The following is a 123,091-nucleotide window of genomic DNA, read 5'->3' on the forward strand; positions in this document are numbered from 1 at the left end:
ATATAGTTGTGTTTAAAATTAGGTTCGTTTATCGCTTTTTGTAACTTTTCTTCGTCACAATATAATTTAATATTTTGTCGGTTTCTAGCAGACTGCATGAACTTTCCATATGGAGTATTAACCAGTAATTTCCAGAAATCTTTTTCAAAATAATTTTTCGTTGCTTGTCTTTGCTCTGTATTGATAAATTTTACAACTCTGTGATCCTTTGTTATTCTCATACCCAAACTTTTGTAAAGTTTTAATGTTTTGTAATGAATTACATAATTTTTCTTATCATAGAAATGACAAAGCAGTTTTTCTACTTTTCCACCCCGAGGAATTCTATTTTCCAGCGCTAAAGGAAGATCATTGAATTTGTTATGAATAGTCGAGTTTACTGGAAATGATAAATCCACTTCTAAAACATAACCCGTATCACTATCTGATAGTAATATATCGTCAACATTTTTAATTTCATCACAAGTCAACCATTTAGCCTTTTTGTGGTAAATTCTGAGATAAAGTCCATCCATATAGATTATTAGTATCTATATAGATAATCTGAGTATTTTCATCTTCTTGCGAATACCTGTTACTACACTGTGAAATACTTCCTCTAATTCCGTTTTCAAAAAACAAATATATTTCATAATCTAAATATATAAAATTACTTGTTCTGACTGAGTCGCTGATTGATTCGTCATCGCCCAGAGCAAACCGCTGAACCTAAAAAGGTGAAATTTGGTACACAGTTAGGTAATGAAAACGCACACTAAGAAGGGATTTTTCGAAATTGCCCAGCGGGGGGAGAGGGAGAGCATTAAGGCTGAACCGGAAGAACGGCTTCTACTGTACTATTTTAGATCGACTTTTTGTTTTTAACTACGTTTAATCTTTATTGAGTACTTAGGCGTATTAAATTGATTAAATTTCAGACATTGTTATACAAATTTTTATATACTGTATTTCAATTTTTTAACTAAATATTCGAACCGTTTAAAATTCGAATTTGTTCTTGCATATTGGTTCGATTATAGAATGTTTGTAAACGTTCCAGAAAATTGATCAAATTAAAAACAGTTCGTTTGATTTTCAGCAATTTTGATTATTTTCAGCGGTAGGTGTTATATAACAATTACTGTAGTTGTTGAAATACTGAATATAAATGGTGTTTGCTTGCATAATCCGCGCGGACGAAGTCGCGGGTAACAGCTTGTCAGTTAATAGATCCAACTCCACTGAAGTGTATTTGAGCATACAGTCCCGAGCCAACCCTGGAGTTGTATAATATCAAACAGGATCCAATCCATAACTCTTTTTCAAACATAAATCTCGTAATCTCATTTTCACTTTTGTGTCAGTTCTTCTTATCGCAGACAATTCACGAAAAAGTTCTTCGAATTCTTTATGAGACACAAGAATCAGTAACGCAGCTAAAACTAGAACATGTCCTAGTCCTCCCATAGCTAAACTTGTTGTAAATCCAATATTAACAGTGCATAGCAGAGATTCAAATTGAAAATGCTGCTTCTTTACTAAAGCAGGATAATATACAGTCAGATTCAAAGTTTGAAAAGTGATTATTATTGTTGTGACAATAAACGATTCACAAAGGGGAGCGTTTCTCACTAGTGCATTATTCTCGAGAATCATTTTTCTATAGAAGAATCTGTTTTTCATTCTGGTAATCAAATTGATTTTGTTGCGGCTTAGAAATGTTACAGTGATTGAACAGGTGAGGTATAAGAATACAAATGCAGTCTTCATTATAGCACGTTTGAATGCATCGTACAATCCAAGACACAATGCATATTCACCTAAACCTTTTCTTATGGCAATGATTGCCATAAGAAAAGTACAGTGAATTGTCAGTACATAAATTGAATGTAGATCTTTTTCAATTGTAAATATTTATGTTCGGAAATTGGGATTTTACAGGGACAAATTTGGAAAAGATCCAAGCCGAAAATGAGAATGGTCGTCCAACAGAGTTCGAGGAAACAATTCGTGCAAATTTCTTGTTCGATGTTCGAATTCATGCTGCTGCTGCTGTTGTATGTATGAACTGAACATAATGCAAAATTACTGAATACCGCAGGATATATAATGGCAAATAATGAAATAGCACCAATCCTTCCAGCTTTAAATTAACAAAGAACATTTGATGATGTAAACATGATGTAAAGCGTATTCATTTATTTATCCTAATATTAACAGTAATTTCAACGCGATGTTAAACGACGCATTAATACGCAAAGTAGTTCAGACTTTAATAGATATTTAAATTTATCCTAATTTAGGATTTTTAATCAACTTATATGTGTGATTAACACGGATAAAGTGATATTGAGCATTGCAAATGAAATCAAGGGGAAAATATACAAAACGTTTTATGTATTTGACATGTATCGACAAATATTGATTTCGTCCCTTTCGACTTTTCTAATTTTTATACAAGTTTAAATAAAAAGGCATTTCTTTAAATCCACTATTCTTTAATTATACTCTAACATCATGTTAAGCGAATAAGGATAAGTAATAAAGCATCGGAGTATAGTCACAGCTGGAGTCCCGTTAACAGAAAAGTACCCAACAATTTCTTTATATATATTTTGTTAAAATGATTAAATCCAGTAAAACGTAATCTACAATCGAAATATAATGACTCGATAACTCCAGATATATTTAAACGGAATCTGGACAGAGCGCAGCTTAGTGCATTCTTCTTCTTATTCTGTTAAGATTGGATTGAATTGGACTGATGGGATAAAGCAACGCAACACGAGGGCAATCTGCTAAGGGGGTGTCTCTCTGGAAGACTTTCTACCGGAAACTGGCACTTATTTAGGTGATTTAGATAGGTGAAGAAAACCCGAAAAACTCCACACGAATCCCCGACAGTGTTCTGTGGTTTTATCCACTTTAAACTTTTTCCTTTTAAATACCTTTTTACCCGTTACTCGCTCTATAAATAATACTATTCCACGATTGATGAATCTCTTTCCCTCGGTTATTCTGCGGGGTCTTAAGGCCCGAAACATAAACACGAATTACATGTAAAATTCTCTTCCCTACCATTTACAAAAATAGTAGCCAAGAATTGTTGATCGGCATCCCGAAATATAAGTGAAAATGAGGGTCCTCGCGCTTATATAAGCAAATCTAATACTTTTTTAATGTAGATTTTAGTACAAATAGAAAAATTTATGCAGTAACTTGCTAAATTGTTACTTATACTATTATATGTTTTTATTATTACTGTATTATTATATTATTTACCTTTTATTCTTGTTATCAACATGCTACAATCGCAGGATTAACTCACATTCACACGCTTCCTTCTTACCATCTCCCTAAACAGCCAGTCGCGCTTGAAATATTAAAATCATACAAACTCGATAAGAACAAATCTAATCATTTTAATTTTTTCTATCGTTACTTTTGCTCGAGCAACGCCGGGCTCGCCTGCTACTAAACATAAAAATACCACGCAGAATAAAGATTAAAACATAACATATACACGTAATGATATGGGACAAATATAAGCTCACCTTGGAACACCGTAGATACACTCTTGCAAATATAACAGTCTCTGGCCTTTTAGAGCTCTTTGAGCGGGAAAAGGCCTAAAACCACAAAAAAGCTAGTAACACACCTTTATGTAAGGTACACAACCTAATCTACTGGGAAGGGGGTAAAGGCGGGCAACTTCGTTTATCACATCATACCAGACCTCGACTCTTCAAAATTCGTCCACTTGACTGTCGAATCTTTAATGTCGACATTCTGCTCAAATATTAAAGGGCGAATAAAAACTTCTGAGTAGTTTTACAGTAAAATAATATCTTTAATTGAACATTACACCTTATCTACTATGTATGATTGGCAAATAAATAAATATAAATTCGTGTATATCGAATATTTTAATGTGAACGTATAATCGAAAGTATTCCAGATTAAAACAAATTTTTGCAATTTTATTTAAATTGTTTATCACGAGGATAACACATAAACATGCAAATTAATAAGACATGTCGACATAAATGTTGAAAATAAAAAATCTTAACAGTCCTATCTTCATACCTATTTTTATTATCTTATTTCAGAATATTTAAAATTGTTTGTGTTGTCCCACTCCAAGAATGTAATGAATGGTACATTGCGTAGCTTTCGGTTGTACCAATAAGAAAGGAAATATGGAAAATTTCAAATGAGAATTGTATAACAATAAAAACAAGCAACTATGATGAATCGTCATCTTTACGAGTACAAGTATCCCCATTCGTATCACAAGTAGTGTTTGGAGAACAGCAATGTATTTTATCTGGACAACACACGGCATTTTCAATTGGATAACATCCCCAGTCGCCGCTAGGCAACTGGCAACAAGTGTAGCCATCTTAACAATGACCGCCATCTTTGCAGATGACATCTTGTAGAGAGGCCGACACGGTGTCCATTACAGATATATGCTTGCCATGATCTGGCAAACAAATTTTGTTATCTATGCAAATGGCATCAGCAGGGCAACAGTGAAGACCATCGGCACAACAAGATCCGAAAGAATAAGGGTAGCATCTATTTCCAGCAGATGACACGCAACAAGTCTCATTCCCTTGACAGTAGTGTTTATGGTCCGGACAGATACTATTCACTTTAGACGCCGGTTTGGTGTGTTTTAAGAAGATCGAATCGTCCGAAACTTGATGCAAAAGAACACCCACTCATCTCATCTGTCTCAGATCGCATCTGGTATTTGCAGGGCAGCAATGTTCTCCATCCGTACAACATACGGCATTTTCTACAGGACAGCACATGTTGGAATTTCCTTTTCCGGGACAGCAGGTGCCATTGTTAACGCATACAGTACCGTCTTCACATATTAGATTCGTATCATCTGTAAATAAGAAAATAACTTATTAATTTAAAAATTATTATAAAAGTTATTTTATCGAAGATAATAAAATGTTATCTTTTAAACAGTTATGGAGAATGTGTATTAAAGAATTCTTTATCACATGCAGAAGAAACTCTACTGATGCACACATTCACTTATTATAGTTAATGAAGTACGCTCATCTGACTTCAGTAATGTGGGGGCTTGGGGCCGTCAAAAATTGCGTTACGAGAGTTTAGAATAAGATCCCTGTCACCAGATGTGTGTTGTCGGACACAGCTCCGATTTAGACAAGAAAAAGACAAAAGGCAAATAGTTAAGGCGCAAGGGTAGGAGTCATTCCGAAGTCCAGGAATGAGCCTCTCGGGAGGATGAATGCAAAGTCGGGTGAACTAATAAGACTAAAAGAGAAAATTTATTATGGAAAAACGAAAGTTAACACTTGAACTTAGTTTATATCAGGGGTCACCAAACTTTTTTCACAGCGGGCCAGACAACTGAGAGAATGACGAGCGCGGCCGTATAATCAATACAGGATTTGGCAGGATGGCCGAGCACTCAAGGTGGCAGCCTACCGCTCTGGGGAACCCGGGATCGAATCTTGACGAGTCGAAAAATCCCCAGGAATTTTTCGGAGGATGGTCCGAATGTCGACCCCCGTCCCTCACCACCCGGCCGCCTCATTCTGGGCCTGGCTGAACTCATAATAAGCTTGCTAAAAGAGGCCCTCTTAGTGCCCGCAGGGCGGAAAGATTAAAAAACATCCAATACAGGACACTGAATACACAAAAAATAAGGACAACCGACATATTTATTTACCAATACACAAACACGATCTCTGCAGCAAGCTCGTAATCGCTTTTCTTAGATTTTTAATAGTAAGTTTATCTAAAATCTATAATATTCCCATATAAATTATTATATTTTAGCTCGTCGGCACAGTGCGGCAATGGGCAGGATGAACTGACCTCGCGGACCGTAGTTTGGTGACCCCTGGTTTAGATTAATAGTATCAATAAGTACAAACAATATGTTTTAGGGCCTATGGAAAAACGCCTATTTCTATTTTTAAAACGGGAGTATCTAGTGGGGGTATTCAAACTTCGCCACTCACAACATACCAAGAAAGGAGTTGTCTTCTCTTCTAGATGTTGTGTTGATTTTCTTCTTTTTCCTCTCTCTTTTCTGCTTTTTCTTCCTCTCTCGCTTTCCTTCACTTTCTCACTCTTTCACTTCTCCTCCTTTCTTTTTCACCCTTTTGTCTTTTCTTCCCTTTACTCAGTCCCTCACTAAGTCTTTCACTAAGTCTGATTTTCGTCATTTCCTTTTATTTTATTCTTCGTTTTAACCAATCATGATTTTGTTCCGAAAGAAGTTAAGGTAATTTGAGATAAGAATGATTGATCATCCTTTAGTTTTTCTTCTCTCTTGTCTATTAAGAACTATATTTTTCCACGTGACATGGATGGAGTAGCATCTGTCATCTAACACTATTTAAAAAGGAGAAACGACGGTCATCCCCTTCGTCATTTCCTTTGCATGTTGTGAGATTTATAACAATTAATTGATAATTTTTTATTCCAATTTGTTTCTCTGTATTATTTTTAACCGGCATTACTAAAAATTTAGAAAGGAGGTCCTTAAAATCGAAAAAATAGGCGAAATTTCTTTACCGCGTTGGTTGATAAACGTAAACAATTCCAGTGTCGCGTTTACACAAACATCTCAAAGATGTGGGTGCAAAGGGCGACTTGTTTGATAACTAACAGTTGTTCGTAGCACAACAAGACATAACAACCAAATTTTGGGGGAAAATGGTGGGCCTCACAGTAGGATGATGTAAATATGCCATACTTCGGTGGGAACTAAAAATATAGCAAATATGCAACCATTACAAGAAATTCTTCTAATAATAAAGCCATATGACTTTTTCAGCTTTTATATAAAATCTGAAAAAGTCGTGTGACTAAAACTTATCACAAATATATCTATTACTTGGGTTTTATCTTTATTCGAAGGCCCTACACAAGACCAATACGCGATAAACAGCGTCATAAATTGTTGAGCACTTTTCAGTGATAAATAGTAAATGAACCAAAGAATGTATTCTAATTTATTATATTATTAAATCATATAGCAGCTCAAGTTTTTGAGCTATGCATAAGTTTTAAGAAATTTCAATATGTGTTCCACTTGTGGCGCGTACAATATTCAATCTGTGTTCAGTTTCATGCCACGCGTTCCTTAGCATTTTGGGCGTTATTGTTTCAACAACTTTCGTAATTCGATGTTCAAGTTCAACAATATGAAGAACTTTAATTAGGTAAATACGACCTTTATGTGAAGGAACCCCACATTTTGAGTTCTCCACATACAAATCATTCTGCCAGGTGATGTGGATCGGGCCAACATACCGGGACACACCATTCCCGAAAACACCTTGGGAATTTCGACCGCCGTATTCAATCCTAGATCCCTATAGCGGTCACAATTTTTACACCTCTTCTAAAGATTTCCCGATTCTTTATTGACATACTGCTCAGGAACATCCGGAATCGAATGCCGCGTACAAGTTTCCATGAATTTTTTATGGGTTTTCTTTCCTGTATATGTCGGGATTCGTTCTTCACCACCTGGCCGTCCCTATTGTGGGCCTGGCCGAGCCCATCATAGGTGTAGAAGAAAGACCCTCTTAGGTACAAGGCGGAAGAAGCGATTTATGTTACGCGTGTTATGCTACACGAATTAATTACAAGGCTGTAAACCATTTATAAACAGTTTTATACAAGTTAAAATATAAAGTAAACTTAAAAGATGTATTATTTTAAACTACAAAACAATATAAAAATGGCATAAAGATCTTACTTTCAGAACATTTGATATCCCCATAAAACGTCGAAAGCATTAAAAATGATAGTAACAGCACATTCTTCATGGCTTTGGCTATATAAAACGATATAAAGGAAAATGGTGGTCTATTCAGAAACTATTGTTCTCGTTAATAGGATCTCACTAAGTAATTTCAACTTTTCCGAATATGTGATATACATTGAATATTTATTTATGGTTATTCGTCAGCAAGCACAACGTCTCTACCGAGTATCTCGATGTTGTGACCGTCACACTATGTTCGTGTTTATGTTTAAAGTACCTTTCAAGGCGCTGTATTCAAATATATAGAACTAGTAGGCAATTGCGCAACACAATTTATTTTGGATTTTTTAGATAAATAAATACTTCAAACGGATGTAATGGCCTCGGGGTAGGCTGGAGCTTTGCAGGGCCTCGGAAAATAGCTATTAGTGGAAGCCTTAAATATTTGCAAAGAGAATTTTCTTAGAAATCTGAAAATTTGGGTTTCCTCCGATCGCGGGATCTTGGGCTGAGGCCCGAAAACTAACTAATGAACCGGTCTTCAGTGGCCATATATATACAGCTTTATACATAATATAGCTTTTAATTGCCGTCAATAACCTTTGTAGATTTAAGAGTATTGCAAAAACTAAATGCAGATTCAATCTTCGGATAATTAATTTAAAATAACAGAGTTAATTTACACAGATCCAGATTTGTGTATTTTGCTTGTTGTTCTTTTAAATATTAAAATTATTTGTAATTTTATAAATTTAACAGCCATAATATTAAAATATTTGATTGGGACTCTGTACTTGATGGCAGATTACTATAAACAAAATAATTCACCAGGCGTGTATTACTTTCATTTTAAATCCTTTCGATATCGAATGGGAGTGTCGAAATTGCACCATTATGTGTAATAACGGTGCAGTAAATTTGTACAGGGCCGGATTTACATAAGGGCATTTGGGGCCTGTGCCAGGGCCCCACAAAATAGGAGCCCCCACAAAACTAAAAAAAAATATGTTTAAACATAATTTTTTTCTATTACCGCGACAGCCTAGTGTGGTCTACTCACGAGGGCAATAGGCAAGAGAAAACCAAACCCGGGAAAAAACCTATGAAACAACGGAAAATTTCGGGAAAAAATTTCACACAGGTATTTTTCAGTTAAATTAAAATAATTAGTTTTACACAATAAAATATATGTATGTTTACAATAACCTTATTTTTAAATGAAATTTACAACTTCCTAGTTCAAATCTAATTGAAAGTACAGTATTTTGTGTAAATTTTCTAAATCATCAAATTTGCCTACTCTTAAAGGGGGGACCCCCACCGAATTTGTGCCCAGGGCCCCTGGATTGGTAAATCCGGCCCTGCATTTGTAATCGGTTTAAAATGCATGTTAAATTAGTTAAATATTTCAAGTTTTGTAAATGAAATCTTAATTTTATGCACGAGGAAACTAAAAATGCTTCCAGAAAAGTTTAAATATTTCTGTAAAATTAAAATTTCATTTACAAAACTTGAAATATTTAACTAATTTAACACGCATTTTAAACCGATTACAAATTCATTGCACCATTATGTGTAATAATGGTCAATTTCGACACTCCCATTCGATATCGAAAGGATTTAAAATGAAAGTAATACACGCCTGGTGAATTATTTTGTTTATAGTAATCTGCCATCAAGTACAGAGTCCCAATCAAATATTTTAATATTATGGCTGTTAAATTTATAAAATTACAAATAATTTTAATATTTAAAAGAACAACAAGCAAAATACACAAATCTGGATCTGTGTAAATTAACTCTGTTATTTTAAATTAATTATCCGAAGATTGAATCCGCAGTTTGTTTTTGCAATACTCTTGAATATACAAAGGTTATTGACGGCAATTAAAAGTTTATATATAATTAAAAGCTTTTGTCTTGTAAAACAGATGTCAATTAACTAATTAAATATGATTAAATGAATTAAATCTGTTATATTATTAGTTAATTTAAATGAAAATAGAGAATAACAATTTAACTATAAATTATTTGAGAACTTTTAATTTTTTATTTATTTCAAGTGTGTGATAAGTGTACGTGTCGTATTCAAATATTTTCCTAACGTTCATTCGATTTTTTCTTAATTTATTTATAAAGTTTAGATGGTAGAGATGCTCTAGGCCCCTCCTGTTTACACTAATGCCTTTTCCTTCGAGTAATTCGTCCTAGTGATTAAATACAAGATGGAAAAGTATTAAATCTTGTAAACAATCTATTTTTGTTTATATAAATATATTTTTGAAGAAAATTTAGTTTATCAATAAAAATGAAATAAAAATTAACACATTCTATTTAAAAATAAATTTACTTTACGGATGTTAGAGTCGAACTACATGAACTGATTATAGTAAGAATTTATACAAATATTCGTAAGCACATATACAGTAATAACGATAAAATCATATAATATAAATGATAAACGTACAAAATATTAATTATAACTGATTTTCTTCAGAAAAAATGCAAATTTGATTATCATCGTCACAAGTAGTTTTGGCGGGACAGCAATGTATTTTATCTGGACAACACACGGCATTTTCAAATGGACAACATCCCCAGTCGCCACTAGGCGTCTGGCAACAAGTGTTGCCATCTTGACAACGATGACCATCTTTGCATGTGACGTCTTCTGGAGAAGCCGACACGGTATCCGTTACAGATATATTCTTGCCATGATCTGGCAAACAAATTTTGTTATCTATGCAAATGGTATTAGTAGGGCAACAGTGAAGACCATCGGGACAACAGGATCCGTAAGAATAAGGACAGCATCTATTTCCAACAGACGACACGCAACAAGTCTCACTCCCTTGACAGTAGTGTTTATGGTCCGGACAGATACTATTCACTTTAGAAGCCGGTTTGGTGTGTTTTAAGAAGATCGAATCGTCCGAAACTTGATGCAAAAGAACTCTCACGCATCTCCTCTGTCTCAGATCGCATCTGGTATTTGCAGGGCAACAATGTTCTCCATCCGTACAACATACGGCATTTTCAACAGGACAGCACATGTTGGATTCGCCACTAGGCGCCTGACAACAAGTGTCGCCATCATGACAACGATGACCATCTTTGCATGTGACGTCTTGTGGAGAAGCCGACACGGTATCCGTTGCAGATATATTCTTGCCATGATCTGGCGAATAACATTTGTTATTTATGCAAATGGTATTAGCAGGGCAACAGTGAAGACCATCGGCACAACAGGATCCGTAAGAATAAAGACAGCATCTATTTCCAACAGACGACACGCAACAAGTCTCACTCCCTTGACAGTAGTGTTTATGGTCGGGACAGATACTATTCACTTTATACGCCGGTTTGGTGTGTTTTAAGAAGATCGAATCGTCCGAAACTTGATGCAAAAGAACACCCACGCATCTCATCTGTCTCAGATCGCATCTGGTATTTGCAGGGCAACAATGTTCTCCATCCGTACAACATACGGCATTTTCTACAGGACAGCACATGTTGGATTTTCCTTTTCCGGGACAGCAGGTGCCATTGTTAACGCATACAGTACCGTCTTCACATATTAGATTCGTATCATCTGTAAAAGAAGGAAAATGGATTACTTACTTCATGATTATTAGTTAGAAAAATTGACATAACTTTTTAGGATGATATGCGTAAAGTGTAGACAGTGCAGTATATAATCGAATTGACATTGAGTACACGAGACTGGGATTGCCCATTAATCATGACGAGAGTATACATGAGATTTAGCAAATACGTTCCAATTAAAATAAACTTAATATGTTATCTGTTTCCACTCGAAAACATCGCTTAGTGTCAAGACAGAAATAAAAATTAGGCGTTATTTATAAATGAACTAGTCATTTTCGATCTATGCTTACGTTGTTTAGTTACTAATTCGAACGTCATTTATTTTGCATGTATTATATTTGACATCATTAACATCCTTATCATTTGATTTATGTACTCTTCATGCCAGAAATTTTACAGCCCAACCTCCAATAAAAATCACTTCCCAACATCGGTCATCTGTAAACGGCAGCCATTTTTGTACCGCGTACAAAGTAACCTCCAAACAACGGCCATTTTTCTCATCAGCGGCCGCCATTCGAAGGTTCAGCTGTACGTAATTGTTTATTAGACATTTCAGAATGAAGAAAAATAAATATAACAATAAGAATAAATTGTAATCAAAATTAAATGCAAATAAAATAATAATCTTACTTTCAGAACAGTTGACAGAGAATATGGAAACAGTCAAAAATGAAAGAAACAGTAAATTCTTCATGATTTGTAATAAACGAATAATCCAAAATGTTGTTACGTGAAAGCAAAATTGTGAACAAACCGGGATTAACTACAGTATAACCCAACTGAGACATGACTTGAAGTATTTTGTTTATATTAAGATCGCTTGTCAAGTACAAAGTTTCGATCAGATCATTTCATAGTTTAAAATTTAAACAAAAATAACGCTTAACTAGATTTTTTAAACAGTAAAATTATCGTGTTATATAACGTTTTTGCAAATTAAGTATTGTTTCTATGAGTTCGAAGAATTAGTTGAGGCAAAAGCTGGTGCATTCATGTTTTTGCCTCAAATAAACTCTTTGGACTAATGGCAGAATTATTAGGTTTACGGATTCGGTTATCGAAGAAAAACGTGTTTAGAATGATCTTTAAAAGTACGTTTAGCATATCGTTTGAAAATAAATTTGTGACTTCAGACTTTTCGAACACTCTTTACATGTAAATGCAATCGTGGGGAAGCTGTTAACAATAGTAATTCAAAATCAGTAAATGGTTATGGTTGAAAACAGGGGTTTGGGAGTGCGCAGGGTGCAGCTGCATCTCCTGTAGGGGTTTTATCCGAGTAATGCCGGGTAGTAAAAATTTTACCGAGGTACAAACTGATTCCTTTTTTCACTTCATCTAAAGATTTCTGGATTCTCTGTTGGAATTTTTAATCGTTCTACAGTATAATGTCTGAGAAATATAAACAGAGCTGAGAGAACGAAGAGAAATGTGCTTTACCACTTTATCAGAGGGCCTTAATTAATTATCCTTATTCTTATAAAAATTCTTATTTACAAGTATTATGATGTATGTCATTAATTAAAAATTAAATAAAACTAATAGTAGTTTAGTTTCAATGTAACTAAAAGATGGCGACACTTCAATTAACAATCAGTATCAATTAAAATACCGCCATCTGTTCGTTAAAATTTAAACTAAAAATCTTTAGTTCTTAATTTTCTCGTACACACATAAATAAATAAATAAATATAAATATATATATAATTATCACGGAACGGAAGGCATAACAATAAAAACAATAGTTATTTAAAATTTTAAAAGGCATTATGTCATGTCGTCACGAAGTTCAATATTATTTAGTGTATGCAAAATATTCTTAGCAGTTATTTACAGTCGGCAAGAAATTAATCCCAACCCTCATCTTTCTAGCAAATTGGCGAATAATTAAATTATAATACCGTAAAGTTTGATTTTTATGCGCTGTAATTTTATGCTGAACCAAAATTTCTGCTGTGTTCGGGATTTTGCTGACCCCGGACAAAGACAAGTACCAAATGTTAGTATTTTATGTAAAAAGCACGATATGGAGATATTAAGATAAAGTTTTTTTTTTTGATAATTGATGGAAAATGTGCTTCTGGATTGCAGAAAGTGGTGGGATCCACATATGTGATGCCAGGGTCCCATCTCGGGCCTCACATATGGTTAAAAAAATTATTATAAAAGTTATTTTACCGAAGATAATAAAATGTTATGCTATAAATAGTTATGGAGAATGTGGTTTAAAGCATTCTTTATCACACGCAGAGAAAACTATTGATGCCCATTGGTTTGGTTTATTTGGTTATGACAACGCGACACGTGATCTATCTGTCGAGGTGGATGCTCCCAAGAGGACTTTTATCAGAAACTGGCACTTATTTAATTGCTAAAAAAGTAAATAAAATTTTGTCATTGATTAAATTAACATAAATGTCGAAGTTTTAAGCTTGACATTCGCAAGCTTGACATCCTAGTTAATGAGGTACGGTCATCGGACCGTACCTCATTAACTAGAATGGTGTAAGTAGTAGCATTCAGTAGTATGATATAAATATGCAATACTTTGGTGTCCCAGCACAATATGGCATATTTGCCATAGCTTTAGTGGGAACTAAAAATATGGCAAATAATCTATGCAACCGCTACAAGAAACGCTTCTAATATGGCCATATGACTTTTTCAGATTTTATATAAAATCTGAAAAAGTCGTGTGACTAAAAGTTATCACAAATATATTTCTCACTTAAGTTTTATCTTGATTCGAAGGCCCTATACAAGACGAATACGCAAATAGGCTTAAAATTTTTCTTAATTTTACTCAAAATCGCGCCCGGATCCTCACAATAACTTTCGTAATTCGTTGTTCAAGTTCAACAATATCAAGCACTTTAGTTAGGTAAATACGACCTTTATGTGAAGGAACTTTACATTTTGAGTTCCCTACATAAAGATTATTCTGCCAGGTGATGTGGATCGGGCCCAACATATCCGGGACACGCCATTCCCAAAAACACCTAGGGATTTTCGACCGCCGTATTCGATCCTGGATCCCTATAGCGTTAACCTAATTTTTATATCTTTTCTGAAAATTTCCCGATTCTTTGGTATACTGCTCTGGAGGATCCGGAATAGAATTCCGCGTACAACTTCTCATGAATTTTTTATGAATTTTCTCTCCTGTATAAGTCGGGATTCGTTCTTCACCACCTGGCCGTCCCTATTGTGGGCCTGGCCGAGCCCATCATGGGTGTAGAAGAAAGACCCTCTTAGGTACAAGGCGGAAGAAGCGATTTATGTTACGCGTGTTATGCTACACGAATTAATTACAAGGCTGTAAACCATTTATAAACAGTTTTATACAAGTTAAAATATAAAGTAAACTTAAAAGATGTATTATTTTAAACTACAAAACAATATAAATATGGCATAAAGATCTTACTTTCAGAACATTTGATATCCCCATAAAACGTCGAAAGCATTAAAAATGATAGTAACAGCACATTCTTCATGGCTTTGGCTATATAAAACGATATAAAGGAAAATGATGGTCTATTCAGAAACTATTGTTCTCGTTAATAGGATCTCACTAAGTAATTTCAACTTTTCCGAATGTGTGATATACATTGAATATTTATTTATGGTTATCCGTCAGCAAGCACAAAGTCTCTACCGAGTATCTAGACGTTGTGACCGTCACCCTATATTCGTGTTTATGTTTAAAGTACCTTTCAAGGCGCTGTATTCAAATATATAGAACTAGTAGGCAATTGCGCAACACAATTTATTTTGGATTTTTTAGATAAATAAATACTTCAAACGGATGTAATGGCCTCGGGGTAGGCTGGAGCTTTGCGGGGCCTCGGAAAATAGCTATTAGTGGAAGCCTTAAATATTTGCAAAGAGAATTTTCTTAGAAATCTGAAAATTTGGGTTTCCACTGATCGCAGGACCTTGAGCTGAGACCCGAAAACTAACTAATGAACCGGTCTTGAGTGGCTATCTGATAATATAGCCCTATATATTGACGGCAATCAAAACTATTGATATATACTTTTAATTGCATGAGGAAACAAAAAAATGCATGCAGAAAATTGCTTTAAATATGAACTACATTGCTTTAAATCTTTTTTTTTTTTTTTTTTCTTAAATTAAGGTTTCATTTACAAAACTTGAAATATTTAACTAATTTAACACGCATTTTAAACCGAGTACAAATTTACTTCATCGTTATTACACATAATGGTGCAATTTCGACAGTCCCCCCGGTATCGAAAGGATTTAAAATGAAAGTAATACACGCCTGGTGAATTATTTTGTTTATAGTAATCTGCCATCAAGTACAGAGTCCCAATCAAATATTTTAATATTATGGCTGTTAAATTTATAAAATTACAAATAATTTTAATATTTAAAAGAACAACAAACAAAATACAGAAATCTGGATCTATGTAAATTAATTCTGTTATTTTAAATTAATTATCCGAAGATTGAATCTGCAGTTTGTTTTTGCAATACTCTTGAATATACAAAGGTTATTGACATCAATTTTAAGCTTTTCTCTTGTAAAACAGATGTTAATTAATTAACTAAATATAATTAAATAAATTCAATCTGTTATATTACTATTTAATTCAAATACTCTTCTAAATAATATCTTCGTTTGCTATGAAATACATGGAGAGGTAACTTGATGGTTTGACTGATTGCAAGAAAACCTGAAAAGTAAATTAAATAATAAGTTTAGTTTTTCAGTTTAAATTTGTTAATATTGTATTTTCAGTAATTTCGCCAAACAATACTTTTGAAGACGAACTGACGCCATACTTCTACATAAAACAGTCTTCAAACCTTCAATATGGCGTCATGTATTGACGCAATATTGAAACTTGAACCCATATTAGAATCTCTTTTAACGAGCACCTCGTATAACGAGCAAAATAAATTGCGAGAAATTGACTCGCTTAATGAGTGACGTTTCGCGTAACGAGTGGCCAGGAGAGGGGACGTCCCGGATTTTGCGCATGCTACATCAGTCTGAGTTTTGCACTCGTTCCGCTAGCATCTTAGTGTCGCTTGTGATCACACATTTTTCCAAACTTATGTTCAGACATATTACGTATAAACATCAAAACCATAGCCCGTTATATAATAAACACACCAAACGATATGCCAAATTCTTGAGCTATGTAAAGGCTATAATTAAATATTAGAAATTAGTTCATTTGAATAGAGGTAGGCAGTTATGCTGCCATCTCGTATTAAACTTAATTAATGAAATTAAATTTTATAAATGTATAAATTAAAAATTGATTATTTATAATTATTAAATTTAATACGAGATGGAAGCATAACTGCCTACCTCTATTCAAATGAACTAATTTCTAATATTTAATTATAGCTTTTACATAGCCCAAAAATTTGGCATATCGTTTGGTGTGTTTATAACACATATTATCTGTTTTTTTGTTTTCTATAAGTAGAATTCGCATTCCAGGTTATTTCATTCTGCGCTAGAAGAAAAGATGATGATTATTCACGCTCCTTAACAATGTTTATTGTATAATTTCCTTTTAATAAACGGTATACATAAAATATTTGAGTATTTTTTCGGAGTGGAACGCATTATGGTATTTTACATTAATTTATATAAAAAATTGTTTCGCTTAACGAGTGTTTCGCATTAAGAAACGAATTATGCTCGTTAAGCAAGGTTCCACTGTAAATAATAAAATATTTATATAATTTACTTTGACTGCGACAGTGTCTTGAGAAGAGGTTAATAAAATAAAAAAATAATATAATCTATTTAAAAATAAATTTACTTTATAGGGAATCTTCAGTTCTGATTTGAAAAATATTCATTTTTAAATGTCAACAAGAATAACTTAGAAAACAGGAAATAAGTTCTTAATTAATAAATTGATATTTAAATGACTACTTTTACGCAGTTTAAAATATTTTAATTTAAAAAGTTAGAATCGAACTACAGGAACTGATTATTGTGAAAATTTATACAAATATTCGTAAGCACATATACAGTAATAATGATAAAATGATATAATATAAATGATTAACATTTTATAATAGAACATATTAATTATAACTAATTTTCGTCAGAAGAAATGCAAATTGCATTATCATCGTCACAAGTAGTTTTGTGGGACAGCAATGTTTTATCTGGACAACACACAGCAATTTCAAATGGACAACATCCCCAGTCACCGTTAGGCAACTGGCAACAAATGTCGCCATCTTGACAATGATGACCATCTTTGCATGTGCCGTCTTATGGAGAAGCCGACACGGTGTCCATTACAGATATATTCTTGCCATGATATAGCGAATAACATTTGTTATTTATGCAAATGGTATTAGCAGGGCAACAGTTAAGACCATCGGGACAGCAGGATCCGTAAGAATAAGGACAGCATCTATTTCCAACAGACGACACGCAACAAGTCTCACTCCCTTGACAGTAGTGTTTATGGTCCGGACAGATACTATTCACTTTAGAAGCCGGTTTGGTGTGTTTTAAGAAGATCGAATCGTCCGAAACTTGATGCAAAAGAACACCCACGCATCTCATCTGTCTCAGATCGCATCTGGTATTTGCAGGGCAACAATGTTCTCCATCCGTACAACATACGGCATTTTCTACAGGACAGCACATGTTGGATTTTCCTTTTCCGGGACAGCAGGTGCCATTGTTAACGCATACAGTACCGTCTTCACATATTAGATTCGTATCATCTGTAAAAGAAGGAAAATGGATTACTTACTTCATGATTATTAGTTAGAAAAATTGACATAACTTTTTAGGATGATATGCGTAAAGTGTAGACAGTGCAGTATATAATCGAATTGACATTGAGTACACGAGACTGGGATTGCCCATTAATCATGACGAGAGTATACATGAGATTTAGCAAATACGTTCCAATTAAAATAAACTTAATATGTTATCTGTTTCCACTCGAAAACATCGCTTAGTGTCAAGACAGAAATAAAAATTAGGCGTTATTTATAAATGAACTAGTCATTTTCGATCTATGCTTACGTTGTTTAGTTACTAATTCGAACGTCATTTATTTTGCATGTATTATATTTGACATCATTAACATCCTCATCATTTGATTTATGTACTCTTCATGCCAGAAATTTTACAGCCCAACCTCCAATAAAAATCACCTCCCAACATCGGTCATCTGTAAACGGCAGCCATTTTTGTACCGCGTACAAAGTAACCTCCAAACAACGGCCATTTTTCTCATCAGCGGCCGCCATTCGAAGGTTCAGCTGTACGTAATTGTTTATTAGACATTTCAGAATGAAGAAAAATAAATATAACAATAAGAATAAATTGTAATCAAAATTAAATGCAAATAAAATAATAATCTTACTTTCAGAACAGTTGACAGAGAATATGGAAACAGTCAAAAATGAAAGAAACAGTAAATTCTTCATGATTTGTAATAAACGAATAATCCAAAATGTTGTTACGTGAAAGCAAAATTGTGAACAAACCGGGATTAACTACAGTATAACCCAACTGAGACCTGATTTGAAGTATTTTGTTTATCTTCTCATTTGAAACCGTGTCTTCTTTCTTTGTTTTTTCAACACAATGAAGTGTAATTTATATATGACACAAGGCGTATTTTGTTTATATTAAGACCACATGTTAGGTATAAAGTTTCTATCAGGTTATTCTGTGATAAATGCTTGAAACGCCCCCATGCTTCGTCATCACTTTTCCGAAGGATGGACATCGTTTCAGCGATGACTAAGGGCTATTTATCGCTATGACCGACTGGTCCGAGTCCAAGTCGTATTGCCATGATGGCAACAGCAGTGGTCGTTTCAATCGGACAGATTTAAAAAGCATAATTCTTGGCTACTATTTTTGTAGCTGGTGGTGCAGATGTTGAAGAATATAAGGAAGAGAATTTTACATGTAATTCGTGTTTTGCTGAAATACAAGATGATGAAGTTTTATCTTGCAGTGCATATGAAAAGAGATTTCGATTCTGATTGTGTCGGCTTATTGTAGTAGTATCACACAAACAGAAATAAAATATAGAAAATAGAATGACTAAACAATACTCGTGACGTTTATGGCTTCAACTAGAACATCGAATATCAAACGATAATCTGCCAACCAATCAAACCCCCCCAAAAAGGTCTAAATATTTAAACTTGGCACCTTTGTTAACCACTTAAATCATATTTTGTGTTGGCCGGTAACCTTATGTCATGTAATTTTCCTTTTCGAATGCCATCATACCGATGGTCCGATAGAAAGAAAGAACTGTTGCGGAAGGGAATCAATGTTAACTCGACCAAAAGTATTCGATGACCTCCTCCCGGAAGAGAGGATGTCATCGACTACTCATTAATACCGGTCTACTATTAATATTTGAAAAGTGATCCGTGTTGGATGGGTTGTGATGGCCCCGCGGTTGATCGACGTTCAGTGGCGTAGCGTGAGTGTCAGCCGCCCGGAGCGGAGGAAAGTTTCGCCGCCCCCTTATTTAGGTATTATTATTATTTATTGTGAAATTTTGCCGCGTGGGGGCAAAATAGTGGGGCAAAGTAGTGGGGGCGGCAGGCCGCCGCCACTACGCTACGCCACTGTCGACGTTGCTAATGTTAACGTCCAAACGACTTTGTATGACTTGTTTAAATAGAAAAAGTCTTGTAAAAATGCTAGATTTGTTTGTTTAGTTAGTTTTATGGCAACGCAACACTAAGAGGGATACCTTCCAGGAGGTCGTTTTAAGGAAAACTGGTTCCTATTTAGGCGTTACAGACGTGGAGAAAACCCGGAAAACCCCATGTGACCAGCCAGTCAGAGCTAGGCGCGAATCCACCACCGAACTCCCAGTGTTGGAGGAACGAAGACCGCTTGGCCACTGATGGGCCTTAAAAATGTTAGAATAATTGCTTTTATGTGATAATAAATTGTTAAAATTTTGGCAACAGATTGAATAAACTATGCGGGAAGTGTGTTTTCATAAATATCGCGTTTATGGAAAAATTACTGGGTTGCAATTTGGAAATTTGTAGACCTATAAATTCTGACTGTCTTCCCTTATCTATCTGTCTTTCCTTAATCCGAGAACGGAGGTTGACAGATGAAAGTCGAGAGCTGATATGGAAATCGTAAGATAAAAGAACCAGATTACCTATATACAAACTTCCGATTTGTACAACAAGTTACGTTATTTCAATACGAAAATTTACCCCCGAACAGAGTTAGATACATAACAGGCACGACTCTATTGCTAAGAGGAAAAGTATAATGTACTGGGGCAAAACAGTATTACACTCCACGCAAGCAAATCTATGTGCTACCTGTCACAGTCATGGCGTAATGGCTCATTTATCTTGCGCTGTATCATTGTCGTAGTAATTCAGTGAATATAACATATATTTTTAAAATTATATTCTCTTTGTAAGAATTATATTTAGTTAATTATTTTGTTTACTTTTTTGTCAATAGATGGCGTCGACTCAGAAAATCGAGAGTAAATAAAAATTAATTTATTAATATAAATGCAATCGTTACTTTGGGGTGGGATGTACGACGTGATCTAAGTTAGAAGTATTTGAACGTAACTACCGCGTTTCGTAGCCAAACGGCCTAGGAGTGTATAGAAAACAAACAAACATCCTCATTTATGTATATAGACGAAGTCATGAACTCCTATTTCTTTACATTTAAATGGACCATTTGTATAATTTTGGATTCCTCACCGAAATTAATGGAAAATGGCAAAGTTTTATCAAAATTGGCCCATCAAATTTTGAGAATGAACTCAGTTTTATAAGCCCATAGAAGACTTACTAGCAACCTTGGGACTTCGCCCGACAAAGTTGCGCGATTCGTGCGATATCGCTTTGTCGCGTACGATCGTGCTGGTGCGCTCGAAAACGAATTCATGGACCCCGAGTTATATTACATTTTCGGATTCCTCGTCGCAATTATTGGATAATGGCAAAGTTTACTCAAAATCCATCGATCAAATTTTGGGATCGAACGCAACTTTGTTAGCAAAATAGAAGAGGCTTCGCTTCGCAAAGTTAGTCGCGCCCCTATCCCAGAATACCGCTGCGAGGTGGACGCTCTCTTCTTAAAGAATTGCCCATTCTGGGTCTCGAGTTACATGAGCAATAACACGAACATGTTGACACTATCACATGGCACTAACTCATTCATTGAGACCATTCACCGAACGAGTTCGTGATACTTCCAAAACTGTCGTGTTGTTATCCACATAACTCGGGACTAGACAGCCAGGATGTTACCCAAGAGCGATTGGTCGCATTTGAAATGATATGGACAATTGAGACGGAGACACTCGTAGATATACACCGTTTATTGGACAGATTTCTTACACAAATATGAGTGATTCACGTTACACGCTTCTAAGCTGAAATATTGGAGTTAAGTCTTTGCTGGACGGTTAAGTAAAATTCCGATTCTTGTAGAAGGATTTATTTATGTCCCTAATTCCTCATTCTCTTAAAGATAAAAATGGCAAATTTTTACGTCACAACATATGAGACTTTTATCTAACAGTGAAAAAGTTCAAAGAACTTGGCTAATCTATTTTACAAAATCTAATAATGTGTTTTGGTTCAAAGGAAAACAAACTAACAGATTGACAGGGGTTTTCAGATTAGCCACATTTACCCACGCATTTATCGCGGCATAAAACGAGTATAGAACGTATGCAAAATTGTAAAAAGTGGTACGAATTAAAAACACGTCTTGATAACTATTGTACAATTGATACCTTGATTCTGAAAAAAAAGACGATGGAGTGCTATTATTGTATGAATCATTGCAATTGTCCAGTTTTTATCAGGGCAGTGTTTAGCTTTCAGAGATAAAAATGATAAATTATATGAAACAAATAATGGAAAGTTTTAAAAGCTATAGAAATGTTAGCGAAATTTGATCCGTTATCACACACAATGTCAATAACATCAACCTGCTAAAAGTCATACGCCTCATTACAGTAATTAATTAGGCCATGCTTTTCAAAATGAAATCACCTCTGTTTCAGCAAGTGGCATGAAATTAAAAATTAAGGAATTTATAAAGAAATCAAAATATTTTTCGATAATTCTCGACTGCACGTCAAATACCAGTCACACTGAACAGATAGCATTTGTAGTAAGAATTGAAAATATTGATACTTCTGAAGTTACAGTTCAAGAATTATTTCTTGGGTTTTATCCAGTATTAGACACTACAGGAGAAGGTTTAATATGTACACAATATCTCAATCATGCAGGCAGCTAACAACCCAGGACCAGCCCTGGCGAGAAGAAAGGGCGACAGACTGTCTCTGGTCCACAGACTACCTGTAAGTAGCAAACTACACAATGATGCCAGGAACCTGAGTGAAAGGCCGGTCTAGTATATTATATTTGAAAAGTGATCCGTGTTGGACGGGTTGCGATGACCCCGCGTATGATCGAAGTTACTAACCTTAGACTTCGTATGACTCGTTTAAATAAAAAAATTCTTGTAAAATGCTAGAATAATTCCTTTTATGTGATAATTTTTTTTTAATTTTGGCATCAGATTGTATAAACTATGTGGCAAGTGAATTCCGATAAATATTGGGCTTCAATTTGAAAAAATTGTAGATTTATAAATTCCCAGTCTTCCCTTATCTATCTGTTCTTCCTTAATCTAAAGAGAAAAATTAAAAAATAATAAATATTCATTTTTATTTGCTAAATGGATAAAGAATTTATTGAGGATAATTAATCTAATAGACTCACAACAACTTTTAAGTGACCAGTAAAATATTTAATTGTAACCTGAAGAAGACCGGAAAATACGGTCGAAAACGTTTGTTTTACAATTAAATATTTTACTGGTCACTTAAAGGTTGCTGTGAGTCTATTGTATATTATACCAGTACCTATAAACGAGTGTGGTTAACCTATATAAAAGATAATTAATCCATCAATTCTTAAAATATATCAACCATATCTGTGCTTCCATTAAGACGAAGTTTCGATTTTGATTCGACAGTTGTCTCCAGCAGCGTAACTATAGACGATATTTATGGGGGAGCTCCTATTAGAACGTGCAATCTTACATTCACTTCTGTATAACATTGTGAATTGTGCCGATCACTAGCATTGTGGATGAAGAACAAATTCTTATATACATAAGTGCACTTGTCACATTAAAATATTTTCCCAGCGTTTATTTCATTTTTTCTTAACTCATTTATAAAGTCTAGGGGCCCCGGGATACTTTAGTCCCTTCCCGGTTACGCTAACGCCTTTTCCTTCGAGTGATTCATCCTAGTGATTGAATACAAGATGGAAAAGTGATTAAATATTGTAAATGATATATTTTTTATAAATGTATTTTTGAAGAAAATTTCGTTTATCGATCAAATAAAATAAAAAATAATATCGTATTATTTTAAAATAAAATATGTTTATAATAAGTTTGAATAATTAGTAGTCAAAGTATAATATTTTAATTTACAATTGCGTGAAACGTAGATTTAACCATAAGTGATGGGACCCTGGCATCACATATGTGGATCCCACCACTTTCTGAAAACCAGAAACAGATTTTCCGTCAATTATCGAAAAAAAACTTTATCTTAATATCTCCATATCGTGCTTTTTACATAAAATACTAACATTTGGTACTTGTCTTTGTCCGGGGTCAGCAAAATCCCGAACACAGCAGAAATTTTGGTTCAAATAAAAATTACAGCGCATAAAAAATCAAACTTTACGGGATTATAATTTAATTATTCGCCAATTTGCTTGTAAGATAAGGGTAAGGATTAATTTCTTGCTGACTGTAAATAACTTCTAAGAATATTTTGCATGAAAGCAAATAATATTTGTGTTTAGTGTTGAACTGCGTGACGACATTAAAGTATTCTAAATAACTACTGTTTTTATTGTTATGCTTTAATATTATTATTCTCTAATATTTGTTCCGTGATAATTATATATTTATTACTTTATTTATTTGTTTATTTATTCATGAGTGTATAAGAAAATTGAAAATTAAAAATTTTTAGTTTTAATATTAACGAACAGATGGCGGTATTTTAATCGACACCGGTTGTCAATTTAAGTGTCCCCATCTTTTAGTTAATATTGAAACTAAACCACTATTAATTTTTGCTTCAGACCCTGGAAATAAGGTCACCGAAAGTTAATTTTTTTATGTAAAAAATTGATATAAATTGATGTGTCGTTTGATAAGAGGTAATTTGAGGATTAGTTTTTTTTTTATGAGGCCCTCTTATAAAGTGGTAAAGCACCTTTCTCTTCGTTTTCTCAGCTCCTGTTTATACTTCTAGGACATTATATCCTGTTGAACGATTAAACATTCCAACAGAGAATCCAGAAATCTTTAGATGGGGTAAAAAAAAAAAAAACAGTTTGTACCTCAGTAAATTTTTACTACCCGGCATTACTTGGATAAAGGACCCTACAGAAGAGTGAAGCCGCACCCTGCGCACCCCTAAACCGCTGTTTTCAACCATAACCATTTACTGTTATTGAATTACTTTTGTTAACAGCTTCCAGCACGATTGCATTTAGATGTAAAGAGTGTCCGAAAAGTCTGAAGTCACAAATTTATTTTCAAACAATATGCAACACGTACTTTTAAAGAACGAATATGTCACCAGGAACTTAGCGACGAGAATTCGCTATTGGACATAGACGTTGCAACATTACGAAAGAAGGGTAAGGGAAAAACGGGGAGGACCCCCAAATAAAAAGAAAGCTCCGATGACGACACATAGTGTTCGTCGGCTCCAAAGTCTCGTTTACATCTCCCTCCTGCCGGTCCTAACCAAGCTGTAATCAACGCTCCGATCCTGATCCTAGACGAAGAATCCTGATCATCGATTCGCCGCTCCTTTGATTCATCGACAACCAACCTCCGCGATTTTTCAAGGTATTTATCAGCTCGCAGACAATTGTGAACTCTCTCTATATATTTATATATTAACAACTATAATATATATTCTGTGAAGATCCTAAGACTAGCTATAGATTCCTATAGACCCTTATAAATCCGTGATCGAATCCTAAAAATATATAGGCCCTATAGGCCTACTTATAAATCCTTATGAATCCTTGTACGTACTTATGTAAATATACGGGTATTTGTTAATGTTAATCCTCGTGTTGAGTACATTCCTTATCGCACACTTGAAATAAATAAAAAAATTAAAAATTCTAAAACAATTTATAGTTAAATTGTTATTCTTTATTTTTATCTATGAATATTTTTATATTATCAATTCTCAAATATATCGGATATTTATATTAAAATGCAAATTGTATAAATACTTCGTATTTTATTATTTATTTTAAAATTATAGGAAGATTTTAATGCTGTATTAATTAATAAAAGGACTTTTTTTATAAGAAATAAGAATAGTATGAAATAAATACGTTCCTACTACTATTTTTTAAAGTTTTTTGTAAGAAACAGTCTACAAATTTTCAATATGGCGTTAATACATGACATCATATTGAAGGTTTGAAGACTGTTTTATCTATCGGTTGTTTCAAAAGTATTGTTTGGAAAAATCAATGGTAACTTGCCGAAAAAAATACTTATAATATTAAAATAAATTTGAAGTCGGAAAGTAAATTCATTCCACGTTTAACCGTTTACCTTTGAGGTTTTCTTGCAATCAGTCAAAGCATCAAGTCGCCTCTCGATGTATTTCGTAGGATACGAAGATATTATTTGGGAGAGTATTTAAATTAAATAAAATAATAATATAACAAATTTAATTAGTTAATTAACATCTGTTTTACAAGATAAAAGCCACACTTTCAGTACGTTCAAACTTGTCGCGCTGTGATTGATATTTTTTATTTATTTTGATTTTAGACTTTGTCTTGTGTTAGCATCTCTGACCTTGAAACATCCTTCTCTCTTCCACATGTCTTTCCACTTCATCTATTGAGGGGTGTCATAAGGGAGCAAGTAGTCTGACAAGTACTGCACGTCAATTAAATTTCGTAATTTTTTTTAAGTATAATTTACAAATTTATTTTAGAATATCTATAAAATCAAATAATATAAATCGTCTGGTTTATTTCTTTCAATAAAAGATAAAGCTTAAGATGAATTAAATCGATAAAAATGTCTGGAATTCAGAAATAAGTTAACTCTTTTGACTACTGGATAATTCTTCACTGCCTCAAAGCAGTAATTAATATTTAAATATTGTATGATGCATTCTAAGTTAACTTAACATAGGAAATTTCAGGGTATACAAAAGTATATTTAAATTATTCGCATTCCACATTTAAATTATAATTATCCACATTCTATACGGAATTACACCGATATAAGTAAAAAAATTTATAAGTATTACCTTAAAACATTATTATTTTGATTAAATTTTGTATTAAATATTCATTTTCTGTCAGTTATTATAATTATTTTAGGCTTTGTATAGAATAAATACGTAGATAAATGATTATCTCTGCTGATAACTTGAAAAAAATTATAGTTAATATAAAAATTTCGAGGCAATAGAAGTAATTTAGAAGACCATAGAATAAAGGAATTTCTGTTGACCTTATAGGAGAGTAGCGTGTTGTAAGAAGGTCTCTGTTATCGCTTGACCTTTGACATTGTTTATCCCTATAGAGGGGAGATTAGCCACAGAACGTGTATAGCGCTGCTCTAGTCGTTCAGTTCATTCTCGGTTTGGTCGGCGCTGTAAAAGGATGAATCGCTACTTTCTCCTCCTCTGTACCATTGTAATTTTATGTCATGGATTCGGTGAAGGTGGTATTCTTACTGATCTTGAAAAGGGACTTAGTAACCTCGATCCATTAGGGGACTTGAAAACCCAGATTGAAAATCTGGAAAAGAATCTGTCGTCTCTTTGGAGCATGGTTTCTGACATGAATAAGAACGTTAAACATGATCTGCATCAGCTGCATCTTTTTCAGATGGAAGTGAATGATAAATTGAAGAATTTTCTCGGAATGCCACTAAGTAAGTAAATCGTTATCTTTGCAGTGATTTTTATTTTATGTACAATACTTATTAATCGTTTATCATGTAGAGAATGAAGGAAAAGATATGCATCATATGAATGAAGATGGTCTCAAACATTCTGATGCAGAACATTCTGATCATTCAAAGTCCTACCACGGCTCTTTTCAGGACCATCATCATGACGATCGTCATCACGGAGGTCACCATGACGATCATCACCACGGAGGTCACCATGACGATCATCACCACGACCATCATGGAGGTCATCACGACGACTACCACCATGACGATCATCATGGTTATCATGGACCTCATCATTATGGATCTGATGTTCATAGTCGTGAAGATCACCATGACAGTCATGAAGATCACCATGATGATAGCCATCATCACAATGATAGTTCTCACGAACACGACGACTCTCACAAGGGACATGACGATCATAGTGACCATCCTCACGGTCATGACGATCATAGTGACCACCACCAAGGGCATGACGATCATAGTGATCACCATCACGGGCATGACGATCATAGCGACCACCATCAAGGGCATGATGATCATGACGATCATAGCGATCATAGTAGTCACGACAATTCTCATCATCATCATTCTGACCATCACGATACTACTACTCAAACAGACCATTCGCACAGCGACGACCATTCTCAACACAAAGAAGTCCATAATGTAAGCCACGACGATCATCATCATCACCATGAATCTCACCATGATTATCATCATCATCATCATAATCAATCCCATCATTCACAAAGCTGTAAGTACTAAAAGTTTATTTTAAAAAAAGACGATAAAGTACTTTATAATACAAACACATCTTATAGCATAAACTTTAATCTGTAGTAAACTTCGATTTTGCCATTTGTAACGTAACATCGAACAGAGCCATACCTGAAGAAAAACAACAAAATGTTACAGGGCTAATTAGATTATGGCAGAAGGTAAGTGGAGCATTTACTTTTTTTTTTTTTTTTTTTTTTTTAGCCAAAACTCAAGCTAAAATTGATAATTTATACTTTAAATGGCACAGGAAAATGGCACTTTACACGTTCACATACAATTAGAAGGCTTCAAGATTCATCAGCACGATTCGGGAGATCACAAATCAGATAAACATTCTCATGGCTTCCACGTGCACAGGGATGGAGATTTAAGCAACGGGTGCCAATCAACCGGTCCTCATTACAATCCGTTGGAAGTTGCTCATGGTGGTCCTAAATCACCTGTCAGGTAACTGTAATCATAATTAACCGTTTTCAGTACGATTTTAAATGTTAATTTATTTAATTATTCACGTAGACACGTGGGTGATTTGGGAAACATAGCGTGCGATGAACAAGGGGTGACAAATATTGTGGTAACTGACGAAATTGCTTCGTTACAAGGACCATATTCAATCATAGGGAAATCGTTAGTGGTAGGTAGAAATGAATAATTCTGCTATAAATTTATTTAATATGGGTCATAGATTAATTAAATAACACGTATTTTTAAGGTTCATGAAGATGTTGATGATTTCGGTACCAATCCTGATATTCCAGCCAGTATATCGAGTGGAAATGCTGGTAGTAGAATAGCCTGTTGCATCATAGAGAAGGTAGAACGTCTTCCACCACCGATAAGAAAGGAGAAAACCAGTCACTATCATCATCATTATCATCATTCCAGCCATCATTAATAAACATCATGTTCCGAAATTTTTATACATTTAACATTTATTCATTTTATGTTCAATATATGGAAGAATTTAGATATTTTTGGATTCTATTTTGAAACTTTGTATTTTTTTATATATCTGTGATGAATATATAAATAATAAAAATTGATAATCGATGTGTTGACAGTAATGATGAAACTGATTTCCAGTGTTTGTTTTTATGTGAAAACTTATCTTTATACTCGTTATTTATTCAAATTCAGCAACGAGTTACGTAACTTTCCCGGTAAGAGTTAAAGTTGTGTGTGGCGCCATCTGCCACGAGATTTTATTTTTAAAACTTTCTACATTGTTTATTATTATAAAATGTCAATAAGCTTAATTTTAAGAGTAGTGATGAGTTGTGTAAAAATTGTAAATGATAACCAGTAAAATCTTCATTAAGTACGACCCTACTCGAGATATAAGACACCACCCTGTCTATTTCCCCACTCCCACGACCTTAATAGCATCAATCCCCTTAATATAGAAATCTCCCTGCAAAATTTCAGAAATTTTTGACAAAAGGCATAAGAGTTATTAAGCTTCAAAGTAGGTGAACAAAATCGTGCCCCCTCCCACACACTAACATATTAGCATCCATACATACAGAAAACCCTAAGCATTTTTGCATTTCTTGACGTTTTAAGGTGCAATGCATACAAAATAGCCTCCAAATAAACAGATATTTTTTACGTTTCCGTCAGTGGCCTTTGTGCAGAGGTTTGACTGTATTAATAAGGAAGAAAGATTGCATAAGAATTAATCCGATTGATATCATTAAGATCGCAGACATGCAGACAATCAAGGTTAAATCAATATAGTATACAACATGTCACTCAATTTTGATGTTGAAATATTGTTTCAATATAATTAGCCCTACGTTAAATAAATATTTAAACTATAGTTGATACAGGAAATTCTCTTTGATATTGCTGACAGTTCATAAAATATAGCTTAGATGAACTTTTAGGGATATAGTCAAGGGTGCCTGTTATTTCCGTATGATACAATTCTAGTTAGTGAAGATATAAAAGAATTCAAAGATGAGATAGAAAGGGTTAGAGGTAGATTAGAGAGTAAAAGAGTAAAGATTAGCAAAGGGAAAACGAAGTTCATATAGGTACTTTGAATTGAATTAATGGAATAAGGAAAGTCAATCCTTGGGAGGTCTGTCAAGGACGGTGCCTCCCGGTGATATTTTATAGAAAACTGGCCCCTAGTTGGTTTGACATGTGAAGAAAACACGAAAAAACCACGTGGCCTGTCTGTTGGTGAGAGCAAATCTGCGGTCAACTATTAGTATTCCGTGATCTTATCGATTCGGCCACTGGTGGACCTGATACATTTTAACTTTAGTGGTAAGGAGAGAGATGCAAGTTAGTTATCGGAGAAAGGGAAGTAAAGAATGGAGAAATTTAAGTACTTAGGATCAATATTAGAGATTGGACAAGAGTTAGTCACAGATATTGTAAACAGAATAGGTACAGTTTAGGGTGGAAAAAATGGCAGATGCAAGTGGAGTGGTTTGTGATAAAAAGATACCACTTAGATTAAAAGGAAAGTTTTATGTGACAGCTGTTAGGACTGCAATGTTCTATGAATCTGAACGTTTGGGAATGAATAAATCTCAGATAAAAAGGATGCAGGCAGCAGGAATGGACGCTTAGATTTGTGTGTGGGATTACCTTATCTAATAAAATTAATTCAAAGCATAAAAGGGGTAGTTTAGGAGAGTAATTGAAAGAACCTTGTAGAAAATAGACTAGTTTGGCAAGTGGTTAGAAGAAGAAAAGATAAATTAGTCAGACTCTTCAGACAATCAGGGATTTAGAAACTCAGAAGAAAGCCAAAAACTGAAGAAAGATTTAATGCAGTAACAGTTAAATGAGTTAGCTTAAAATGGGATAATTTGGAGAGCATGTAAAGACTCGACCTCTTCTGTTAGAAGAAAAAGGGTAGGATGATAACGATAGTAACTTTCTAAGATATTCTCAGATTAATTTTGAATCCTACAAAGCTTAACATTTTTTAACGAAATGACTATATTAAAATAATTTTTGTCTATTTTTTCTAAATGTGAAAACCATTTAACTCTGAAATTTTTGCATAACACGAACATGAGATTATCTGTATGAATAGAAAAGACTGATACACAATTCAACATGGAAATATCACTACCACACTATAGCAATAAAAGCTGGCAAGGACTCTTCCTCGACTTTCTCAGCACTCGAACAGGAGGTCAATTATTATAAAAAGGCAAAAGATCATTTAATTTTAATGGTAAAGTTGACCTTTTTAAAATAATGTAAATGCCAATAACGAGAAAAATCTTCATTATATCTGACTAGCGATATGTCACCTGACCCCCTCTATCTCCCCACCCTCTCGACTTTCAACTACCAAAATTTAATAGGTTTAATAGCATTAATGCCCCCTTACCGTGCCAAATTTCGTTTCTTAATCTTTACCCCTTTCTGAGATATTAAACGAAATAGACGCCAACATACACCCAAACAAAGGGAATTTTTTCCCTTTATTTGTTTTACTTTTCTTGGGTTCAGGGACTGGAAAAATCGATATTTGCAAAAAACTCAAGGTCAAATTTGACATCATTTTAATACTTTCCCGTGTGACGTGTATAACAAATGAGGAAGTAAAATAAACTATAAAGAAACGTGCCTCCCTCTAGTGTCAATGAACAAAAATATTAATTTGTAATAAGTTTAATAGGATAAACACTTTAAAAAATAAGATTGATATAATAAAATAAATATTTAAAAAATTAGTTAATTAATATAATATTTTATTAATTAAAAAATACATTTTTTAATATGAGAATTACCACTTGACAGATTTATAATCTGGAGCATCCTCAAATCACTTACCAGGAGTTTTAGCTAAACTCCTAGCTAAACTCTTTAGCTAAACAGAGGCTAAACTCAAATGCTTCATCGAACTCAAAGAAACCATATTTAATTTGCAGAAATGTTTGCAGATTGAAGGGGAGTGTGTTGAACACATTATTTAAACATGCTGAAGTCTCGTGTTGTTTGAAAATTTTCTTATAATGCGCGTAGGCAAAGATGTACTTACGTTAGATAAAATCCAAAATTAATTTTTCCATGTCCGTTTGTTAACCGATGCTTTATAATACAATTGTAATACTGTTTAAAAAAAATTCAGCAACGAGTTGCGTAACTTATCTGGTGAAAAACACTAAAGATATACTAGTACAAAGTTGAAATTGTCTGTGGTGCTATCTGTTAAGAGATTTTGTTAAAAATAACTTTTATATTATTAAATATTATAAAATGGCAAAAACCTTAATTTTAAAGGTAGAAATTAGTTTTATGAACAATTGTAAATGATAATAAAAAGAAAAATCTTCATTAAGCCCGACCCCACTCGAGATATGCCACGTAACTTCCTGTATTTTCCCACGCCTCGACCTTTAACCATCAAAATTTAATAGCATTAATGCCCCTTATACACGAGCTACTGTGCCAAATTTCATTTCTTAATCTTTACCTCATTCTGAGTTATTAAGGAAAATAGACATCAATACAAATACAAACACAAAAAAATTTTTCTCCTCATTTTTTGACATTTCCGAGTTCAGGAGAACTCAAAACATAGAGATTTACAAAAAAAGAAAAAAAAAAAATTTCCTCGGACATGAAGTTTCTCCTCAGTTATTTCCGGCTTGATTGTAATTTTGCTTTCTTGTTTCACGCTCTCACAAATTTATTTAATTTTGAAAGAATTTCTTCTCTTTGAAGAATATTATACTCAAATTAAATAAATAATTTAATTAATATTTATTGTGTAAATTAAATATTAAATAATCGATGATATAATTAAATACCTATTTGATCCCAGTAGCGGGCCACGTGATGATATTATGATGCGGTTTACGTCATAAAGTTGCGACTCTTCTCAAAAACAAGGAACTTCATGTTGGCCTTCAGTGTCCTTGTTTGTGTTTAGACTAATGAATGACTTTCCTTATAACTCTAAGAAACCTTCGTAAGTAACTGTGTCAGCATCACAACAGGCGGGCATAACATTAACAATACGAAAAGAGTTCGTACACTAAGTTCTTATTGAAAAAAATAAGAAAAAAATCTCATTAATACCTTATTCTTGATTGGACTAAGGGCCCATCAGTGGCCAAGCGGTTCCATTCCCTGAACACTAGAACTTCGGTCGTAAGTTGGCGCCTCACCAGGACAGGTGGAGTTTTCCGGGTTTTCTCCAACTGTGTAACGCCAGAATAGGGGCCAGTTATTCTTTAAAAGACGTCCCGGAAGACATTACATGTATAATTACCTAATAGCATTGTTGTAGTGCATGTGGATTACGAGGTATTATGATAGAGTGGGATTGTTTACAAAAACGTTACATAATACTAGGATATTAACCGTTTGGTAACAATGATTTATTTATTTTTTCCGTAGAGTTGCATAATGAACTATACTGCTTTCCATGTTATAGACGTAACTAACAAAATATCGTAACGTTCAGTACGTGTACTGTGTATTATTAGTACAATTAAGAGTGTTGATCGAAGACACGCGTTAGGTAATTTTGGGTATGGGTATGCGCGACAGCGTTACGGGTTGGATAATGGTTGAAAAGTATTGCAAAAATTTCATTTCAATAATTAACTATTGAACAAGCATGCATTATTTTTAATGCTATTAAAATCTGAAGTTAATGAAAAACTACGACGTCAATTTGATGCCATTTTACACTTCATTACAACAGAACTGCAGCAACGAGTTGCATAACTTTCCCGGGTGAACTTAAAATTATGTGTGGCGCCATCTGTTGCGAAATTTTATTTTAAAACATTTTATATTTTTAATTATTACAAAATGACAAAAAAACTTACATAATATTAAAGAGAGCAAAGAGCTTAAGCATGAGGTAATATAATTATTCAAATTTCTATTATGATTTTATTTTTAAACGATAATTGTGAAGAGCAAAAGAAAACGCGCTTGCCAGGCACCTTCATACATAAAATTAATATTTTAAGCTATATTAAATTTAAGCGTAATAATCACCAATAGTTGAGCAGTTTTAATACAGCGGGTAAGCAGGCTAATAAAATTACCGTTTTAAATAAAACGAACTACGTCATTGGCTCGTTTATCTTACTATATTAGACCCACTTTATAGCCAACAAGTTAATTATTCTATTGTTCTGTGTTGAGATTATGAAATTTAGCATATTTATTTATATAGGTGTTCTAAATTTTTACGGAAGTTTACATTAGGATTTCACATTTTATGTAATCAGGAGTATATCTTTTTACACAGAATAACAATTATTAATAATGTAAAAAAAAGTCAATAATTAATAACAGTACAGAGTGAAATTACAGAATGTAAAATATATAAACTTCATAAGACACAATTACATTTCTGGTTTACGTTTTATAAGCACAATTGACACAGATATAAATAAATAAAAAAATAAAATAAAATAGAACGTTGTATGCGGTAGTGAGCGCGCGTACCACGTTCTATAATGACGTATATGTAAAGGTATTGTATATTTTCGTTTTTATAGTTTAAACTGGAAAGTTTACGACACGTGACATAAGCCCTCACGTGGCTTACAACAGGAATATGATGTCAGTATACAGTCGGTTGAGGTGAAGGTCTGGCATAAGGATTAATATAAAATATACTTATTAAAATATCTCACGAAACCTCGTTATAACGATTTTAAAATTTCAAAAAGGAATTTCAAGCTGGACTGATTATCGAGGTAAGAGCTTCGTAACTAGAGAAAGTAAGTTTTAGCTTCGTACCTATTTATTATTTTGAATTTAAATCGATATATTAATTAATTAATTTAACTGAAAATAAGGTAAAACAATTAAAAATTTGTTACTAAATGTATTTTAGTGTAAAAAGTTTAAGAAATGTTTAAAATAGTTATTTATTTCTTAATTAGTGGTAAACAAAGAAAGGGTTTCGACCTTGAAATACCAGTTCTTCTGTCGGAGTGAATAAAATACTTTCACGTTTCTCAATTTTCCTTATGTGTATTTATATCGTCTTTAAATACTTATTATAAACTCTTTAAAAAACGAAAAACAAATAAGTAAATTAACGTATTGAGGCATTATTAAATTCAATCTGGTATTATCACAAATAGATTTAGAGGGAGGCGATAGAGACAATTCGACTCGTTAAGGTTATTTTTTTGGTAACACGTGACAGAAAACTACCAGATTGTCTAAGTGTAGCGTGCCCCAACGGAGATGAAAATTAATTCTCGAAGAGTAAAATAATTTTATTTGTTTATTTTTGTAGCTGCTTTTGGCTTTTTCCACTGTATTTTAAGATTAAAGAGTATCAAAAAGGGGTGATTGAATCATTCTAATGGATTTGTCCCTAGTAAAATATGTGTTATGGCGAATAGAATAAATAATTACGGGTGTAAAATCGAATAAAATTAACCTAATTTCTAGTTTAAAATTTTTATTTAAATATAATATGTTAAAAAGTTAAATTTTTCTTATTCTCTCGATAAAAGTGATTAGCTGAAATGACGAAATCTTTCCGAATAAGACAATATAACTTAGTTTCTTATCAGATTTATTTATTACGCCGAAATAAAAAGAAATGATGCAAATTACAGTCGACATTGGTGACAACACGTGTTATTGCTAGAGGCCAAATTATTCCACAGGATTTCGGTCTCAGTCCTCGTTTCAGGATAAGGTAGGGCATAAACATTAATGTAAATATGATATAATATAATATAATCCTCAACTTAAGAGGGCATTTAATTAATTTATAGCAATATACACGTATTTACCGTTAAATATCTATATTATTGATGTGCATCGGTGATGAAAATACAGACTTTTAGCGTTTAATTTTGTTTTAACAATTTTCTTTAATGATTTACTTTCTAACAACACCTGAACCGTGTGTCCCTTCTAATCTTTCACTCGCTACTCCTCAGATTTATCGCCCTTTATACTTTAAAGGGACGTGCCATTATATTTTTATAAGCAGTAAATGTTAAAGAAAAATCTAAAACAAAACCTCATCTCCTAATAATATAACGATAATTACAAAATTCTTTTTCCCATTTCGTAATAACAGGCTTCACCACTGAATATTACTATCAATATAATATACCTTTCACTTATCTATTAAAATCCTTTCCTAAGATTTTAATTTAAGAATTCAAGGACATGCCACCTGCTTTTTTTTTAAATAAGAGAAGTTGATTGCAAAAGTAGTCTTTCCACTCTTGAGACCACTAACAGGTTAACGCCACCAAGGCTTGGGAATTTACTTGAAAACGGTTCATAAAATCCATTCAAACAGGTAACAATTGATTATAATTCATTAGGTTTATTCTCTCTTTGAGCGTAAGTGTCAAGTTTAACTTTCTCTGTTGATTGTACTTAACAACTGGATCGTTTAAAGGCCAACTTTTATTAGAAATTTCTTTCACTTGGATTTCGTTTTCTTAGATAACACGTTTAGAAGTGAGGAGGACGTAAATGTGGGGCCAACCCCCTAAAAAACATCATTAAAACTCAAAGCTTCAGCCTTCTTAATTAGAAGATGAAGTTTGGGTTTCAAAATTTGAGAACAAAGAAAAATATGATAAAAAGAAAGTTAAATAAAAAATGCTTAATATTTGTTTTTAAAAGAATTTATACTCCGAGAAGACGTGGTTGTCGTTTTGAAACACCAAATAAGTATTGTTTACAGTATATTATTATTAATACAAGTATAAACAAGACATTGATATGTGTATGTGCGTATATATATTTCAAGACTAGAGATACTTTCTTAACACAGCTCTGAAGTTCATTGACACTGGCAGTGAAATTCGTACAAACCATTGAATAATCTTCAGTGTAAGAGAGCATTTAATTAATTTTTTAACTAAAAAGTTTTATTATATCACTTATATTAATTACAAGTTATAATTATATTCAAGGTATTTATTTTCTTATTTATTTTCTAGTTGTTAATTTTATAAGTTACAAAATATAAAATTATTTATAAATTATTCAGTTTTATTTTTAAAATTCATATATAGTTATATTATAAATTATTTAAAATTAGGAAAATATATATTATAAAACAGTAAATAGGAAGTAAAATTTAAGGAAGTATCTGCTTTCTGTCTTGGGATGGTTGATAAGCAGCAATGAACGATTGATTTCACAGATAAGGAGTTTAACGAAATAAAAATTTAAACTTATTTAGAATTTATTTAGAAAATTGAACCTAGAAATTTAATAATAGATTAATTGGCTTCATATTTGTGGAAATTTTCTAAAATTTGTGTATTGGGGGATCGATGCTATTTAAATTTTCGTAGTTAGAGAGGTCGAGGGGTGAAGAGATAAAGAGGGTCGTGTGTCGTATCTCGAGTAGGGTCGGACTTAATGACGATCTTACTCATTTACAATTTTTAATAAAATCCATCCCTATCCTCAAAATTAAGCTTTTTGCCATTTTATAATAATTAAAAATATAAAAAGTGTTTAATTATAAAATATCGTAAGAGATGGAGTTACACACGCAGTTTTAAATGAAAGTTAAGCAACTCGTTGCTGAATTTTTTTATTTGTATTTGATTACCTCTTGTTTTATAGATTTAAGCGTATGATTTCATAAGAGGACTAATCACACGGGAACAAAACTGGGATAGATATACAGGCTATAGTGATTGTGAAGGAAACGCATTTCGGACTTTATGTCCTTCACTCAGTCCTCTTCTACACTATATGTCTCTCATCAGTTTTTCTTTCGGATTATTATGTCCCCTTATTAAACCTCATAAAGAGGAATGAAGGATATATATTCTAAAATTCACTTACTTCAGAATCAATTTACTTCTCTTAAGCAATCACTTGTTTATTAAGATTATAAATAAAAACCTAAAGTCGTTAAAATTGATTAAAAAAATAACATATTACATTTTAATTTGTTTCTTATCATAAATTATATTAAAATAAATATATTGTCAGAATTATTATTGAAATTATTGAATTATTATTATTGAATTATTTTGTCAGAAACTCATTCTTATATTTTATACCATAAACTACAACCGGTTTTACGTACATGTGTCTAATTATGTCAGCAGATATATTTCGTAAGAATTAATGTTCTCACAAAAATAAAAATATGTCTGAATATTCTTTGAAATGTCCCAAGGTACAGTTCTAATGACCAATAGTTAAAGACAATGGAACAATGCGTGACGATAGTATTTTAAAATGTGAATTGCGTGATGTAATGATAGATTTGGATGAAAAACATCTCTCTGCACAGGTTAACAGGAGAGCCAGTTACTACAACCCATACTGTTAAGAGTTTACGAATTAGTAAAGACAAGTTCCACAACTGTTATGCAGGTCTTTAATGATCCATTTGCCAAATTGTAAAACTCTCAAGTTTGCTCACTTGTAACAGACCAGGCATCATATTAGCTAAATGCATGGCCAAATATTACATGTCACTTGTCTTGTCTCAACAGATGTGAAACAATTAGAAGGGGACTTACTTGGACCTTTTCATGCCACTCTGACTTTATTATATCTCAAAAACAGTCATGGACTCCATTTTTTGATTTCGCCTCGTAAATAATGGGAAATTCTGTAAGACACATAGAAGAGGTTTTGCTAACGCTTCGTCTCAAATATACATAAAGCTTATAAATAGTAAGTTTAAATTTAATTAATTTAGCATAAATTAGTAGAATAGAGTTTAATATTAACATTACATAAACCTCTGATTCTCTGATTGTAGAATCAGAGAATGGTAACACTATGGTTACATATGTCAAACGTTATTTACAAATTGTCTGATCTGCCAAACTCTTTGTGATAGGAGGTATTCCACATTGTTATAAATAGCCAATTTCTCTGAATTTATGTAAAACCAATAAAATATTAATATGAATAACATATAGATTTACTTTTTACTAATACTTCAAACCTCTCTGCAAAATTTCAGAAATTTTAGTCGAGTTATTAAGCCTCAAAGAGAATGAGTATAATCCCGCTCCCTACAATAGTATTCAAACATACAGAAAAAAATACACAACTTTTTACATTCTCGATGTTTCAAAGAAAAGCAAAAAATGTAATAATCTTGGGGATTATTTTTGACCGATTGCCATACTTTATTTCTGTTAAATATAACAGTAGGGAAAGTAAAAATAACTATCAGGTTATCGGTTAAACATATATACAAAGTTAAAACTAGATTAAGTATATTTTTTACACTGTCGATAGTTGATCAAGCCAAACAGCTTTTCATAATATCAATAATACTGAATCGTAAGAAGTTAATGAGAAAGTGGCCACAAAACACTTCACAGATAGTATTATAATAAACGCCAAAAATGAAAAATATGTTTTAAAAATCCAGCAACGAGTTGCTTAACTTTCCCGGCAACATTTGGTGACGCCATCTGTTACGATATTTTATTATTAAACACTTTTTATATTTTTAATTATTATAAAACGACAAAAAGCTTCATTTTGAAGGTAGGAATGGGTTTTTATAAAAAATTGTAAATGAGTAAAATCGTCATTAAGTTCGACCCTGACATGACCCCGTTTATCTTCCCCACCCCTCGACCTTTAACTGCCAAAATTTAACAGCCTAAATCCTCTTAATACTCAATCCTTCCTGCAGAATTTCAGAAAATTTCGACAAAAAGCACAGCAATTATTAAGTTTCATAGAGGATAAACAAAATCATTCCCTCCCACACACAATAACATCTATACATACAGCAAAAAAAAAGGCGTGAAATTGTTTATCGACGTTTCAAGATCCCCTGGGTATAAAACTGTAGAAATCTTGAGGTGGGGGTCATTTTTTGACCGATCGCCATACTTTCCTCGATCTTTCGTTGCAAGGCCCAGAAATTGATTATTACTTGAGATTGCCTATTGTAGACGTTAACGTAAATAACAGGCAGCTCTGTTGAATTGGAGGATTAATTTTGTATTGAGGCTCTCGACAAAGTCAGTCTACCTGTCAAGAGGAACCTTGGCACCAGTTACATTAAAAATCTTCAGGAATTTTTGGAAAAGGCTCTAGTAAAATAGCGGGAAGGCTTTCGACTCATTAGATACGTCATTGTTTTTTAGAGGCATACTACAATTGTCATATCATTAGAGATACTATTATTAGCATACCATGTAATAATAGTCGTATTGTGCCCCTTATGATAGGGGTCGGAAACTTGCGTCATTTTGTCGAAATGTAGATAGATAATACTCGAGTCACGCGATTTGTAAGTAAAAAATATGTTTTTCTTGTTAACGATGTCTAATTTTTAAAGATTAAATATGTTGTTTTTTCTTGATAATTTATAGAAGAAAAATAATCAAAACCGAAAACATGTTTTTAATTAGACGACCTTTAACCAGCGTATAAAGACATTAAAATAAGTAGTTTTCCTTTCAAGATACAGATCTGGACAGGCAATTTCATATTTGGAAACGAGCCATGTAGGAATTGCATCATTTAGTTTCCGTTTTTATTACTGATGGATTTTTTAATTCCATTTTCCTGTTTGTCATTTATTATCTTTCAAATTTCTACGTAATACTCTTTTTTTTTTAAATCAAATTTACGTACGCGCATATGCAAGTACGTATTGTACTGTACGTATGAAGTATTTTACGTGTCTAACTTTAACCTCGGTGTTTAACTGACGTTTCCAGTATATTGTGTCACAATTCTTATACTTGAATAATACATCCGTCACATTGGATACCGCTGTGCACAATGAAAACGTACTGTTCTATCCTCACGTAATTGTTTATAAACGTAAGTTGTATATAAGTGAAAAAAGTGTTGTTCTGTCTTGTTTTTATCCGTGGAGATGGTTGATAGGCTATCTTTATCAGTTGTGACGTAGTGTTTAAAAGGAGAATAAGTGTCAAGAGCTGCAGAAAGTTTATGCAGATGAGTTTTTGGTGGTGCGTGTCTAGCCTGTGTCTCAAGGTACAGTACGTCATTAATTTTAAGAATTAATGTACTCGTATATAAAAAAATTCTGACAAACCAATGAATGTGATAGCAATTACGTTTGGGAATTCTGTGTTTTCCTACAGGTTGAAATAGTAATTATACCAGAAAAGTATCGTATAAATGAAATGAAAGGCAAAGTCTTGGCATTAACTAATTGTTAACGAAAATATTTTTGAATGTAAGAAGTTATTAAATTATTTCATTAATCAATAAAGTTATAAATATTTTAATATTAAATTACAAAACAATAGTCAATGAAGATTGATTTAATATCGAGTTCTTATGAATTAATTTCTTAAATTTTTAAATTACAGATTAGTCTACGATGGAGTATGATTACATCAATAGATTCATATCGTCAAATTATAGGAAATTAGGATGGCACATAGGAAAGCACCCCTTACTCTTTATTTTCGTTCCTTTGATCGTCGTTGGGATACTCTCCGCAGGATTTAGTAAACTGGAATTTACAAAGGATGCCGAATATTTGTATTGTCCCGTTAATGGAAGAGCTAGAGACGAAAGGAGAGTGGCCGAGACCTTGTTTCCTATTGACGAAAACGACTTTGATATCACTAGAATGATGCGATTTGGTAGGATGGGCCTATTATTAATAGAAGCTAAAGATGGAGGATCAATGCTAAGAGAATATATCATCGACGAAATTGCAAATGTTAACAAAATAATTGAAAATATCAGCATAACTTACCAGAATCAAACGATAAGATATAGGGACTTGTGTTTGAGAGCTTATAGTGGAAAATGTCTTGACAATTTGATTACGTTATTGTCCGGGAAAACTGAAGCAATAAAACGCAAAAAATTTCCTATCAAGTAAGTGATGCATTTGTTTTTTATACACACAACTTCATAATAATATTTTATTAATACTTATATATTACAATAACATTTAATAGATTCTGTACTATACATCGAAACTATGTTATTAAGATACGTTTAATATGGCCTTTTGACTATTATGAATACACACCTTCCTCCAATTACTCCATAAATTCGAGAGCCTTGTCTAGTCTAAAATATAATTACTGATAATGATACGTAAAGCAATATCAAGTATAAATATTTTAATAAATTAATTAATATATCCATTCACTTCTATTTTGTGACAACTGCTTAGTTTTGCTGTAATGTGTTCTCTATTTCACTATATTTATTATTATAAATACAATAGAATTCGCTTATTGTGATCAAAGTTTGGTTTAGTCGAGTGTTATATTTTGGAAACATTGTATTCACTACGTGAGAAGTATATTTTTGTAAATATTGCGTTTATAGAAAAATTATCACCTGCAATTTGTAGACCTAGAAATTCCCACTGCCTTTCCCTGACTATTTGTTTGTCCTTCCTTAATCTCTAGAAAGAAGATAGATAGATAAAAGCTGAATCCAAATGTGGAAAGCTTAAGAGCAGGAGGCCAAGATCAACTATATAAAATCTTCTGATGTGTACCGCAAGTCACGTTATTTCAGTTCAAAAATTTCCCCCCAACGGAGTTACATACTTAACCGGCAAGACTCTGTTGCTAACAGGAAAAGTACAATGGCACTCCACGCAGGCAAGTACTATGTGCTACCTGTCGCAATAATGGCGCAATGGAGCATCTATTTCGTGCTGTATCATTGTCGCAGTAATTCAGTGAATATAATGTATATTTTTTTAGAATTATATCCTTTTTAGTAAGAATTATATTTAGTTAAATTTTTTCCAATACACGATGGCGCTACATGTAATCTGATGTGCATGGAAATGTACTCTAGAAACAACAATAATGAATTTCTCATAACTAGCTTCCAATTAAATTATATAACATTACTATAAATGAAATAGCCAGCGAATGCTAATTGGTCACGGGTTCTCATCCCACCAACGTGCTAGTCACGTGGAGTTTTCCGTGTTTTTCGCATGCCTAACACCTAAACAGGTGACATTTTCTCAGGAAATCTTGCTAGGAGGCATCTCCTCTTGGCAGATTGCTCAAGTGTTGCGTGTCTCTCCGCACGCTTTATAATCTTACAAATATTAATAAAATACAAATAAAAATTTTTTCCAAAACATTCATCAAAGAATTATCATCAAAAGTTGTTGATTTGTACGTGATTTTGACAATTAAGTCAAAGGAAACTTTTACAATTTCAATATTTATTGTAAATAATGACTTTATTTTTATACAATAAATCACCTTATATATTAAGAAACCAGAAAGAAAATAATAAATAATATTAACTATATTATTAAAAATGAAAGACGGCAGGAATGTATTTGTTTTTTTTAAATTGATTGATAAAAGTTATATAATATTTTCAAAAAGTTGTGTATGAAAAGAAGAGGAAGTCTTTCATAATCGGAAGGTCACGACCCATTTTACTTAAAGCTCGTGATATAGCCTATTACAGCTTGCGTAAGTGTATATGTTCAGCACAAACTCATAAAAGAATACACATAAATTATATTTAGATAGATTTGTTTATTGAAAAATGAATAGAAAAGTTACTTTCGTAACAGAAACTACAATTAAGATTATACTATTTTTAGGTTGTCATATTACAATAAAACTCTTCATTTCTCAAATAATAACGCAATAGCTTTAGCAAACAATGAAATGAGTATAAATGTCAAGTAGTGTAAGTCATTGTTTATATTTAAAGCCATTGATTTTACTTAGATAATTCTAAGTATCGTAGTAACACGTCCAGTGAACGATATTTGTGCTTTTTTTTACTATTACAATATGGCTTTCAGTAATTTACAGTGAACACCTGTTGGAATCATCCTAAAAAATGTTTCTTTTAGAAATCTGCGGGAGTAAACAAGTTGTAACACCATAGTTTTTACAGTATCTCCTTTAGTATCCGGCTCGTCAGTCAAGGCCGTGCTCACCAACGTCAGGCTCTACGACGTTGTAAAGTTATCAGGAAACATACGATATTTTCGAATTCACAAAACACATCGTAGTATTTATAACAAAACAAAAGAAATCGGTAACGAAAGTATGTCTTGTGACGTCTCTTGTAATGGCTTTCGGTTTAATTCAGCCAATCGGAAAGCGTATTTGTGACCCGCTTTCAAAATTTTGTCGCTTCTCACGTGTTTGCAATGTCCGAGAAAAACAATAACTGAATTTAATTTTGTTAGATTTAAAATGCTTTACAAGTGCAAGGAGAAAGGCAATAGAGAAAGTAAGCTATAGTAAAACCTGTATAAACCGGACCGAATATATTTTACGATTTGGCAGGTTTACGATACGACCTGTCCCAACTTCTTTGACACTTATTGCATCATATTTTTATGCAAGTCCTGTATCTGGAACATTTACTATTACAGTGTCAGTAGGGAACGTTCTAAAAAAGCCATCTCCTGCGTACTGACTTATAATGAAGGAGAATGACATCAGCATATTAGATGTGATCATTCATCTGTAACGCTGTGTAACTGTTTGAAAATCGTCCATACCGCGTTGGACAAAAAAACCCACAACATTCTGGTGTTCACTTGTAAGGATATTACGCACTACTTATTTTTGCTCAATAAGCGATTATCTGGGCATCATATATGTATACATTATACACACAAATCCATGAATATAGTTAAAGACTGTAACCTCTGCAGAAGACAAGTGGTGATGTTTTTGTAATAATAAAACTTATTACAACCTCTTAAACCCTACAGGCCGAGCGGTCAAGGTGGCAGCCTGCCCCTCTGGGGGACCCGAGATCGAATTCGGACAGGTGAAGGAATCCCCAGGAATTTTTCGGAAGGTGGTCCGTCTGGATATGTCGGCCCCCGTCCCTCACCACCCGGCCGCTCCTTTGTGGGCCTTGTCGAACTCATAATGGGCTTGCTAGAATGAGGCCCTCTTAGTGCACATAGGGGGGAAAGTTAAAAAAAAAAACATCTTGAACCCATAATAAATATCGAATTCATCGTTTTTATCATAATCTGTATCTATTTATATACTAGTATATAAAGCGAGAATGTTAGAGGTAATCTCAGAATTTACTGAACCGATTTTTAATTTTTTTTCCTGTTCGAAAGCTTATTCTCTTCAGAAGAACATAGGCTATATACTATTTTCATATTGAAAAAGGAAAATGCACGAGACAGTGTTTTTACCAAGGTATTTGTCTGCTTGCTCCCTTCGAGCAAGTTCTATAAACACAAAGTCTGGACACGATATCGTTATGCATCGTGGCAGTCGCCATGTTGGGTCCTGTGAGATTGTGTGTACGGTGTTTCTAGTGCGAATTTGGTTATTATTATTTTTTAAAATCTCAATTAGTTCAATTTCTCGTTATCCATTTTTTTTAAAAATGTTTTTTTAAAAAATTCAGCCAGAGGTGTAAGATTTCTGCTGTGTGAGATTTGTAATATAATAATAAATGTTTTAATAAATAAATAATACTTGCTTAGAAGACTAAATTATTTTCCTCTTCTAGTTGAGTTTTTCTCTAGCAGGAAACACAGTCATTCAAGATTGCTTGAATATATCCAATAAGAAAAATTCAACTGAAATTTAGTGCATATTTTATAATTACTTTTGCTTTTATAACTTCATATTTTTCTTTAACTTCATATATGTTGCTTTAACTTCATATATGTTGCTTAATAATCATTTCATTATGAAATAAACAATGAAAAGATACTCCATTTGAAATTATAAAAAAAACTCTGTGGTTCGAACTCGAAGGAATATGCAGTTTACTGCATGTACTGTACATAGCATGAAATCTAAACAGTGACCTTGAAACTAAGGACCCAATATGATGGCTCCATACAAGACATTGATGTCCTGACCTTGTGTTTATAGACCTTGATTCGAGGTCAATTCTCTTTGCTACCTGGCGGGCTTTTTTAAACTTATTTATTCAGTTTCGGTTTTCATTCGTGCAGTTCGGTTAGTTGTGTATATGCTTTGTTTATATTGTCCTGGTCATTTGTTTCTTATAATAATACTCTTAGGTTATCAGATACAACTATAAAGTGCGAATTTACTTTCCTTATATGAAACTGGACTTTTGTACCTAGGCTTATAGTATTTTTATGTGTTCGTTGTTTTAGTATTAATCTTACTATATCATTACTTAAAAATAAGGATTAGTCTTTTGTTTCTATACTAATTTATAAAGCGAGCACGTTTGTTTGTTCGTTGGAGGTAATCTCAGAATATACTGAACCGATTTATATTATTTCACTATTAGAAAGCATTTTCTTTCCGACATACTATACATAAGCTACCTGAAAACTTGGATCACTCACTCCCTCCTGATGAATTTTTTCCTCTACAAACTCCCAAAACATTTAGACCTATCCGGACCAAATTCCCTAAAGTTACTCTCTACAATCCTCCAAAAAATGCTACCTTGAAATTAGGACCCTCACTCCTTCCCCTGATTGCATCCCTCACAAATTGCCAAACCCTTTGGCTGATTTTCACCAAATTTTGCATAATTACTTTCTGTCAACTTGAGGGAAACATATAACGAAAATCTCTTCCTGAGCATTCTTTGCTATTATTTTATAATTGTCACTTCTTTAGCTCTAATTTTTCTGAATACATGCAAATAGAAAAAGAAAATTAATAATTCGTACGAGGTAGGGATGGTATGTGTTAGATCGTGGCAAGGTAAGCATTCTCCATGAAATACGTCCAGTTTCAAATCAGATCCTGATCATTGATTTATCAAGATAGCTCAGATCCCGCTGTTTTGCTTCTGATGAACAATTTTATTGAGAGTCCAGCTATAATGAATAAAATTCATTTCTTCCATATAGCTGCTGGTATCACTCGAGAAAGTGTAAATTGAAATTAAACATATTATAGTATTGATACAATTGTAATACACTCAAGAATTACGTTTCAGAAATGCTCCGTAAAAGAAGATGCGTACAAATTAACATCGGTTATAGCATCGTTCTCCAAGTTCACATTTCAGTATTTAGAAATTCTTTCAAGAAATATAATTCAATTACTTTTTAAAATATATTTCATTCTAATTATTCTGTACAATATTTAATTATAAAAATTATTCTTTTCTTTCCCAAAGATTTCCATTTGAAGTAAAAGAAGCATCAAAGATTCCAATCTTCTCTATTATGAATTTTGGGGGAGTGACTGTGGATGAGGATTATTATATTGAAGATATTAAAGCTATCCGGTTGTTGTACGTATTGAAATATAATTCAGAAACATCAAACAAACTGGCAGTAAAATGGGAAGAAAAATTCTTAGGGACAGTTTCTCGTTTAAATTCTCAATATTTAAATTTCTACAAATTTGTAGGAAATACTTTTGATTGGGAATTTCACAAAGTCACAAAACTCGTCATGCCGTATATTTTAATGGCTGCACCATTAATGACAACATTTGCTATAATTGCTTCTATGACCAAGGACTGGGTGACTAGCAAACCTTTCATAGGTATCGCCGGATGCATTTGTCCTGTTCTTGGTGGATTGGCTGGATTTGGTTTTCTTTTACTGTGTGGAGCTGAATATATAGATTTAAATATATCTGTGATATTTCTTCTGATAGGTAAGATTTAAATATATAATAGCATATTTATGAAAAATCACTGGAAATTATTAAATTGTATTCATTTCCAGGTGTTGGTCTAGACGATTCCTTTGTACTTCTTGCTGCTTGGAGGCGTACGAATATCAACGACAGTGTAAAAAAGAGGATGAGTGATACTTATTCAGAAGCTGCAGTATCCATTACTATTACTTCATTGACAAATTTCTTATCTTTCTGTATTGGAATGACTACTCCTTACAGAGTAATTCGGATCTATTCCCTCTATGCGAGCTTATCTGTTATTTTTGCATATTTACTGGAAGTTACCTTATTTGGAGGAATAATGGCACTCAGTGGCATCAGAGAAAAGAAAATGTTGCATTCATTTTTATTCATAAAGGTGAATTTTGAGAAGATTTACAGTAAGTATAATAATGACTATTGATAGACAATTGTATAATGCAATATTCCTAATCAGTATTTCCTCTTTCAGAAAATAAATTATATCAACTAATTAGAGTTGGATTGGTCAATAAGAATCCAAAAGTAAGCAATAATGATATATTTACAAAGATATACAGAGATACCATTGGTGAAATTTTAACAAAATCAAGTGCAAAAGTCCTTGTAATAGTTATTTTTGTGGTTTACATATTTGGAGGAATCTTCTGCTTAAGATATCTCAAGGAAGGTTTTGATTACGTGAAAGGTTTTCCTTACAGCTCTTACGCAGTAAATTTTACAAGAAAGCATTATGAATACTTTGTACAGTATCCTCACGGCATACAAATAGTCATAAACCAAACTTTAGATTATTCTGATCCTGGAGTGCAGAAGGATGTTACTGAAATAGTTAATAAATTCGCCGCAGATCCTTACATGGGAGGAATTAATATGGTCGATTCTTGGTTAAAATATTACATCCTTTCTTTAAATGACTCCAAGTTGTGGCTATCGTATCGAGGATATGACATGACAAATCCTGAAGATTTCATTGATGCACTTCGTAATATTTTTCTAAAGTTTCCCTCTTCTCATAGATACAAAAAAGATATAATTTTCAATGAAAATTATACTCAGATAGTAGCATCTAGATTTTTAGTTGTCAGCAAAGACATTAAAGATGCTAGCGTGGAGAAAAAGTTGCTCATTAGATTATGGAATATTGCTGATTCTTGTAAGTATCCAGTTTACGTTCACAACTATTGGTTTACTATACTAAACCAGCATGTTAATATTAGAGAAACTACCATACAAACATTATGCATTGCAGCAGCCTTGATAACAGTGATGTTTTTTGCATTCATACCTCATATTGTATGTGCTATTTGTGTCGCAATAACAATAATATCGATACAGGTCGGTGTTATTGGTTACATGTCACTTTGGAGTGTTAGTTTGGACACAGTATCTATGTTGATACTGATCATGTCAACCGGATTATCGGTGGATTATGCTGCTCATATTTCTTATGCATTTCTTACTGCAAAGACGAAAGATTCGAATAAGAAAATCAAAATAGCTCTGGAATGTGCAGGGCATCCAATTTTTCAAGGATGTCTTTCGACCGTTCTTGGTGTAGTTGTTCTCGGCTTTGGACCTTCGTATTCCTTTGTTATTTTATTTAAAATTATTTCACTTGCCATGTTCTTTTCGTTACTTCATGGCTTATTTGTTCTTCCAGTATTTTTGAACGTTTGGGAGAATTTTAGTACTTTCGTATTCAGTAAAAAATCTAAAAACAATGTAAAAAGCGAAATCGAGAGTAAAGAAGTGAGAAATTTGATAACGAATGAATGCGAAATTGATAAAAATAGAAATAAAATGTTACGAATCTCCGAAACGTAGCAGTAGTCCAGAATCTTTTATATGGAAAATGTAAAAGTATAAAATTTTCAGCGTCTTGCTTACTGTATTATTATTTATTGTATAAACAAGTATTAGTAAGTATTCGTATAAAAGACATTTTATAATAAAGAAAGTTGCAGTGTTCAACAATGTACCCTGTATACTGGTTATCCGAGAAATTGCTGTACAGTGGAAAAGGTTAAATAAAAGTGAAGTTTTACGTATGATGTTGCAGTTTTTCCGACAGAAAATGCCGGAAATGTACTACAAAGACCCAAATTCCGGGTGGGGATTAGGTTGGAGACCTAGCAGGCCAGATTACAAGGGAGATTATGCAATCAGCACATAAGTCTTCCAAACACTAGAGTATCGTGAGCAAGCAGAAACGCTGCGAAGTGGAAATAAAGAACATACAATTTACGGGTCTCATATGCACTGCCGTACGTATCATTACAAATTTCTCACTGTACAGTAACTTTTCGGACACCCTGTATTTACGTCTTTATGAAGTATTGTAATTCAATACGTTACAAAGTGTATATATAAATCTAATTTACCAAAGTTTGTATTAAATTCTATATAAAATATAGAATGTGAAAAATAAAATATCAATACGTTAACATGTAATTTATCCTTTTTATTTTTAATCATCCGTATATTTACTGTATTAAGTAAACAAATAAATGTAAATATGTTAAGATTAAATTGAGGATAGATTTATTCGTACTGTGTTTAGAAAGTATTATAATCGTCGATTGTCTATAGGGGGTCATCTAATACTGTGGCCCGAGAGTCTCCATTGTATCAGAGCCTATCAAAAATGGGGGATCAGTATAATCTGCATGCTACCCAACCAAAGAATTACATAGCTGCTTCAATTTGAATTCAATCTCAGATTCTGTTAACTGGAAGATAAACTATAATGTCTTATTAATGAACCCAGTTATATTCCAATAAAAATATTTGAATTACTTTATAAATTATTTTATTAGGAATAAGACAATATATAAGTTACAAATATAAAATTTCAAGTGATATTTTATATATACCAATCCAAATTTATTCTGACAATACAATCTTTAATTTGGGAATCCAAATACTTGAGTTTTAAAAATTTCATATATCTAAATATAAATTACTGATACAAGAGAGTAAGCACTAAGATAAAATAAAAACAATTGCAGATAAAAAATTTACGCTAATAACTAAGATTAAATGCAATTATAAAATACCTAACAAATTTCATATTTATTGCTGAATTATAATAAAATTAAAAATAACTAACAAACATCGAGATGTGTCAGCTTAAACAAGTAACAGGATTAAAATAACCGAAAATATTTAATTCGTAAAGACAAGCTAATACTAAGAAAATTGAGTACAGTATCAAACACATGATGCCAAGTTTCCAGTTGAGCTTCCATTGTGTAATATACAAAGACATATACAGCATAATGATAGTTGTTAGCAGGGTGGTTACTGTATATGTGAGAGCAGAACTGTTAATGATAAGAAAGCCATCACCATTGGAAAATCCAGCAGTTTTGACAAGCCACGGAGCTCCAAGACAGAATAAAATATCGAAAATATTACTTCCTAACAAATTACAAATCGCCATATTACCCAATCCTACAACAAAACAATAAAATGTCATAACTGTAATAATAAATAAACATTTTGTAAGAAAAATTCTTCGTTGGACATACCATTCTTTATTACAATTATACTTGATATAATCTCTGGTATACTCGTACCAGCTGCTAAGAGAGTTATACCCGCAACAGTATCAGGAATACGAAGAGTATAACCTGAAAAATTTGTACATCAGTATTTATTTATTTAACTAACACATGTATAATTTTATAGTATATATACTTACTTATAATTGTTACCATCCATATAGTTAAATAAGAAATAATTGCGAGCCATATGACACTACTGAAAAACGTAGCTGGAAAGAATTTTCGAAATCTGGGTTTTCTACAATCAATAATCGTTAAGCTGAATATTAATGTCGCAGGCCACATTAATACCCACCAAACTTGAATACCAATATTTCCTTTTGGCATAGAGAATAACAAACCTTCTTCTTGTTTAATGATTTCTAATTCCTTTACTGAGATATAGATAAGTTTTAAAATATGTTATAGAAGTGAAGGAGGATTATCCTGTTAAAAATCATCTACTAACTACTTTCGGTTAAGAGTTTGCTTTCTCTTCTAGTTCGTCTACTGACTATTTCTTCTTCTATGGAATATTCATCGTCTGTACAAAGTAAAGGACCATCATACTGTGGCTGTTTGGGTGGATCAATAATAATTTCTGGTCGAAAGTGTCGATTACCAAGAAGCGGAGTGTGTTCGTCTATTGGCTTTCCTTTGTGCAGCCACTTCTGTATTTTCTCAACCTAGAATGAGAAAATCTCAGTATAACGGAAAGAATTAATTTTGATCATTTACTACTGACCTTTAACGTGCAGAAACCCTCGATTCTTGTATTAAAGTACATAATGAGAATATAAAATACATACATTAAAAGCATAATAAGGGCTTCCCACCTAGAAAAAGAATTGTATCAACCTTCCTATAAAGATCATACACTTAAAAATATATTTTATAAGATACTACCATGTTACTATATTATTATTTATGATAACTATTAAAGCTGAAACTGTCAAGCAATACATAAAACAGTCTCTCGTTATTGGATACCAGTCGACAGGTATATCCTATATAAAAATACAAATAAAATAAAATTATTGTTTTAATTTAAATTTTAGGTTAGCATTATATTCACTACACTTAATTCAATGGTGATTTTATTTCCAAACTTATTACTGATATATCAAGGTCAGTATAATTGTAACTTCAGTTGAAGTTAAAATTATAAAAATTCAAATTGTTGAAAGCAGTAGGGCGTTATCCTATGGGCAAAAAAGGCAATGGCCCGGGACTCTCACTAGCAGGGGTCCAAACCAAACTTTTATAAGAAAAATTTCCCCAAAAACATTCCCCTGAAGAAAAATATCTGAAGTCAATACTGTACAATACATGGGGTCCCTAATTCAAATTCGCATAAGCCCCATGAAGTAATAACGCACCACTGGCGGAGAGATAAACCTTAATTCTAAGTTCCTTACTTTTCAGAAAAACTTAACAAGACAAGAAGCGATATTACCTTTGAACCCACTATGATTCCTGTCATACTTGCGACTCCTAATATGTTAAAAACAGCTGAACCTACGATAGTGCCAATTCCAATATCACCTTCGGTTACGAATGATCCTAGTAAATAAACACTACGGTGTTTAGGAATAAAGAAAATAGTTTAAAGTTTTAAAACACTTACCAATTATGGAAGAAAATAATTCCGGTGACGACGTACCAATAGCCATAAACGTGGCTCCTGCTACATCGGCTGGTACACTAAAATCTGTTCAAAAATACTTTCAGCACGGAATCATTTTTAGTTGAAAGTAAATGATTTACTTACAATCGGCGATTATTTCGAGCGAAGGAACGAAATAACTGTCGCATATGATTGCTAGCATTGAACAGAAGTAGATTACAAGAAGAAAATGGACGACTATACCACCTTTCAGCCTTTCTTCATTAGTAAAAAAGTCATCTGGAAACTGTTCTAACGATGGTGGAAGGCAATCTTCGGTTGTATTAACGGACTGTAGCATTTTTCTCGACGAGTAATCTTTATATTGTAGTTCTTATAAAATATATAAAAACAACCTATATATATATATATGTATCTAGGCCTATATATATGTAAAAGAATGAACGTCAAGAAATGCCACACACAACTAATTAGAATTAGAGTTTCATCCACGACACGTGATCTATATTCTGCAATCATACAAGTTACTCCGACAAAACCGGAGGTGCCGCCATTATTTCTCTCGCGCTTTAAAGATCTAGTTTTCATGGCACATTTTTATTTAAAGTTTTTTGTAACGTGAATCTATTTTGATAGTAGTTATATATTTATTAAATATTTTCCATATAATTGTTTGAAATGAAAACAATTTTTATACCCCACGATAGTAATGGCGGCACTTCCAGTTCCGTAATTTTAAGGTTGGGTATGCGCAATAACGTTAACGAATGTTACGGGAGACTGATATAAAAGTTGAAATGTATAAAAATACATTACGAAATTTATGGACTTTACTATAACGTCACGACATTCCCTAAAGGGATGACAAAGAAAAAAGTTGATTTCCTGTTCACAACACCCTGCAAGCTTCAGCACTCTGAAGAACGATATTTAGGCAGGGCATAGCACGCCAGAAAACTCATCCAAACTTTCACTCTGAAACCTGCTGAAATCATGCACTGCACAGACTTGTGTCATATCTATCTATCTATTCATACGTTTCTTACACATTCGTGATTCTTTTCACACACTCTCGGAGCTTTCTTTCAATCGGAATCTGTTTCTCTATCAGACACTTTTCCACTTACTCAACTCATCTTTTTCTCGATCTTTCATGGCCTCTCCTTTCCTCCACATATTACAACCTCTTACACACATCATCTTTTGACATTCTCTCCATGTTGCCAAACCAATGCAGACACCCTTGATGCACTCGCTTAATCGCGAGTGCGTCAGTGATTTCACAAAAACTTTTCAAGAAAATTACCATAAACGATTGCATATTTTTTCCATTTCTGACTCTTTCTGTTGGTACTAAAAGCCTTAGAATGATATCAACTATGTACTGTACTGTACATATAAAAAGTATTAAGGAATTAATAAGAAAAAAGAATTAATTTGTAAACGAAACCAGTAAATAAAGATTTATTCGAGTTTATGATTAAGTATATCACAATTATTTAAAAACTTATCAAAATTAATTAAAACTTATCATTAATATTTATCTGTACAAACAATACAAAAGATTATGTAGTTGTGATTAATTTCAAATCTCGTTGGGCTTTATCACAATCTCATTTATCAAACTTCAAATCATGATATTGGGATTTAAAAACATTTAGAAATTTCATATTTTTGAATTGGTTTTTGAATTTGAGCCGTAAATTTATGCACAGTAGAACCTGTTCAAAACGGAAACCTGCCAAACCGGAAAAAATATTGAGTCTTGTTTACACAGGTTTTACTGTATATTTTAACTTTATACAAGAAAGTAAATATATTTACTTCAAATTTATAAGATAATTTAGTGTTATAAGAGTTGTTTATGATTTCTATTTTTGAGATAAATAAAATAAATATTCTATTTTTGCCGCACGTGTTTAGCCTGCTGATAAAGGCAATCTACATCAATAAGATAATTATAGTGTTTTTTTTAATTATAAATTTATATACTATTTTGCAACGCTGATATTGTGACGTTTTATAATACATGATACTCAAGGGACCTGTCAGAAAGGCAGAACACAAGAATGTTCTGAAAAATACTTACAGAATAAAGATTCATGCAATTATAATATCATTGAAAAGTATTATTTGGGCAACCTATTTAACATGTTAAATAATCAAATTATCAATGTCGAACATATTTTATATAAATACAATTTAAAACTCGATTACAGTTTACGCAGCGAAAGCATAGAATGAATCAGCCTGAGCTGGAAGGATCTATGTTAGATGAGACAAGTGGAAATACAATAAAATTATATATTTTATCAATAAATTAAAATTGTTTTTGCATTTATTCTGCTATTTTCATATTTATATATAAAATGTATTCTGGTTTTCAAATTATGATATTAAATTTTAATACTAAAATTGAATATCATAACTGTAAAGCTAAGAATTTTTAATTATTAACCCTTTGTGTTCTTTCTATCGTAATTTAAAATTTATCTTGTATACTAGTACTTTTTTATCAATTAACAGCACTTATTATTCTGGAAACTATAGATATTTAGATCTAATCTGATCTGATCTGTAAGACTACAGATATTTAGTCTTACAGATCAGAAATAATGTTTTTTATTTAGTTCACCTGAACACATACACTTTAAACTTGTGTTTCGGACTTGTTCGTCCCTCCTCAGCAGGCCTTCAAACGACACTTTCTACAATTAACAATAAAACACTTTTTGGTACAATTATACCTAAAACTAGTTAAGTAACGCTGCATCAGTGTGCAGTCGGAACGAAGCTGCTCGCACCTTTATTTTCTAGATTATGAGGAAAAAAGAAACAAAGAATCATTCGTTCTCAACAATATATTTGATTTCTATTGGATCATTTAAAGATATAAATATAAGGTCAGAATAAGCCATTAATTGCTATGCCAACGTCTCACGAAATTCTGCCTGTCACTACGGGCCTTGGACTTACAGATTGACTCGTAGCGATCTTTATTGTAACTCTTTAAAAATACTGAGTCAGTTATTTTTTCACTAGACTCAATGTAACATAGATAAGACCGATAGCTGTCTCTTTTTTCCCTATATCTATTTTGATTTTTGGAAGAGTTAATCCCTGTGATTTATGTATAGTCATCGAGTATGCTAAGGTAAGGGGAAACTGTCTACGAGATCGCAATATACTGCCAACGTTCAAAGAGCGAGTTATGGGAATTATTGGAAACAGCTTACCATAGATGAATTCCACTAAAATAAACAGAGGAAGAGCTGGAGGGCAAGCATTAGGATCATATGTAATGTAGCGTATAGTTCCTAGTGAACCATTGACGAGACCTCTTTGCACCCATAAGTTGACTCTCGGCATGATTCTGGCATTAACTGAAAGATTCAAATACTTGGAGAGACCAAGAGCTGAGTCATCTTTGGATGAAGGCGGGGCAATATCTGGAGTGTTTTCGGATGCTATATAAGCAACAGGGTGCCCAGTTGACTGCAAGTAGTCTTCGTTGCTTTGTTTAACTTGCTCGTTTGTTGGATATAGTCGTTTGGAACTGATCAAGTTCATCTCTGGATAAATAGGCTCCATTTCTTGTCGTCAGAGTGTTCAGATCTGTATCAGAGAAATCACCCGAAGCTAGATGTTGTAAGACATCTGTGAAGGAACTATCTGCGCTATTTTGTTTATGAGAATTACTAAGTACAATGAACTTCACAAAAGAATCAAATGCGAATGTAATGTAATGTCCCGACAAGATAGGGACCTTGTTGGGACATTACATTGTAAAAAACACTCGAGGAGAGAGGAGTATCTGTAACAGGATGAAGCTGCCGAAAATCACCAAACAAATAGACAAAGAATCCACCAAACGGCTAATGTTTCTCGGGGTTTCTCTCCCTCAATCTTCTCTCGATCATGTAAAGCATTCTTGCACCAATTATTGACAATTCATCGATGACGATGAATTTGAGCGACTTCATCTCAATCTGGAATTTCTGTGCAGCTTCTTCATTTGAGATCGAAATTTCGTACTAACGATAGGAAGACGAAGGAGAGAATGAATCGTAAAGCCATCAATATTGATCACTGCTACTCCATGTTATAAAATAATAAGTTAAAAAAAGAAAACTTTTTTTAACTTATTCTTCTATAACATGGACTATAACATTACATGGACTATTCTATAACATTAACTTATTATTCTATAACTTTCTTAAACTTATTATTCTATAAAGATTCTTTATGTTTGTTGTGTATCTAGTTAGCGACAACATTTACCTTTCAAAATTACTGTTTTAATGCTTGTCATATTTTCCGACCACTAGATGACGCTTCTACACGTGCGTGCAGGAAGCGACTAACACCTGACTTCGTGCATTCCTTATTAACATTATAACTCTTGAATGAGTTGTCCGATCTTGATGAAATTTTCTACGACGACTCACCATCACTCAAGGACGAACTGATTAAAATTTCAATTCTCAAAAATGATCCATACTGAAGAAAAACCCCTATCTCCAGTTCTACAAAAACGGATCATTTTTGAAAGTTGAAATTTTAATCAGTTCATCTTTGAGTGATGATGAGTCGTCGTAGAAAATTTCATGAAGATCGGACAACTTATTCCAGAGTTATTTTGTTGACAAGGAATGCACGAAGTCAAGTATTAGTCGTCACTACGTTCCGACAATTATTTAAAACACAATAATTTCCTGACAAACAAACAAATTAAAAATTATTACAAATTCTGTATTTCCGAATTTCTTTACATTTCCATATAAACTTATGATCCACACCAACAATACAATTCGACACATATTCCTATTTTTAATACATTATAGTCAGTTTAAAACTATAAATTTAATTTTTGTTTAAAATATTTTTACTTCAATTAACTTACTTCTTTTGTTTATTCTTTTCCACTTAATCTCTATTCTAATTCATTCATATCTCTTCTTTAATACCTCTTCCTCCCCCTACTGTAATGCTTATCCATGATTGGTGGATTTCTACCGTTGTTGTTGTTTATTTTATTAGTTTGTTTAAGTATATTTAAATGCTCATACAGTTGTCTTTTATAATTGTTTTTTTTTTTCCTTTCCCCTAATTTTTACCGTATTTAGATCAATTTTACATCCTTCTGTATTACAATGTTCAGCTACTGCTGAATTTGCATATTTTCCTTTGATTGCTCGGATATGTTCACTTAATCTTATTTTTAATTTTCTTTTTGTTTCTCCTATATATGTTTTCTTTGGATTACAATACAATCAAATGAATACACTATTCCTTTCTCCTCTGTTATATCATATTTTTCTTCTTTTCTATAACACAAGTGTTTTTTAGTTGAATTTATTTTTTCTGGTATTAAGTTGATTCTATTTATTATCACTTTTTTAATTCTTTCAAATAATTTTGAAACATATCTTAATTTAACAAATTTTTTCTCTTTATCTATTGATTTTGATTGTTTGTCATTATCTAGTTTTCCAAGCCATTTTTTTTTTAAATATACATTTTGGGTAATCATTTGAAATAAACATTTTAATTATTTGTTCTTCTTGTTTTTGTGTTTCTATTTCACTTGCTCTTTGCTTTATTTTATTCATATACATTTTAAATATATTATATTTCATACTGACCGGTTTAACAGATTTATAATTAATTATTTTGGGTATTTGTATTGGTTTAACATATTTCTTATAAATTAATCTATTATTTTTTCTTTCGATGGTTATATCTAAATAATTTATGCTATTTTGTTTTTCTTTTTCTAATTTAAATTTGATATTCTCTTTAATCTTATTTATAATTATATTTTCATTTGTTTTCGTTTTATCAAAGATTATTATACAATCATCCACATACCTGCTATAAAATTCAATAATAAGTCCTGTTAATATATAAAAAAGTACTGGTATACAAAATAAATTTTAAACTAAGAATTTTTGTTTATATTAAAATTTGATGACTAATTAAAAGTAAGATTGTAAAAATAAATTTATACAGATAAATTTTAATATATTTAAGTAGTAGCCATCTTAACAGACTCGTTTACAAACTTTTTGCATACTGTACTTGGTCTGAAAACCGAAACTCACACTTAAATGTGACATTTAACATTAAAGCGATTGCATAATTCACTATACTACAACGTCACAATTTATCTCTAGTGTTAAACAGCCGTGTTTATAGATACTACTCTAGTCTAGAATAGAGTAGTATCTACAACACAACAGTTTGTATGTGTTGACAGATGTACAGTACTGTACACTAAGTCAGAAGTAGGCTGCTATCAATAATCCCATTCGGTTTTTTAAAGAAATGATTTACAAGATATATTTGTATCTGAATTATCTTAATATGTTTTAAGCAAATTTAAAAATAAAATTGCCTAGTATACACAGTACGTGTTGTTTCTATCAGCTTCCTTTTAACCCACCTTTTCGATTAATATTTACTTGCGACAAATGATCAATGAACTAAATGATGAAATTATTATAAGAGAAGGGCAATACCCTTATTTTGTATTAAGAGAAAGCGCATTATCCATTTTATCTTAATCAAATTATCGAATGAAACACCTGTATTTATTCTCAAAATGAACGAGGAATCCAATGTTTCTTAATATTTAATATTTAAATATTAATTTAAAGGGAACATAATTATCTGTTAATATCCATTAATCTGAGTTTTCTAGGAGTAAAAGAATTGTCTTATAATTTACTTAAAACTAAACAAAAGAGTATCCATTAATTACGTGTACAGTTTTTTAGCCGCTCTTCACCTCCCTCTATCTATTGTGTACAACGATGTTCTTTTTGTAAAACCCCCTCACCTTTACTATGCAACACTTAACATCGAAAAAATGACTTTAAAAATTCAGCAAATATTCTGATAGTTTATTCACATGAATAGTAAGTGGCATAGGAACAAATTTGTATGCCACTTCAATAGATTGAAACAGGGAATCCATTTGGAAATAAGCCGTTATTTATATAACAAATTTAGTTAATCGAAAGTACAGTAACTTGACAAAGCAATTACATTGTTAATATTTTATCTCTCCGAGTTTCACCATAACGATGATAGCGAATATGGCCGAGCTTAAAAATTTGCAATATTCTTGCTAAGATTTGACTTCTTATCGACATTTGAAAAACCCATTTTATGTTGCAATCGACTAAATGTTTTTATTTTTCTTCGTTAACATGAAAAATTAATTATTGACGTAGCCGAATTTTCATTTTACAACACTCATTTCTGCCAATACGGGGGATTCAAGATCGAATCCGGGCAAACGAAAAACTCTAGGATATATCGGGCCATCCCGTTGTGGGCCTGGCCAAATCTATGATGAGGATTTGATAAAAATTGCATGTTTAAAGATGTTCTGTTTGTACCGACAAGGAGGAAAGAGTCAAATATATAAATATGTTGCATAGAAATTATTGTAATATATTTATCATTAACAATAATTTTAATAAGTAGAGCGAATTTAAATATGAAACTTTATCTTACCATTATCAGTCGACTTATAGAGATTACCTTCTAAACTGTTCCGAAATAGCTTATTAATAGTAGCACAGAATATAATTAGACAAGGCAAAAACCACAAAAATCTTTTATGTCTTTGATCCAGTTTGTTTTTCTTAAAATTTTTAGTCCTAAACATCACAGCACAATGTACTGTACAGCTTTGCTTCCAGCGCGTTGAACACCTTTCGAAATGACTGATTGATTCCAATTTCACCCTTTGGAATATTCCTTATCTTATCGAATAATATTAATATATCTAAACATAATAGAATTATCTTAAATAGCATTCGAGTTTAATGATGTTTTTATATTAAATTTTCTAATCATTTCAGTTTAAATTTGAAGAATACTTTTGTTGAAACGTGATGTATAGTTAAGGTTAATGAAAACCATCTACTGAAAAATGTTACTGTAAATGTATTGTAAAATATTATAATAAATAATAATGAAATTCTGACGATATTCAATAATAATGTCACTTATCTAATAGGATTTGTGAGGCGAAGACCCTTTTAACATAATGAAGTGGGTTGCCTTTTTTGAAATATGTCAAAATTAATATTGTATTATATCATTTATTAAATTTCAATTTAGAACAATGTAATTGATCGTGGGTTTGCAGCTGGCCTCGTAAGGTTTTCGCCTAAATAAGGCCTCCCGAGATACACCCCCTTGGAAGAATGCCCATTGTTGCGTTGCTTTGTTTGTTTTATTAAGTTACGGCAACGCAACACTTGGGCAATCTGCCTAGAGGAATGCCTTCCGGGAGGTCTTTTCAAGGGTAACTGGCCCATATTCAGGCGTTACAGACGTGGAGAAAACCCGGAGAACTCCACGTGGTCAGCCACGACCGAACTCCCAGTGTTCAGGGAACTGCTTGGCCACTGGTGGGCCTTGTTGCGTTGCCTTTACTCCATCAATCCAATCCAAATTTAAGTTTAAGTAAACACAAATGTTTTAAGTAGTTTATTTTTCTGCAGGGCATTTAGTAATAAAGAACAAGAAGTGTTGAACACAAAATCGTGTTAATAACAATCACATGGCTTTTTCGACCTTTATTTAGTCAACTAAATAAAGGTGGAAAAAGCTTTGTGATTGGTGATACAACACGGTTTCACAACAAATCAATAAAGAACAAATTATATTCTCTGTAATAGCACTGAATGCTAACTGTTCTATGTTTAGAAGACTGGAACAAAAAAGGCTTGCACCCTCGAAACTCAAATTCATTTTTTCCTAAAGGGCGTTCGAATTCCAAAAAAATTTTTTCCATACGGAACAACGTAAAGCGAATTAATCCTATTCCAACCTTCAGAAATGCTCATTTTAACTCTAAAAAATCATAATTTAATCTAAAATCACATAAGTAAACGCCATAATTAATGCACAAAACAACCACAGATTAAAAATAATGAAAAATAAATAACGCAATAAAATGAAAATACTGCATTTTTACTTAACTTTAGTGAGGAGTGCTGATGGTCCAAGTGGAAGGTGGAGTGGAGGAGTTATTGAGGAAAAAAAACAATCACTTTCTACAAACGCAGCAGGTAGCTGTCGTTATGGTGTACATTGGACTTCATTTCCATGGAGAAGAATCTATCTAATGTTGGCGACATTTTGGATCTTCCTACATAATCCACTATATTGTTATTGAACAAGTTAATTCTCTTATTCACCATTACTTTATCAGGGTGCCACTTTTCAATAATGGCTTGTGTTTTAAACCGAAGGAAACAGAGTCTTAATTTCAGCAATGAAAATGGCCTCTTTAGTACCTTCCTTCTATGAAAAAGTAATTTCTTCCGTCTCTGCATATTTCTGCACTTGTGAAAGTACTCGAGTTCTTCAGTTGCAAGCATTATCTTGTGGTCTTTCAGTAACTCTTCAACATTATTATCATTTACTTTCAAATCCATGGACTTTGCACGGAGAAACAATCTCATTCACCTGAGACCTCGATTCAAAGCCTTCAAAGTCCCTGTCTGCAATAGAATCTGGCCACAGTTTCTTCCAGGCAGAGTTCATTGGCCTAAAAGAAATTTCCTCCATGCTTGATGGCAGCAATAAAGGATGCTGTAATTCTTCCAAAAGTCTCTTAAGGTCAGTTCTATCTCAGTGATAGTCTAAAAGCACCTCTGGAACATTGCCTTTGTGTGGTGCTTCAAGTACGAGATGACTTGCTGATCCATGATATGGGAAAAGTGATATTGGGATCAAAAACATCACCTTGATAAAGCTGTATACACCTACCATTTTTCAGTCAAGAAAGGAGGACGAGCAAGACGTCACTCTTTTAGTGATGGACAATGCGTCCGTCACTAAAAGAGTCTTGAGAGGCAAGTTCTTTTCTTATAAGTGGACTTTCCCATAGATATACTCTTCGTGAATTCACTGTGAAAAACTGCCTGATAAATCATGCTTTCTTGTTTATCCTTCACATAATTTTGAATTCGTTCTTAATCTCATTGTTTCCTCAATACACGTGGGCTGTCGGAGTACACAAAAAATGGCTCTACTTTTTAGTCGCCATTAATATTACCACACAGCAACAGAGTAAGCCTATCTTTCATAGGTTTATGTTCTGGCTTGATTTTTCTTCCTTTGTCATTACAGTAAGTTTGCTTTGGTATCTTCGTTTTCTGGAACAAACCTGTTTCGTCATAGTTGAAAACTTACTGCGATACGAATTCCTCACTCTTCAGAAAGGTCTTGAACTTTTTCACAAAGTCCTCTACTGCTGCTAAATTCACACTAGAAGCCTTCCCACACTTCACAACACTACTCCCACTATTTCTTTTCTTCAAATTAGCGAATTAACCCGTACTAACTTTAAACTCTTCCCTCTCACCACTGCTTTCAGGCATGCTTTTTTTCGATCGCCATATAACTGCTTTGCTTTCTCACAAATTATTGCTTCGGATATGCTATCACCAGCCAATTATTTTTCGTTTATCCACACTAAGAGCAATATTTCCATCTGCTCCATAGCCTGCGATCTCCTTAAAGTTGTAATTCCTTTCGTCACATCTGCCGCTTTTATTGCTTTTTTATTGCTTTAGAATAATATACACAGCCGACTTTGGCAGGCCAAAAATGATCGTGTGATCAGACACAAGCACACTGCTCCCGTGCTTAGCGATGAGTTCCTTTTTTACATCAAACGTCGCGCTTTCAAACTTTCTCTGAGGTTTCGTAGCCTGAACACTCTTAGGCAACATGATGAATGCACAGGAATGTTATTAAGTTTAAAAAGTAACGGATTTTTATCGTTTGTAGCCCAAAATAATGTTTAGTAGCTCAAAGAGTAGCAAGCGCCATAAAATAAAAATTCACCTAATCATGCAATACTGCGGCATCATGCTTATCCGTACAGATATCATAGACTTCATCCCATGAATGTAAAATGAAAAAATAGAAGCAGAATTCCACACATTATTCAAGGAGCTTGTGGACGATGAGGGAAGATTTTTGAAATATTTTAGGATGAGTAAATATGAGTTCGAGACCATTATAACTGGAATTAAACCAATGATAAATAAGCAAGACACAAAGTTCAAGAAGTCTTTATCGCCTAGAGAAAAAGTAGCCATTTGTTTGAGGTAAGAGTTTTATTGTTCATGTAGATATTACAATTTTACAAAACGTTACTAAGAGTACTTGCAACTACCCTTCTCTCGATTTTTATACAAAATTTGGTTCAGGTAAATTTATTTTAGATATAACAAAATTTGTTTTATTCTGGGACATATGTAGTAAAATAATGTACCGAGTATTCAGGTGTTGTTTCTTGTATGTTGTCCAGTCGTCGTATTTCTGGTTCTTGAATTGTTGACTCGTTGGAGTCCTGACTCATCATTAGAAATGTTGTTCCATTGTACTGATCCGGGTGAGGGCGAATTTGGTGATGGTGTGTTATAGAAATCGTTTCGTTTTTCTGGTATTTGCGTTTCACACGTTGCAGGCGAACCTACATATTCAGAATGGGTCCATCTAGAATGTTTAGCTCCATGTCTGATATAACTCTAAATCAGTGGCGTGCCGTCATTGGAAGCGATGAAAGCGCCGCTTCCACCTTCCAATGACCTTCCCTTGTATTTTATAAAATATAAATTTTCATATTTTAACTTACTTTGCATTAATTAAAATTAATATTTTATTATAACTGCATTATGTATCTTTTACAAATTTCTATACTACATGTGAAAAAAAACGATAAGATTGCTATTGTATATTCGAATAATTCAGTGGTGGAAAGAATGTCGAAACCGGGTCAGTTTCCAATCAGGCAGATTATATAGGCATTGGCACATGCGGTTTACAGAGCACCAACCTCACCCGGTTCAGCTGGTAGAAGCGACACACGCGTAAAGCGTCCGACTTTATATCCCGGAGCGGTTGTGGGCTGTTAGCCGCCTGCTAGATATTCGGCCACCCTCGCTTGATTATGTGAATCACGAGTAGACTAGATCAACGGTGGGCAACCCCGGCCCGCGGGCCAGCTACGGCTCGCGAAAAGTTTCTATCCGGCCCGCGAGATCTTTAATAGATTATTAAATTGGAAAAATAACTAATTAATAGTTATTTTTCCAATTCTTTGTAATTTTCGAAAACGATAAGAGAAATAAATGTAGTAATTAACTTTTTTATTTATTTATTTCATATTTGCAGACTAAAAAAATTACGAGTCACAAGAAGGCGTCAATTAACTACTACGGCCCGCGGAAAAAACGTAAAATTTATTCTGGCCCACGTTATAAAAAAGGTTGCCCACCCTAGACTAGATTTATAACTTAACCCAACCGATAGGAATTTACTGGTATGTTTTTATGATAGTTCTGTATAGTTGACAGGAGTTTTAAAAAATCCATTAAAATATTTGATATATTTATTCGCGTTTATTCTGCTCTCCCATCTTATATTACTTACGGATTTCAATGTTAAACCGGTGATATTACGATTTAGTATGTCCCATCTGTAAGGAGATGGAGAAAAAACGTGTACAATTCTAGTACAGTGTTAAAAAATTAACTATTACTTTGGCAGCATCATTTACAATCAAATTTAATGAATGAGACGTACAATGGTACAAAAAAAGCTCTAGAATTTATTTTCCTTAAATTTACGATTTATGTATCGGTTGTCATAAAAAGTTCTTTTCACTTCTTTCCCAAGACTACAGATATTCGAGTACAAAATAACCGGTTTCGACTTATTTCTACTTAAGAAGTAGTTAAATAATTAAGCGATTAGGGAATTAGAAACATAAATAAAACCCTGATGAAAGAGCCGAAATTTTACTTAAACAGAAGCTTAACCGAACCAATCTCTTGCCGAGTACAGTGGGGTCTGATCTCTTCGTAATATTAGATGTAATAAAGACAGAAATTTTTCCAGTTCAATGAGAGTGACCGAAAAGTTGTAAATTTTGGAAATTTCCGTGAACACTCGGTTCTAAAACGAATTAGTTAGAAAACGAACGACGGACAATCTGTTAAGTTTAACATATTTAGATTTTTACAGCTATGTTGAGAAACGTTTAAAATCTACAGCAACCCTGTCGCGTCCTTTGAGATATACTAGTGATGCGACAAAAGAGGCATTTGACATTGACCGGTATCGGCATCCTCGGGATTTGGCATGCACACACAGTGGCGTAGTGTAGTGGGGGCGGCAGGGGCGGCAGGGGCGGCCCGCCCCGGGCAGCACTTTTAGGGGGCGGCATTTTTTCACAATAAATAATAATAATATCTTGTAAAAATTTGAACCATTTCATTTCATATTTTTATCGCACCTAAGATTCGGACCGATTGAATGAGCACGGAATTTTTCATTACTTATTCTGTGACGAAACTGGGGAATCCCCCTTCTTTAAATAAATGTATAATAATGACATCTTGCTCATTGTAGCGACTGACAACACCATCTGACAGTGTTGTCAAATCAGTACAGACTGTACTGACTTGTAGGGATTCCCCGTATTTTATTTAAGAGGGGGGCGAAATTTTCCTCCGCCCCGGGCGGCTGACACCTACGCTACGCCACTGGCACACACCTACCTGGACCGTCTCTGATTCCATTCATTAGCCACTCGTAGGGAGCTATTTCGCTAACTTGTAAGTGGATTGTTTTAATATTTAAAAAGTAAAGAATATGTTGTTACTTTTATGTACTTTTCTTCACAAAGTTATATTTAATTATAAGTTTCTTTAAAAGTATATTCATACAATCGAAGAATTTTTTGTACTAGGTATGTATATTCGTCACACATTTTGTTTTACCAAGTAAGTTTTTTTTATAATTTTAATTTTAGCCCTTATATCGTGGCTAGTGATTCAAAAATTTATTTTAAAAAAGTTTTGGTTCGAGACCGTAGAATGAAAAAGAAAACATTATTAAAAGAGAAAGACCGATGCCGAAATTAAATATAAATACGTCGACAAAAAATTTCGACATTTTGACAATAAAATTTTGACGAATGACGATTTTTTCGTAAAATTGAAGCAATTTGAAAATCAAAGCGGAATAGAATTTAACATTGGTAGACAATATAAAATAAATATTGAAAATTATAACGAGATAATTACGATTAATAGATATATCTAAATTAATAGACGTTATATGTTTTTTCTCAAAGCGAGAATTGGCATTTAGGGGCCATAGAGAATTTATTGAATCTAATAACGAAGGTAATTATATTGTACTTTCTTATTTATTAAGTACGTCGGATAATCTATTAAAAATACATTTAAAGAAGTATACGGTTTTACTGGCTTATCGAACAAACGAATACGAACGGGCCCTGACGCGCAATTAATTGATAGCCCCTGTAAGTCGGCTTCTTACAGTAACACAGCTTCCCTATCATCAAATGTCACGGCACGCCACTGCTCTAAATACTTTAGCTTTTGCTATTGCTCTATCTCGAGGAAGGAATGACTGAACTGTGGTAGCGATACTATCAAAAAATTGCTGAATGTCATTGGTCTTCGCTTTATTTTCTAATATAAATTTCATTAGCATGTTTGAAGGAGTCTCACTGGAAATAGGTTGCGGAATTATTTCTTTGCGAATTTTAGTCCTATTTTGCACTGGCGCATAGTTTTGTGAAGATCCTGAAATCGAATGCGTCCTTTTTAGAAGTAGATGGCTAGATCACAGTTGCTTCGGTAATATTTGGCCGCTTTGGAGGTGGAGTGGAGTGTGCTATTAGAAGTATAGGTTTGAGCAACACTAATCACAAAATTAATTGCCCTGTTTGTAAATACCTTTTACAATATTTAAATTAATTACATAAGAAATGTGATTGGTTGGTTTTTGATATAAATTAAATTTTAAGATACGTTAGAATCTATTTTAACGCCAGGATCAGTCATGGAAGCGTACGGTTTTATTATTACCTACGACAGCGACAGAAATGATTGTTTCTCCTCGTTTGTATAAGTCGTTGGATAGCTGCATTGCTGCAGTAATTAATTTTTCTATTGTTTTGCGATATTTTAAAGTTAATGGATAAATATGGAAAGGGGATGGAAAATTTGGTTTTATAATTGTTAATGAGGACTGAAGAATTAACGAAGTTAGTAACAAATTATATTATTCGTTCGAGGAATGTTCAGATGTTATGAACGAAGTTTATGTTGAAAAGAATAAAAAGAATATATGAATGTTTAGAGAGATAAATTGTGGATCAAAGCATTATAAATTTACTATGATGTCACATTAAAAATTTAAAAATAAAATTAATATGTTAACATCTAACAAAACTATCTGTTAAATCTTAAAAACAACATTCTTATGAGTAAAACGAAATAAAAACTTTGTCAATTGATCAATTTACAACTCAGAAAGAAGCATTTTATAATAGAGTCATAAAACAATTAACGTTCACTGACTTTGGCGGTAGGGGGTAACGCAGGGTCTATTGACAAATTTTCTTTCGGTAGTACGAAATTTCTACTGACTTCACCTGAATGAGTCATATTTCTTTCCCATTTACAAACAAACCGGATGGCAATCGGTGAAACATGAGATAAATTACAGCGAGATGAAATTCGTGTGCATTGATGTGTTTTACTAGATGCATATAACAGGAGCTCTTTCTTCCTTGTGTTTAACAATATTATTTATCGAAACTAAAGGACTAAAATTATTGTCTGGAAGTATATTCATGATAATAATAATTTTTAAAATTCTTCCAACCAATTTATACTATATTGAAATGTCTTACTTCATAAAATTTTGAAATTTTGCCAACAATATAAATAAATAAAATTATAAGTTTGATTTATTATTTGAAGGTTACTTAAAAGGAAAATCGTTGTGCAATTTAATCACATCTATTGTCTGTTTGACCAAGCTTACAGTAGAATTGGCAGGGTCGCGAGGTCGGAACCAGATATTATCGGGACAGACCGCCCATGAAAAATTCTTGGGATTATTTTGATTCGCGATTCGATCCCTGCTTCCCCACAGAGAAGGCCGAGTCTACTGACACCTTAATTTCCTCAGCAACCCACTTACAATTTAAAGTAAAGTATTTTATTATTTATGATTGCTATCTTGATATCTTTATTTATTCTCTCATATTTTGGCAGATCGCCCACGTGTTGGGTTACCTTATAGGCTACCATCAGTCTGATGCAATGGAAGAATGAATAAATAAAATGAAATATTATTTTATTATTTGGTTATACTGCATTTAGCATTCTAGCGGTAATGATCCTTATTTTTTCTATTATAGATGTTACAGCCTGCGAACTTTTATGCCTTCTAGTGAGGCCTGATAAGTTTTTAAAACCTGCTTTTCTTCATTTCTCAGGTAAATTAACTAAAAAACTTACTTATGAACAAGCAATATAAAAAATTTTGATGCTACTGTTTGTTTGATTTACTTTATTATTCACTATAAAGCACTGCCGTGTAAGCTGAATTTAATAACTTATGCAAGCTGCAATAATATATGTGGTCATACGAGATCCCCAGAAATAGCGCTGTATTAATGTGAGAAAACACACAAGATTCGAAAATAAATGTGGTATTTAAAGTGTTGTGAATACGATTATCGAAGTTATAAAATTAAAGATATATGTTTGTATACGATTTCTTGACATAACCTACGTAAATAATTTGTAAAATTTAATGTGTTTATTTACATTTACAGTGTAGAGAGTGTGTTTATCTTTCACAAAATAAAATAAAGCAAAAATAAATAGACCTAACCGGATTAAGATAAAAAAAATGATAATAAAATAGACGGCCGCTGGCCGAAGCAATTCCAATGTCATCCTACTTTTCTGGGGATCCGGAATCGAATACGGGGAAAATACCCCAGGAGTTTTTCGGTGGTCATTCCTATATGTCCGGTACCGTCCCTTATCGCCCCCTATTGTGGGTCAGGCCCACAATAGGGGGCGACAATGGACCTAAAAAAATAGATCCTCTTATATCCCACAGGGCAAAACAAGCTGGCAAGAGCTTTAGATCGACTTTCCCCGTACTCGAACAGAAATTAGGTTCGGGTGCCGGAAAGGTCGAACAAGATTATTTAAATCAGGGATTCCCATCTGTGTTTCGCCAATAAAAATTTGGGGTTCCACAATAAAATCCGTTGAGTCTAATGATGTATGAATGTGCCAATGCAAATTGAGGTGCAATTGTTCTAGTCTCGAGTCCTTGTTTGACAATGTGAGGACTCGATCCGAGGCTATACACGTACTAAAGTTGTTTATAGCTTTATAAACCGTGGGGACCGATTTAGCGGTAATGGTACGAATCGAAATCATGATATAATGTTTGACAAGGTCATAGAAACCATAAAAACAGTTTTCTACTGTTTATGTTTATTATATTTTGCTTTTAATATGCTTTTAAAAATCATGGTTCTGTATAAGACTCTTTCATCATTTACATCGAAAACAGACAACTTACATATACAGATATGCAACTGCCCATAGGATAACGCGCCACGTGTCCAGATCACGACCAGCGTTCAATTCAGCTAATGCGATTAATGTTAACATAATTATATTTTAGTCCGAAATGATCCGATGTTAACGATTCGATTGCGATAATATGTACACATTATTGCTAGTTTATTTTTATTTAATTTCATATAATGTGAACGGAGAGAAACAAATAAAAAGAAATACATTAGCACTTACATAAAGTTCGAAAATACCGGTAGAATATGTGATATTTAATCTAATATCACATACTGCCATCTGTCGTGCGAAATTCTCATTAAAGTTAAATACGTGTCGATAGGTTATAAGGCACTATCGCTATTAATATGAGACATTGCTTATTTAGAATAAGCAGAAGCGATTTAGCCACGAAAAACATTAGTTTATATTTTCTCCTCTACGGGAAAAATGGAGCTATAAACACAAGATAGAAAGATCGGTTTATTTGTATACGGCTAAGCGACACGTGGGCAATGTATCGTAAGAGGATGCTCTCGGGAGGACTTTTATGGAAAATTGCCCCCTATTTAGATGTTAAAATTGTGAAGAAACCCGGAAATGCCGGAGCACAATGCCTCCAAGTGGACTGCAAGATTTCCATATTTGGTCTGGATTTTCATCTTTTTAACTCCGTTGTCGTGATCAAGGAAGACGGACGGACACCGGACGCTATAGCTTTGAGAATTAATGAAATTAATGAATGACGTGCTAGTGAAAGTAAAAAGATTCTTGCAAATACTAGTCCTGGTATACGTGTAAGTGTAATACGACTGAAATAGAAGCAGAAAACCAGGTTAGAAAATGCTATTCTGTAATTGTTGCAACATCAGACCCGAACACGGTTAATTATAAAGATTATATAGAATCAGATGACAATGTATAGAGTAGGAGCAGGTTGAAAGACCAGGAAAATTTTGATAGTGTACAGGATACTTCGTGATATTTGAGAGTGGGGATGGCAACGAGAGTGTAATTGAGCCACTCGATAAGAAAATTTAGCTCTTAGAAGGTTTAAAGGATTTTAAGTAAGTGATAATTTGTTGATGTTATTCAGCAATTAAATGGTACAGGGAATTTCATTTTTTAATGTTGTTACTAAATTAAGGCTCAATAAAAAAATAAGGGACGTTTTGATCAAAAATTAAATTTCTTATAAGAATTTTAAAATGAAATTTGCCCATTGTCCATTTCGGACAAGTTTTACTACTTATATAAAATATATTCACTAAAGGGGAGATAGTCTGAGACATTTAAAAAACACTGATCTCATACATATTGCAATATAATATGCCATACATACTTTATGCGTTTATTGACATTTGTTATTGAAGACAATGGATAAACTTTACTTACGTATAAGGAAATTTTAAATTATTATTTTTTAGTTTGATAAATCATTTTTACTATCAAAAATATTAGACGATGTGTTCAATTTGGATTCTATAGACTAAATAGAAATAAAATTTGCTGCCTTCTCTCATTGTTTCCGACTGCAAAAACGTAATTAACAGTGGCAAAGTAGACCTGTTCTTTGAAGCTCTTCCCTGCTTATGATTATGTAAATTTATTAAAAATTTTTCTGGACACGGATTCTTGTGAACATTTTAAATATTGCTACAAATTGAGAACTAAATACAGTGTAAATTACGTTCCTGCAATTGGTATAATAACAAAGAACAACTTATCTAAAATTATTCAAATGTACAGTACAATCCATACGCTTTCTGAATTATATTTAATTTACTAAAAATGTATATGACTATATCACTATAATTATACGCATTTTGTTTATTTAAAGATATAAATCTTCGTACAACATAATAATTCAAAACACTACTATTATAAATATACGGTTATTTTTATTTTAATTAATAACAATTTTGCCCAACAGATAGCAGTATGTTAGTAAAGAATAAACATCGGGCGTGATGCCTGGGTGATAGGCTTTAACACGGCTGAATAAACAAACCACAGTATATTCATTAGCTGCGATGAAGAAAGTCTATTCTTTGACTATTTGACTGGTGTATAATTTTTTTTTTCTTTTTTGAGAAAATTATACTTATAAATTTCTACTGTCTTTCCTTAATCTGGAGAACGGTGTAAGATAAATGAAACTCAAGACCAGAAATGAAAAGCACAGGGCCAAAGACCCCAATTAACTATGTACGAACTTCCGGTCCAGACTGGAAGTCATGTAATTTCAATTGAAAAATTTCCCCTGAAAGCAGTTAATAGATGACCGGCACGGCTCTATTGCTAAAGGAAAGGTATGATGTACAGGGGCAAGCCACTACTAATTTGAGGTGGAGAGCATATATAGTAGAGCGTCGTATCCGAAAGCCGGTTAACCAAAACGTCGGTTATCCGAAAGCTTTCCAGTCGGACTGTGTCGTGCTGAATCGAACGTTTTTGATACTAGATTAACCTCTAAAGTATAATTTTTTTTTGTTTTTATATTTTTCAATATATTTATTTTGTTTGTACAAAATAAAGAAATAATTTTTAACGATACAATAGCCTCCATTATTATAATAAAAATTTTCGTTAGGCTAAAAATCGACGAAAATTCAACACGAAGCGACACGCAACGGAGAAAAATTTCAACATCGGATAGTTTAATATATTTTTCTGTACATAATCGGTTATCCGAACAAACCCAGTCCCCAATTGATTCGGATTAACGATGCTCTACTGTATTTTAAATTAAATAAATTAAAATATATGATTAAAATTGCAATCCGGCATTGTGATGAAGTCACAATAAGTAATTGCTCTTCACTTTTACCCATTTATCTACATTACTTATATAATACATATTATAGATAAAGGAATAAAGATTACCAAGTACAACTTCGTTTACTATATTTCCCCAATTGTGGAAAGTAGGAAGAAACCAAAACTAAGAGAGCTTGATTTGTGTGATGTATTTTATGTAGTGTTATACGTCCTTAAAAGTGATTGCCAGTGGAAAATGCTGCCAAAAAAATCTTTCCAAAATAGAGAAGTTATTACGAGTACTTTAAAAAGTCGGAGATTAGCAATATTCAAACAAAAAAAAAAAAATTCTTCTGAAGTTTCCTCGAAATTCCTGCTTACTCGATACTATTGGAGACATTAAAAGACCATTAAATAAATTATTTTCAGGTCACATAAAAATAGAATTTCTGACATCGTCCATTACGATCGGCTACTTCGGTATCGAATATTTTTTTTATTCTACTAATTATTAATAATAAACATGTACAGTAAAACCTGTTCAAAACGGAACCCGAATCTGATTTATATAAATGCTATACAGTAAAAACCTGTGTAAATCGGTTATGACTTAGGACAGTGTTTCTCAAACTTTTTGGACCGCGAAGCAAAAAATTCTGCACTTAAAAATTTCAAAGGACCCCCGAAGAATGAGTATGTGTCGAAAAACATCCCGGAGGGAGGGGGTTATGCTCGTATTTAAATATTTATATTCTTTTTATTATTTATATGTGCAATTTATTTAAGTAGAAATTATTTTATATAGTTTTTATTTCTATCATTTCTAAACATGAATCCATAGTAAATTTATAAAATATTTGAAAAAAATTGATCTAGAATCAATTTTTAGCGACCCCCCAAATATTTTTCACGACCCCCACTTTGAGAAGGACTTTGAGACTTTGACACTTTGAGACTTAGGATATAATTTGTAAATTACTTAAGACATTTGTAAGTTATAACTATTTATAGCTTTATACAATGTTTTCTTGCATTTATTGAGCAATTTCCTTCATAAATCAGCTCTAACACAACTAAAGTGACTGTAAACAATTGGATAGGCTATCCAATCGTAGTACGTCTCATTATGATATTAATAAAATCAAATGTATATCGTCAAAATGCCAGAATGCAACTCTTAATCATGATTTAACTTAAAAACACGTAACTTTCAGTTCAAACTTAAGATTTGTATAAAGTTAGTCGGGGTCTCCGGCCCTTAAGCTTTCCATAGTTCGTCTCGATTTTTATCTATCTGACTTCGTTGTTGAGATTAAAGGACAGACGGACGAGACGGACGGACGGACGGACGGACAGTAGAACCATATAGGTCAGCGATGACAAATTAGAAATCTTAATTTGAAAAGCTTAAATTTATAGCAGAAATTCGGGAATTTATATCTATAAAAAATTAATTTTCGTCACTTTTAAGTAAAAATTTATTCTCTTTTCTTTAAATTCATTGATTTTATAATAAAAATGGATTTACTATTACTTTTTTAATGCTACTTCTTTTTTTATCTCCTTTCTCTCTCTTTTTAAAATGGGTTCAATGGTTTATAAATTATACCTTAAGTTTAGTTAATCTTTTTTATCTTTTTTAAAATAATATTTTATCGATTAATTTATTCTTTAGAAGGCTTATTTACGCTCGTGATTCTTATCTGTTTGTTGCAGTTTCTATCAATATAAGGAAAGCGTGATATGATTTATATCTTATTGATAAAATCCTACTTTTTAAAAATGTAAAATAATATATATATATGTATATAATATACAGTGACCCAAAACTCAGTTGGTTATTTTCTCATATTTTAGTTTACAATGTGCACAGATTTCACTTCTTTAACCTAATTTAAATTTGCCTGAACCCCGTGAAGCTACAACGCACCACTGCGTATAACACAAACAAAACACGTTATTAGATTTTATCTGTTCATTATGGCAGTTTGATTTAAGATGTTAGCCTACTGCTCTGGGCATCCGGAATCCCATCAGGGCGAACAAACTCCCTACAATTTTTTGTGAGTGATCAGTCGCGTGTATGTCGGACCCCGTTTTTCACCATCCGGCCTCTTCCATTGTAAGCCTGGCCGAATCCACTGTGCGATTGGAAAAAAGGGGCACCTTAATGGAAGGAGAGTGTTAAAGTGAATGCGTATAATTTAGACATAATAATTTGAAGAGTCTGATTAAATCTAAAGTTTGATTTCGCATAGCTCGATGCAATACATTCGTCCTTCTCACCGTAAAGGAACGACAACTACTGTGTGACATTGTTCCTGTTGTGTGAGGACAAATGTCAGCTTTGTTTTTCTTCTATACGTAAATTTTAAATATAACATTCTTTATTAGATAAAATACAATGCAACATATCGAGGGGTCATTTTAAAGCGCACTTGGTAACACTGCTAAAAATTACACTACTTAATAGCTGTGTACAACGAGTGAAAATTTAAGAGAGAAGCCAAATTTAGGACAGAAATTTATTGCCACTTGTTATTTACCACTTGACCCTTACTTCTATATGGCGTTTAATTAGGAAATTAAACTGAAACTTTCCGAAGACTTTTTTTTAAGTCGTAGATTAAATTATAATAAATTTATTAATTTTATAAATGTTATTCACTATATGATAAAACCTGTGTTAACCGGAATGGCACGGTTACCCGGTTTGGAAGGTTTCCGCTTTGAACAGGTTTTTTTTTTAGTATGGAAAATCTCCCGTTTCGAAGAATTTAGGCATGTTTCTGCTTTATTCAGGTTATGTTTAAGACAGGTTTTACTGTATATAATCTTAATTAAGTAAACTGTTAGTCCGTTTAATTTAATTTACAATCTGAACGTAGAAAAAAAGAAAGGAAACCAATTTCTTTCTTACCAATGTTGAAAGCCGTCTTGTGGCGATGTTAATTCTTAATTCTACGAGGTGACAAGCGGTATCTAACGCCAAATTTTGATAAAACTACGAATATTTGTTGAAAGGCCATTTAAACAATGCAATCACTTATCATTTTTCTTAAAAAAGGATCAATAATTCTTTTGTTTTTTTCTATAATAAATGACTTGTTATAAAAACAAAAGTTCTGTTGATCTTACCATACGAGATTTCTTGATTTTTAACTGCTTAAAATGTACAAAAATATAAATTTAACTTGTTACCTACATTCTCGAATAACTGTTAAAGAGAAAGATTTAACAATAAAACTTTTTTTTTAAATTTAAATTCTTACTTCTCCATTAATAAAAACTAAAACAAAACTATGTTTAAAATATTTATTAAAGGATTTCTGTAATATAATACACATTTTAATACAGTAAAACCTGTGTAAGCCGGACGATTTGGCAAGTTTCCGTTTTGAACAGGTTTTACTGTATTTAAAAGAGTAAAATTTAATCTTTTACACTCATATTATGTAAAACCTGTCTAAAACGGAATCCGAATTAACCAGAAACATGTCCAAACAGAAAAAAACTTCTTCGTAACGGGGTCGATTTTCTACGTTAAAAAGAAACTTGTTCAAAACGGAAACCTGCCAAATCAGAAAAAATATTCGGTAATGTGTTATGCTGGTTTACACAGGTTTTACTGTAAAATACAGTTTGTTTTTAATATAGAAAATCGCTCCGTTTCGAAGAATTTTTTTTCTGTTTAGGCAGGATTCTGCTTTATTTTAGACAGGTTTGACCGGATATTATTCATAAATACCTGATCATTTTCTTCTTCTATTAAAACTTTTTTTAACAGATAAATACAAAGGAAACAGTTTAAATTTTGACACTTTATATCTTTATCAAGTTGGAATATAGAATATATTTGACGATTATATGACAATTTGATTGTAAAGGAAACAAAGTAACAACATACACTATTTTAAAAACACTTTTTCCCCTACTTTTTAAAATTGTTATTTGCGAAAAATCTCCAAAAGGTTTCACAGTTTTCCTCGAGCTTAAAATAGAATATTCATTGACCTATACTCGCCAAAAAGCATTTCGTATGTCAGAAATTTGTGAAATATCGCAAGATCGTAATTAAAATACCTTTATTTAACTTTATCTAGCAAGATATTTAGCAGTTTAAATGCAATAAAATTTGGCATGATGATATTTCAGGACACGTGAAGAAATTTTCGTAAAGAAGATAGTATCAAAATTCACCGCTATGACATTTTTGGCACTGAAACAACGAACATCATTGTACAAGACACTTAGTTTAGCAGACCTTAGCGCTGTTCAATGTGTTTCCCATTGTGAAGATGTAAAACTAGAAGACTTTTTAAATTCCCCACAAACAAAATTGCATTTTTGTTGCTTTTCAGTGCCAAAAGTACCCTAATGGCGAGTTTTGGTATTAAGTTTCTTTACAGAAATGTCACCAAACTAAATTTCGTTGCATGTAGACTGCTAATTATTATTCTAGACAGCGTTGAATACAAGTATTTTAATTACGATTAACACTATATACAAGTAAGGTAAAAAAAAAAAATTATAAATAATATGTTTTGATCGAAATGATCATCTCAAACACTGATCATGTAGTGTATCAATCATGTTACAAACATGTAAACAACTTCTTTTTACGCATTGATGCTTCCGATACAGGTGAGTGATTATAAAAAATAATACAGGGTTAGACAAAATGCGTAGCATCATTTGATTTACCTAGTACACTAGTGCTGTTCGTGCATACTTGTAATACGGCTGGTTTGAAAAGGATTGAAGGAGTGCCATTAGTAATCATAGCGTTGTGGTGGCATAGAACACCGCGTGTTTGCTGTGGAGACTTACTGTAAAGGCTACGAATCCCTCTCCTCTCTGTGCAAAGAATCTTTCGTGTTGAAACCGAAAGCTTACACAGATGTGGTTCAACACGATGAGGAATTGCCCATACTGCCCCCATCATTGCTAAATTACATGAAGTAATTTCCAGATTTGGAGACATTGATTGACCACATTGGATTTCTTGTGTGGAACCCGAAGAATCAGGTGTTCAATACGCGCCTTCAGTCATCGCTCTCCTTACCTATCGTATACAGAATGCACGCAGAACATTTCCTTAGGCGTGTTTTATCACACGATAGAGGCATTCTTTCAGCAACGATAGTAATGAATTGCCCATAATGATAGATATTTAAGAAACGAAATTTGATATACGTGACATGAAAACTTCATATCTTTGTCTGTTTATTGTTATTTTTAAATGTATTCTTCCATTACTTCCGTCATGTCGCCTCATTTCCTGCTATAAATTTTGCCCAACCCTGAATATTCATTGTTATTTAATATAATTATGCATTACTTCAGATTAAGAATTAAATAAATTAGATTTGAATATAGGAGGAAAACTTTCCTGTTTAATACATATAGACACAAATAAAATTAGATAAGCTTTGACGGTTATTTAGGTGAAATTAATATAGTTAGATAATAATTATTTTACTATTTTTGGAAAATTACACACATAATTTAAAATTTATCTTGTATACTAGTACTTTTTTTATCAATTAACAGGACTTATTATACTGGAATTATGGATTCAGATTCCAGTAAGTCCTGTTAATTGATAAAAAAGTACTAATATACAAGATAAATTTTAAATTACGATAGAGGACACAAAGGCATAATAATTACACACGCATAGTTTCACTTCTATATGTGTGTAATTTATCATAGAAATATTTAGAAAGCAAGGTTTTATAGCAATAGAATAATAGCAATAGAAGGCTTCTAAAGGATATATATATGGAATATAATGATGTATATGGATGAAAAGTTTAGATCAACAAATGCTATAACAGAAACTGTTAACTTTTCTCAGTTATTTCGCTGTATGATCTAATAAGTAACAATAAATGATTATATTAAAAAGCCTAAGCAAATGAGTATACGTACTAATGACTGTTAATAAAGATATACATATAGAACAGGAAATTTTCCAACGAAGATGAATGAGATGCATGAATTTATATTATGTCATTATAAACAGATCAGTATTCTAGAAGTGTTTTAGTATCAACGTTAAATATTCCAGAGCATTTAGTTAAATTTTACATCTTTATAAGGAAGAATTACTATTTTAATGCGAATGTTTTCTCTATCTTCCTGTGTTTTCGCTTCTTTGTTACGTAATCATTTTTACTTATGATACGTCTATTAACTATAAATTATTTTAAAGAAGTAGATTCTTATTATATAAATTTATATTATCATCAATTTTATTTTCCCCTGTGTTCAGTAGCAATAAACCAGTGTTTAAATTTTCCAATGTCTTAAGGTTCCTCATGCCAAAATTTTTGGCATGAGGAACCTTAAAACATTGGAAACAAAATTTTGTGTATGTGCTGTACGTGTGTTATCCTGTATTTTGCTTTATATCTGAAGAACCCATGGTCCAAAACTGTTTTAAATTTGGCAAGAATACTTCTTTATAGCTGTGGAGATTATAAGGAAAGTAGGGGGTTAGACTTAATAAAAAGTTTACTCGTCATTTACAATATTTTTACAAAATGGCTCCTATCCCCCAAATAAGGCATTTGATTTATTTTCAACTCTTAGAAATTATAATTGAAAAGTATAGAACTTCCTTCCTAGTCCGCTTAACTTCCTGTTTGAGTGACGAAAAAGTCGTGCAAGGGCCATTGCTAGTTTTATTCGTCGTAATATAAAATCTACATTTACTTCGCTACTACTACTTTACCATATTCCAAGAAAAGGTTAATAAATCAGATACAAACCAGTAATTATGTACATGTTTGACTTTCATATAATTATATAATATAATTAACACAAGCAAGCTTATTAATGTACAGTATATATTTATTTTTATTGTATTCTTTGTAAATATCACGGTTTCCTACGTATAAATTTGAGATTTTTCTACATAAAGATTATACGTAAAAAAGTCTGAGAATTATTTAGTTTTATTTTATTTACACAAATATCCTTACAATATAAACCAGTTTATGGTTACATTATTTCGAAATTAGGTGGATTTTCTAGAAAGATTCATATCAAAATCTGGTTTTAAACTAGCTACCAATGTTTGTGTCACGCAATGTTATTCCGATAACATTTGGTAAAAGTTTAGTCTTTAAATTAAGCAAAATATTTTAAATATTTAAATAAAGTTTGTAGATTTAACTGCTGCGTATTTAACTCTATTATCTGTGCTCATAGATAATAGAAACTGAATTTAGTTTCTGTTATATAAACGATACCTTAGAAACATGATTCAGCAGGAATCCAGGTAAGAATTTCTTAGCGTTAAATAATACTAATGGCCTATTTTTAAATGATTTTTTTATAGTAAAGTAGCTTAAAATTTTAAAAATTATGACTTTACTTATAAACATTTATTATTTTCTATAAAAAAATATTTAATTCGAACAAATATAAGACTTTTAGGTTAGGTTAGAAGCCATAAGAACCTTTCTTTATACAGTATCGCAATCTGTTTTTTACCTGTGAGGAGATGCGATTTGAAAGCTTAATAACTCCCGTCTCTTTTGACGAAAATTTCTGAAATTTTGCAGGAAGGTTTGTGTGTTAGGAGAAAATGTTTCTAGAAATTTTCAGGATAATCGAATTATTCGTTCGGGAAATATGGCCCACTCCCTTAATATGTCCTGAACAAATCTAAAGATTTATAAAAGTAACAATAACAATAAAAATAAATATTATTTGTACTATCAATTGAACAAGGCTTTCATCAAAGGATTTAAGATGGGGTGATTGGATAATAAGCGTTTTTTGGATTGTAATTTTAAGTATCTATATTTTAATTTAATACAAAGTTGAATTTTATAAGTCGAATTATAGGGTAAATTAAAATAAGCTGAGCATTTAAACAGTTTAAAGTCAGTTTAATTCAGCGGCACCAGCAGACTATACAGAAGAGAGACACAAACTATAAAAAGAAGGGGGCATACATTATGCAAGAGGCAGTCAAGGCTAACTTGTCCCTGAAAACAAGGAATGTTCCTTGTTTTCAGGGACAAGTTTTGGTATAAGCAACCCATTAGGACAAAAAATGAGGCACGTTTCTCAAGTATCCCAATGTACGGGCCCCCCAGATTTAAGCGTGTATTTTTGTATACTTTTGTAAAAAGTGGCAATACAATATGTGAAAATATACGTAAGTAATACACTAACTTGATGAAAATTTAAAAAATATAGTTATTTAGTAAAAATATATGATGTATTAAATCGCATTTCTTAACATTTGAAATGTAGTATGATACTTTTATATTTAAGAAAGAGTTTACTGTGTAATAAGTTGATATTATATTAACTTAGTAACATGTACCGTACATTTAACGACCCGAGTATTTACAATAATGAAACTACAAAACACAAAAAATTTATCGAGCTTAAATCGAGAGTGGTTGGGGTGAGGACCTTATAGTGTATTTTTCTAGGGTGTCAAAGAATATTCATGCTAAATTTAGTGCGGATACGTTGAACGGTATAGAACCCTTTATCCAATATACACACATAAATACATATTTTGACTTTTTTATGTATAATTAACACTTGAAAATGGTACTATCATCGAGTGTCACTAGTGAAGGATAACTTATTTAATCCTAGTATTAAGTTATAGAGGTAAAAATTAGATTAGATGTATTATTTCGAACGACATGAGATTTTAAGATAATTGGAGGTTATTTTATGATCACGCAAATTGAGAACCTGAAGAGTTTAAAAGTATTATACTAAAATATAATCTGATTTATTCAAAATATCAGAAGCTGAAGCAGAAACAGGATAAACAGGAATCATAAGTGACCATTTTCTATCTTGGAGGTAGTTTTCTTTTAAGAATCAATAATAAAATTCATAAATCGAATATTTCTTTCTACTCATAAATAATTTAGTAGATGAAAATGATCAATCTTAGTTGAATGACCTACATTAATTTAAAAAGTAAGTAAAGAGGAAAACACTTGAAAGTATTTTACGTCAAATACGCTTGGCAATCACATAGAATATCGACTGATACACGAAAAGTACATAATTATATTGTTAATAAAGTGAATTTACGCACGGAAATAAAAGAAACCATTATATTCTTTCCTTCAACAATTGTTTTAGGTTTATTCCAAGTGATATGTGTCTATTCGTGCCTTGAGTACCGCAACGATTGGCCTCGGAGGATACAAACCATTGTATTTCTGAATACAAAGGTGATGCCTGTAACTAAAATTATTTCCATGACGTTCTTACTTCAGCAAAATTTTTAAGGAAATCTTTTCAAGTAAGTCCGTCAACGTAATTACATAATTTCTTTTTTTAACGTCATCTATCGTGTAAGAATTATTGTATTAATTCTTCATTACTGCAAGAATGAACGTCACTTATTTTTAGTAATTAAGAAACAATAAAAGTGAATAACTTAATTATACGTTACAGAATTTCTTTTATATATATTTTATTTATTAAAGAACATGTTCTAGTTTTTAAAGTCGAGTTTCGTATTAGAATCGTGATGAATGCAGTCACGAATACTATCTCTAAATTTAATAAGGTTGTTAACTAATTCCATAAGTAATATCTTAGTTTACCGATTTAATTAACTTATAAACTAGCAACTGAAGGGTCTAATTTAAAAAAAATCACTAAGTCACATTTTCCTGTTATCAAGATAATTGAGGTTATGGAACTTAAACGTCTCCCGAAACAATTTTATTGTAGATTTTAAATCAGCAAAGATAAAACTTATAGAACATATCTTTGTCTTGTATTTTATGCAGTTGTACATTAATTAGGCCTACGTATTCGTTTGGTGTACAGAAAGATATGTACTTAGGGATTTTTTCACTTTGACAGTGCACTGAACCTTCAAAAATGTACTGCTGTTTGAATGAATGAAAATAGCAAAGAAAGTGTGTTACATATATATTTTACATACATACAAACGCCTGTGAGTTTTGACAATCATTACAATTACTACTGTACAATATATGGATACTTACATTCTCATTAGATGTATCTTACAGTACGTTGTAAACTGACTTTTAGGTAGTGTACATACTGTAACAATTGCCTGATATTCATATATATATATTGTGAACGAGAGTAATAAATTTAATCTATTATCAACAGGTGACTTGATTTCATGGACTTGGTGGGTACTTTTCTTAACACATTCAAATCTCCGAACAACGGCTATTGGCAGTAACATAAATGGCCATCAGAAGAGGTTATTTTATATGCATTTTTGTCGAAAAAAAGTTCCTGAAAGCACGACAGTTGTTTAGAATGGGCTATTGTTAAATGATTGCCTGTACTTACTTTTGTTTTTGCGACATATTTTAAATTTATTACTATATCAATGACATTCTTTCTACATTTTATTATCTGAACAGATAAGGAAACTTGTTTATATCTCACAGTGACTTGTTTTGTTTTTATTCTCAGTAGAGGGGAAAAAATCATTGTAAGATAGCCTATATACTGTTTGTAAGATGTAAAATTAAATAAAGCCGAAATGTAAAGACAAAAATGCCAAAATTTAATCAACTTTACTAATGCAAATTATATACCCGTTATTATTTTAATAGTAATAACTAATTAAAAAAAAACATTAATTTAATTTGGAAGCGAGTGGAAGCGTTCTAAACATTTGTTAGTAGAAACAATCTTTTAGATTAACACATTTTATATTCTTGTTTATAATATTCTAATGTTTTATAAAATCATACATTATCGACATGTATCAACTATTATAAATTATAAGTCAATAACCAGGAATGTGTGAAAAAAAATGGGTTTTTACAATGTTTATTTTAATGATTTGACAGGGAAATTCTTGTCAGTTGCTTTACATAATTGTAATACGTATAAAGAATTATTTTAAAATATTAATTTATTTCCCTAAAATTGACGGTCTCTTATTCAATCAATTTTTAAAAGCAGAATAACTTTCGTTTAATTTAAATTTATCCTACTTTTCTGTACCGTTATTTGTTCGAAGTACACAAAAAATTCAGTTAGAATAAACAGAAATTCTGAATTCAGTAACATTTCTCTAATGGACATTAATTTAAAAATAGCGTACAGGAAACTTTCATAAAGATCATTTAGGTCATTCTTACTAAGAAAGAACGTTATATAATGGAAGCCCACCCAAGGTGAAGTCTACTCAACAGCCGAATTAGTTCCTGGATGATTTTTCATTAAAACAACGCCATTATTTACCGTTAATAATGTCTAAACAACACATCTAAGGTATTAAATTAAACTATTACCGACGATTTTTCAAGTACAGTACAGTACAGTACCTTTCAACTAACACAAAGTATTAACAGAAGCGTTGAACTCACTTATCCAGCTATATATTTAATGGACGAGTAAGTTAATCACAAGCCATGACACATACAAATGAGAAAAAACAAATTGTAAGGCACTGAAGCTTAGTAAACATAAAAGATTTCGATAACGGTGACAGCACAACACAAAGGATAGTGTGAAGTAGCGAGTAGGTGAAAGGGAAATTTACATTTAACAACTGAACGTAGACTCGACGGTTCAACGTTACAGAAAGAGGTCATTGCAATGGCAATTGATGCTTCGAGGAATAAGCTGTTATATATAACGGATTTTCCTTCATAACGGTTGCGAGTTTACAGCTTTACAGATTAACATTAGTGTTATGCAGTTGAAAACGTGATAAGTAAGGTACGTGAGTTGATTTTTTATTATACTTTTTTAAAGGTAAAAGATAAGAGACGTAATTTTCTTTCATATTATAAACTTATAACTATATTCTGACACGCGAAGTGTATAAACTTAATGTCTCTTCCGCCATTTTTAAATTGATACAATGCTCTATTGTTGTATATCTTTAGATTCTTCGTAAAGCAATAAATTAAGTGTATTTTACTCATTTTCATATGAGAGATTTAATATCCGAGTAGACTTTAAAATGTAATTTCTTGTCTGAGATACATTCAATAAGGTTAAAAACTATTTTATTATTTAGAAGTATTTTAGTTTAAAACTACTGAAGAATGTCTAAGTTATAGATAAGATCTTGAGGCCTTCAGGCCTCTTGAGGTTACTACTGTGGTCTGGTAAAATTTAAAATGGTACGAATTTAATTTTGTTGTCACGACTTTGGAGTTAAAAAATTAGGTTTTCTGCTTCTTTTATTCAATAAATACTCTATATATATATATTTTTTTCCTATCTGGTCATTTCATATACTTTTGCATTGTCAGGGTCGGCTGAGAATATTTGTGGGGCCTCATATAAAGTTATTAGTGGGGCCCAGAAACAGTACTTATACGTAATGTTATATGAGTTTTAATTTATTCCCGTGTTTTTACTTACATTTCCTGGAGACTTTTTGAATGTCCCTCATATAAATTTGAAAAAATTGGGCTCAGGGTCTGAACTAGCCCTGTGCTTGTACTATAAGCCTATATCATAAGTCTTTTGAGTCTCTCTTATAAGTTCCCAATTATAAAAGATTATTGATATTATTTTTATTGTCGTTAACAAATTTAATATTAACAAATTTAAGAAATAAATAATTACAGCTATTTTAAAAATTATTGCTCTAATTTAAAAATAGGGCATAGCTAATTTGCATAAATTAATACAATACTATATATATATAATGTTTTATTAAATTTAACTGGTTTATAACAATGGCATACGACGATAAGTGTTTATTAACATATAAAATGCTTCATAAAACTAAGCTCAATAACCTAAAAATGTCTTTAAAACGTAATATTATTGCTCATATATTAAAGATTAAAGCTGTAATTCTAAAATAGGTCTCGCTTTATTTTTTAAAATATCCACTTTTTATAATAAAAAATATATTGCAATAGGTAAAAAAGTTACAAAAATTAATTTTAAGGATTTATAAATGAGAATTTATAATAATTTTTTTTTTCTTTTCTGGTCTTATTCACACTCGCATTACCCCTTTTTTAATTTTATTTCCCTGTGATATATAAATGGTTTATTTATTGAAAATTCCCTACAGTTCCTCTTTAAAATGCAGCCAGCGTATAACGGGATTTTTTAAGCTATTTTTTATAATGATATCTTAAGTTTACCTGTGTAATAAAAAATTTTAAAATTATCCTTGAAATATTTCATTAAATGAGTTTATAATACTAAAGAAAACAATACAAGACCTTTAAAAATTAATACAATTTATGCAATATATATGCAAGAAGAACTGACCATCGCTGGACATCTGAAGTTCTTGATTGGATACCAAGAGATCGAAAACGACCAAGAAAACGTCCTCACATTCGGTGGGTTGATGAGATCAAGAGGCATCTTGGCACAACATGGAAGCGAAATGCCCAAAACAAAATACTGTGGAAGAGGCTTGGGGAGACTTTCATCCTGCAGTGGATTGATAATGGTTGATGATGATGATGATGATGATGAATGCAATATATATATATATATATATATATTGCATCCATCCTTATATATATAAGGATGGATCAATAAATAACCAACCAAAAGCAGCAGCACAATTGGCTGGTTATTTACAGATCCACTCTTTTATTTTATTTATAAACACATAAATTTACCATTAAATAGTCTAGTTAACGTGTAATAATATATATATATATATTTTTAATGATTTTCTATACACATGTAAGTGAAATTCCCTAACAAAAGCATTTATAAAAGTAAGCTAATTTTTATAATTTGCTGTACTCCAGCACAAATCAGGCTATTATATTATATAATTATAATTTACTAAATTAGCATTTTTATAAATAATATGCTTCTCGTTAAGAATACAAGCCGTAGGCTTAGTTATACAACACTTAAAACTATTTTAAAACGAAATTAAGTCACTTATAAGTGTAAGAATTAATGACATATCATTATTTTTCTGTCAAGTTTTGTCTCATCTTACTGTCATTGTTGTTTGACATAAAGGAAAAGTAACATGATGTTTAGATAACACAGTTTCTAAAAATAATATCCTTTTAATTTACACTATTCACAGACAAACAAAGAAACAATGAAAATGTGAAGAAGGAAATAATATTATTAAAAAATATTTTCTTTAAATATAATAATTTTAAGGATTTTCATGCATCAAGAAAACATGACTGGTAAGTTAGCTTTAGTTTAGATAAATATATATTATTAATTATAGTGTTCTGAATGTCTTTATATGGACAAAATAATAAACAACTTTAAGAAAATCACAAGAAAAAATTCACATATATCGGTTGTTTACACTTAAATCAACCAAGCAGTAAACGTTTTATTTATATACGACACCGATCTTTAACACAGACCTGCACAACGTGGCCCTCTTTCTAAAACTAGAAGGCGATGAACAGTGTGTTTAACGACCAACAGTAATCGATACAGTGTGATACTGTGTTTCAAAAGTGTCAAATTTTCAACGTGTCCTCGATAAATCACTCTTTATAAAAAACCCACAAATAAACCTGATTTTCCATTGTTTGCAGCGCCAAAAGTGTCATAGTAATGAATTATACTGCTCAGTTTTTTTTTACGGAAACGTCACTCGCATGTCTTGAAATGTTACTAGACCAGATTTGGTTGCATCTGATTGCTAAATCTCTCCGTAGACAGTTTATTTTTGTAGTATGAATATAGAATATATTCTTTAGAATAATCTTAAATACTTGAAAATATAACAGTATTATTTAAATTTTAGGAAATTAATAATGACCGTTGTTTAGAGATTTAACTGTAATTGCATTCTAACAGTTTATCAATTTCTTTTACATCGTTCAAACACTATGTTACCTTTATTAAATGTAAATGATAGATACTATTTAAATAGACCCTTATTTTGAATAGCCTATATTTTAGGTAAATAATTATTAAGTAAGTTATAGATATAAAGACTCGATATTTATTAAAAGTATTCTCATTATAACTAATTTTACAATATTCTAGGCCAATAATTTAGGCCTAGGATACTCTATTGTATTTAGAAAAGGTGTAAAAAATTCTCTTGTAGCCTATTTTTGTATGCCATTAAAAATATAAATGAATGTGCCATAACTTAGGCCAATTGCTGTATAAAACAGCTTTATGACAATGCTACTTTTTCCAAATAAAAGATTACTTAATTATTGGATAATAAATTTCAGCTTAAATAGGCTATAAATTAACTATTTTTTAAATTAAAGACGAAACTGAAAGCCTTCTTTATAATTACGTACTTTTGAGTTGCAAAATATAAGATACTATTTCCTCAAGCTTATGTACACTACAGATAATAAATTTAAATAGTTAAATAAAAATAATAAAAGAAAAATACAGGCAAAGTATCCTTATTGTATAAGAGTAATAAAACTTAAATACTCGACAAAAGTTCTTCTATCAGTGTCACGCTGTAATGCATTGTTTTAGGTTGAAGTGGAGGAGAGGAAAAAACTGATAATTGTTTAAAGAGTTTAAAAAAAAAAGAAAACTGTTTAAAAAGTAGCCTTATTGGTTTATAAGGAGACTGTTAACACAAGAACAGTGCATTTAATCGAATCAGTATCAGTGATAAAATGCTCATTACCGTGCTTTGATACTGATCAAAATATCCGGTAATGGATTTAACAATAGTACTTAATTAAATATATTTAACAGATTATTCATTATTATAATTAATTTAGTGTCTTTTTCTTTAACAGGACATCATTAAAATGAAGTACGACTGCGTTAACAGATTCATATCAGCGAAATTTCGAATATTAGGATTCTGTGTTGGGAGGCACCCTTTGTTATTCATTTTTGTGCCAACGATCTTTGTTTGTTTATTGTCCATTGGATTTACTAGACTCGTTCTAACGAACGATACGGAATATTTGCTGTGTCCAACAAATGGGAGATCGATTGACGACAGGAGAGTTGCGGAAACACTGTTCCCACCTGACGAAAATAATTTCGACATCATTAAAATGATGCGGTTTGGAAGGATGGGTATGATACTAATGGAAGCCAAAGATGGAGGCTCTATGCTAAGAGAAGATTATATTAGAGAAATTCGTGATATCGACAACGTCATACAAAATATTACTGTAGTTTCTCATAACGAGACTTACATTTATAAGGACTTGTGCTTGAAGAGTGATAATAAATGTATCGATAATTTTGTGCTTTCGGTAGTAGGTAAGATTCACGATTTAAAAGCCAAGAAGATTCACATGAGGTGAGTAAATTTTATTAATTAACACAAAACACCTCATTCTTACTGAGAAAATGCTTGTTAAACATTTACAAACGTTCTCGACCTGTTCTACAAGTCATCTGCACCTCAGGATGACTTGTAGAACAGGCTAATAATCTAATAATATTAAATAAAAATCAATTATTGTGACATCGTCACAACGCCTCGTTGCAATTTTTAATCAAATTTCAATTTTAAAATAAGCTTTCCTTATCTGGTCTCGATTTCCGTAAATCTAACTCCGTCCTCGCGGTTAACGAAAGACAGACGGACAGACAATGTATAAAAATGCAATAGTAAATAATAATTAAAAATGATTTATGATATAATTTTTGAAACTGTAATTCAGTATTATTTTTAAGTACATCCAAACCTCTGAACGTAACATAAATATGGCCGTTGTTTGGAGGTTATTTTGTGTATTAATAATAATAAATGGCGGTCTTTTAGAGGTGATGTTAGTGAATGCTGGTATTTATTTTTATAAATTATTTTAGACAAATAAATTAACTTTTATTATTTGTTTTAAAAATAAATAAGATATTTTATTTAAGATTCAGTTTTTATTTAAATGAGGAAACGAACTTGGAATAACAACTAGAAAAAATTTTATGGAGGTCGCCGTTATGGTTCATTCAAAGTAGTAATAAGGTAATCTTTGTAACAGGTAAATCCATTTGTGACGTAAATGAACAAGGATGTGTAGTTACGCGCATTGTTTTATTATACAATACATTGTATTGTTTGCTCGTAACATATCGGTCTGTAAGACTATAAAAGTTTATGTAATTTCCTGACCTTGGTAAATGACATTTTAAATCTTATTTCCTTTTATCTAGTCAGAAAGGATTGCTGAAAATAGAAATCTCTTATTGTTTTCTTTTTTATATATAAGTTATTAATATATAATTTCTATTTAAATATATATATAAATTTTCTTCTTGTAAAGTCAGATATAAAAAGCTTACTAGACTAACTATATATGAAATTTCTGTTTGGACCGGAAGTCACGTGATTTTTTTAAATTAAAAATTGCAGCCCGGTGTTGTGATCTTATTATTTTGTTAATTAATTTTGTAGAATAAATTGTAAACAGTTTTATAATTCATATTTATGTAGAGTTTTAATATAAGATAAACAATAAAAACTGGACACTACGAGGCGCTTTTGATGCTCGCAACGAGGGCGCTCCATATTCGATGCAAGTGCGCCATCTGGAAAATTTCTAGGAGTTCTCCGAATTCGATCCCGGATCTCCCAGAGCGATAGATTGACCCTTTTTTAAATCGTTTCGGCTATTCTATTGATTAAATTTTATTAATTATTAACTATTTTCTCTTATTTTCTTAGAATAGAAATGTTAACGTTTTATTCTTCTATACAATGCAAATAAATAGCAAAAAATGACTTTATAAATAGAAAATTATTATAAAAATGTATTTAAAGTTAGAAAATTTGATGAAACATTGTTACATTATTTATATACGTTAATATTGTATATATTTATAGATTTTTTATCTTGAAATTACTGCGACGAAAACGCGATATAAACATTTAATTTCCATTAAGTGAAAAGTTAATTTCTTATATATAATAAATAAATAAACATTAGTCACGGTAACTGGAAGTAATGACACGAATAAATGCAAACTTTCACCTTAATCGATTCAGCCATTCCCACATGACATGAATTCAATTGCGTATGTTATGTGAATGTAATATTATAGTAGGGTCAAAAATAAACCATACTTTTTACACAGGTTTTACTGCATAACATATAAATTCTTACTTTACAATACTTCAGATTAAGTTCTTTTTTTTACCTGCAGCACATATACTTCTGCTAGTATTATGTCAACGACAAAGCAGTCTTGAAAGCCATCTTTACTTTCCCGACTCTATTATATATAACAGAGGAAAAGTATCGTAATCGGTCAAAAAATAACTCCAAGATTTTTACATTTTAGGACCCAGAGGACATTAAAACGTCGAGAAATGAACAAATTATTTCCTATATGTATGGATGTTAGTGTAGGTTGGTATATGTGTGTTTACATGTGTAAAGCACGATTTTGTTCACCCACTTTGAAGCTTAATAACTCTTATGCCTTTTGTCAAAAATTTCTGAAATTTTGTATGGAGGTTTGAGTATTAGGGGATTGATGCTATTAAATTTCGGTGGTTAAGGTCGAGAGAGTGATGAGAAAGGTCGAGAGAGGGGAGTCGTGTGTCATATCTCCTGTAGGGTCAGACATTAATGACGATTTTACTCCTTAATATAATTTATAAATTTTTATAAAACACATCCCTTGTCTCAAAATTAAGCCTTTTGCCATTTTATAATAATAAAATACCATAACAGAAGGCGCCACACATGCAGTTTTAAAAGTTGCCGGGAAAGTTAAGCAACTCGTTACTGGATATGTTTTTTACGTTGCATTTCGTTTTCGTCTCTGTCGCTTATTAGAATATGCATTTCTTCAACTTGACTTTCGTTTTAGGGAGCTAAAAGAGCATTAAAGACATCACAGAAAAACGGCTTCTGGTATTTCTTTTATAAATTGTACGGACGGTAGCACAGATGAGTAGCTGCAGAAGAAACTTACGTTGAGAATGATCTGTAAATACAGCATTTGTACTATTGACGCAATAAAAGTTACATTAATTAAAAGCTAGATTTATTCTTAAAATACACAACTTATCTATTTCTATAGATTAGTACAAATAATAATAATATAAAAATATATATATAAAGATGCATTATTCGTTTATCTTTATGTAGATTTAAAAATTTTTGATTAAATCATAAAAACTAAAACCTTATAATGCCATTCTGTAGGTCACAAGTCACAATGAAATAGAAAGTATTACACAGAAAAAATTCAGCAACGAGTTGCTTAACTTTTCCGGCAACAGCTTTAAATTTTAGTGGCGCTATGTTATGAAATTTCGTATAAGTTTATAAAATATACACCTTTTTTCCCCCTCTTAATTATATTTTCACTAGAGATGTACATGCTAGACATGTCCAAGACATAGCGAATATATGATGGCAAACTCATTTAAAAAACTCTATAAACAAAAAAATCATATGACTATACAGTATTTTATAAACTTATACCCGAAATTTTATTAAAAATTTTATATTTTTAATTATAAAATAACAAAAAAGCTTAATTTTGAGGGTAGAAATGTTTTTATAAAAAATTATAAATGTTATTGACGATTTTATTCGTTATTAAGTTCGACCCTGCCCGAGACACACGCTCCTATATCCCCACCATGTCAACCTTTACGTGCACCCCACACATACACACTAACATCTATACATACAGAAAAAAAAAAAAAAAAACCAAATGTTTTGCCTATCTCACCATTTCAAGGTGCCGTGAGACGAAAAATGTAAAAATCTCGGGTGGTCATTTTTTGACTGATCGCCATACTTTCCTTCTGTTATACATAACAGAACCAGGAAAGTAATTACTCTGTACTATCGTTGTTTTATTTATAATTTTCGATTTTTCTTAATTTCAGTTTTCCTTATGATACAACAGTGGAATCAAATAAAATCAGCTTTCCTGTAATTAATTTCGGCGGAGTTACTACTGACAAAAAAAATCATATAATAGAAGCCAAAGCCATCAGATTAATGTACTTATTGAAGTATACTTCGGATCGATGGAACAAAATATCACTAAAATGGGAAAACGAATTTTTAAAAACCGTCTCTGATTTACAATCCGAACGTTTTAATTTCTATAAATTCGTTGGGAGTACATTCGATAGTGAATTTCATAAAAATACCGAAATGATCTTACCATTAATCTTCTTTGTTGCACCATTAATGGCCGCTTTTGCTGTAGTCACATCAATGACTATGGATTGGGTTACCAGCAAACCGTGGATAGGAGTTGCCGGTTGTGTGTGTCCTACTGTTGCCGTCATTGGTGCTTTTGGCTTGCTTCTTCTATGTGGAGCAGAATACATAGATTTAAATATATCGATTCCATTTCTACTACTCGGTATGAATTTTTATATTATTTTCATAGACTAATTGAGAAGTGTGTCCTTTATAATTTAAATTTTGTATATTTACAGGTATAGGTCTGGACGATTCATTTGTGCTACTTGCGGCTTGGAGACGAACTGATCCTAACGATCGAGTAGAGAAAAGGATAAGTGATGCTTACTCCGAAGCTGCCATTTCCATAACTATAACATCATTAACAAATGTTGTATCGTTTTCAATTGGCATGACAACTCCTTACAAAGTTGTACAAATTTATTCACTGTATGCTTCGATATCTGTGCTTTTCGATTATATATTTCAAGTGACTCTCTTTGGTGGAATCTTAGCACTTAGCGGGTTCAGAGAGAAGAATAAACTCCATTCTTTATTTTGCATAGGTGTGAATCCGATGAAGACATACAGTGAGTATTATATTACTTTCATACATTGTGTAATAATTTCTTTATTATTCAAATACAAGGCTCGGAGACATTGTGAAAAGAAGTGCCATTTGTTAGTCGTTACAGTTCAAATTTTCATCATTCTTTGAAAGATAAGTGTAATATATGAAGTTAATCATTGTTGGTCTAAAACTCTAGCAAAAAGGACAATACAAGCCATATATCTTTCTGTGGCTCTTAAAAAACGCTAAACACAGAACACAACTGCATTGTATTGCCTACATGACAAAACTGCAATTTTTATACTTGTAAAAATCGCAGTTTTGTCCTATATGCAATAGAAAATGAAGTACACACAGTAAAACCTGTGTAAACTGGAATCGCGTGGTACTGAATATTTTTTCCGTTTAGGCAGGTTTTCTTTTTATTCAGGTTCCATCTTGGACAGGTTTTACTGTACGCCTTAAAAATTCTAATAGGTGCTAGTCATTTATTTATTGCAACAATATATATATATACACACGCATATCCAAAAATAAGCATAACCATTACTTTGGCCTAAGAACTACTGATCAAAACAGCGTGAAACTGTACTTGCAAGCAAAATATTATATTCTTTATGCGACAAAACAATTGAAAAGCAAAAAAATTAATCTTTATTAGGTCAAACGAAAAAGTACAAAAAAACTAAGAAACATTGTCGTAAATCGTTTTGCACAGAAAGTGATTAATAAGGCGTGGAGTGTCTCCTACAAGCACACGAGTTGCACAGAAAATTGTTCATTTTGAGGTCATCATTATGCACGCTGACATTATTGCCCACAAAAATAAAATCCGCACTCATAACAACTCGAAAAAGTATCACGCATGGTTCCAAAACATCGTCTTTGTACCTTCTTGCAGTGATGGCACCCCTTGCAAAAACATGAAGCGCCTCACATGATACCACCACCCTGGTCTCTTTCCATAATGTTCATGAGGTTGTACAGTGTTCTCCGCTTTATCCGGATAAAGCGGGGAACCTTGTAGAGTCCCGCGGAAATCATTTTGTAGACTTTATCCGAATTTTTTCTTATCTATGGAGTGGAATATTGTACTTATTTTTTGGACACGTGTTACAAGTCTTAGAAAGTAAAGACTTACAATCGATTGTACGGATATTAACCGAAATATATCTTGTTTATGTCGATTAGCCTATCATAAAACTGGTTTCGTTATGCGTCGTTTCGTTTAACGTTGCAGATTCCAAGGGCCGATCGATGACGTTAAGTGAGGACTTTACGCTGTATTCTCTTGCTTTATTGAATACTAACTGCGTTTCTCGAGATTTTGGGGGATGGAGAATGGTGAAGTTTACTTGGAAGAGGGTCTTAGTAACTAAAATGTACAATTGTTGACCCGAGTATTTACAATAATTAAACTGCAAAACACAAAAAATTACTCGGGTTTAAGTTAAGAGGGGTGAGCTTTAGGAGTGGTTGGGATAAGGACCTCCACACAATATCTTTTACAGGTTTTCAAAGTATATTCATGCAAAATTTGGTGAGAATACGTTAAACGATATGGAACCCATTGCCTAACAAACATATATACAAAGTCAAAATATGTACTGTACGTACAGTACGTGTAGTATACATTTCTAAGTTCCTAAATATAGCATGTATTTGTTTTCTTTCACTGCTAAAGTTATTCCAAATGTTTAATTTTTTTCACTTATCAGTTTATTTTAAATTTTCAGCTGCGTATAGTTATTTTACATCTGTTTTATTTCATGTTTTATCTAAAATTTTCCACATTCCGTACAGACCTTATAGAAATGTCCAATTGAAATAAGAGGTCAAATATTATTTACGACTATTGTAATAGTGTCTGATATAAAATGAGTGTCTGGAATAACGGTTGCTATATTTGCGACCAAAAAAAATCTTTAGCACTTCCTGACCACGCTTGTTTCCTCGTCTATTTTCGTTTGTAACTCAAATAAATGAAGAAAAAAATCCAAATACTTTATAAAAATACTTTTACGTGCTCTTTTTTATTTATTTTCATAATTTTCAGCTAATTTTAGTTTTTAAAAATCGAGTGATCGAGCCGTATAAAAGTCACACCAGAATATAAAACAGCGAATCCAATCACTGTTTAAAATGATTTAAAAACTTATCTTCCTCTTAAAAAATTTTACATTTACCTCCGTAATTAAACTGAAAAATAGTATTTAAAAATAATCAGTTTTTATTTCTCTTTATGCTGACGTTTTTCATCCATCGTTCTTCTTTAAAATGTATCAAATACTTGTTATAATAGGAAGTGATCTTAGTATATAATATCAATAAAACTGATACAAGCGTGCAGAGTTACATTTGCTATTAGATAAGAAAAAAAAATCTGTTCAGGTGCACTTTTATAGTGTTATAGCCTCGTAAAGTCCGTGATAGAATATATATGAAGTAGTTACACTTTATTTTATTTATATAACATATCAGAAATTTTACTTCATTTTTTGCAGTTAGTAAACTTGAATTTCTTGTTACTAGAAAGTAAAATTTAATGGTTTTTTGGAAAATTAGTCATTTCATTCTGTCTCTCAACTCTTCCGTTATATCTAAGTATAATACCAATTTTGTTTTTCTAAAAGTTAATTTTATATTATATATATATATAACAGTGGCGCACCCCACTTTATGTGACTGTTAATTTATAAGTATTATGGAAATAGACGACACAACTTAATATTTAAAAAAAACCCCAGCAAAGAGTTGCGTAACTTTCCTGGCAAGAATTAAAAATTGTGTGCGGCGCCATCTGTTATAAAAAATTTTTTAAATAAATTCTCATAATATTAATTATTGTAAAATGGCAAAAAGCTTAACTTTGAGGGTACAGATGAGTTTTATAAAAAGAATTTTAAATGCTAATAACGAGTAAAATATTCATTAAATCTGACTCCACTCGAGATACGGTACATGATCACCTGTATCTCCTCACCTCCTCGACCTTTTATCACCAAAATTTAATAGAATCGATGCCCCCTAATATACAAACCTCCGTCCAAAATTTCAGAAATTATTGACAAAAGAAACAGATGTTATTAAACTTCAAAGTGGATGAACAAAATCACGACCTACACACTCATACAAACAAGAAAAAACCCGATTTTTTCCTGTAGTGAGGGTGCCAGGTCATTTTGCTCCCTCCTGATGCGCCACCGATGTAAATATTCTTCTACTTTTGCTAAGATTCATCGCATTTAAGTGCAGAAACAAATAGCAATTAACGTTTATGTACAACATAATTTAAACTGTATTTATTCAATTGTTTAATCAATAATTACTAACTGAATATAGGTTAAAAATTATAAATTTAAACTTAACAAAGAGTAAATTATTTTTCATAATTGAAATTTTTCTTACAGAAAATGCCTTGCATCGCTTCTTACACGTTGGCCTGATTAAGGAAACCACAAATCTCGAACAGAGTAATATATTTTTGAAAGTTTATCGAGATTTTATTGGTAAAGCTCTTACTTTCCCAGCTGTTAAAATAATTACTATAATGGCATTTGTGACGTACCTCAGCGGAGGAATTTATTGCTTAAGATTTCTCAAGCAAGGCTTCGATTACAGGAATGCAATATCTATAAATTCCTATGGATATGATTTTATCACAAAACATTACGAATATTTTGTGCAGTATCCTCATGGAGTACAGATCATCATAAATAAAACTTTAGATTATTCTGATCCTCAAGTACAAAAAGACGTCTTGGGAATTGTAGATAAGTTTGCAAATGCCCCTCACATGGCAGGAACGAGTTTGGAAGATTCGTGGCTAAAATTCTACTTGGCATCATTAAATGATACGAAATTTTGGTTCTCCTACAGGGGTTACGATATGAACAAATCGGAAGATTTTATTAAAGGCTTTATTAATGTTTTCCTCAAGTTGCCTTACTATAGAAGATACAGGAACGATGTAGTTTTTAATAAGAATATGACTCAAATTGTAGCTACTAGATTTCTAGTTGCAACTAAAGACATTAACGATTTCGATTTAGAACGGCAGATGTTGTCCAAACTGTGGGAAATTGCCGAATCTTGTAAGTATCCGGTACACGTCCATAACTACTGGTTCGTAATCCTAAATCAACATATCAAAATTAAAGAAAGTTCAATCCAGGCGATATTGATCGCTTCGTTAACGGTTACCGTCATATTCTTCTTCTTTATACCCCATGTGATATGTACAATATGCGTAGCTCTGTCCATAGCTTCCATATTAATTGGTGTAATCGGTTACATGTCATTGTTAGGCGTACAGTTGGATACAGTGGCTATGTTGATCCTGATTATGGCAACTGGACTATCGGTAGATTACGCTGCTCATATTTCCACGGCATACGTTATATCGAAAAACAAAACCCCAAACGAAAAGATTATAAGGTCATTAGAGGTTGCTGGGCATCCAATATTTCAAGGTTGTATTACTTCTGTAGTAGCGGTAGCCATTTTTGGTCTAGCACCATCGCAAGCATTCGTTATACTGTTTAAAATTATATCTTTGACAATGATATTTGCATTTTTGCACGGAATATTTTTCTTGCCCGTAATGTTGAATGCGTTCGACACAATTGTTTTATTCTTCTATGAAAAATTTTCGAGATCGAAGGAAACAGAAAATAACATTGGAAATAAGGATATTAATGTTTCGCTTATGAATGAAATAAACAGCACCGAAACAGAAAATTAAACATTTATGATAATACAATATATATAGTTACTGAATAATTAGTACAAGGAAAACTTCGTATTGTATTTTATAGGTTAATATATCGAAAAAAACTGGTTTTATTCCTAAAAATTAGTAGTAATATATAATAAATGTTTCTTTTGAAGACAGGATTGTCGGTGTCAGTTTGCTGCTCTGGGGAATTCAGGGTTCGAGTGCTAGTCGGAAATTTATGGCAAATTTTACTTGTATGATACGTCAGAGTTCATCTATCATCACCCAGCCTTATTGCGGGCAGGATAAATCCATGATGGGTATGGTTAAGAGATCCTCTAGGAATCCGAATAGAGAAAATCAAAAGTTAAAAATATTTCATTTATCATTATGGATAATTTTAAATATATTAGCAGTCATATGGTGCAATCACGCGCTATATATACGTACATAATATAAACTGTATTAAATTCCTTTTATGTTTCAATGTGTTTGTTTTCGTTACTCTTAAATAATTACAAAAATCGTTAGGAATCTACAGGAATCGACCATAAGTTACGGAACGCTTTTTTATACTTCTCATTTATCATCCAACTCCCTTATAACGCTTTATAAAGCATCGCGCATACCCATTCTCAAAATTATGTAACGCATATCCTTGATGAAGTTTTTTAAAAATTGTACTAAGGAATAATACACAGCGCGGAGTATTGAACATTACATTATTTTATTACGTACAAATCAATGATGTAAACGGTACGATTCACTATGCAACTCTTCGGAAACCAAAAGGACTCATTCTGTTACCTAACCTAACCTAATCATATATTACAATTTTAAACGCATATAAATCCTGTCCTTAGTAATTTAGTAACTACATGTATTTTAGTAACTATCTTTATTACTTTACTTGTACTTTATGAGCAATTTCATAAGTGCAAAATGAATAAGCCAAAAACGAGCAAAATTTATGAATTGTTCGACGAAAAAAAATAAATTTCTTTTTCGTTATAGTAAAAGATGAATGGTGTCTTTTAATTACGTTTTAGTGTAGACCTATTTACCAAAAAAAATCATCTGGAATGTTAATTAATTACTGTACAATATATAAGTATGTTTTTCAGCATAATTTTATTAAAATGGATTATTAAGCTTCGGTGGCGTGTCGTGACATTTGATAATAGGGAAGCTGTGTTTCTGTGAGAAGCCGACTTACAGGGCAATCAATTAATTGCGCGTCAGGGCCCGTTCGTATTCGTTTGTTCGATAAGCCAGTAAAAACCGTATACTTCTTTAAATGTATTTTTAATAGATTATCCGAAGTACTTAATAAATAAGAAAGTACAATATAATTACCTTCGTTATTAGATTCAATAAATTCCCTATGGCCCCTAAATGCCAATTCTCGCTTTGAGAAAAAACATATAACGTCTATTAATTTAGATATATCTATTAATCGTAATTATCTCGTTATAATTTTCAATATTTATTTTATATTGTCTACCAATGTTAAATTCTATTCCGCTTTGATTTCCAAATTGCTTCAATTTTACGAAAGAATCGTCATTCGTCATAAATTTTATCGTCAAAATGTAGAAATTTTTTTGTTGACGTATTTATATTTAATTTAGGCATTGATCTTTCTCTTTTAATAATGTTTTTTTTTTCATTATGTGGTCTTGTGCCAAAACTTTTTTAAAATAAATTTTTGAATCACTAGCCACGATATAAGGGCTAAAATTAAAATTATAAAAAAAACTTACTTGGTAAAACAGAATGTGTGATGAATATACATGCCTAGTAAAAAAATTCTTCAATTGTATGAATATACTTTTAAAGAAACTTATAATTAAAGATAACTTTGTGAAGAAACGTACATAAAAATAACAAAATATTCTTTACTTTTTAAATCTTAAAACAATCCACTTAGTGAAATAGCTCCCTACGAGTGGCTAATGAATGGAATCAGAGACGGTCCAGGTAGGTGTGTGCGTGCCAAATCCCGAGGGTGCCGATACCGGTCGATGTTAAATGCCTCTTTTGTCGCGTCACTAGTATGTATCAAAGGATGCGACGGGGTTGTTGTAGATTTTAAACGTTTCTCACCGTAGCTGTAAAAATCTAAATATGTTAAACTTAACAGATTGTCCGTCGTTCGTTTTCTAACTAATTCGTTTTAGGACCGAGTGTTTACGGAAATTTCCAAAATTTACAACTTACAACATTCGGTCACTCTCATTGGACTGGAAAAATTTCTGTTTTTATTACATCTAATATTACGAAGAGATCAGACCCCACTGTACTCGGCAAGAGATTGGTTCAGTTAAGCTTCTGTTTAAGTAAAATTTCGGCTCTTTCATCAGGGTTTTATTTATGTTTCTATTTTCCTAATCGCTTAATTATTTAACTACTTCTTAAGTAGAAATAAGTCGAAACCGGTTACTTTGTACTGGAATATGTGTAGTCTTGGGAAAACATTGGAAAGACAAATTTTTATGACAACAGATATATGAATCGTAAATTTAAGGAAAATAAATTCTAGAGCTTTTTTTGTACCATTCTACGTCTCATTCATTAAATTTGGTTGTAAACGATGCTGCCAAAGTAACAGTTAATTTTTTAACACTATACTAGAATTGTACACGTTTTTTCTGCATCCCCTTACAGATGGGACATACTAAATCGTAATAACACCGGTTTAACATCGAAATCCGTAAGTAATATAAGATGGGAGAGTGGAATAAACGCAGAATAAATACCGTATTTTACGGACTATAAGACGCATTTTTTTTTTCTTCGAAAAATTGCCTCCAAAATTCAGGTGCGTCTTATAGTCCGTAAAATACGGTATATCAAATATTTTAATGGATTTTTTTTAAACTCCTGTCAACTATACAGAACTATCATAAAAACATGCCAGTAAATTCCTATCGGTTGGGTTAAGTTATAATTCTAGTCTAGGGTGGGCAACCTTTTTTATAACATGGGCCAGAATAAATTTTACGTTTTTTCCGCGGGCCGTAGTAGTTAATTGACGCCTTCTTGTGACTCGTAATTTTTTTAGTCTGCAAATATGAAATAAATAAATAAAAAGTTAATTACTACATTTATTTCTCTTATCGTTTTCGAAAATTACAAAGAATTGAAAAATAACTATTAATTAGTTATTTTTCCAATATAATAATCTATTAAAGATCTCGCGGGCCGGATAGAAACTTTTCGCGAGCCGTAGCTGGCCCGCGGCCGGGGGTTGCCCGTTGTTGATCTAGTCTACTCGTGATTCACATAATCGGGCGAGGATGGCCGAATATCTAGCAGGCGGCTAACAGCCAACAACCGGTCCGAGATATAAAATTAGATGCTTTATGCGTGTGTTGCTTCTTCCAGCTAAACCGGGTGAGGTTGGTGCTCTGTAAACCGCATGTGCCAATGCCTATATAATCTGGCTGATTGGAAACTGACCCGGTTTCGACATTCTTTCCACCACTGAATTATTCGAATATACAATAGCAATCTTATCGTTTTTTTTACATGTAGTATAGAAATTTGTAAAAGATACATAATGCGGTTATAATAAAATACTAATTTTAATTAATGCAAAGTACGTTAAAATATGAAAATTTATATTTTATAAAATACAAGGGAAGGTCATTGAAAGGTGGAATCGGCGCTTCCATCGCTTCCAATGACGGCACGCCACTGTTAAGCTTTTATAAAAGAACAAAGATGTAGATAATTAGTGCTTTTAAACGAACTTTCACGCACATTTTCTATGGTAAAATTTGGTCACCGCTACGTTGTTGACATTAGCAATATCAATACATATTCCAATATTGAAAAACAATCCAGTAACGAGTTGCTTGACTTTTGCGACATTTGGTGGCTCTATCTGTTATTATATTTTATTTAAAATATTTTTATATTTTTAACTATTATAAAATGGCAAAAAGCTTAATTTTGAAGATAGGGATAAGTTTTATAAAAAATTGTAAATGTTAATAGCGAGTAAAATCATCATTAAGTCCGACTCTACTTCAGATACAGGACCCTCCTTTATCCCCCCCGTCAAGCTTTAACCACCAAAATTTAATAGCATCAATCCTCCTAATACACAAATCTTTCAGCAAAATTTCAGAAAATTTCGACAAAAAGCGCAGGAATTATTAAGCTTCAAAGAGGGTGAACAAAATCGTGCCCCTCACACACACACATCCATACATATTCTTTTCGTTTGTTCTTGTTCGTTACAATCCAAATTTATTTGTCTTAATAGATTTTAAAGCCTTGAAACAACACTCATTCTACGTCTGTCGAGAGGGGATGCCGCCAGGAGGAGTTTATATGCGAAACTCGCCCCTATTTAAACTACAATCGTGAAGGAAACTCAGAAAACTCCACATGGACATACTGTTGGCCATCGACCAACAACCAAATGTTTAGTAGTTGTCTACTCTGTCTATTCAGCCTCTGATGGGCGCGCCATCCTACTGCCCGGGATTGAATCCGCTGAGGAGTCATTTGTCGAAAATTTCTGATATTTTGCAGGGAAGTTTGTGTATTAGGGGATTGATGCTATTAAATTTTGATGGTTAAAGGTCGAGGGGATCATGTGTCATATCTCGAGCGGTGTCGGATTTAATGAATATTTTACTCGTTGCATTTACAATTTTTCAAAATAAAACTATTTGTACTCTTAAAATTAAAAGTTTTTGCCATTTTATAATAATTAACAATACAAGAAGTTTTTAAAATAAAATCTCAACAGATGGCGCCAGTTTAGTTATAGATGAAGCAGTATGTGAAGGTGCTTAGTCGCTATAAAAAGACGGCTGATTTATCTAAATCATTGCTAATATCAGATTCTTTTTCGTCTCATATAATATAAAAGTTATTATCTATCGACATTGTCCACTTGCGAGCTCCTTGACATCTGCATCTTGCGACATGTCCGCCTTGAACTAATAGAGGAAGATCGTCTAGTACCGGACACCTAAGCTTTTCCCATATTATAAAAAAATTTTACGGCTCAATTGGTCCAGATTTCATTCCATACAAAACTTCATTGTCTTGTAAAAGCACTTGTTAAAACTCACTTTCTAATATAAAAATATTAATTATTTTTTTTTATACTTTTTACAGTCATTATATTTTTACCAAGTTCAATTGCGGAGGATTGTATCGGACATGAGAAAAATCTGCAAGAGAATTACTTTTGGTTTCACAAACAACTTTTTATTATTAGGCAGAGTTATTATTGAGAAATTTATAAAAGTACAAATTATAGATCGTAAAATTAAGTGAATACATGATAAGAAAGTGGTATAAATGAGAAAAATTAAAAAAAATATCAGTTTGAAAATTTAACAATTCGTTTTAATGACAAATGCATTCTGCGTTTACCTTTTTTTGTAATACAAACATCACATTCATAAAATAGATTCTTTCCTTCAAGATCGGCGCAATTTTCGTGAGTCCAATCTTTAAAAATCCTACACTGAATCCAGTCTTCTTCAAAGGTTTCACCACAGATGATGCAGTGAGTCTCTTGGTCTTCTCTCTTTTCTTGAACTGATTTAGGCCTATTTACTGTTTTCTTTCTTTGTTTCTCTTTATTTAGACGATTTTCCCCCAGCAGTTTTCTCTTAGCTACATAGATTCTTTCTTTTTCTTCTTTCTTTCCTTTTTTCTGCCATAGTTTACCCATATTGTCTCGTAAAACAAAACCATTCTGTCAGAATATAATTCTTATCAACATTAAACTGTTTCCGGTACAACCCGTAACACTTCTGTCTCACAAACCGCAACATTTTTATCCGATACAACCCGCAACGTATTTGTCCGATAGAACCCGAAACATCATGGAACAAAACATCGGTTACCACATACGTATTAGTAAGCTTAAGGAGATTTCCGGTCTACAAGTTAACTCTAAATAACTAATCATTCGTCCACGCGACGACGCACCTCCGCTCGAAAGTGAAGTTCACAAACTTCCCCGTGCTCTTTGCCGGTCATTCTTTGTCTATCTTAATAATTTGAGTAAACAGTGCAGTGTGTGATGCAATTGTGTTCACACGTCAATTAGAAATTGACTTACGGCCATCCCCGTCGTCCGCACGACGAAAGTTTAGTTACTACGTAACTTTGTTGCAAAGGTATGTATGTACAGTACATTACATTTATTTTTATTGTTTTATCGGTTGATACAGAATGTTTTTTTCTATATTCAATATAAATTATATCTATTTGAGTATATGCCTAATGAAATAATTGAAGACTGGCGATATAATGTGTACTTTTGATACAATTATCGTCTTTTTTTCGTTTTTGTTATATACAGTCAAACGTGTTTTTATGCGCTCTTTTTATGTGCGATTTTTATTTGTGCGATTTTTTTAATGCGAATTTTTAATTTGTGCGGTATAGTTGGCGACTAGTCTCGTGCGATTCGTCATGTCTCACGTTGACTTATTATAGCTAAATAAACTTATTATAGCATAAATGCACTTATTATAGTAATATTATTGCATGAATATGCGAAAAATGAAATAATTTACTTTTTAAGTCAACAAAACACCAACTGGACAAAAATATGTAAAACAGACGATAGACCAGACGATGCAGTCAAGTGCTGACATCTGTTGTCAATAAATTCTATTTCGTACGGTTTTGAGTTATTTTCTATGTGAGACTTCTTTTATGCGGTCCCTGTTGACCGCATAAAAAAAATATTTTTTAATTGTGTTGCGAAAACTATTATTTACAGCCATTCGTGAAGTTTCGTGAGATTTTTTTATGCGTTTTTTTTAATGCGGTCCCTATCCCCCGCATAAAAACAGGTTTGACTGTATATTTTTATTATTTTCATATCCTATATTTTTTATTTTTAGATGGATTTGAGTAGACAAGAGGTGCAGATAAGGCAATGGATTAATTCAGAAATGGAAGACGAGTATGGGAAAGAATATGACGAATCATTTTCGCGAAATTGAGAATAATTTAGAGATGGAAATACACTGGCACACTAGCAGCGAATCCGATTCTCCGAGTAGCTCCTCGGAGTCTGACGATGATCGCATACGATCTAGTAAGAGGCAAAGAACTCAAATAATAAAATCAGATGACTCTCAACCAGGGGCGGACTAAGGCCTAGGCAACCTAGGCACGTGCCTAGGGCCCGTAATTTTTGGGACCCGAAAATTAGGTTTTTAATTTTTTAATTTTTATAATTAATTTTTATTTTTATTTAACAGAAAAACGTGATATTCATAATTATTGCTGAAACGTATCCAAATTATGCCGAATCGTTGATTGATAAAGTCGACAAGTGTGGACGAGCGTTCCCGTGCTTATGCATCCACGCCCGCGAGTGTCGATGTGTGTAAATACGATCGAGCCTCGCGCCTATCGAGCCTTTACTATGCACGTGTTTAAAAAGCCAAACGTAGCTATTTAAAATCAGTGTTTCCTGAACGTATTGCATCTTATGTGAGTTGTGATTGAAAATTGTGCAATTAAGACTTAAGTACCTAGACTTGATTGCAAATAGATTGTTTTAGATTTACAGTTAATACTTTCTGGAATTCCTAAAATAAAAATGTAAGTTTTTATAAAAGTATTACATTATTTAATTAAAATAATATATAATATAAAATACCACAAATTGTGATTTTGTTTGTGATTGTGATATTGAGTAAAAATAAATTTAATTGAAGATCATTTTCTTCTTTCTTTTTAGTACGTGGTCTTTAAAATGAGTTCCTATAAACATTTAAGTGGAAGTGAAAAAAGAAAACGAAAAGCAGATCGAGATAAAGTGGCAAAACAAATGAAAAGATCGTTGGACAAATTTTTAACTGTAGATGGAGAACAATTACAACAATCGTCATCATTTTCACAAATTTCACCTGCTCAAACTCCAGAAACATCATTTGTGTCCGAAACTATTCTGCAAAAAGACCAGCAGGAGAAACCAAGCAATTCCGTTTGTGAAGATGAAACAAAAGGAGAAAATATAAATTTAAAATCATCTCAAAGTAATGATGAAACTAAGAGTTTTGTAAACGATATTGCATTATGGCCAGAATACTTAACAGACGCCATGCGAGAGTATTATATAAAAAATCCACCAAAATCAATAAATAGATCTTTGGAATCATCTTCTATTCGATGCAACGAAGGGTCAAAACAAATCACAAGAAAATTAACTATTGCCTCCTTCTTCAGAACTATTAATAGCGGGGAAAAAGTTAAAAGAGATTGGTTGGCTTTTACTGAAACCAACAACTTATTGTACTGTTACGTCTGTAAATTATTTTCCAAGCAAACAACGCTAATGACAAAAGGGACGAATGATTGGAAAAATGTACATAAAAAATTGTCAGAGCATGAAAACTCCAGTGACCACATTAACTCCATTTTAATTTTTATAACAAGATCTAAAATTATCCGGACGCATTGACACTGAACTGGAAAAACAAATTATAAATGAAAAAAAATATTGGAGGGAAGTACTTACTTAAACGTGTGGTAGCGACAATCAAATTTATTTCTTCATACTCTTCAGCGTTTCGTGGTAAAAATGAAGTGTTTTTTAGTGAAAATAATTATATATAGGTACTTTGGAATATTTATCCGAGTTCGATCCATTTTTGCAGAAACACATGAAAAAATATGCAAACTGCGGCACCGGTACTATAAACTATTTGTCGTCTACAATATGTGATGAATTTATTTCTATTATATCGAAAGATTTACAACTCACAATAGTGAACGAAATAAAGGAAGCCAAATTTTACTCTCTAATTATTGATTCAACGCCTGATATATCTCACGTAGATCAGCTGACCGTCATTATTTGCTATGTTCTTCCAAGTGGTATAAAAGAAAGATTTTTGGGATTTCTACCTATATTTTCTCATACGGGTGAAAAGTTGGAGAAAGTTATTTTAGAATTTTTAAATAATATAGATTTAGACATCACTAACTGTCGGGGACAGAGTTATGATAATGCGTTTAATATGTCAGGTAAATATAAGGGACTCCAATCCAGAATAAAACAACATATTTTTTCTGCCCATTTTATACCATGCGCAAATCATTCATTAAATTTAATTGGAAACGCTGCTGCCGAAAGTTGCATGGAAAAGACCACTTTTTTCAATATCGTTCAGGAATTGTACGTATTTTTTTTCAAGTTCTACACATAGGTGGAATGCATTACAAAAATTTTGTAAGAGCAAACACTTGAGTATTAAACCTATTTGTGACACCAGGTGGTCTGCTCGTTCCGATGCTGTGAAATCCTTAAAGGAAAATTATGAAGAAATTAAACATTGTTTACGTCATTTTTCCTCAAACAAAGATGAAAAACCATTAACAAGGTACGAAGCTGCCGATTTACATAAAAAAAACTTGACACATTTGAGTATGTACTGTTACTTACTATATGGGAAAAGATTTTAGAGAGAATAGATGCTTCAAACAAGACTCTTCAACAAAAAGACGAATACCTAAATACAGCAGTTTTAATATATGATTCATTGATAGATTTCATACAAACTGTTAGAGATGATTTTGACAATTTAGAAAAAGAAGCAGAAAAAGTTAAAGATATTGCATATACTAATGATAACAAACGGCAGAAAATACGAAAACTATTTCATGATGAAATTCCAGAACATGAAATAAGATTCAGTGGCAAAGAACATTTTAAAGTTAATATTTTTTTTGTTGTATGCGATTCTTTAATTAGCAACATTAAAAAAAGATCTGAGGGATATAAAACTATTAACAATAAATTCAAAACAATTTTTCATGATAGTGATGTTAGTGACTTCAATAGAGGAATTAAAATGTTATGAACAAGATTTAAACCTAGCAGAACTGAAAAATGAAGTATTACAATTTAAGACTTTTATAAGTAAAGAAAATATTATTTCGCCTGTATCCGTGTGGTCATTTATTCAGGAAAATAATATTATTTCAACATTCCCTAATTTAAACATAATTCTGAAAATTTATTTAACCCTTCCAATAAGCAATGCAAGCGGTGAAAGATCATTCTCAGTAATGGCCAGAATAAAAAATTCTTTAAGATCCACGTTAGGCCAACAAAAATTAAATAGTTTATCATTACTTTATATAGAAAAAGAGTTATTTAATAACTCTATTAATTATGACAAACTAATTGACGAGTTTGCAGAATTAAAAGTGAGAAAAAAGGCAATATAACTAATCAATCTGGGTATATTTGTTTAAGTATTATTGTTTGTTTTAATAAATTATGTTTATTTAATTTTTGTACATGTATATTATTTTTTTCCTTTTTTTTCTTGGAATCCGATAATTAAATAGAACTACATACTATATGCTTTAAAACCAAACTACCAAACGCAAAGTATGTGTCATGACTGAAAAATAGGCCCGGAATTACAATGTTGCCTAGGGCCCGCTTTAGCCTTAGTCCGCCGCTGCTCTCAACATGAGGATATCAGCGTAAATAAGATTCAAAACTCAAATACTCGTAATAGCAATCCTCGTGTTCTCCAGCCAACTACCTGATTTGTGTATGGAAAAAATAAACATAAGTGGTTGTCTACACCTAGGACTCTAATAACATTAGAAACAACAACAACGACAAAAAAAAAAATCCGATGTTTCGGCAAGATTTCTTTATGAAGATGGGAGACCAACTCATGGAGCCCTGGCTACGACAGTGGATACAGGCGATGTATTTTAGACGTGATATTAGAACCATGATACAAAATATTCTAGGTGATGTGCCCAGTGTAGAAGCTCCTATTCATTCTGCATCAAATCCGCATAAAATATGCTATTTATGCCCATCGAAAACTCGACGAATGACCAAACACCGTTGCATAAAATGCAAAAACGCAATTTGCGGCCCCATAATGTAAACATAAGTAGCAACTGTGTGTAATTTTATTTCCTAAATATTTTGTTCTTTTTTAGTTCCTACTTACCCATATTATTGTGCCATGTAACAAGTTCCTATTTTTATTAAACAATTTTTTTTATATTAACGTTTTTAATGCGTAGTCCGTTCGACGAATGTGTAGTTATAATGTAACTGAGAATTAAGTTTAGTTATCTAGGGTTAAAGAACAATAAATGTTGTTTTCAACAATAAACAAAAAAACAACTTATTCTCATTTTCAGGCAAGCTATGACAACCAAAAGTCAACTTCGTTCACTCAAAACACTATTAAAACTACCAAATTTTCTGCCACGTGCTAACAATACTGCTGATTGACTAAATATGGCGGGATCTGAACTTTCTTTATTCGCTCAACAATCTGGTGTCTTCACAGGTTTTGCCACTTGCAGCAAATTTTAGAAACAACGCTTGTCCGATACTAGCCGCTGTCCGGTACTAGACGACCTTCCCCTACTAGATAACATGTCTGGCTTTGATGTTACATAACCATTAGCGACTCCTATTGGCATGTATTAGAACTATTTTTTACTTCATAAATGTCTTTCCCATCGTCTCATCACTACACCTGCAAAATTTTACAATTACAGGACTAATATATATTATTTTACACGTTAATTATGATTACTTTGTATACTATTATTAGCTGTAATTATTAATTTGAAACTTTTATTCTGCCTTTTAATACATTAATTACATTAATTACTTACAACAGGTTTCGCATCGTAAATTACAGCCAAGAAAGAAAATAGTACAAATAAATAATATGGTGTTACAGAATTGTTTTGTGTAACAGCGATTTATACAAATTCAACGTACTGTACAGTACAATTTATATAGTAATTGAGCTATCAAATTCCATCCTTGATCAAGTAAACTCATGAAATTTTAACTATCCTTACAAAAATGTTCAGGTTTTTCTATATGTATGAATGTTAGTGCGTGTACGTGTGGAGGGCACAATATTATTCACCCCGTTTGAAGCTTAATTAATAACTCCTGTGCTTTTAGTCGAAAATTTCTGAAATTTTGCAGGGTAGTTTGTTTATTAGTGGGATTAATGCAGTTAAATTTTTGTGGTTAAAAGTCGAGGGGGTGGGGAGATAAACGGGGTCGGACTTAATGACGACTTTGCTCGTTATTAACATTTACAATTTTCATAAAACCCATTCCTACTCTTAAAATTAAGCATTTTGCTATTTTATTATAGTTACAATTATAAAAAGTTTTTAAAATAAAATATCGTAACAGATGGCGCCACCAAATGTTACCGGGAAAGTTAAGCGACTCGTTGTTGGAGTTTTTGCTTTGTTTAGGTGAAACGTTAGCTTCTGAGAAATTTTCATTTTTGAAACATTGAACGTTAAACAACGAAGAAAACCGGTTTTAACCTTTTCTAGAGTAGTATTACGCTTTTTTGTGCTTTTTGGGCATGCCTCTATCATCTATCGTATCTAGTTATTAGTTCATTTTGTCTGTGAAGATTCAGACTTTGATGTTTAACATACAGGTCTACTGTAGAAATTACATGCAACGAATTACTTATTGTGACGTTAGTCATAATGTCGGGCAGCAATTTTTAATTGTATTATTAATTTAAAATTAAGCTCCGTATCTGGCCTCAATTTTAATCAATCTAACTTATTATCAACTTCAATCACTTAATTCTTATACCACAGGAGAGTAATAATACTATATGTTTCTCTGTTCTAATGTTGTCTAATTCTGTACAAATAAACTTATTAGTAGTTTGACAATTATAAATGAGGAAGGGGGATACTTCGTTAAAAGTCCTCACTATAACAATAAACCTTTCTAAACAATATTTTTTTTTCTTGTTTGCTTAAATATCGTTATAGACGGGTTTGACTGTATTTACGTTTTGAGCGGAAAAAATATAAATAAAAAGTTCAGTTTTTGTTACGTGAATTAATATCTGTACTTTCTCAATGTAATTAGAAGTAATTGGTGGCTTTTATGAGGTTTGTGGCATATTATTATAAGAAAATATGTTATATATAAACAGAAAATCCTGTTTCAGATGATTCAAATACAAATCTTGTTGTTTCATATATTGTAATTGAGAAATTAAATAAACGGGATAAGGCAACGCACATAACGGAAATCTAGTAAGAGAGGGTGGTCTTTCTACAGAAAACTGGATCTATTTTGATGTTATACACGTGAAAACATTTAAAACTTCACATAGCCACCCCATAATCTGTGTTTAGTATTTTATTCCCTCGGCAACTGGTGATCATAGAGATTATAGCACAGCCCTCAGGCAAATTTGAATTAGGGGATTCATATACAGTATTGACTTCAGACATTTTTCTTCTGTGAAATTTTTATGGAGGGGATATTTTCTTATAAAAGAGTGGTTCGAGGCTTCCTGTTGGCGAGGGCCCAAAGCAGTTGTTTTTTTTGCCCGCGGAATAACACGCTATTTTCCATACTCACCATTTTCTACACGAGAGCATAGGGAAAGTGTGTTAGTATAGGGAATAATGACTGATTTTTATTACTCATACCTCGAGAAAAACTTTTATTATTTTTCTTTAAATAGTAAAAGTACCAAAATATTTTACGGTGAGTTCATTTATGTTGTTTAATTAATTATAATCGAATTATATTATCCGAACCGAACATTTTCATTAACATCATCGACTTCCTGGTGACTAGCATTAGTCATTACACTTAAGGTAGTTCACGTTAAATTGTTGTTATATTTTTCTACAAGATTGAAGTTGTATATAATAATAAATAAAAAGCGAAAATAGTTTTTTTTAACTCTTTCCGCCTCGTGGGCACTAAGAGGGCTAGTGAAAATAGTTATGACATAATTTAATATTTTTAAAAAATAATAATATATGGTGCAATTAATCCTAAATATCGAGTGTTAACTTTAAGGAAATTCTGGCATCAGCTTTATGCAAAAGTATTCTAAACTGCAAATTTTGTGCATTGTTAAAATTCAAATGCTAATATTTCAAAAAGTTTGATTAGGTATAAAATTAATTGGGCTGCAATTTGAAAATTTAAGGCCTATACATTCCCACTGTTGTCCGTTTGCTGTCGGTCCTTTCTTAACCTCTAGAACGGAGTTAGGTGGATGTAAATCGAGACTATATATGGAAAGCTTAGGTGTATGTGGGAGAGGACACGATTTCGTTTATTCTCTTTGAAGCTTAATAACGCCTGTGCTTTTTATCGAAAATTTCTGAAATTTTTCAGGAAGGTTTATGTATTAGAGGAATTGATGCTATTCAACATACATGGTGAAAGATCGAGGAGGTGAGGAGATAAAGGGTGTCGTGTGTCGTATCTCCAGTAGGGTCTACTTAATGACGATTTTACTCGTTATTACCGGTTGCATTTACATTTTTTTTTTTTTTTTTTATAAAACCCATTTCCCTACTTCATACTAAATTTTTGCACTTTTATAATAATTAAAAATATCATAACAGATGGAATGTTGCCGGAAAAGTTAAGTAACTCGTTTTTAGATTTTTTTTCTAAAGTTAAAATATTATTAAAACTTGCAGCCCAGCATTGTGATGATATCACAATAAGTAATTCCTCGTGTAATTATATTTTTACCTTATTGCTATTTACAAGATATTGATAAATTAATGATAAAGATGTGTTTTTCCACCAGTTTTCGATGTCGAAATGTATTGTATCCAAAGATTTATCACTCGACTATCCACCTTTCATATGGTATAGAGTGGTAATTATTATTTGTCTTTACGTTATCTTGGACGTGGGCAAACACTTCCTCCAGTGCCACACCAATTTCCGAACCTAACTCCATGTGACTTTATTCTTGTTGAGGTACGTTCAAGAAAGCTTATCTATTCCAATACTTTGATCCTCAGGTATCTTCAGGAAAGGATCATTCATGCCATGAAGGCTATCACATTAAACATGCTCGATCTGGTCTGACAGGAGTTCAACAACCAATTAGATGACCAAAGGAGCATACGTAGAGGGTCTGAGTGAATCACATCACACTTGAACAGTTGCATTTCCGATTGAGACACGCCATGATTGTATAAGATAAAGAATAAAAAAATACATGTCTATGGAAGTTCAATTTTCGGGAATATCCTGTACAATGGAAACCAGAGATACCAGAGATAGAATACACATTGTTAGAAATTGTAAAAAAAAATTTTCAATTTAAAACATTTAAATTATATAAATCGATAAATGTTCGAATAGTACACTGACCTCATTTCAACAATAACAAAAAATCAAAATTAAAAACAAATATTTTCTCGTTCGTGTATGGACACAATCCAATGAACTTTTAAACTTGTATACATAACTACAGAATTTTATCTGTCTAGTTCAAACATGCAACTATTCAAATGCCATCTTGAATTTTACTATATTTAGTAAATATTTTGTAGGAGAGCGTAAAAATTAGTTCAGTTTTCCTCATTCTTAGATTAGTAAATATATTCATCATTTCGTCAGTTTTTCGGTATGTTGACTTATTTATAACTGAATATTTACAAGGAATTTCTTAAATTTTAATTCGTTATTACACGGAAGTTATAGCTTCATCGGCCCTAGGCAAATTTGAATTAGGAGACCCACGTATAGTGTTGACTTTAGACATTTATCTTCGGGAGAATATTTTCTTATAAAACATTGGTTTGGGGACCTCCTGTTAGTGTGGACTTCAGGCAATTGCTCTTTTTGCCCGTAGGATAATGTGCCGCTGAAAATTGCAACGTTTAAAAGTTATTTGAAAGGTTTCTGTCAAGAGATAAACTTTCGAGTGACAAATCGTAAATAATTAACGCCTTAATTATCCCTAGAGCAATGTGCGCAATTTCAGGAATGTTTTTATGGGCGCTGTCTCGAATATGTCGGACCATGTCACATTCTCACAACTCGTCGTCTTCGTTGTGGGCACCATACGTTTTACGATTTTGTATGAAAATTATATAAAACAAAGTTCTGTTCTCTTGTGTTTTGTTTGGAATAAAAATATTTTAATGCTTTATTAAATTCACATTTGACTATAGGTACTAAAAGGGTACTGCATCATCCTGAAGCACTTGTAATTCTTCAATAACGAACTTATATTTTTCTCATAGGATATTTCCCACACAAAATGTTTCACCACGTCTCTCATACAGAAGAAACGTCCATACACATCGTAGATTTAACCAGGCTCACACTGGGTGAGTAAGGGACGGAGCCCAACGTATCTGGGACATACCCCAAAAATTTCTGGAATTGTTCACCCAGATTCGATAGCGGGTCCTCCATAGAGATAAACTGACGCCTTATCTAACTTGGCCATCTGTCCACATAATTTCTTAACACTTAATCTCTTAACGCTAGATGAAGATACCTCAAAAACAAACGAGTTTCTGGATTAACCAAAATTTTGTTTATCAGAATCGACCATTAAGTTCGGATAATCGAGTTTTTTACTGTATATGGATATATTTCGTCTAAGTATATTTCAAATGCTTGCGTGTGTAAAGTCAAATTGTTAATCGCAATTTTCCATATGACCAGGTACTGTAATTCTTAAATTTTTTGCGGTATGTTTAACATCATTAAGGAAATTTTCAATGCATATAAGTACATATTTGCATTTTCTTTCCTGTTGCATAAATAGATACAATTTTTAAAAAAGTAGATCAATAATAAAATACTTAGTATTTTTTTCAGCCTTTGATACTTAGAAAAAATAATCAGGAGGAAGCAGATTGATTTATTTTCTAAATTATTCTGTTTCCTTCTTATCTTCTTAACTATGACAGCTCAGTATAATTTTAAAATATTTTAGAACAGAACACTGTAGACAATGCATGCGATATATGTAATTTTTACATTTTTTTTTAACATTATTTAAGTGCAGAATCGTATGCCAATATAAACAGCGAAGCGAAAAGTGCTCACTGGTGACTTAGTGGATAAAAACACTGGACACTAATAGGCTGGGAATCACTCATCACCAATGAATTGGTCACGTGGATTTTCCCAGCTTTTTTTCACGTGTGTAACGTCTAATAGAGGCAAATATTTCATAGAAGGTTCTCTAGAGAGGCATTCCCATTGGCAGATTGCCCGTGTGGTGCATTGCAGTATCCCATCGAACCAAACCGAACCATTCGAGATATCGTCATTGTATTGTGCTTGACTAATTGTTAATGGATTATATTCTTGTTGTTTTAAAGGAATTTATAGAAAAAAATTCAATAGAAGAATAAATTATTGATAAAATTTCTTAAAAATTTAAATCAAAAACTTTAATTTATTCACGTCATTAAACTTCATTTAAAAAAAAAATTAATTTAGAACATGTTCTAAATCGTTTTAACGCTTAATATCAACGACCTCAAATACTATTAACATTAATCTTTCCACTATCGTTAAAATAGAATGAAATAAAATTAAAAATTTAATTACATTTAGCATAAATTATACTATAAATAATTTTATTAATACGTACTAACTAAAATTGACCGTAAGCTAGTTTTATCATTAAGTCTGTAATTTAATTGAATTTTAATTTAATACTATATTTTATATTTAATACTAAAAGGCAATTCTTGTACTACTTACATAATTATTCTATACTTATGCTTAAAGCTGGCGAAAAGTAATAAGGACAAACAATTAATCTTGTATATAATTTAAATATCATCTCTTTGACACTTTACGATAAACAATTAAATTAAACTAAACATTATAATGTTTAATTGTTTATTACAGAGTGTCAGGGAAATGAAATCAGGATGTGAATGTTCTGTACAAGTTTCATGGTAGAGTTCTGAAGAGTAAGTATAAGAAATCTAGTGCAAGTAGATCAAAGCGTTTAGAAGTATATATAGAACAGACAAACGGACATTCTACATCATTCATTTATTATCATCATTACTATAATTTTAGTTTATAGCAGAGATATCCAACTTAAGTGTTACCACAGGCTAAACTACTATAAATTCTTAAATTATTATAAATGAACCGCTTTGTTCGATCCATACGGACATTAGACTAATTTATATGAATAAATCCAATATTATGAAATTATGATAAACTCGAACACATTCTATAGAATTAAATTGCATAACATACAGAATTTCATAAACTCATCTTGTATAGACATTTAAAGAATAGGGTAATAAACGAGTAGAATAAGTAAATAAATATAAAATTAATAAAACTAAAGCCATAAACTATTTAAATTTTATAAAAATTTCAATTTTATATCATGTATTTTAACTTAATTTATTATGTGACAATAGAAATGAAGACTTTCGAGCCAATATTTAATCCTCAGTGTAACCATAATAATAAAATGAATTTCGATGCAAGATCCATGGTGACCACACTGCGGCTCTTCTACACCATTATTAAGGCTCCCGTATATTTAATTATAATACTTAACCATTATATAAAATACAGTTTAAATAGAGTATGCGGCTCTCGTATTTCTGATAGGTGATGTATGGTTCCCGTTGTAACAAGGCTTGACCAACCTGGATACACGTAATGGTTCAAAAAAATATAGGAATTAACTTAATGCATTGCGATTTATGTATATAAAAATAGAAAGTAATATCCAGAAATATAGGAAATTGTTCACAAAATCATATACTAGGTTTCCGCAAGATAAGTTAATCATAACAATGGAAAAAAAATGTATAAAAAAATTTCACAAAATCAGGGATAGTTATAAATAAAATTATTCTAAATATAATGCTGAATTGAGGCAACTGAATTTTTTATTTTTATTTATTTATTTTTCATAACATTTGGGGCTCCCTCGAATGTTTAAGATGGCACAGAGCTTCTCGGAGTTTCAAGGTACAATAGAATTCGCTTATTGTAATCACTTTGCGGCTCGCTCATACTGATAATAAAAACCGATTGATAACATTAAACGATACTAAGACTACAATTAGTGAATATTCTATTGTATTGACTCATATTAATAGTATAATTTGAAGATTTATTTATTACTATTAATCATTTCTGTTGGTTTTGCAGTGCAGTCTTTAACAATAGCTAGTATATAATTGAAAGAAAGAAATGCCATAAATTTAAACTACTGTGCTTTCAATAAACAATGATTAAAGCGAATAACTTTGAACCTCACGTGTTGAGTCAGTGGCGCGTTATCCTATAGGCAAAAGGGGCAATTGCCTAGGGCACCCACCAACAGGGGCCCAAACAAATCTTTTATAAGAAAAAATTTCCCGAAGAAAAATGTCTACAATCAACACTGTATATGAGGGCCCACGAATTCAAATTTGCCTGGCGCCCGTCAAGCTATAATCATTAATTCTGATAACACTAGATGATTGATAACAATATTCTTGATTATAATAAGATTCTGTGTATTTAGGAACGGAAAAAATAAAGAATACCCAAAATATATGGAGTCCACGTATTAAGGATTGTTATTAGAGAGTGGGCATGGGGTCGGGAAAAGGGTAAAATGGAGCATTTGCCCCATGGAATCGAGTATAATTTATAAATTATAACCGTAAAAGTGATTTAGATATGTAACCTTACACTATCGATCATAGGGTGCTTTCTTTGCCTTCTTGTATTCTATTTTAGAATAAACCCCAAATTTAAATAATTAAGTAAAAGTTTATTGTTGTAATTATTTGTCTCCCAAGCTTTTCCTCTGAAAATTTTCTGCAGGCTTTCATAGGAGTGGGTATTTACTTTCAGTTTATATATAGAGTATTGCATGAATAAAAGATAATTTCACAAAAATTTCTAAAAATTTTCCTTAAAATAAAATACAATATGTTTAAGATTAAATTTTATTATAAAAAATTAGACTTTTTTTAAATGTATTTATCAGAGAAAATCGCAATATTTCATATTTAATGGTGTATTTATTTATAGAATACATTAATATAAAGCATTACTTGAAAATAAGTATTTATACTTTGCTATAAATGTAATCTTGGGGAAAAATGAATAACATGGATACGTTTCATGAGAATTGTTCTATAGAATAATACCAAGTTGATAACTTCATTACATTTTATCGTATTTGTTTGCCAACATCTTACTGTATCTGAACAGTAACATACAATTCACTTCTTTGAATATATGGGTCAATAGAAAAATATTAACAGTTATGTACCATATTTTTGAATCGAAATTGAGTTAAGAACAAATAAATTATAAATAAAAACAATAGAAACAATGGCATAAATAACTTACAATGATTGTTATTTACGTCACTCTTTCTATTGTTTTTATACCCTTTCAGCCTTTATGCCCGATCAGGCACCCAACAGATCCATCTTTTCTCATGTATCTGAGCTGTATCAGGGCTGTTGAGGGTTAATTAATTAGCGCATTTTTGGCTGGCAATTGATACAATTAAAAAAAATACTTAATAAACCAGTCAATCGTCTTCGTATAAATTATACAAGTCTAAAAAGTAAGTAAATTGACTTTAATGTGTGAAAGTGACTGCCCCATCCAAAGCTCCCTTCATAGTTAGTCAGTTTTATATTCGATGTACTTGAAAAATTAGATTAGTTCCTTAAATATCATATATTATGATAATACAAACAATATAATTGCGATAGGAAAAAGTTTGTTTGTCGAACTCCCACGAAATAAATAAAGATATAAGATTGGAAGAAAAAATATATATATAATGTCCTACATAAAGTTTTCCTAGACAATAAATTTACAAAGTTATAACAGGAATTTTTATATTATTTTACATACTTGTACTGTATATAAATGTAAACAATTTCTCAGATCAATAATCAAAGCCACATGTGTACAATCTTTTTATTATTCTACGAAAAGTTTTAATATAATTGCACTTTATAATAATAAAACATGCTATTAAATTTATTAAATTATTACCGCAAACCTTTACACAAAGACAATATAAAATAATATTTACAGTACTGTACATAAATGTTTTTTTACTGATGCTAAATTTTATTGTATCATCACTATTTTCGAATCACCAAATTACATTAACACTAATTTCCCCCCAAATACACAACTAAAGAGACTTTCCTGTCTACATTTTATCGTTATTTCCTGTATTATTATTATGTTTTATCTTCGAAAAACAGGTTTTCTATATGAATATTTTATAAGATTTTATCCTTGAATATTTATTACTGGGCTGTAATTTGAAAATTGCAGACTTGTAAATTCTCACTGTCATCCGTCTGTGTTTGTCCGTTAGTCCTTCTTTAATCTCGGAGTTAGATAGATGTAAACTCCTTACATCATATATAATTAGTCGGGGTTGCCCTTAAGCTTTCCATATTTGACCTCGACTTTCAACTAGCTGACTAACGAGATTAACGAAGGACAGACACACGGACAGTGAGAATTTATAGGTCTTCAATTTTGAAAATTGAAGCCCATTAATAATTATAATAATAATTCTTATGATATAACTACTGTACAACCAAACTTCCGAAGAAAACACGTAAGAAATGGCTGCCGTTTACAGGTGGCCGTTAGTGCAGGTTCGACTGTTTTTGTAAACAAGATATGGCTTATTGACTTTTTTCTTTTTTCATTTGATCGTTGGTCTGATTTTAAGTAGAATAAACAAAAATTCGTATATTTAATCAGATATAACAACTTACAGGCATAACAATTATTTTCCTCATGTTTTTGTTTAATAAGGGTAAATGTCCCAAATTTGAAAAGGGCACCAAATTGAATTACTTGTGCACTTCCTTCTTTAATCATACGTGAGAAAAAACCGGTAATTTTCACGTTCTAATAATTAATTAACAAATATTCTGGAGATAAAATAAAAATGGTACAAATGCCTTAAAAGTAAAAATTACTGTAAATAATCAACAGTTTACAATTATTTAAGCCACTAGATATACAGTAAACACCGCTACTGACAGGGGTGAAAGTTGCTTGAGTTTATGAAAGCCCTACTTAGAAGGGTGTAAAACGGGAGGGTAGATTCGGAGTGTAGTAATTTCTTACAATCTTCTCTATACAGAGAAAATTTAAAATTTGATATCCCATTTCAACACCCCTTCCTCCCGGGCCCTGTGCCTGTACATGCCTCTTGACGACACTGGTTTACTGTATACAGTATACTGCAAGGTCCCAAGAGGGATAAGAAGCAGGCAGTTTCTCCCGATTGGATAAGGACTGTGATGATAAATTATTCTTACAAATTTTACCTAATTTTTCATCATTTCGACAAATTTTAAATAAATAAACATGAGTTTTTCTTAATTTTTCTTTAATGTTAGAGGGTCCATGAACACGTAAAGGGGAAAAAGTTTGCCAAAAGTACACGAGGGAGAACAGGGTTAAAACTGGCACAAAAAGTGTATAAATAATTAAAGGAAGACTCCTATCATATAACATATAAACTGAAAGATAGGTACCGGTACGTAACAAGAGACGATATTGATTATAATCTTTAATTTATAAGGTAACGAAATAAAGAAAAAATAGCCACTCGAGAGATAACGATAATTAATTATACAGAATAATATATTAAAAAATTCATAAATATCACTATCTGTTTTAACGATAAATTTTTATCTTATAAATATGAAAAAAGTATTCTATAAATTATATATACATACATTTATACACACACAAACATTTTTAAAATGTAAATTATACATAATTTTGATCTTACGCGTGTATAATTAGATAGAATCATTACTAAGAGCCCTTAAAATATTATTTTGCTGTACAATATTAACTTATCTGTTTTATAGAATAATAAGTTAATGATAGAAAGTAACAAGTCTTATCACAATCGTACTGCACATAACAGGTTTTATCTTTCAATTTTGTGGGCTTTTAGCCCACAAAATTGAAAGCTACTTAAGAATTCATCTTTATACTCCAGTTATGTAGGATTTTAGACCATAATATTGAAAGATAATTAGGAATTCTTCTTTATTATCCAATTTTGTAGGATTTTAGGCCATAGTATTAAAAGATAGAGAAGTATTCCAAATAAATGCAACGATTATTTTTAGATAAAAAATTTTTATACGTTATTTTAGCTGTAACTCGATATCAGAAAGATGTTACAACGATTACTGAACTCATTCCCAAACAGAAAGAAAGAATACCCACGCTTTTGATGCTAGAAATGAGATAAGGCAAGTACCTTCCACTTAGTGAACGTTGAACTTGTGACCTATAAACTCTTACACGTAAGAATGGCACATCCAACTAAACCGTTACATTATTTATGAACTTATTTATTCTATTTACAGACACAGTGTGTAAGTCATTACTTTCAAAAATAACACACCTAACGATTAATTAATTTATATAACTTGCAATTTCAACCGATTTACAAACTATTAATTTGGAATTATTATTAAAGAAAAAAAAATCGAATTTGATTCCAATATTAATATCGAATTTTACAGTGGAAACTTGTTTTGTGACTTTTCGAATCACAAGTCACGTATATGGCGTATTTAGAGGAAAATTCTGTGAAGCGTGGAATTATCATTAACGTTAAAACCATAGAGCTTTGTGGTTGTGCTTGCAGTTCGCTGCATCAATGATAGGATATACAGCAATTTAAGCTGATTTAATACGTTTATGAATTCTTATTTCTAATTTAAATTGCATTAGTAAATATAAGACCATACACAGTTTTTATTACAATTAATTTTCCGAGCCTTCACTTAACAATCTAATTGGAATCTATGGTTTCTTGTAAGCGAGGATCAGGCAAAACATGAGAATATAATGCACTTATATTAGATTTCAAGAAGAGGAAATCAAAGCTTTGTGAACTTCATCTGTTGAAAGTCAAGGTTGCAGTTGGCCTTAAAGGGTAAGCTTAATTTATTATATAATTATACGTGATATTTATGATGATTTTACTTAATTATTCTCCATGGCTTCTTTGAGTTAAATAATTGAACTGTCTCGGTACAAAGTTACTAACGTGGAAATTGTCAAGCACTGTACTTAAGTTTTCGTCATTGTTAAAATTATATGAAATTATAATCCGGTATATTAGAGTGGATACCTTTAGAATTTTAACTGTGAGGTATATAAAGGCTTTGACTTACCGTACCAGAGAAAGACTCGATCACTTAAATGGATATACAAACGTATACAAAATTACTATTCAATACCCAACATGTATTGATAGTTTTATAAAGTTACATTTTTCTAACTTTCCTATGTATACTGACTTTTTGGGACACCGTGTATATTAAAATAAAATAGAATGTTAAGTAAATTTTGGATATATTTATAGATATAGTATTCTTATACGAAACAAAGCTTTTAATTTTAGTTAAAAATAAGTTATTTCTAATTACCGCTTTTACTGTTACTTGCTGTGCAGTCTGTATATAATTTTAAAAAGTAAATTAGTTATATGACATGTATTTAACTCCTTAAATAAATTAAAACAATACAGAATAACTGTCCGTTTCGACAGGTTTTTGTTTTACAAAGGTTATGTTTTTATTAAAGTAGAAAACAAAAAAGTTAGTATTAGGCTACTTCTCAAATTCAGAATTAATTCTTTTACAACGTAGATGTAACGTATTTCAAAGACACGTTGTAAACATAATTTACAGAAGACTAAATCTGCATAAAAACCCAAAAATACCCGTGTAATGTTTTAATTATAATTTAGAATCTAG

General features: G+C 32.0%; 6 protein-coding genes, 1 long non-coding RNA gene and 1 pseudogene across 13 annotated transcripts; 5 read left to right on the forward strand and 3 right to left on the reverse strand.

The window, feature by feature from the left end:
* Positions 1 to 10,081: 10,081 nt before the first annotated feature.
* LOC136982916 (progranulin-like) lies at positions 10,082 to 14,973 on the reverse strand. Its single transcript, XM_067279486.1, has 2 exons — positions 14,790 to 14,973; positions 10,082 to 11,345 (listed from the first exon to the last, which is right to left on the reverse strand). The coding sequence occupies exons 1-2, from the start codon at positions 14,857 to 14,859 to the stop codon at positions 10,231 to 10,233; spliced, it is 1,185 nt and encodes a 394-aa protein (XP_067135587.1). The 5' UTR covers positions 14,860 to 14,973; the 3' UTR covers positions 10,082 to 10,230.
* Positions 14,974 to 17,397: 2,424 nt separating this feature from the next.
* On the reverse strand, positions 17,398 to 18,907 carry LOC136982922 (progranulin-like; annotated as a pseudogene).
* An 8,159-nt stretch (positions 18,908 to 27,066) lies between these two features.
* On the forward strand, positions 27,067 to 29,260 carry LOC136982986 (uncharacterized). The gene is made up of 6 exons (XM_067279585.1): positions 27,067 to 27,389; positions 27,460 to 28,170; positions 28,257 to 28,354; positions 28,444 to 28,643; positions 28,713 to 28,830; positions 28,909 to 29,260. Exons 1-6 carry the CDS (start codon positions 27,116 to 27,118, stop codon positions 29,089 to 29,091), a joined length of 1,584 nt encoding a protein of 527 aa, XP_067135686.1. The 5' UTR covers positions 27,067 to 27,115; the 3' UTR covers positions 29,092 to 29,260.
* A 5,448-nt stretch (positions 29,261 to 34,708) lies between these two features.
* LOC136982995 (patched domain-containing protein 3-like) lies at positions 34,709 to 50,173 on the forward strand. 5 transcript variants are annotated; one of them, XM_067279596.1, is made up of 6 exons: positions 34,709 to 34,918; positions 36,336 to 36,474; positions 41,480 to 41,999; positions 47,229 to 47,716; positions 47,788 to 48,120; positions 48,192 to 50,173. In XM_067279596.1, exons 3-6 carry the CDS (start codon positions 41,491 to 41,493, stop codon positions 49,544 to 49,546), a joined length of 2,685 nt encoding a protein of 894 aa, XP_067135697.1. In that variant the 5' UTR covers positions 34,709 to 34,918; positions 36,336 to 36,474; positions 41,480 to 41,490; the 3' UTR covers positions 49,547 to 50,173. The 5 variants fall into 5 exon arrangements, with proteins under 5 accessions (XP_067135697.1, XP_067135703.1, XP_067135729.1 ...); XM_067279602.1 differs by lacking the exon at positions 36,336 to 36,474 and having other exon boundaries at positions 34,709 to 34,894; XM_067279628.1 differs by lacking the exons at positions 34,709 to 34,918; positions 36,336 to 36,474 and adding an exon at positions 38,553 to 38,834.
* A 478-nt stretch (positions 50,174 to 50,651) lies between these two features.
* On the reverse strand, positions 50,652 to 60,638 carry LOC136982929 (sodium/potassium/calcium exchanger 5-like). Its single transcript, XM_067279509.1, has 10 exons — positions 60,419 to 60,638; positions 53,039 to 53,266; positions 52,895 to 52,978; positions 52,724 to 52,830; positions 52,174 to 52,274; positions 52,013 to 52,103; positions 51,737 to 51,953; positions 51,426 to 51,662; positions 51,253 to 51,354; positions 50,652 to 51,175 (listed from the first exon to the last, which is right to left on the reverse strand). Exons 1-10 carry the CDS (start codon positions 60,570 to 60,572, stop codon positions 50,847 to 50,849), a joined length of 1,650 nt encoding a protein of 549 aa, XP_067135610.1. The 5' UTR covers positions 60,573 to 60,638; the 3' UTR covers positions 50,652 to 50,846.
* Positions 60,639 to 68,766: 8,128 nt separating this feature from the next.
* LOC136982937 (uncharacterized) lies at positions 68,767 to 69,677 on the forward strand. Of its 2 annotated transcripts, none has more exons than XR_010881950.1 (3): positions 68,767 to 68,967; positions 69,034 to 69,257; positions 69,350 to 69,677. It is a non-coding gene; the product is annotated as an uncharacterized lncRNA (long non-coding RNA). The 2 variants fall into 2 exon arrangements; XR_010881949.1 differs by having other exon boundaries at positions 69,180 to 69,257.
* Positions 69,678 to 80,309: 10,632 nt separating this feature from the next.
* Positions 80,310 to 99,501, forward strand: LOC136983025 (patched domain-containing protein 3-like). Of its 2 annotated transcripts, none has more exons than XM_067279640.1 (6): positions 80,310 to 80,407; positions 82,255 to 82,417; positions 88,818 to 89,335; positions 92,888 to 93,375; positions 93,452 to 93,784; positions 97,176 to 99,501. In XM_067279640.1, exons 3-6 carry the CDS (start codon positions 88,830 to 88,832, stop codon positions 98,507 to 98,509), a joined length of 2,661 nt encoding a protein of 886 aa, XP_067135741.1. In that variant the 5' UTR covers positions 80,310 to 80,407; positions 82,255 to 82,417; positions 88,818 to 88,829; the 3' UTR covers positions 98,510 to 99,501. The 2 variants fall into 2 exon arrangements, with proteins under 2 accessions (XP_067135741.1, XP_067135747.1); XM_067279646.1 differs by lacking the exon at positions 80,310 to 80,407 and adding an exon at positions 82,044 to 82,169.
* A 6,734-nt stretch (positions 99,502 to 106,235) lies between these two features.
* LOC136982946 (uncharacterized) lies at positions 106,236 to 121,572 on the forward strand. Its single transcript, XM_067279525.1, has 4 exons — positions 106,236 to 106,788; positions 107,099 to 107,509; positions 114,551 to 114,637; positions 121,475 to 121,572. Exons 1-4 carry the CDS (start codon positions 106,236 to 106,238, stop codon positions 121,570 to 121,572), a joined length of 1,149 nt encoding a protein of 382 aa, XP_067135626.1.
* The last annotated feature ends 1,519 nt before the right edge of the window (positions 121,573 to 123,091 follow it).

This window comes from Centruroides vittatus, unplaced genomic scaffold (assembly GCF_030686945.1).
Source record: "Centruroides vittatus isolate TY-2023 unplaced genomic scaffold, ASM3068694v2 contig_1176, whole genome shotgun sequence".
Lineage (NCBI taxonomy): Eukaryota > Metazoa > Arthropoda > Arachnida > Scorpiones > Buthidae > Centruroides > Centruroides vittatus.

What these genes read in the sequence shown, in the direction of transcription:
- LOC136982916 (XM_067279486.1), bottom strand. Translation starts at nt 14,859, where the DNA reads ATGAAGAATGTGCTGTTACTATCATTTTTAATGCTTTCGACGTTTTAT. An exon ending in GGATATCAAATGTTCTGAAA is followed by an intron (nt 11,346 to 14,789) that starts GTAAGATCTTTA and finishes CTTCTTTTACAG; the next exon opens with ATGATACGAATCTAATATGT.
- LOC136982986 (XM_067279585.1), top strand. Translation starts at nt 27,116, where the DNA reads ATGAATCGCTACTTTCTCCTCCTCTGTACCATTGTAATTTTATGTCAT. An exon ending in TTTTCTCGGAATGCCACTAA is followed by an intron (nt 27,390 to 27,459) that starts GTAAGTAAATCG and finishes TTTATCATGTAG; the next exon opens with AGAATGAAGGAAAAGATATG. An exon ending in TCATAGGGAAATCGTTAGTG is followed by an intron (nt 28,831 to 28,908) that starts GTAGGTAGAAAT and finishes CGTATTTTTAAG; the next exon opens with GTTCATGAAGATGTTGATGA.
- LOC136982995 (XM_067279596.1), top strand. Translation starts at nt 41,491, where the DNA reads ATGGAGTATGATTACATCAATAGATTCATATCGTCAAATTATAGGAAA. An exon ending in CGCAAAAAATTTCCTATCAA is followed by an intron (nt 42,000 to 47,228) that starts GTAAGTGATGCA and finishes TCTTTCCCAAAG; the next exon opens with ATTTCCATTTGAAGTAAAAG. An exon ending in TGTGATATTTCTTCTGATAG is followed by an intron (nt 47,717 to 47,787) that starts GTAAGATTTAAA and finishes ATTCATTTCCAG; the next exon opens with GTGTTGGTCTAGACGATTCC.
- LOC136982929 (XM_067279509.1), bottom strand. Translation starts at nt 60,572, where the DNA reads ATGTTTAGGACTAAAAATTTTAAGAAAAACAAACTGGATCAAAGACAT. An exon ending in CTATAAGTCGACTGATAATG is followed by an intron (nt 53,267 to 60,418) that starts GTAAGATAAAGT and finishes ATATTTTATAAG; the next exon opens with AACTACAATATAAAGATTAC. An exon ending in GAATCATAGTGGGTTCAAAG is followed by an intron (nt 52,275 to 52,723) that starts GTAATATCGCTT and finishes ATTTTTATATAG; the next exon opens with GATATACCTGTCGACTGGTA.
- LOC136983025 (XM_067279640.1), top strand. Translation starts at nt 88,830, where the DNA reads ATGAAGTACGACTGCGTTAACAGATTCATATCAGCGAAATTTCGAATA. An exon ending in GCCAAGAAGATTCACATGAG is followed by an intron (nt 89,336 to 92,887) that starts GTGAGTAAATTT and finishes TCTTAATTTCAG; the next exon opens with TTTTCCTTATGATACAACAG. An exon ending in GAATCCGATGAAGACATACA is followed by an intron (nt 93,785 to 97,175) that starts GTGAGTATTATA and finishes TTTTTCTTACAG; the next exon opens with AAAATGCCTTGCATCGCTTC.
- LOC136982946 (XM_067279525.1), top strand. Translation starts at nt 106,236, where the DNA reads ATGAGTTCCTATAAACATTTAAGTGGAAGTGAAAAAAGAAAACGAAAA. An exon ending in CTTATTGTACTGTTACGTCT is followed by an intron (nt 106,789 to 107,098) that starts GTAAATTATTTT and finishes AATTATATATAG; the next exon opens with GTACTTTGGAATATTTATCC. An exon ending in TTTAACCAGGCTCACACTGG is followed by an intron (nt 114,638 to 121,474) that starts GTGAGTAAGGGA and finishes ACGTTATTTTAG; the next exon opens with CTGTAACTCGATATCAGAAA.